The sequence below is a fragment of the Tursiops truncatus genome, chromosome 9 (assembly GCF_011762595.2).
Source record: "Tursiops truncatus isolate mTurTru1 chromosome 9, mTurTru1.mat.Y, whole genome shotgun sequence".
Lineage (NCBI taxonomy): Eukaryota > Metazoa > Chordata > Mammalia > Artiodactyla > Delphinidae > Tursiops > Tursiops truncatus.
In genome coordinates, this window is record NC_047042.1 from 76,055,624 (window position 1) to 76,177,519 (window position 121,896).

The 121,896-nt window shown below is 38.7% G+C and overlaps 2 protein-coding genes across 4 annotated transcripts in view; one reads left to right on the forward strand and one right to left on the reverse strand.

Moving 5' to 3' along the window:
* KCND2 (potassium voltage-gated channel subfamily D member 2) overlaps positions 1–31,610 on the forward strand; it is a 472,369-nt gene extending 440,759 nt beyond the window's left edge. The window contains exons 2-6 of the mRNA XM_019931038.3: positions 16,624–16,786; positions 22,872–22,967; positions 24,050–24,142; positions 27,045–27,292; positions 28,952–31,610. Of these exons, the coding sequence (XP_019786597.1) occupies positions 16,624–16,786; positions 22,872–22,967; positions 24,050–24,142; positions 27,045–27,292; positions 28,952–29,129 (778 nt within the window). The 3' untranslated portion in view covers positions 29,130–31,610. The remainder of the gene's footprint in view (positions 1–16,623; positions 16,787–22,871; positions 22,968–24,049; positions 24,143–27,044; positions 27,293–28,951) is intronic.
* A 24,103-nt stretch (positions 31,611–55,713) lies between these two features.
* TSPAN12 (tetraspanin 12) lies at positions 55,714–121,664 on the reverse strand. 3 transcript variants are annotated; one of them, XM_004313167.4, is made up of 8 exons: positions 121,195–121,664; positions 120,089–120,224; positions 105,737–105,819; positions 103,937–104,072; positions 83,560–83,634; positions 79,337–79,444; positions 74,715–74,858; positions 55,714–57,323 (listed from the first exon to the last, which is right to left on the reverse strand). In XM_004313167.4, exons 2-8 carry the CDS (start codon positions 120,152–120,154, stop codon positions 57,018–57,020), a joined length of 918 nt encoding a protein of 305 aa, XP_004313215.1. In that variant the 5' UTR covers positions 120,155–120,224; positions 121,195–121,664; the 3' UTR covers positions 55,714–57,017. The 3 variants fall into 3 exon arrangements, with proteins under 3 accessions (XP_004313215.1, XP_073665970.1, XP_073665971.1); XM_073809869.1 differs by lacking the exon at positions 121,195–121,664 and adding an exon at positions 120,428–120,559; XM_073809870.1 differs by lacking the exon at positions 121,195–121,664 and adding an exon at positions 110,716–110,757 and having other exon boundaries at positions 120,089–120,211.
* Positions 121,665–121,896: the final 232 nt, after the last annotated feature.

The following is a 121,896-nucleotide window of genomic DNA, read 5'->3' on the forward strand; positions in this document are numbered from 1 at the left end:
AACCATGTAAATTAAAAACCATGAATAGAGTTAGGAAGTTATATTAAAACTTGTTTTTTTCTGATTTCATTGAATCGAGTTTCACTGAAGAAAAATGAAACATGTTGGCCACATTCCCTTTTTGACTTCCCTACATTAATTGGCTTATTGGGTTCTCCGCTCTCTTCTTTGCACAGAGCAAGGTTTCATAAATGCATGTTGACACGCCCACTGTAGGCTTACGCAGAAGGGAGGATTAATCCTCCATTGTGTAGCAGTCAAGTCCTATTCAGTGGTTTGTCTGCAAAGATCAATACAGGGTCTCTAAGGCATGATGGCTGGTTCCCTTCACTCCTGCTAGACAAACAAATGCGCCTTTAAAAGTCAGTTCATGAAAAAAGCTTTTTCTAGACACAACCAGCCCTGGGTAAAACTTTCAAACAGTCCAAGTTTGGACTTCAATGCTGCAGGCTTCATTGCTGGGCCGTATTTCCTTCTTTGAACCTTTCTTTCCCCATTAAAATCTGCCTTCAAGAAACAATTTGATATATAAATTTAATCCCAAAGAGATACAAATGAGTTCAAAGGTTTAATGTGTTAGCAATCTCGAGAATAGTTGTACTTTAGCAAAGAGAAGAATTCTTAGGCAGAATAGGTTGCTCGTCTTGGAATTTAAGTAATTCAAAGAGCATGAGAGACAGGAAGTTGTCAGGAAGGTATCTCAGCATCATCAGAGGAGGGACTTATTCCACCTCCTCAGAAGACCATCCCTGCTGCTAGGAGTTGCCTGGGAGCCTCTTAACAACGTATCCTTTCTTTTGATTCTTTGGCTCACTCCTTTTTATTCTTCTAGACTCAGTTCCAATCTGCCTCCTTTCCAAATACTTGTGGAAGTATTTCCCAAGTACACTCAACTCCCGAGGAATTCCCCAGTTATTTCTATTATGGTGGTAGTCACTTGTTATTTCCTGTGCAGGCTCTCTCCCTACTAGAAGTCACTAAGGACAAGGACTGCTGCTTTTAGCTCTGCCTTCCCACACTTAGCAGAGGTTTTGGAATATAGTACATCCTCCTCCCACCCTCTGTAGCAATATTATGTAAAGAGTAGACAGCAGGAATTCCCTGGCAGTCCAGTGGTTAAGACTTGGGCTTTCATTGCCATGGACCCAGGTTCAATCCCTAGTCGGGGAACTAGGATCCCACAAGCCATGCGGTGCGGCCAAGAAAGAAAAGAAAGAGTAGACAGCAAGCCAACAATCAACCTGTTTCCCCTTTCATCTGCTTTACACTCACTGACACCAGTAGTGATGGAGGGGGTTGTGATGGGAAAGGAGCAGATGAGCTGGGATACAGAGGTTCCGCTACTCTCTTCCCTCCACAAGCTACATTTTTAGAGTCAAAAATTACAAAATGGGGGCTTCCCTGGTGGTGCAGTGGTTGGGAGTCCGCCTGCCGATGCAGGGGACACAGGTTTGTGCCCCGGTCCGGGAAGATCCCACATGCCGCGGAGCGGCTGGGCCCGTGAGCCATGGCCGCTGAGCCTGCGCGTCCGGAGCCTGTGCTCTGCAACGCGAGAGGCCACAACAGTGAGAGGCCCGCGTAAAAAAAAAAAAAAAAAAGAATTATAAAATGTTTGAAGAAATATGTCTAACAGTATTGAGGAAACATTTAGTTGAATGGTTTCAAACTCTTCTACAGGAAAACAACACTTAACCTTTCCGCAGTGAGTTGATTACACAAAGAATGGCCCCTCTAAGTCAGAGGTTGATAAAATACGACCCACACGTCCAGTACAACCCATCTCCTGTTTTTGTACCACTTCGGATTTTAGGAGAGCATTTACATATTTAAATGGTTAGGGGAAGAAAATCAAAAGAAGAAGAATATTTCTTGACACATAGAATCATATGAAATTCAAATTGCAGGGCCCATAAAGTTTTTATTTATTTATGGGCACAAATTTTTATTGGATTATAGTTACCCTCATTCATTTACGGATTATCTAGGCCTGTTTTTGCACTACAACAACAAAGTTGAGTAGTTGTGACAGAAGCCATATGTCCTGCAAAGCCTAAAATATCACCATCTTGCCCTTTACAGAAAGAGTGCTCTGAATGAGCACGTTAGGAACAACATAGGCAACCTAATGACATTATTTACCTCTCATTTAAAAATAGTTCAGAAATAATTGAGAATGAGGAAAGGAGATTCACTTAGGGTTGAAGAGAGTAAACCATTGGGGCATTCCTCCTTAGTGTGAATAGTAGAGGTCTAAACAAGATAATTAACGATGTTTCCAGCAGAAGTTAGATCAGATAGAGCTCAATGCAAACAATCACCTTAGGCATCTTGAAGGTAAGAGAAAATATACATAAGTATTTAGAAACCTGAGATAATGAGAGTTCAATTGTTTGTTTATTGCTCTAACTTCCTTCCTTAACCATGAGATCTTTGGGGAAGAAAAAAAAAACCAAGTGTTGAATTTATTATCAGTATCGAAGTACCTCACTCACTATAGGAACTAGATAAATTTTTGAGTAAGAAAGGGAGAGAGAAAAGAAAGGAAGAAAATGTATTTAAGAGGAATATTTGCTTTTAGCTTTTTTCATTTACTTTAACTTATTTTTTCTTTTTTATATGTGGAAGTTCACTACTTTAAGTAAAAAGCACTTCAAGTGCTTTTATCCAAGCAGACAATTTTATTTGTATGTATAAAACCACAAGCAAATGTTTCAAGGAATATTTCAAGAAATGTTACTTCTGCCGTTTCAGGTTTCAGCCTCATTTTCTCATAGTGAAAAATCAAGCACCATTGATCACATAGTGACTGCTTTTAGAGGTTAAGGCCCTGTGTTGTAAAGGCTTTACTCTACAGCCGTAAATAAACTCTCATTAGTGGTAGAAACATCAAGTTGTCAAATTTTAAGAGTATTCCAGCTTTCCATGTTATTGACATCTATAAGGGGACCACTATGTACTTTTTAATTTAAAGCAGACATCGTTTATTATTTTATTGCCAAAACCCTCATCCACAATCTTATATTTTCCTTTAAACATAAGAATATATTTTCTGTACTTAAATTTAAACTAACAGCTAGGCTCTGACATGTTTAGCTATAGACTTTCATTACTAGAATAAAAAACAACAACAAAAATAACAACAACCAAAGCAGATACTTCTGCAACAAAGAGGCTGACAAGCAACTAAACTAATTGTGGAACTCTATTCATTTTGGAAAGTAATTTGGTTTCACATCTATTCACCTGCCCTTCAAATATGCTTTAATTTATTACTAATGGCATTCTCAATGATCTGTTGAAGGATACAAACTCTGAAATGATTTATTCTAATTAAGAGCCTCTTGTCAGCACTTACCACAAGACTTGGAAGCCACAAGGGACCAGCTTTTATTACACATTGTGCCCAATTTCATACAAGTAGAACATTTTCCAATCATCTGATCTAATTGGACATCTTTATAAGATTGCTTTATGTTTGGCATTTTTTTTCTCACTCCGTCAAAACAGATATTTTGGTTCTTCAGCTTATTCTCAATTTACGATGGATTGAAACACACATATTTGATAGAAACTGAAATACCTCAAGCCTGCCCTAGAAGAAGGTCCAGCTGTCCCTTAGTCCTTAGGGTAGGAAGCCTGATGTGCTTGTGATGTTTCCAAAAATAAGATGGCATGACACATGGCACTGCTACCCAGAGAGTTCCTATCAGTCTCACTACCAGGATTCTAATTCTGGTAAAATGTAATTTGCTGCTTTTTAGGGGAGCTCTGGAGTCAATCAACCAAATAACAGCTCTGCGTCTGGGTCATAACATCTTGGAATCAGAACGGACCTTAGCAGTGAGCTGTGGTGAAGTGGGCAGAGACCTGCTTTGGGGGGAAAAAGCCCTGGGTTCCAGTTGGATCATGCCTTTTACTAGCTACACCCTAGTGGTCTGCATTTCCCAGGCTGGCTTGTGAGCTGATTTTTTGCCAAGCAGGCCAAAGGGAGATTGGAAGGGGATGGAGGAGGAACCAGGTTTCCTTCTCTGCATCTTCTAAGGCAGCAGTTAGCCCTTTTCAGTGGCTCTTCTTCCTTCCCAAAGGCCTGGTAAGGACCCAGCTTCCATCAGGGTCTCTGCCCTTGAGCTCAGCAAGCTTCCTCCTCCTTTGCCCCTGCAACCTCATGGTGGAATGCCTTCGGGCTGCTGTGACCCCCTGGGTTAGACTCCAGTCCTGTCTCAGCAAATCCACCTCCACCCCGCCCCCGCCACCCCCAAAAAGAATTCCCTTCATTAAGTCCATTCTGTTGTAAATACTTGAGGTCCTTTCTGTTTTCCTGCTTAGACCTTGAATACAAACAATACTATTTTAAAAGTAAGGTATTGTGCCTATAATCTAACCTCATTTCCAGAAAAATTAAGTACATAGGAACATACAAAAAGATGTAAGAAAGTATTAGTGTGCTTGGAATGTGAGATATATTCTGGAATTTTTTTAAATTTTAATTTCTAGTTTCAACTTATTTTTACATAATTTGTTTCCTCTTTTTCCTTAAAATAAAACTTCAGGAAAATAATGTTTTATAGAAGTTTCTTTTTAGTTGGTTTATGTTTTAACGGGTGCACCTTTTTGTTTCATTGTAAATTTTTGAAGCTAGATCCTATCACAGGAGAATTTTCATATAGGAATCTGACCAGTTAGGACTATAGAGGTAGAGACATGTATTTATTTAAGACCCTCTTCATTTATGTTTATCAGGATATGCCTTAACTTACATAGGTAATAGAAAAAATGATCATTCCATCAATGCTTTAATCTCCTAAGAAGAGGGGAAAGAATCTAAACACAAAATGAATATAGTATCTTCATTCAGTTTTAGAAAATAACTTTATCTCACACTGAACAGAATAGAATTGTTCTCCAAAAGCATCTTTAATGTAAATATAGGCCCTTGGATTCTCATCAAAAACAAAGTTTGTTTAAGGATATAGAAACTTTCTAGGTTAAATTGAAGACCAGAATTTTAGTGGAAATGCCTGGCTGTCTTTGGGAGGTTAAATCACAGCTTCTCCAATCTCACTTCCTATTATATTTAAACAGCTGTGACTATTTGCGTGAGGCATAATCATATTAAATTATTTTTGCTTAAAGAATTTTGGAATTTTTAACAGGAAAGAAGTGACTTTCCTGGTCAGTGACTGGGCAGAATGAAGCATAGGTAGGGAGGTTACAAGGCAGACATCTGACCTGGCTGTATGCCTCGTGAGAAACTGTTCGGTGCTAGTGAGCTCCAAACTGGATTCTCACCTTCACTACAAGACAGGAGGAGCCCAGCACCTGCCCAGGATGGTCAGCTGAGTGAGGGGTGCCAGGCCATTCATGGAACTGCCACTAGATCATGCTATAGACAGAATGTGCCCCCCCGCAAATTCATATGTTAAATCCTAACACTCACTGTGGTGGTATTTGGAGGTGGGGCCTTTGGGAGGTGATTAGGTCATGAGGGTGGAGCCCTCATGCGTAGGATTAGTGGCCCCAAATAGCTCCCTCCCTCCTGCTGCCATGTGAGGACATGCAAAAGGACAGCCATCAGTGAACTAGGAGGTGGGTTCTCACCAGACACTAAATGTGTCAGCATCTTGACCTTGGACTTCACAGCCTCTAGATCTACAGAAATGACACAACTTGTGTTTGCTGCGCCACCTTTTCCCTCATACACTGCTGCTGCCAAATCAGAACCTAATTGCCTGCAAGACAAGCAAGTCTTGTCTCCAGTACAATTAGAATTGCGTGCGTTCTTTTTTGTAAAATTTAAAGAGTAGGTAATAGGAGGCAAAATTATCAAGCCTTCCTGGGTGGAATTAGAAACGAGATGTGTTAGGTCATTACTGGATAATCCGTATTTTTTAAAGTACAGTTCAAAATAAAATAGGTAAATACTTGAAGACATCTTAAAGGTCTCATGAGGCCTATAACAGCTAACAGGTTTTTAGACTGTGTAAACTCAGGTGGAAAAAAATATTAAAACTTTCATGATAAACATCTCTACTTCATGCTTTTATTTAGCCCAACTGAATTCTCCTCTAAGACTGGTGCTGCAGGCAAAATCCTGGGGACCAACTCCTCCTTCTTCCAGTGGTAAAGGCACTTCAGAGTCTGAATGCATTGTAAACAATGAATAATTTTGGTGGTGTTAGCAGAGGAGATCAGTGGCTGGTTATAAGAAAACAGACTTACGAGCAGAGCTGTCAAAATGGCACTGGGATTTGGCTCCCTGGGTGACAGCCCGCAGTGCAGCAGCAGTGACTTAGAACCAGGAACAGTGGGGAGCTTCCTCCCACAGAGTTACCTTTCAAAGGACAGCTGCAGCAGGTAACTGAAGAAAGTTCCCAGTGTGAGAGCAGCTCTGACCGTTGAAGATGAAACCCCTTGGGATGCAAAACCTGAACACACAAGAATTTGGAAATTGGTACCATCAGCCCAGAGCCAAGATGACCAGGTATTTGCAGGGACCTTGACTTGCTAGACGGATTAACTTTCTTCTGGTGGAAGATAAGCATATCTCCTCCAATATACTCCCAGGGCATAACCAGAAAGGACTTTGTTTAAAAAAATGGGTACCAAACAATGACATTTTCAGAGAATTGCTGATGCTCACTATCTAATATTAGCAGCATCCTCGAGAAGACTAGAGAGATGTGGAAGGACTTAGCCATTTCCCAGGATGATATGTGAGATTCAGAGAAGCATGAGTCATATGTGTTCAAATTGCTGGGCACTTGAGGATTGCGAAACCTGTCAAATTTGAAGGGATTTGTATTTTGAAATTCCGGCCGGATACATGTTGGTTAAGCATGTGACAATGGAAAGCCGGTTGGAACTGAAAAGTGTCAGGTCTCTTGGCTTCTCTGTTCATTTTAAATCATGTAGGTTAAAAATAATTTCTCTGGGTATAAAAAGTAAGGTTAATTGACAGTGTAGAACTGGGTTATTCTGGGCATATCATCTAAGTATCCGAAGAGGAATTTAGACAAATTGAGGAGATGAGATGGTGCTGGGTGTGGAGAAGAAAAGGAAATCTGATCAAGAGAAAAAGAGCAGGAAATGTGTACTCTCCTTCACTCCCTCCCATATTTATTGTTTACCATCAAACCTCTCCCTGCAGGATTTATTTAAGCAGTAAACATTTATTGAGTTTCAACTATTTGCTCAGCACTTGGACAAGGTGTGTGCTAGACTTGGGTTTATAATGGTGACGTGATCCTTGACCTCCTGGACCTCCTAGTTTAGTGGGAGAAAAAAGACCTGTAAGGGCTTCCCTGGTGGCGCAGTGGTTGAGAGTCCGCCTGCCGATGCAGGGGACACGGGTTCGTGCCCCGGTCCGGGAAGATCCCACATGCCGCGGAGTGGCTGGGCCCGTGAGCCATGGCCGCTGAGCCTGCGCGTCCGGAGCCTGTGCTCCGCAACCAGAGAGGCCACAACAGTGAGAGGCCCGCGTACCTCAAAAAAAAAAAAAAAAAAGACCTGTAAGAAAACTAATTGTGCTCTATTAGTTGCAAGCAGCATGGGAGGCATTGAAGAAGGAGGCTTTACTCTTACTGGACAGAGAGAAAATTGTCAAGAAGTTCTTCAAATAAGAACCAATGCCTTTAAAAAAATAAAGAAAGAAAGAACTGATGCCTGATCTTTGTCACAGTAAATTAGTTCACCCAAACGATTTATGCAAAGGAGAGTATTCTAGAACGAAAGTGTATACAAAGACATAGAGGAATGGAGGGAGGTAGTACATTTCAGTAATAGAAAGTTATTTGCTCCAGTTAGAGCGTGAGGGGTATGGGGGTGAGCAGTGGAAGCTGGGGGCCAAGTCATGAAGAGCTGTGTGAATCATGCTAAGAAGCTGGCGCTTTTTCCTGCAGGTGATGGAGAGACAATGAAGGCTTTCATGCAAGAGAATGACATGATCAGACTCTAAGATATGTGAGGGTGAAAGGATAGCTTCAGGCAACAAAGACTAGGATCCAAGAGCAAGGGAAAGTATTTCCGGTGGTCCCACAGCTGGGAAAGCCAGCTCCAGGGTCGTTTTGTTTTTAATACGCATGCCTCACAATAATCAATTGTACATATATTTTCATAACTTTTTTAAAAACGAAGAATAAAGTAAATGTGAGAATGGGGGCTCTGACAAGACTACTTTGAAAATAACAAAGCATTCTTTAAAGAAGACTATAAAGGCTTTTACTGATGATATTTATTTGGGTAAAAAATGTTTTATTAGGATATTGGGTCAGGGTCGTATGGTTTATTTGCAGCCTTTAAAGTCTCATTTGATCATTTAATAGGCTAAAATCAAGAGAAAAAATAGAAGACAGAAAAGAATTTGTGTTTGAAAAGGGCACAAGCTGGAGGAAGTTAGTGAGCCCCTGAAATCTTGTGTTGAGAGCTTAGTGTACAAATGGGAGTAAATGTGCCGAAAGAATCTGTCCTTTCCTCAGTTTTCCCCTTTTCTATACACAAACCCAATCCTTTAATTCCCCCTAATTTTTTACACTAAAAGCCTCGGTTAAAGGGCTCCTTACTGAAAATAATGCTTCAGTGATATTTCACATTACAGAAATGTACGTATCTTTCTACAGGAAATAGAAAATGCTGTCAGAATTCTGTTCCCTCTTTTTGGAAACACCCTAAACATAGATAATCTATGACATTGGTGAGGTTTTGTCCTGTTCAGCTTTCCAGAGGAATAAGATGCCCAAAATATAGCCTAAATATTGAATGTGTGTAGGCAAAGATAAGGAATCAGTACAGGCAATTTTCTGGAAATAGTTCTCTCTCTCCCTCAGCTTGTGAAAACCAAGAGATGCTGATTTCCAAACTTTCATTTAGGTTTTTATGCCCCCTAGTGGGCATTTGGTATTTCTGCAGTTGTAAAATAATGCTGGGATTTTCACAGCATTTCCTTTGTGCAGTGTGTTCAAACTGTTTATACTGACAAAGTGATATGTCCTTAAATATTCAAACTATACATTTTAAACATTATTTTGACTATTACACTTTCAATAATTTTATAAAAGGTCTGACAACCTTCAGGAAAATGCCTGTGAAGACAGAAACTATCATAGAGTTCCCTGACCCACCTGGATTTTACTCATGAATTCCTTAAGAATCCATGGACTCCTGGCTAGGAACCTCTAATTATGGGAATAAGGGCTTACTCTAGCTGCCCCTTTCATTTAGTAGATGCTAAGATTATTAATGTTGTGAACAGTGGAAAAAGTAAAAACAAAAAATACACTTAAAAAAATTAGTTCAAGGGGCTTCCCTGGTGGCGCAGTGGTTGAGAGCCCGCCTGCCGATGCAGGGGACACGGGTTCGTGCCCCGGTCCGGGAGGATCCCACGTGCCGCAGAGCGGCTGGGCCCGTGAGCCATGGCCGCTGAGCCTGCGCGTCCGGAGCCTGTGCTCCGCAACGGGAGAGGCCACAACAGTGAGAGGCCCGCGTACCACAAAAAAAAAAAAAAAAAATTAGCTCAAAATTTGGTTTAGATTTAAAGAAACAGGAGAAGACAGAGAATACTCTAACTATATGTGTTAGATAATCAAAAACAATGGTCAAATTTTCCACACAGCTAGGATAGTATAGTGACTGATCCTGCAGGAAAAGAGGTGGAAACAAAATCAAGGCAGCTTTTTAGGCAAACATTGATTTTACCGTGTCAAAGTAATACCAGGGCCCCTCTGGCAAACAAGTTCTGTACCATAAGCAGGTGTCATATAGCAACACTTTTAAAAAAGCTGTTTGCTATTTACACACATTGCAGCTACTATAAAAATTATCCATCAAACTGTGATCCTTCTAGAATACTAAGTTGATGGCAGAAAAATTCATGAATAACATAGCTACTGAGACCCTAAGGGGTAGAATTATTAGTTGAGAAGTGATCCAGCTTCCACGTCAGAAGAAATTATTTCTCGGACTTCTCTGACTAGCAGTCAGGTCTAGGAGAAATATTCAAACGCAAAATCAGTAATTAAAATACACACACACAAACACACACAAACACACAATCAGCTAAGTGCTTTTACCAGGATGTTATTATACATATCACTTACTTTTATCTAATTATTTAATTAGATGTCTTAGTCCATTTGGACTGTTATAACAAAATTTCACAGATTAGGTAGTTTATAAGCAACAAAAATGTATTTCTCAAGAGTCCTGGAGGCCGAGAAGTCCAAGGTTATGGCGCCAGCAGATGCTGTGTGGTGGCGGGTGAGGCCCATTGCCTGGTTCACAGACGGCCCTTCTCTGTGTGCCTTCACGTGCCAGAAGGGGCTAGGGAGCTTTGTTGGGTCTCTTTTTACAAAAGCATGAAGCCCGTTCACGAGCGCTCCACCCTCATGACCTAATCATCTCCCAAAGGCCACCCCCCGGACCCCACCGCCTCCTAACATCATCACAGGGGGCATCAGGATTTCAACTTATGAATTGTGTATGGGGTTGAGGGAGCATGTAAACATATCATAATCGTAGCAGATACCTAGTTTTCAAATACTTCTAACCCCAAATCCTGATTTATGTTCCATACAAAGTTGTTGGGTTTTTTTTTAATACTAATGTAGTAGCCGAAATATAGTATTTATTGAACTAGCACCTGCTGGATACAACGTACAGGATGTCCTGGACTTCAGTGCAACTGCACAGAATCCATTCACTCTGTCCCTTATACCTAGCAATTTAAGACTTTTTCATTGTAAAAAAGAAAAAGGGAGAGCAAGAGATTGAATTACAGTAAGCCTCAAGGTTTATTTTCAAATCAGCATTTCCTTCCTGTTATACGAAGATCTTTTCTACCTTTATAATTATTCATAAAATTCCTGGGTTTTGTTTTCTTTCTTGGTATCCATGGGAAATAGTTTCACAGATGGAAAGTCATGCCTTAGCTGGGGAGGTTTGCCTTATATAACATTTCTCCTTTATCCAATGAGCCTACGTTTATACTCTTCAAATAAAAAGAGAGGAAAAAATAGAACTGTGTGAATAGGACTAAGAAGCTAGAAGTATTGTGTTCACACTGTGTTAAAACAGTCAAGGAAATTGTTCTCCGTTGGAGATCTAAATGTTTTTAGCCATATGATTTCTGGAGACATGCCAAAAATGGAAAATTTGAGTAGATATTAGTAAAATTTGGCTTACACCATATTATGCTTAAAAATTATTTAGACTTTCTATCCTATTTCAGTATTACTTGATAAATTGGGAAGATGGATAGTTAGATTGATAGACAGATGATATATTCATTCTATCTGATTGTCTGAATTAACCAGATTTACCACTTTTGGGCATTGAATGCATGCCAGAATTCAAGTACTTAGCATGAAACTTTTGGATAATATTAGAGATTAAAATCTTCTAGAATCAACGATTGAAACTCTTCTTGAGAAATTGGTCCTCCACTCAATATGATCTTTAACATATGGCAAAATATGTAATTTTAACCAAGTATTTTGGGGCAGTAAGTACATGTTTAGAATTAACATTTTTATGTGAATGACACCTCCATATTGTACCCTTTAACTGATGTAAGGAGGAAAGGGAGCAATAAACATAAAGTTTGGCAGATGTTCAGGGTGAAAAAGGAGCAGAAAGAAACTGGAGTGACTCTATATGGTGAATGTGGGAGAAAGAAGGAAAAGTTAGAAGAAGCAGAGGAAAGTAGAAGTATGGGGAAAGCTTCCCTTCCATTAACAAAGCTCAAGTCTACTCATTTTTCATTACGTAAAACTAATTGGTAGTTTTTCTTTTATATCACGCTATGCTCTCTACTGTTTTCTTCTAAATTTTAAGAATTCAAGATTTATCTTATTTGACTTTAGACGCCCCTCATACTCTTTGAATCAATTTCATTTAAATATAGAAAAAGATGTCTCTGTGGAAACAAAACCACATCTACGTAACTTTCTAGTGTAACTCTTTTTGGAAAATGGATTTTTGAAGACTTGAGGCATAATATTAAATTCTGAAGAAAACAAGAGTAGAATATATAATACTGCTGGGCTTAGCATAAATTTAAGAATAAGGAGTTGGGAAAAGTGAGGTGTGTTTTTATATGATAAATAAAAAATAAAATACCAACCGGCAAACGAGTTGCCTAGGATAAGAATAATCATTAAAAGATGGCAGTACTGTAGGCAATACGTAAACTTTAAAGTGATCATTTGGCCACGATAAGTGTCACTTCGCATTATGAAGTTTTCTATGCTACGCCTTTCCTTCACTGAATTTCAGAGATATGATTCCTGAGGTCTGTAAGGCTATTTTGCTTCTTACTACGAGTTGGAGTTTGAATACTAGTCAAAAGATCCTTTGTTGAACAAAGGAAAGCACCTGGTTTGCCAGAGAGCTATTTCCCATCCCTAGCAGATTCTGTGCTCAGTTACAAGTTTGCAGGTAAAAATTACCCATTTCGATTCTCAAGGTCATTCCCAAGTGAGAAGAGAGACCAAATGGACAATGTAAGAACAGATACAAATCACACTGAGCATTTTCCATGATTCTCCAACAGAGTCAAATGAATGAAATGTGCTTCAAATATTACAAATATCAACAGCAGTTTAATCTTAATAAGGACAGGGGGCCAAGGAGAAGAGCAGAGAGGGTAGTAGATTCAGTACCAAGGGGTGTATGGAAGGGGGCAGCAGGTGCTCCTTTGCAATCACCCAAGCCTTGGGCTGTCCTTGCATGAGTGATCACAGGGCAGCCTGGACTACCTTAATATCCTGCTGGTTCCTCTCCCTTGTACTTTCACCATCTCCCTCAGCTTTGGCTACCATCCTAATTTCCTGTAATGTGTGAAAGATCTGTCTTTCCACCCAAGAGTAGAAAGATGAGAGATATTCCCACCAATGAGCACTGTACTCTCACTGCCTCTTCCCACCGTAATCATTGCGGTACTGGTCAGTCATCTCAAATGTTCACTTTCTTGATTGTGAAGGAAATCTGGATTACAAAACAAACATGACAAAGGTAAATAACAGATATAACTGTATTTGATGCAGATTAGCATGGCTATATGACATTAAACCACCCCTTTTGTATCTGTTATCTCTTTCCCCTTATGGATCCTTCTAGATAGGAATTTGCTGCCTTTCAGCAAGCTGGTTTATATCCTTACTTTCTCCCCTTTTGTTACAACACGAACGAGATATTTCATTTTACCCATTTTCCCCCCTCTGAGTAATGAGTTCAGTTTCGGCTTTATTCAAATTATAATCTCTGTTTATATTCAAAAAGGATTTACAGTGATTATTTTTCTAGTTGAATTCCAGGCACCTCATCAAAAATTGCTTTCTCAGGGAAACTTGCTTTATCAGTTGGCCCAGAATCCCTTTGACTGAATCCCTCAGAATCTATTTTCTCCCTTCTTTCAGGCGTGGCCTTTCTAAGGGCATGATTACCCCCCTCCCTATCACCACCATCACCTGCCATCTGAGTTTACCAACCTCTCTTCTTAAAGTCTTACTGAACTTTGGGTTCGGTTTAGCCCTTAATTTTTTCTAATAATCACAAGTATGCTGACCTTGCCCACTGGATGACATAGTGAGCCTAAAATACAAAAAGTAGTTAATAAATAGTCATTTTAAAAAATCTCTTAGAAAGAGGCAGGAAAAACTATATGATGGATTCATTTAGCTATTTATTTTAAAAGGTTTACTTTAATTATCGATACATGGACTTAATGCTTATCTTCTCTGGCTATAACAAATAGTTGAGTTTTATTTACTTTCCTTTTTGAGAGACACTTTGTAGATCCTAACTGTTAAACGTTAAAATCAAATCTCCTTTTTGAAAAGCTGTTTTTAAGTATGCATGTACATATGGGGAGTATGTGTGTTATAGATTTCTTCAGAGCTCATGCATAGTCAGTGCAAAAAGAAAGAAGATATTTATAAATTATCGCCGGGCACTCATGAACTGTGGTGAACATGGTAATTGGCTCATGTGCGCAGCATTGTATAAAAAGTTGATCTTCCACTGGCCTATCCTTATGGTAAGAAGGACCTCAGGCCTTTTACGCTCACCTTGTAATTTCCTTTAGTTTTGACTGTTTCCTCACTCACATAATCTTCAGATTATGATTTAGCTTCCCCGATGGACTATGGAAAGAGACCCTGTTTCATGTGGATGCAGCATTCCAGTTCTTGGGTTGTTTTTTTTCTTTTACTGTAAATTAATACTGTCGTTCTGATGCCAGAACCGTGTGGGAATTTTAGTTACAGTGAATTAGCTCAACTGCTGATCAGACACTGACAAGAATGAGTCACTGAGCCTTCAAAGCAGAGGACTAGAGCCTGGAACGGGGTCACAGAATGAAGTGCTAGTCAGTACAACCTGCTGTCACTCTCAGCAGCCTTTCCTGGGCCAATTCTTCTGCAACTTCCATCTCCATATTGACACATAAATGTGTTCCCACAAAAAACAATGTTAATTAGAATGATCGTTTCCTAGATCACCCTTCAAGATACAGTGTATCCCCAGGTACTGTCAAACTCCCTAAGTCTGGATTCCAGTATCTGTGCCCTGTTTCTAAGGACTAAACTCTCAGTGCGCTGAGCACCCTGGAGCCCTGAAGCAAGCAGGGAGTAGCTGGAGCTCCAGAGGTGCAGCTGGGCAACTTCTGCAATACTATGATCAGAAGATCTCTTTCTTGAAACTAATAGAATGTTATATGTCACTTATATGTCAATTAAAAATACATATATCAAATCGATATGTTGTCCACCTGAAACTAATATAATGTTATATGTCACTTATATTTCAATAAAAAAAGACCTCCTCCTTGACCCCCTCTCCAGGAATGAACTCTTAGAAGAACTCTATATCAATAAGGTAGAGAAAATATATTCATTTAACTAATATTTATTAAGAACCTGCTTTGTGCTAGTGAGATACAAAATAGAACAGCTCCAGCTTTATCAAGGTTATATTCTCATGTCAGCAGGGCGTGTGGGGAGCTAAAGAATAAACACATGAACAAATTAGGAAGTTTCATGTGTTAATAAGTACCGTGAAGATAGTCAAATGGGAAGGTGTTATAGAGAAAGACTGGGGGAAAAGAATCCCACTAAGGGGAAGATGGCCAGAAAATACCTTCTGGAATGGAGACAATGAAGTCTCAACCTGAATAATGATGATCTAGGGGCTGCACATGTGATAGAAATTCAGATGGCCAATGTGGCCAGAGGATGGGGAGCCTGGTGGAAGATGGCGTGAAATATAGCCAGAGACTAAAGGATGTAAGCCGGTGGAGACAAGAGTGAGGAGTTTGGATTTATTTTAGTTTCAGGTTTATTAGAAGTTTTAAGCAAAGTAGCAAGAGCCCAATCTCCATTTTAAAAACTATAACTCTGGCTGTTATATTGGTATGAATTCTAACGAGGTAAATGTAGAAACCAAAGTTCAAGTAAGAAGCAATATCCATGGCTCTGGGAAGCGATGATGATGGCTTAGATTATTGTAAAACGGAGGTTGAGGAAAGAAACCCGGATGGAATATAGTTTGGTTTGGTCAGAGGCAGCAAGACTAGCTGAGAAATGAGATGCAGGGACGAAAGATGAGTGGCTCTTTCTGTGTTGATATATGAGCAACTGGGTGGTTTGTGGTTCCGTTTAATTAGAGGTGGTAGACGATGAGAGGAACAGATTTGAGGGGGCTGGAGGAAGCTAGGGAAATAAGAGTTCCTTTTTGGCTAATTTAAGTCTTAATTGGTTCTTAAACATCTAGCGGTAGGAATAATCAGAGCAGAACCCACTGTCTGATTTTCAAGATAGACATCAGTGTGTCGATGTAAATTAGTGTATCCGCAGCATGTAGATAGTTCTAAGCTATGGGACTGGATAAAATCACATAGGGAGAGGATTTATACGGAGAAGATAAGAGGCTGAGACCTAAATTACTCCAAAATTTAGAAATCAGATAAGGGAAGGGAGCCAGAAAAGAAGATGGAGAAGAAGCAACCAATGAGGTAGAAGGCCACTAAGGAAATTTGCTAACGTTGAAGCCAACAGAAAGTATTTTAAGGAGAGAGAAAACCAATCAAATACAAATAAGAGATTGAGTAAGATCATCATGGCGAAATGGCCATTGGATTTCACAAGTGAAGGTTAATGGGACCTTGGAAAGTTCACTTTCTTAAGATATTATGTCTGATGACAGGAATGTGATGTACCACTTTTTCTATTTAAATTTCATAACCAGTCCAATGTTGAAAAAAATTAAGTGGAAAAGAGTGTTATCTAGACTATAACATTCAGCATGGAAATGTTGACTATAAGTAAATGTAAAGAAAAGTGTCATGTGATATAAAGGACAAATTAAACAGTTCTCATTACATCATCTGGCTTAAAATATTTTCCAGTCAAAGCAATTTGTAAATGTTAGAGTCAGTTTCTGCAAAGTTGAAAGGTAATTTTTATACTCAGATATTCCTAATGTCTAGTTTATTGAAGTCTTAAGCCATGTATATTTTAGCCATGAGGTAGAGATACATTGGTCCAAAAAATCATTTGAGTTAAAGCTGAAAACTATTTGTAGCAGATAGAAGTAACTTTCTATGACTTAATATATTTTTTTCTCTAACCCAAGGTATGGTGACATGGTACCAAAAACCATAGCAGGGAAGATTTTCGGATCCATCTGTTCGCTGAGCGGGGTCTTGGTCATTGCTCTGCCTGTCCCAGTGATTGTATCCAACTTCAGTCGAATCTACCACCAAAATCAACGAGCAGACAAACGGAGGGCACAAAAGGTGTGTATTCAGTTCTGTGCAACCACGATTTAGTGTCTCCCATTTTGTATAGTAAGCTTTAAAATCCCCTACTGGCTATTCAGTGTTCTGGATTTGGTCGATAGTTGCATCAGTCAGCACAAGCTAAATCATACTATAGTAAGAAAGAACCTTCATATCTTAGTGGCTTAAAGCAACAAGGAGTATTTCTTCATCGTGCTACAGATTGGTCTGGTGATAGAAACTCTGCAGTCATTCAAGCAGGGTGTAAAAGGACACGATGAATCACACACTGACTCCTAAAACCTCCTCCTGGAAGTGGGCCAAATCACTTCCATCTCTACTGCCTTAACCAAAGTAAGTCACATAGCCGTGTGTAACTTCAAAACAGGCAGGGAAAGACAATCCTCCTGTGCAACCAGAGACAAAAGGAAAGAAATATTTGGTGAACAGCACTAATGATAGTAGTAAAACCAAAGATAGATTCTTGGCAAATTTTATGAGAATCAGATTTCTTGATCTGATTCATTTAGTCTCTGTCCATCAGGGATCAAGCTGCTTCCAGTAGACAGGGGCTATTAAAGGGCACCGAAATAGGTCTCGGATGTCCAACATAGTTGACACAGGAAGTAGGAGAAATTTGATCATTAGTAGCTGAGTTTTATTTTGGGCCCAGCAGTTTACTGTTTCTCTGAACTTCACATCAATGAACTGATTTCAGAGTAAACAGGTTGCATACTCCTTTGTGAAAGCAGGAAAACAATACCTACATCACAATAAGATTAAGATTATATGTAAATGTATATAAATGTATATAAGCATATCATAATATTAACAAGATTTAACATTTACTGGTGGCTTCCTATGTGCCAGGTATTGGTTTGATGTTTTTTTTTTTAATAATTTATATAGTCTTCTCAACAAGTCTAGAAGTTAGTTACCATTATTATTCCTATTTCGTAGATGAGAATTCTAAACTACCCAGGATTTGAGAAATTCTAAGGTTGCATACCTAAAAAATTGGAGAACTCTCACTCAGTCCAAGGGATCTGGCTTCCAGGTTCATACACTTGAACACTAAGATAGATGCCTCTCAGAAAAACTGAGTACAAGAGGGAGGGGATATGGGGAAATATTTACATGTATAGCTGATTCACTTTGTTATACAGCAGAAACGAACACACCATTGTAAAGCAATTATACTCCAATAAAGATGTTAAAAAAAAGAAAAACTGACTAAATGTTAGCACACTTCCCCACCCCATTCTTTGTCAAAATAATCACCTTGAGAGTCAGGGCCCTTGTTACTTAAAAATAATTATGGAAATCTCTTTTATAGTTTCCTTGAGGCTATGGTGCTAGATTTCCAGGATTCTTCATGGATACTGTATCATGTCCTTTAAGAATAGATTTATTTTTTTAATATCAAAAAAACCTTTCATAACCATGACTAAAGTGGATGTACAGTATTGGCTATAACTCTAAAATATCATGAGAGATTTTGGTGCAGTTCATAACTGGCTTTGTAGGTAGTTCTAGAACAGGATTTTAAACGTGCTTTCGAACAATGTGATCTCTTTAGTAAAGCAAAAAGTATGCTTTATACTTCATACAGTATAAAATATAAAACCTCGTAAAGTAACTCTTGGGGAAGTTCAGGTTAACCAACGTGGTCACACAGCATGTTGTCCAGAGAATTTGTTGACATCCATTGTCAGAGGTCTGCTTCCTTTAGCAAAGAATCACTCTTTTAGCCTTGTAGTTTCTTGCTTTATGGAATCCCCCATTTTTGGACAGGTATCAAGCCTTTAACGAATTATTATAGAGAATAGTAATAAATAAAACTGATAATCCAATAAACAAGGCACCCTCTGGGCAGTTGTAGTCTCAGGCAGGGCACACTTTCACAAGCAGAGATGGAGGAATTTTGGCCACAGTTGGCCTCCATCAGGGCTTGTCATGTACCACAGCTGTGGCTCTGCCCACACACTACAGTCTCTCTACTGGGTACACCCAAGTGCATCGTTTAAAAATAACAGAAATCCTACAAAAAGCATAGCTCTCCAGCATCCATCCATCTCCAGTCTAGAAACAACTTCTTTAATATAGCCACCTATCGTTCATTTTCTCAATGCCAAAAAAAAAAAAGAGCTACCTGCATGAAAACTGTTCAAAGTACAAATCTGATTTTCAAATAAACCAGTCTTCAAAATATCTGTTCTTTTTTTAAATTTTGTCATCTGAAACAAGCAAATCAATATAGAAAATCTTAGAATGTTTTAGAAGCTTTTTTATCTAAATAAATTTAGAATGTAAAAATAAATAAATATGATATTTTAAAGTACACTAAATTGAAAAGCATGATTTATGAATTTTTTATCTTTAAAGTATCTCCTGTATTCTAAGTTTCTGCCATAATGCAATGAATTTTAATATTGTGACTACTAGTATATAGAAAGTCAAATATAATAACCTAATGTGATATGTCCAGTAAATAGTCTGTGACCAAAAACTGAACATAGTCATCTAAGAAAGAAAGGTGGATATGGAAATAAATAAGTTACTTACCAAGGGATATTTTCTATTTTCCTTCCCAAGAAATTTTTTAAAAAACCATAAACATTCGTTAGGCTAAGATAGTTTCGATTTATGTGGAACTGGGTGATTTGACAAATATCAGAGTTATGCAAAAATAACCAGCTGATTCAGTCAAGCAAGATGTCCATTCAGTAAAAGTGTCAGTCAAGCTGAATAATAAATGTTACAAAATGCTTTTTTAGACCAGAATTGTTTATGTTTAGTCCCATTGACAGCACCAAGCTCAAGCAAAACCTTATACACAATTAAAATAAGATAGTCTTGCATATCTGCATTTGCTCTTTTCAATTAAAATAGCAAGTGTTCAGTATCTGAAGAAAAATCCTCTTCTACACACACACACACACACACACACACACACACACACACACACACACACACACACACACACACACACACACACACACACACACACACACACACACCAGAATATAATGGCAGAATGTGGAGACATTCGGTCTCTTTTCTTACTCTCTTCAAATTTCTGAATCTTATGTCCCGAGTCCTGCATCCTCAATGTAACTTCCCCTTGACAGACCAACTCATAGGCATTTCTCTCTTCCTCCCAAATCTTACGTCACTTGCTATCTCTATTCTCTGTTTGGCAATTCTGTTTGACTTTATTTTGACTTTTATCTTTTTATGAGTATTATGTTCTTAGCCAAATCTTAATATATCTTGAGAGCATTACCATGTCTTGCATTTTAGTGCCTTATACTTATTTCCATTGTTTAATCTACTATTTCTGGTATTCTGGTTGAAGGCCAGCATTCAGCAGACATTTGGCATGGTGTACCACAAGACCAAGTAAACCAATTAAGTCATATAGTACTGTAGTAAAATGAAAGAAAAGTCGTGGATGAAACTGAGATGGGAGGTCCTTTTTCTAACACAGTACATGACTAGCTAAATAGCTATTCTGTCTCTAAAACAACTGTTTCTTTTTCCCTAAACTTAGAACTACTTCTGTGGTAGTGGTTGCCATAATATGTAGGTTTTCCATTATGGAAAATATGTCATTTTCCTTTGTTGGACAGTAGTTTTGGGTAATGTACATGTTTCATTTATGAAAGAAAGTAATATTTCCTAATACTGAGGCTAAATGCTTGGAGAATGACATAGGTGAGACTAGTAACTATGATATAGGCAATATAATTGCATGCAGTGGTTGCAAAAAAAAAAAAGAAAGAGGAGGGGAAGGTTGAGGGAGGAAGGGAACCAAAAAAGGCAAATATATATTTGCTGGAACACTGAATGTTCCAGGAGCCCAGTGAGACTTTAGGACTGAAGTTTCAACAATACCCCTTTCTGGAAACCAAATGTATATTTATATTACTTATTTCTGAATTATTACGTCAATTCTAAGTCATTTCCAAATGTGCTTGTCACTTCCCGTTGTTTTATTGAGTCTGTTCTGAAATCCTGGCTGCACCATACAGCTTGAAGTTAAGCATTTTCTACCTTCCAACTTCATTCTCTAGTACTATCTCAGTATTTTGAGTCATCTAAACACTATCGTGCCAACCAAGAGTGAAACTTGTCTATTTTTCCCGTCACTTATAACTATGATCTATGTACAGTTTTATTTTAACCTGGAATCAGCACACACGAAGAAGAAATTCACAGAGGAAGAGAGAAGGGATGGGGTTGAAGCCAGATGATATCTTAATGCTATTCTGCGAGCTTCCAACATCTCGGTGCTACTGTCAAATGCTGTGGGTGTGGGTAAAAGGGCACCTTGGTACAACTGTGGAGGGAAGTTTGGTAAAACCTATCAAACAAAACAAACACACACACCCTTAGATCCAGGAATAATGCTGCTTCTAGAAATTTGTCTGCAGATCGGCTCATCATGATGTTCCAAGCAGGCAACATTTCTTGTATTAGCAAAAAATGCCTTAAAAGTTAATTGTGGTTGGCCTGCTAGCTAAATGATGCTTCTCATTCGTACAGTGGCATATTACACAACCGTAAATAAATGAGGTGGCTTTATGTAGATATGGGAGGAGTCCCACTTGTACTAAATGAAAACAGCTGAGTGCAGAAGAGTGTGCAGCATAGTCTCCCGAGTAAAAATGTATGCGTAGGGCTTCCCTGGTGGCGCAGTGGTTGGGAGTCCGCCTGCCGACGCAGGGGATGCGGGTTCGTGCCCCGGTCCGGGAGGATCCCACATGCCGCGGAGCGGCTGGGCCCGTGAGCCATGGCCGCTGAGCCTGCGCGTCCGGAGCCTGTGCTCCGCAACGGGAGAGGCCACAACAGTGAGAGGCCCGCATACCGCAAAAAAAAAAAAAAAAAAAAAGTATGCGTATATACATAGGAATATATATTTGCTTTTATATGTCTAGAATATTTCTGATAAGATTCTCTAGAAATATTGCCACTGGTTGACTCTGAAGAACAGGAGTAGGTAAGTCCAGAGAGACTTACTTGTTTTTCATGTACTATTGTAGTCTCAAAATTTTTGTCATATGTATATATTCATTCTCCATTTAAAAAATCTAGATAATTAAAATTGTTTTATTAAAAAGAAGATTCCAGGGCTAGAGACTGAGATAGTCTTCCTCAGGGTTGTTTAGAAAGGGAAAAGACGGAGTCATTACAAGTAAGTCCTTACCCAAGCCACTCCAGTTTCTTCCTTACATACACTCGTTATATGTGTCACACGAAAAGAATGGTCACCAAACTAGTGCTTCCCAGGAAATGAAAACCAGACTCATACCATGACAGTCTGGGGCAGATATACAACAGCAGTTTTAAAGTAGAACAGAATATCAGAAGTCCAACCAGTAGACAAAGTGGATAAATTTAGGGTAGTGGTAAATTTTTTTTTTTTTTTAGAGAGCCCATGTTGTACAGCGTCTACACTGGTCAATTTAACAAAGGAATTGCAAAAACAGAATTTGATATTTGAGGATGCAGATACAACTGAATAGTTTTCTTTAAAGGAAGGACTGAAGGAAGGGAGAGAGGAAGGAAGGAAGGAGAGCGGGAGGGAGGCAGGTAAGAAATAGAGAGGAGAGGGGAGGGGTGGGGTAGGGAAGAGAGAAGGAAAGAAAAAAAAGAAAGGCAGTAGCTTCCTGGAACTTAGTTACTAAATTTAAAAGAACATTAGTTTAAATGAAAAGAAGTTGGCTGTTGGTTTGCTGGGTCTTCATTTCATTAAGTTACTCAGATTGGGATAAGTGAAAATATAAGCCGTACTGCTATTTTTCTCTTGATACAATTGACAGAAACAACACTGAAATAACGTGATCTTAGTGTAAAGATTTAATTACAATTCTTAAACGTATAACCCAACTCCAAAGTAGTTCATCCATCTCACTGATAAACGTTAACTAAAATAAAGCACTTCAATGGTGAAAGTTTACTCTTCAGTAGTTACATGTGAGAAGCTGGCATGCTTTTAAAAATATGTGTGCCGACAGTAGGATTATGTAAGAATGCACTCAGTGCTTTAAGAAATCCAGTCATAGATCTTAATAGGACATTGCTTCTTCTTCTCTTACAGAAAGCCAGACTGGCCAGGATCCGGGCAGCTAAAAGCGGAAGTGCAAACGCTTACATGCAGAGCAAACGGAATGGCTTACTCAGTAACCAACTGCAGGTACGAGTCAAGCATTTCGTTTCCTTTAATGTTCAAATTATTGGTGCAATATTGATTTAGTTCTACTTAACCATATAATTTTATTGTGGGTAGTTGCGAAAATGGCTATGAAACAACAAAGGTGTCATCTTTTAATAACCTCACCCTGTACCATCTTTTCTCTTTTTTTTTTAAGAGGAAAGAAATGTGTCTTTACTAGAACTATCCATGAAAATTGTTTTCTAACAATGGCATCCCAGGCGGAATACAATGACTGTGTATGTTTAGTATACAGATTATGGTTTATAATACCATATTTGCACAAAAACAAACCAGGACTCCTTGGATATATAGCCAATTCCATGCCTGTCGCCCTGGACCTTACTGGCTGGAGGCTAGAAGCTGGGCTATGAAATATTGCCAGTGAATCATGATTCCCATTCATGGTCGGGCAATATTTCTGCACTATCTCACAGAAACTTGGGAAAAGTCAAAAATTCTCAACGACTCAAATACCTAGGTTGGTTTTTTTTTAATTTCAAAATTATGTACGCTCCTTAAAGTTCGTTTGAGTGGCGATGCGACGGCGGGAGAGTTGACAGCTGTCTTGTTTTACTTCTTACTGAAGAGGGAACACCATTCTGTGTTATAAAGTTCACATGGTATGAAATATAATTTGAGAAACTTTACTTTTACCTCAAAACTCTCTTTTAATTTTTAGGATTCCAATCATCTTTACTAACATAATAGCTTTTGTGTACGTAAGCATGAAGGTGGTTTCAGGATTATCTAAGTACTAGATTAAATATTATTATCCCAGGCTTTCAAAGGTAGCTGGGAGATGAATGAGTAAAAGAAAATTAAATTTTCAACTCATGGAGGCAAGTCTAAAAGGCCAGACCGCTAATTTGATGAAAACGTAAATGCTGATTATCAAACTCAAAAGCAACTCTACATTTGATCCATTTTAGTTAAAAAAATAAATAAAATGCTGCCATTTAATCTCAGGAAATAGGCCAGATCTCTCTGTGGAAATATGTGGCTGAGGTTCTCATTGTTTGCAAATAAAATAGAAAACCCTTCTGTCTTCTCCCTGTTAACAGTCCTCTGAGGATGAGCAAGCCTTTGTTAGTAAATCCGGCTCCAGCTTTGAAACCCAGCACCACCACCTGCTTCACTGCCTGGAAAAAACCACGGTAAGGAAAAGGCAGGACTGGCTGCCCCTGCAACTCAGACAGTAATCCCATTGGTTTTTGTGAATATTCAATGCATCCAAGCACAATTTCCCCATCTGCATTACTGCAAAATATACTAAAAACCAAAAAAATCCACAGTAATTGAACTTACTTTGAAAGACTGTAGTGACATTTCAACTTAGAGAGTATTTTAGAGACTTATTAACATGTTTTTATCCTTAGTGGTAATCTTAACCCTAGGCTAAAATATCAGTTTAATGCAGATGGAAAGCTGTCTTCCAATAGCTGACTGCAAGTCCTATAGAATATCTTCTCCTGATTCTTAAAATGCTGATTAAACAGAAATAAAAATAATGAAGTTTAAGTGTTCCTGACATCTGGATAAAGGGGATAGCAATAGTAATAACAAAATAGAGAATAACTGAATATAAGCATTTCTTTCATTCACAGGTATAATAAACAGAGATTGATCATAAAAACTATCTGTTCTCATAAGAAAATGATGCATTTAATTACTGGCATACCCCTTGGGGCTGAGGATTCAGTCTGCATTTCTCCACTTGTAGGCTCCCAGTTGGACCGCCTCTTTAACAAAGGCATCTGTTTTCTAGCTAGCTTGTCAAAAGGGATCACAGTCTGTGACCACAGAGCAGAATAAAACTTTCACCGTATTTGAATCAAGTCTGCTTGTTCACTCACCAGAGACACATATTTGTATTCTCAATTCTGACATACTGTCCATCCACTTATTCATATACTTCTATAGTCTTTCAACCAACATGTATTACTTGCCTATTATGTGCCAGACAGTGAGCCAGACCCAAGATACACCGTGAAGTCAGGTATGGCCTCTGCCCCCCTTGAGCCTGCAGGTTTGGGACAAAACATGGATGTTACTGGAGAAGGACAACTAGCAGGGGAAGCAAAAATGGGGCCCCAGTGGACTGGGGGCAAAGAGGGTGGAGCCAGAGGGTACCAGATCAGGCAAAGCTTCCTGGTGGAACTTGAGTTAAGAACCACAGGACCATTATGAGTTAGTTAGGCAAAGAAATGAAGGGGCTAAAAGTTGATGTAAGCACCTGAGGAAGACTGGAACTTGGCCTAAGAGGAAGTAAAAGAACTTGAGGGTGGTCAGAGGAAAGAGGGTACCATGGCACAAGTAGAGGAGGAGAGGAAGGCGGTGGCCAGATAACCTTGTGTTTTGGAGGCACGTAAAGAATTTTGATCTTTATCTCGTAATAAATGGAAAATGATTTGAGGGCTTGAAACAGATTATATTAGTATCTTAAATAAAGATCTATACTTTATTAGGATAACTCTTTGAAAGTTAAATGATAACAATAATCAAATGTATGTATCCCTGTCTTTTTCTTTCTATTTCCATTTTTTGACTATTTTACCTTTTAGGGCTTTTTTAATCAAAAATTATTCAATACTAATTAATATAGTTTAAATTGAGCTACCTACAAAAATATACCTTAACCAGCCACAGAATGACTTCTTCCCTTTCAATCACTGATGAGATAAATTAGAATGTCACGCCTTATGACTTGTATTATGTATGTGAAGTGTGCATTGTAATAGAAGAAAACAGATTGTGACTCCTTTGTGAGCTGTATTTTTTTCTATAAAATTTAATATTTAACATGAAATTCTGTCTCAGCTGATCATATTATCCTCTGGACTCTAAACAGAATGTTCAACTTCATTTACTTCAAAATGCTTGTCTCAGCAAAGAAATGGCAAAATGAGTAACTAAAACAATATTTTTCCTATTAGCCAGTAAATTCCTTCAGTTGTTTTACTAATATTTTAGGATGAGAGATGATTAAGTGAAATTTGGCATGGACAAAGCCTTCTATTATAAGGCTATTCCCACCCACACAAAGAAAAAAAAAAGTAATTGAAGATATTCTCAGTAGTTCAGACCAAAAATGTTTTCCCTTATGTTTCTGAGGTAAAAGTATGGCATAGGCAATTTAGGAAGCAATTCTTTATTAAATATTTTAAAAGCAGATTTTACACTGTGTTTCACTAAGGCGTGGTATGTGAGATGATGTCCATCACTGTTGGCTTCTGGGTTAGAGGAACATAGACAGAGATCATGGGCCCAGCCAGTGATGTATCACAAAGATAAGAATGGAGACCTCAAAAGTTCAGTGCTAACCCCTTCTGGGTCAAATATAAAGTGATGCATTCCGATAAATTTATTTTACTTATTGAATAAGTCTTATTTTACTTACTTCATAAGTCATATTTTTCTATATACTGGGAATTTTAGAGGAGCATCTAAAGGAATGGGAATTGTCTTAGTTATCTCATTTTCTAATTAAAAAATATTTTCAATCCCATGTGAAAATATTTGCTAATATATAACAGACAATCTAACTTGGAACATGCTATTAAAATAGTCTCTTTCTCATAACTTCAGTCTGTCAATTTGTTTAAAAATAAAGTACATGTGAATTTACACATTCCCCACGGGTATTATCTATATTCATTTTTGAGGGTTTCTAATATTTAGTTGATAACTTCCAGATTTTATATTTAACTTAATAAATGATATTTCAAGGTAAAGTTAGTCTATAAACGGGTACTAAATCAGTCTGTGTATATCAATCTCAGGGTCTAACTAGAGAGATATTATTTTCACACAAAGGCCAACAAGAAGCTTTGATATTCTAATTATCATGAAAATGATATTTTTTTTACCCATAAGATAATGTAAATGTACGTGGGCATATTTCATTTCTAAAAAGAAAACTATTCAAATCTTTTTTTCAGAGGTAAAATGTGATAATACTGTAAGTCAACCATACTTCAGGAAAAACAATAAATACATTTTTTTAAGTTAAAAATGTGTTCCTGTGCTCTCTTCACATTTCTTACCACTATGGAACAGAATCACGAGTTTGTGGATGAACAAGTCTTTGAAGAAAGCTGCATGGAAGTTGCAACAGTTAATCGTCCTTCAAGTCACAGTCCCTCTGTCTCTTCACAACAAGGCATCACCAGCACTTGCTGTTCAAGACGACACAAAAAAACTTTCCGCATTCCAAACGCCAACATATCGGGAAGCCACCGAGGCAGTGTGCAAGAACTCAGCACGATTCAGATTAGATGTGTGGAGAGAACCCCGCTATCTAACAGGTACCTGAGATTAATCTGTATGCGTTAACACACCTGTGCTGCTTCTCAGAGCACATCTCCACCTACTGTCATGTTGCCACCTCTGTGGCAATTAAATCCGAGTTCCTCGGGTCTAGAATGAGACAAAACTGGTCTGAAACAAGTAGGAAAATTAATCTACTGTAATATTCACTAAGAGTCAAAGGTGTAGCTGAGTCAGTACTAAAAGAATAGAAAGAAGATAAGAAGGTCAGGCACACACAAATGTATTCTTACCTCTTCAACCTCACAACTTTCTCTTGAGCAGATACCTCTACACTCAGGAGTCCCCTAAGTCAACACACATGGCCTGAAATGATAGTCAACACAAGCAAAAGAGACAAATTAAATTGACATTGATATGATTGAAAGGTATTCAACAGCACCCAAAAATATTCAACGTAGTTAATGTCACAGTGAAAAATAAAACTATGCCCAAAGGAATCTTTTGAATCAGTATACAGTTTTGATCATAAAGGTATTTGGGGCCTCAACAAACACAAAACTCAATCCAATATCAAAAAAAGATAAGCAAAATGCTGAAATTGTTTACCTCTGGTGAGTTTGTGGACAATTTAAGTGAAATTTTTCTATTGGTATTTTCCCTTTGCTTCTGTTTACGTGCTACTTGTTTTGACCAAAATCATACATGTGTAATAATAAGTATCAATAGTACATTTCAACTAGATAAATCATTATAAAGATCAATTTCTCTCCAAAGAATTTTCCTTTGTTCTTCAAATTAAAAAGCTTATCTTTTCAGATTAACAATCTGTTAATTCAGTGCTACTTCTTTGTTGGCATCCAACAGTCTTTGTGGAAAAAAATCAGATGTCTCTGGGATTAAATGGAATATTATTATTCCATTATTATTTCATTGCTCCAATATTAAATGTTGGAGCAATGAAAGATTTCTGTCTCTAAGATATTCTACCTGTATCTTGTTTTACATTTATTCCAAAACAAAGTAGAAAATAGAGAAGTGTTTATAAAGAAAATCTTAGGACAAACATTTTAATTAAGTTTTCTATGGAAAAAAAAGTAGTTTAAAGCTCCTATGTCTACCCTCCTTACTCCTACCCTCTTTCCCCCTCCCTACACAGAGTATATAACTCATGCAAGAATACCACTTGGGAAAATGTTTAAGTATTAGTAATGACTAACTTGGGTTCCTAATATTTGGCTGTCACTAAGTTGAGAGCCTTAAGGGCCTCATATATCCCAAAGAGACAAGGTAGTAAAGAGATTCTGTGGGCAAAAGAATTGAGGTTTATCCACAGGGTATGTCCCTTTCATGATGGTATCTCAAACCTCTCAGAGGTCCTGTCTTAAAGAAAACTATTTTACTTTGCTCAACTTAGGCTTTCCAAAACTCACCTGCTCTGCATTTTTGTAGAAAACACTTTGAGAAACACTGATTGAACCAAATTCAGCTGGCTTTTAGACATTCGTTCGATGTTAATGCCCTAATGTTCACGTTAATTTATCTTAAGCTTTGGTGTTTCATTTTTTTTAATCTTGGTGATTGCTCTTAGCCATTTAAAATGTTACTTATAAACATGAAAACATGTATTCCTCGTTATTGGAAAGAAAATTTTAAGTAAACAACTCACTTTCTTAAATCTATGTTTTCCTCATCAGCCGATCCAGTTTAAATGCCAAAATGGAAGAGTGTGTTAAACTAAACTGTGAACAACCTTATGTGACTACAGCAATAATAAGCATCCCAACACCTCCAGTAACCACCCCCGAAGGAGATGACAGGCCAGAGTCTCCTGAGTACTCAGGAGGCAACATTGTCAGAGTGTCTGCTCTCTAAGACAATTGGAATCAGGTCCAAGAGAATTTGAGCCCTGGCTGTGGAAAGAATCCCAACGTGGAAGAAAGAAGAAACAATAAACGTTTCGCAGATGAAAACGACAAAGCAAGGACGTTGGTAGTGAAACAAAGACAAAGTTTCCAAACTTGAAGATGGAAATAAAACCACCAAAAGGCATTTCTAGATGGAGTCTAACCTGTCAAACTGAGAAATAGTCTGTGGCCCTTTGACTTTGTGAATGAGCACAATGAAATGCCGCCTATTCATGCTTCTTATGACCAGAACTCTTTTTTAATAAAATAAATAAAATAAATCTTTGAACATAATGTTCCAGTTGAATGCAAAACAAAAAAATACGGAAAACATTTTGATAAAAATTTTTCCTGTTAAAACCATGAACATTGCCTATGATGAAGATTATTATTACACATTTAAAAAAGAAAAAACCTCATACAACACGTTTGTATTGACTGAAGGAAACCATCATAATGCATGCTAGAATTCTTTGGAGCCGTGATCTCAGTTTCCTTACGTTGTCTTCAGAATCGGCATGATAAACTATAATTGTAGAAAGAGGGAATTTCTGTGTACTTACAACAAGCTGATCGTTCATGTTCCACGGTGGGCTGTGCAAATAAACTCCTTTTAGAACTGCAGTATTTCTCATGGGGATGCTCACTAGTAAATCTAAAGTGTTCAGATAGTTCAGTATTAATTATTGTTTTACCTTGCACCTAGATACTGTTACAACTGCAATAATTCATTGTACACCTGTTGTATCAGGAATCAGGATTTTCTGTTGTTGTATTTCCAGATCTTCTTAGATACAGTAAGAGCCACATTCCATAGAAAAACTTCTCGTGTCGCCAGGTTTTAGATAACTTTTTAATCCAAAACCCTTGTGCCGTAAATGTTTTTCTGTAATATTCTTTGGTCCACTGTATTCCTGTGACAGTGCATTATTTGTTCCTGTATTTCTATAGCACCTTTCTATTGGATTTATCATCATCAGCTGGACTAATGTTTTGTAGTTCAAAGGACTTTCCTACTTTTGTATTCTCCAACAAGTTATCTTATAAGTAGATTATCATCATCGTCAATCCCCTTGTCAAAAATCAGGAAAAAAAGGAGTTGACATCTATGAATTATCTCTAACCTTTTTGCTGTTATGGAAAAGCCCAGATACTGGATATATCATTGTATGTTTCATGAAAAGAATTGGCTGGGATTAGCATCACAGGATCAGTGATCCCAGAATCTCGCTTGATGTATTATTTATTTTGCTTTAGGTCTCGAATACATTTTGAGAATAACTAGCGTGAATTGAAATGCAGAGATAAACTGGAGTGCTTTATGCAGCAATATTTGTTGAAAGCATGCTTTCTACGCCACTGGGGAAGGCAGCACAGATTTGTCTCAGAAAGGTTCCTGCATATTGCAAGGAGCAATTTTCTCCTCTAAATCAGGAGGACAGGAGTTTGATGATGCAAAATTGAGCTCTATGTACATTTAACTGAAAAGTCTTGATATCTTTTCACCTTTAAAATATATCAGCAGACATGTCTGCACGTGACAGTGTAAAAAAGTTTTATGTCCAGTGAAAAGTTTTGTTCATTCCAAACCACCACTGTAAGGAATAAGTTTAGCTTCAATACATGGAAAGAGTTAATAATTATCCCTCTACTATAGAGATTTTAAAATGCTTATCATAATTTATCATAAAGAGGAAATAATCCAACCATTTTCAAGTAAAGCCAGAAATTCTTGCTTCCCCTTCCTAGACTAGCTTCCAGAACAATGCTGTGCGCACAGTAGATTTATAAACACTTGCTGAGTGAAAGTCAGATAAATTCTACTATCTCACGGGAAGAACTGGCTTTATTCCTAGTATGCCTTTTTAAAAGTTACTAATCTTCCTGAAGCGTGAATATTAATAATTATATTAACACCTGCCTCATGTCACTTTATGCTTCTAGAGCAAATATATAGTGAAACTTCTTTGATGGTATTTGTTGAAAAGCTTTTTAAAAAGTAGGCTGAAGAAAACTCAATCAGGAATACTTAGGTCTTTTGATTCCCAAGGAAAAGTTCTATTTTCATGTTCTTAATATTACATTTAAAAATGCAGTTAGATTATTTCTGTTGCAATTCTGCCTCCTTTTCAACTTATCATTTATCCAAAACTATTACTTTCTTTAGACTTTCAGAAAAGAAAAAAATTGTTTGGTGTTTTAGGTGATTTAAAAATATACTGTGTTGGTGGTGAATGACTATTGATGACTGTGTTAAGTGCATCTGTATTGTAAGTGAAATGTAATTATTTCTGTGTGCCGTATGGAGTAACCAAGGTCATTGTTTTTGACAATTTTGTTTGAAATTCGTATATCTTATTTCAAAGGATAGCATAATATCTGCATTATGCTGGAAAAAAATAGACCTTTGGAAAATACTTAAATAAAACATGTGCATGCTTGAACAGGACATGGTTGACTGTTGCCCTGTTTTTTGTAGACTTCCTTCCTTTCCAAAATCTAGGGTGTACTACACTCTTCATACATATTTTGGAGAAGCCTGTAACATGGACAAACTCAAAGAACCCATCGATCGTGTGTGACACAAATCTACTCTAAATGGTGGAGATAATAATTTTCTGCCAACAATGGGAATTTAGGCAGAGACTTCAATAGAGAAGTTAATATCATTTAAAGATAAAAGAGTGCCACTGCTTTAAATAGTCATTTTTGGAAATATCTTGGCAACTACACCTCCATAGCTACTAACTATGATAATGTAAAGTGTATTGCAAGGTTTTACTGGTTTTAAAAAAAGATAGTCGGGTTAAAATCAGTTGTTTTTTTATATACGATATTTTCAAGTAGAATGCTTTCTACAATGTGTGACCCACAGTTATTAGCCTGTTCCCTAAACGCCGCTTGCCTCTTGCACAGTGTCGACCAGAGAGAAGTAAGGCTGATACCTGAAACTTATACACTTCTTGATCACCACTGCTTGAGTTAAGCAAAGAGAAGCTCTGGGGTAATAACTTTGGTCAGAACCCAATTAGATTCTTAGTCAAAGACTCTTTTCTATCTATGGAAACAGGCGATTTATTTGTCTAGCTGTGTGTGTGTGTGTGTGTGTGTGTGTGTGTGTGTGTGTGTGTGTGTGTGTGTGTGTGTGTGTGTGTGTGTGTATTTATCTATATTTATACACAAACACACAGATTTTTTATTCTTTTTTTTAAAATATACACATACTGATGGTTTCTCTTCAACAGGGGACCAAAAGCAAGAAAATGTTAAGAGATTATTAGAAGAAGGAGAAAGAGTAAGTCATTTAGTTAGTACAGAGGGTGCTTTTAACTAGTGATAACTAGTGAGTCTCTTGAGTGGATAGTCTCCATTTTTTTCTTATTAATTATTTTCCTTTACAGTCCTTGATTTACTGAGATGCCAATCTTGCATTAAAAAGGTTCAACACACCTCCCTATTCCTTCAACTTAGTTATAGAGTTGACCTGAAAATAGCCTCCAGGGAGTTATATCAATGACTGCGGACAACATTGCTCAAGAGAATAAAAAGGGTTCTTGATAGATGACTCCTCTGAGTTTTATAAGAAAGCCAACTCCTCTTCCCTAGGGTGTTATTAAAGTGTTTGATTAACTCACAGGTACAAGAGTGGTTATTGGTCGGCACTGTGTAAACTTCATCAGAACTGTCGACACAAATCATGTAGGCGACTGTAATTTTTTGAATTATTAAATTATCCACCTGAGCTGGCTGTGTTTAGGGTGGTAAAACAGTCTCCAAAAAGTAAGATTTTGTACTTATAAGGAATTGTGACTTTTGAACACCACATTTGCTTAAGACAATTATTACATATATATATATTGCAAAAAGCTTTTAGAGGAAATAATATGAGATCCGTAATGTACCTTCTAATCCTGTGTTCTTTACTGCCCACCTTATCTTTTCCCTTATTTCTCTTCAAGCACTAATCATTCTTTTACTAGATTAGTCTCCCTCTTCCCCTAATCATTTTCCTTTCTGGTTTTTCTATGGAAATCCAATAAGTAACTAATGTTCATTCTATTTATAACTCTAGTTATTGAGTGCATAGGATGGACTAGAGATCGTGATAGGTGCTGGAGAAATAGCATTCAGGAATCCAGACCAAATCCTCCTCAAGGACTTATGTAGGGGAAAACAGCTTGGAGTACTCTCTGCTTCACTTTGCTCTTCAGAATCCTACATGACAGGTATCCTCCCTTCTGTCATATTGACAGTCATTTTCTTACTTAATCTCCTGAAGATATCTCTTCAACAGAGTTTACATCAGATGGTGTTCTTTGAAGTACTTTCTAAAATCTCCCCATCATGTCATTAAAATCCTCGTTCTGTAGGGTATGGTTCTCTTTCTATGGGGGGAGGGGAGCGGAATAAGAGCGCATGAGTATTTCTGAAGAATGGAAAGCAAGACAAAGCAAACAGAAAAGGAGGTAGAACTTCACGTTAATGATTTGAGCATTGTAAAAACACAGCCTTTTCCAAGTATCCACTCTGCTCTTCCTACCATAGTTTCAAAAGATGTGAAGAAAGCTATTAAAACAGTTGTACAGGAAGAGTACCACACAGTGCTGCTGTGAATCCTAACACCACACCTCAAACTAGTTCATCTGACTATTCCCACTGAGACGCGTGCGAGAATGGCACAACAGAGCAGTAAGTCTAGAAAGAAAGGGAAGTTTATAATCAGTGGCACTCACCAAAGAGTTGGGCCAAGGTGGTCTATGTTAGTTCCAAAACATGGGGCTGGCAGAAGAAGGGTATTAAAGGGTGGGACCAAAGATGTAGACAGAGATTTGGAGGAACCCTAGAAGAAAAGAAAAAAAGAAAACCCTAGAAAAAAAGGGCTACAAGGTGATAGAGCAGCATCCTTGGGTTTGATTCTAATTGACAATCCAACATTTTTTTTGGTTTGATCAAGTTAATTCCTTTGTTAGAGCTACACATTACAACACCAAAAGGTATTTATCTTAACCTATTATCAGTTTCTAATGTTTAAACATTGATAAATTGCTCAGTGATCTTCCAAGCTCCCTGTACAACAGAGAATGAAACCCTAAAATAGCAGAGTAAGGAACTGATACTGAGAAATGGGAGGGCTAAAAGAGCCAAAGCACGGACCTTGACCTTGGGTTGATGATCTGTTCGATTTCCTTATCAGAGGCACTGGGTGTAAAAATTTCAAAAGTAAAAATGTCACACACAATATTACATAGGGCTTAATCTGGACTTAACGTGCTTTATTTTTATTCTCAACCAACCTCGTAAGAAATGAATGTACGAACCATAGAGGAAAAATTCTAATTCATTCTTTTCAATATACAGGTTCTTTCTTCTGTAGATTCAAAATGAGCACTAAGTAACAATGATTATAACAACCATGAAAAGATAACAATAATAGTGACTGATAATTTTTATTTAGTCCTAACTATATGCCAGTCACTGTGCTAATCACTTTCCATGCATCAATCCATTAATTACATGTATTAATCTAAGCTCTGTATTGGCCACATTCTGGTTGAGAAAACTTTAACACTGAAAATAGATGGGTCTGGGTTTTCCTAATTCAAATAATATAAAATTTTAAACTAAATCACAGAGTTCTGTTTTGTAGAAATATTGATGCTATTTCTTTTCCTAGTAAAAGAGAAATTTTTTTAAATGGGAGGTAGGAGGAAGTCTAATTATATCCCTGCTCTAATGGTTACAATGTCGTTATCAAAGACGATCGATTTTTCTTTCCATTTTCTTTGATCTAAGTTTTTTTCTTATCTTGAAAAATGTGCTATTAGTCAATATTCCTGATTGACTATTGGTGAATTAAAATAAAAATGGAACCTAGCTGGGAAATATAGTGCTGTCCTAGTTGACAAAGATTTTCTAACAACTCCGTATCAGCATAGCAAACATATTGAGTTAATTTTTCAGGAACAGAGAGAATTATGTGTTAGAGCATACATCATCTCTTGCTCACTCCCCTTCTTGAGCAAGGCTTGCCAAAATTCTCAAGGTTGTTGATCAGGGCTGTAGTTACATGTGCAGCATCTAATTGGCCCATAGTCCACACCCTAGAGGCTCATAATAACAGAACATTTTAGCATTAAAGTCAAAACCACAATTCCCACCCTTCATTCTCTTTTGTATCTTCCTCAAATTCCTGCAGACAAAAATTCTGGAGGATGATAATGAAATGCCTATTGGCATTTAATACCACATACAAAATAAGGCACAGAAATATTCAGATAGGCGAAGTGATGGCATAAATCAGTATTCCAAGTTAATATGATACGATTAAAAATATTTTTGGATTTTTCCATCCTCACAAAGAATTCCAAACTTTTTCTGTAGGTAGTTGATAGCTTTTATTTTCTCCTAATAAAATAGAAAGCTTTAGGAAAGGTGTAAACACGGACATTTGATTTATATTGAACTGTAGAAAATTTAATGTACCTTTTAAAATGGTACTTGGGATATTAAAGTGGTACTTGGGATATAACTGTTTGTCATAAAACTTCTTTGGGTTTCATCATTTGCATGTTTTATGTTCCAAAATAATACTGGCCTATTAATAATTTATTTTTACCTTCCACTTCAATCTTTCCTTTCCTATTTCTCAAAAGGTAAATATATTACTCATTGGGAGTATCAATGTTGTGTCCAAAACTTTCTTTACATGAAAAATTAAGGTGCCATTATTATTAAAAAGAAAAGTATAGAAATATTAATATTACACATGGCCTATGATTTTCAAATCCTACTGAACATGATGATAAATTATAAAAATTTGCTTCCATGAAATAGTAAAATTTCTCCAAATTGTCTTACAGAAGGATAAAAATTCTCATTTCTGTTTTTTCCAAAGTAGGAATATATAGCAGGTAAACTCAACTATAAAAATCAAGCTATATTTTGAAAAGGAGACATAAATATAGTATCAGACAGCTCCACTAGTATCTAAAACAAAATGCATTTATTCATCCAAGTGTGCGCGAGCCCACTAATGAGAGACTAAGAAAGAAATGGGGCCATGGGTGACTGAAGGAACCTGAAACTCTATATGGTTTGGAAGATATAGAGTTTGAAAGACCAGAAGAATTCAACGTCATGTCAGTTTCTTTCACTATCTTACCTAGAATTCAGGTCATTGGCAAAGATTCTGAGAATTTAGTTCAATTACACTGCAGTTATTTACTATTAGATATAGACTATCAATTATGTAGGATTATTTGAAATTAATTCAAGACATTTCCCTCAACCATCTCAAACGAAATTTAGAATGAATGATAAAATGATTATAATAAACTCAATTTAGGAGAATAATGTTAAGGCCATAAGTCAAGAAGTGAGGTTATAAATGCTTCAGTTTATGGTGTCTGAGTGTCTCTGATTCTGATTAACTATGTTTCTGTAATAATCCCTGACCATAGTCAAAATTTAAATACAAATGAACTTCAGAGTGGCTATCGTTCATTTTTAATTAGCTGTACTTCCTTTCTCCTAACAGAGAAAAATTATGTTATTTCTTCTCATAACAGAGAAAAATATATTCAACGACCAAAATACACTTTAGAGCACAGCCTCAACAAACAGTGTTTCACAATATAAGGGAAAGTCAAACAAATAAGTCAACTTAAGCATCCAGTGCATTTCTCATAATAGAAACATGTAATATAAAATATTAGGGGCTTCCCTGGTGGCGCAGTGGTTGAGAGTCCGCCTGCCAATGCAGGGGACACGGGTTCGTGCCCCGGTCCGGGAAGATCCCACATGCCGCGGAGCGGCTGGGCCCGTGAGCCATGGCCGCTGAGCCTGCGCACCCGAGGCCTGTGCTCTGCAACGGGAGAGGCCACGGCAGTGAGAGGCCCGCATACCGCAAAAAAAAAAAAAAAAAGTATCTATGAGCTCCTGCCTTATTCTTCCTACTTTTCAAGGGGCTAAGCCACTTTCTCTGGGCTTTATAATTTATAAGGTTCACAGATGTACACACATGCCCACATTCTCCAGTCCACGTTAGTCATTGTATATGACACTGTGGAGAACTGTGGACACACCCAGAGGAAGAAAAGTCCCCTCACTCACAGGGAATGTTAATGCATCCTGAATATTAAGCAGTGAAGATGCAACTCAAGAAAGTTGTGTGAAGCCCCCCTAATGTATAGTTTAATGGCCATAGCTTCAAATTATATACATTACAAGAGATTTTCTAACAAAGAAGTGGATTTTTTAAGGAATGATTCTTGCATTATACTTCAGCTGTGACAAAAACAGTTCTGCAAAGGGGTATAATGACCCTCAGGCTATAGAGGTAACCATTCTATTCATTCATTTTCTTTGTGAGCACATTGTACGTTCCAGGCCGCGTGTTAGGTGCTGGGATAAAACAATGACAAGATCCTGTTCTTGTTGGTATTGTAGGGAAGGAAAAATCATTTCCCTCTACCCTTCTGAGTTCCTGGCTGAGACGCCTTGTAACAAAACATAGACTAACAAGAGAAAAGCAAGCAAAGAAAAATAAAGATGTTTCTTAACAGTATACCTCATGTATATATGTGAGGTACTCAGAGAAAATGAGTAAACCCCCTAAGTGGCCTAGAAGTCAGGATTAAATACCATCTTAATAGGGAAAGCAGGGAGTGGGACATAGGCCTCTTAGGGGACAGTAGATGATTTTTAGGAAAGATAAATGGGCCCTTTGAAGAATAGATGGAGGTGGTGATCATTTATGACAAAGTGTGTCTGGATGTGGGGCAGACTTCTAGTCTCCTCTTCTGTGACAAGACTCAGTACCCCCTGGTTGAAGAAAGGCCCAGGGAGGAGAAATGATGACAGTTGAGTTGCTTTTGGAGGCTCTATCTTTATGCAGATAAGGGCAGTTCAGAGAACACCTGTTCCTGCCTTTGCTGTGTTTCAAGTGCCTATAGTGCCAAATAATCAATATACCAAAGCAGCGTATCTTGGAGTGGCAAGTCCTAAACTCTTACAGTCATATCCTGGGGTGGCATGTCCTGCTACCTTTCAGTATTTATAGTCTACTCATTGACTTGCACCCAACATAGGCAGACATATATAGATAGTTAAGCAACCTAAGCTCATAGTGACATACCAGGAAAAAAGTATAAAGTGCTCATATCAGCAATGCAATGGTGGTGTGGGGAGGAGTTGGGGGATACTTAACATGGTGTTGAAGAAATGACCTGTAGGAAAAGGCATGTGAGACCTGCACAAGGAGGAGCCAGACATGCACAGAACATTCCAGGCCTAGGAAGCACACATACATTTGCCTTGGGAATGTAAAGAGCCTATCTACTTTCTTTTTTTTTTTTTTTTTTTTTTGCGGTACACGGGCCTCTCACTGTTGCGGCCTCTCCCGTTGCGGAGCACAGGCTCTGGACGCGCAGGCTCAGCGGCCATGGCTCACGGGCCCAGCCGCTCCGCGGCATGTGGGATCTTCCCGGACCGGGGCACGAACCCGCGTCCCCTGCATCGGCAGGCGGACTCCCAACCACTGCGCCACCAGGGAAGCCCCAAGAACCTATCTATTTGATTTCAGTAAAATTCATGGGTTTTAATATTTCCCTTCTACTACCTGTTATTTCAGGCGTTTATATGATCCGGGAGTGAAATTTTTCCGGGTATTTTAAAGAAATCAATAGTTTATCATTCTTGGTTCCTATTTCTTTCCCTTTCATAGTTAAGTGCCAAAATAAAGGTCTTTCAGTGAAAATGACAGCTAATATTTATTCATGAAGCCGGCAACGTGAGCCATTCACTTCCTTTCAACTCTCTGCAGCGGCTTTGGAGTTGGAGTTAGGAAGAACATTTTCCAAGCGAGGAAACTAACTAGGCCTGGGCCACAGCACCAGTGAATGATTAAGATGGAACTAAACCCAGGTCGGCTACAAAGCCCGTGCACGTCCCCCCTCCAGCAGAGTCTCTCCTTTTGTTAACAGTAAAATTAAATAGTATCAACTCTGCATGTAACACACAATTCTGGATTTCATCACTTAAAGGCAACAGATCTAGGAACAGCTTGTGACTTGCTTATCTCTGCATTGTGTTTTCGTCCCTGAAATGAAGAAGTACTTGCATCAGCCGCAGTTCATTCATTCACTTCATTAATTCAACAGATACTGATTAAGCACTGCTCTGCTAGACACTTGAAATAAAACAACAGATAAGACAAATACGATTCCCATCATCACAGTATCATTAAGCAAATAAAGACACAGATAATATATAATTGCAAATTGTTAAGATTCAAGGTCCAGAAAAGTTCTCTTTGAGGACCTATCTACTGGGACTCAAAGAGAGAAGTGAGAATTATCCAAAAAAGGGAAGAAAAACATTCCAGGCAGTCCCTAGAAGCAAACTTGAAATGCACAAGAGAGTAAAGCTCTTGAAACATTTGAAAACCCGTTAGAAGGGCTGTGCGGATGAGCCACAGTGAGTGACAGGGGGAGTGAACACAGGTTGGCAAGTGGACACATGGCAGAAGACATGTCTGAATTTATAGGCCCTTCCACTTAAGGATTTTGGATTTTGTCCTCCATCCAATGGGAAATCATGAAGAATTCTGAGCAGAATGACAGGATCCAATTTGTGCTTTTTACAGCTCACTCTAGTTGCTGTGTGCTGAAGAATCATTTGGAGAAGAGGGCAGGAAAGAAGCAGGAAGACCAATTAGGAACCCATTTCAGTAACTCAAGTGAGACACGAGGTGTGGCTGATTTAGAGTGGTGTCTCAGAGAACTGGACGACTTAAGGAACATTCTGGAGTTAATGTCAAAGAGACCTGGGACTTCCCTGGTCGTCCAGTGGTTAAGACTTCGCCTTCCAGTGCAGGGTTCGATCCCTGGTTGGGGAGCTAAGATCCCACATGCCTCCAGGCCAAAAAACCAAAACAGAAGCAATATTGTAACAAATTCAATAAAGACTTTAAAAATGGTCCACATCAAAAAAAAAGAATTCTAAAAAAAAAATCAAGGAGACTTGGAAATAACTGGTGTCAGCATGAGAAAATTCTAAGAAAGCTGTCAATTTCTGATTTAAGTAGTTGAGTGGAAGAAAGTGTCATTTGCTGAGACAATCAGGAGTTTTGCTTTGAACATGTTATGAATCATGTAAGGAGCGGTCAGAAGGAGAATTGGTAAATATTATTAAATGTTTACTATATGCCAGGCACAGTTTTTAAGTACTTTAAATGTATTTATTTACTTATCATCAGAAAAGCCCTATAAAGTATATATAGACAAAAAAAGCAGAGGCACAGAGTTGTCGCAAACTTACGCAGAGTCACACAGCACACAACCCCATAGGGTCAATATACTGTGTTTCATGAAGGATTCCCAAAAGGAATTGCTTTAAACGTTTCCCAATCTCCCTAAAATTGGAAGGTCAAGACCAAGAAAACACGGAAAGAGTAAGGAGAATGAAGAGTCGGGGAGATGGAAAGGAAAAACCCAGAAGCCCAGGCTCTACCACCACCCGGCTGTGAGACCTGGGAAATGTATCCAGCCTTTGCGCCTCAATGTGTACATCTCTGAAATGAACTTCTGCCCATCCCACAGAGAGATGAGAGGGTTAAAAAAAATAAAATAAAATGTGTGCAAAGCCCTTTCAAATGACAAGGTTTTAGGGCGATCCTGTCTACTCCCTCTGTTAGTGGTATGTTGATAGAAATAGCTGATTAGAGGTCAGTGGTTTGTTTGAGGATAGAATACATTTATTCAGGTGACCCTGAATGTTCCTCTTTCAAATTGTTCATATATTGTATGAGCTCAGCACATTTTACTCCAAAGCACACATTTCTACCGAAATGTGTCCATGTAGCTTCATAAACCTGATTCAGCTATTCTTCTATTTTTCTTTTATAAATGATTATTAGAAGCTTTGTTCTTTCTCCTCTTTGATAATTCTTGGTCTGAACTATTTTTATCGAATTAAAGACACAGAAAATCTCAGGGAAGGGCTGTCGGTTCTGAGTCGGGTTAACTAGAGTTTTCAGCATCAGTTTCTACTCCCATTTCTCTCTGTTAAAATCATCAAAAAGAATCACAGTAATCATAGCAGTCAGTGGTAAGCAGATGATTGTATTAAAGGCCACTTACACATAAAACTCACACTTTGAGATGAAATGTGGATAAGCAAAATATATGTGCTCATGCTTGGTTATTGAGGTAACTGTGGCGTTGGACTTCAATTTTTCTTTTTTATTAGCTTTTTCCTTTCCTAACCTTTAATATAAAGGAAAAGGGCATTCCTAGGGGAAGCTGCTCATCTCCAAGAATGAATGAATAAAACCATCATAATGGCACGATTGATCCATCTAACTAATCAGAGAAACATGGAGAATTAGCGTCTCTTCATAAAACATTTTCAAGTAGAACATAAATTTCATCTATTTTTGTCTTTGTCTTCTTAGAAGTTAATTTTTTGTCATCAATTCTTTTCAAGGGCCTTTATTTTAAGAATCACTTTTCCAAAACCCCTGTGATGTGATCTGTGCTACAAACATGTTTACTTGCAACCGTTGGCTTCATCTTGATTGTTTGAGATTTTAGAATATTTTTAATATAAAATACTTTTAAAACACTGAAAAATAGGAAGAATAAACAAACACTTGTGTTCTCACCACTGCGACCCAACAAATGTTAATGTTTTGCCTTGTTTGGTTCAGATATTTTTAAGAAATGAAGCATTAAAATGACAGGTGAAGCATTTCAGATTCCAATTTCCTCCTTCCCTTTTCAGGCACAAACCTTACCTGTGATTTGTAAGTTACACTGTCCCTTTACATATCAATAGTTTTTCTACATATATACACACACACACACACACACACACAAATTAAATGAAGTTGAGATGTCAGAATGTCTTTGGTATATTGTAGATGGACACATTCAAATGCTTAGGGAAGCAGGAATTTGGAGTGAATTTGTCATGTGTGTCCCTTTCACCAACCCAATAAGTCTAGTGCAAGGGAGTGTTCAGAAAATACTACATTTACCAATGCATGGAGAAATATACTGGTAAGGAAAGGATCAACATCCTAAAAAGCTCAGGGTGCTTTAAGCCAGTGATGATGTTGAGAGATGCTCCCTCTGAAACGGGCTCCCTGATTCACAGTCTTAAGGGACAGCTGGAGGTGACGTCCACACGGGCAGCAGGATTAGAGAGCAGTAATCAAAATAGTTTAACCCACAGAGATCTTTGGTAGTGGCTAATTGATCTCTGCTTAACCCACAGAGATCTTTGGTGTTCCTAGACCAAATATATTTGGACACTGTATAATATAAGAAAAACATTTTTAATCTTTAATTCTTGTGAGCAGAGTCTTGACTTTTGCTGACACCATGGAGAATCACAATTTGCTACTCAGTTCGCAGATCTGAGCCAGTTTGTAAATGTGGCCCCATAATGAAAGGAGAACCAGATTCTCTTAAGGATCCCCCTTGCCACACTACCACGAGAAAGTTGTGTAAATCTTCTTCCTTGAGTTTCCCAAAGCTACCTGCAGTCATTTACTAGTGTGGCTGTGCACTGGAGAAAGAGGAATAGCAGACTCTTCAGAGATTATTGAACTGGCTCTGAGCTAACACTAATCTGGGGAGACCCTGTGCATCCCAGTACTCAGAGGAGGGACTTAAGGAAGTCAGTGACCTACATTAAATGTGTTATAATACAGAGAAAGGAATGCAAAAGTCAGAGTCCATCTCACAGTGGACCAAGTGGGTGTGTGAACTCACCTGTGCTTACCTATGCAGCTTCTGAATGTAAATCATGCTTCAACAACAGAAAATATACCCACTGTAGCTCTTTGATCCAAGGAGTAAGGAGTGTAAAGCAGGAAGGATCAAATGACAGTGGTTGGAATAGCCCCCTCCCTTCAAAAATCACTGATAATATGTCAGAGATGAGTGCCACTATCAGATTTGATAGTGTCCTCTCCATTTAATTCACCTACGTGGTCTATGCCAAAGACACATGGATTTTGTAGACTTACGTGGACTTTTATAATCAAGTAGTGTTGCCTCTTGCACTGTGGGTCAAAATGTGATTAATAGCCTGTTGATATTAAATCTGCTCAATGAGTTTTCTCTAGACCACTTAGTAAAGACCAAAGAAGCAATTTGCTTTTATATGGCAGGGTAGTACTATAGATTCCATTTCTTAATTCAGGGCTTTGAAGACTCTGGCTTTTCTGTGGTAATCAAGTCCAGGGATCTTGATCATCTGTTTGTCCAACCAAACATTATGTTGGCCTACTATCTGGGTAATATCATTCTCATTAACCCTGTAATTAAACGTGTGGGAATACTAATACAGGGAAACTGAATTCCTGCAAGTTGTCCTTCACCTTGACAAATACGACACCATTTTCTCAGCGTGCAATCCCTTTTCTTTACTTTTTCCCTTTACCTGATTAAAAAAAAAAATCACATCTCTCCTCACAATTTTCCCTTAAGTAGCCTCTCTTACAAGATGTGCTCATTTTTTTCTTAACTTCCTGACCATTGCTTCTCTGTGTCTTTCACTGGTTGTGCTTCTCCAACACACACACAAATACTGCTCAGTCTGTGTCATTGCTCATAATCTCCTCACGCGGAGTGTGCTTTTGTGTCAGAATTTATGAGGAAAGAGGACTCCAGTCCAGAAATGTTGAGTAGAAAAGGATTTAAGACAGGGAATTAGAAGCGTACCCAACTTGAGGGCTAGAGGAAGAAGAAGTAAGGCCAGAAGGTGACCAGAAGTTTAGAAGTGATTGCTCGCAGCAATGAGGCCACCAGTGAGAAGTCAGACTACAGCTGCCACAGGAATAAGTGAAGACTGAGCTTTCTGAACATCATAAAAATGCTCTCATTGGAATAATCTACCTAGAAGCCATATAAGAAGGACATTTTGAGGAATGATCTCCAGACTTATTTCCTATGAAACAGAGGAGAATGAGGAAACAGAGACACTGCTGAGTTAACAGAATCCAATTGTTTCCAAGGCCCTAAACAAGGCTCTAAACAAGGCTCTAAACAATCCAATTGTTTCCAAGGCTCTAAGCTCATCACTAATAAACATCTATCTCTAATTGGAGCTTCTCCTTTAAGAACCTGTATCATCCTGACTTTGCCATGACAATCTCAAATTTGAATCCAAAACAAAATCTTTTTTACATCAGTTCCACCTTCGAGCTTTCTCTTCTGTCTCTGGGACTGTATTCTCCTGAATTTTTGACTTCCATGTCAGGAAGTCAAATTTTATTTCTTCTTCACACTTTGTGAGTTTCATTGTTTTCTACTTCCATGACTGGTTTCTTTTTTCTCAACGATGCTGGACACATAATACTGCAAGATGTCATTACCCAGTTTCTATATTTCTACATTCAGTTCTCCCACCCTTCAGAGTACTTTTCTTTCCATCTATCCTCCATGCTATATAAATGCAGATTTCAGAAATAAGGCTCTGCTGATAAATACCCATGTGGGGTTCTCCATGTCCACAGAATCTTCAGAATACAGTCCAAAATTTGTACAAGGCCCTCCATTATCTGACCCCAACCTACTTCTGTGTTTTCATCTTCTCCAGTCATAAAGGGCTTCTCTCTGCTGTGGACACACACGATGCTAACACCCATCTCTTTGATTTCCTTATAATGACCCTAACCTGAAATATCCTTCTCATTTTTTTCTCATTAAAATTTGCCTCATCACAAGTACAATTTTTCCATGATGCGCCAAAACTTCAGCCTACTTTGATGTCTTGCTATTTCTGAAATCCTGTATCTGTACCACACACTTTGCATTTAGCCTTAAACTATTTTTCAGTGTTTTTAATTCAATTCACACATTAATGAGTACCTTCAGTTGCCAGGAACTGTACCAGGCACTGGTTAACTATTCCATGTCCATTTGCCTATCTCTCACTTAAACTGTGCGCTCCTTGAGGCAGGGATTATAACTTATTTTGTTTTTCTGGTCTTCACAGTGTCCAGCGCAACTTATTCTACATAGCAGATGTTCAGTGGCTCTCACTCAATTGAATTGAATTGGTCTCAAACTTGGCAAGAGAAAAATGAGAAGATGAATTCCAAAGAAAACAAGGAGAGAATAGAAGGAAATTAGGAACCATCATTAGACATCTGATTGCCAGATTGATTCATACTGAACCTCAAGCAGAATAATAGCACAGTATACCTTCATCACAGCAATTTTCTTCAATTTTGCCAGAGCACAGCTTTCCAGAGGGAAATAGATTTCTAAGCTATGCATGTGTGGAGAACTTAACAACACAAGGGCAGTTAAATTCTCACACACTTAGTCCATTATATATAAAGGGTAATAGACCAAGGCTTAATTTTTAATTCTGGAAAATGCATCTATTTTTTCCCCTTTAACTGTTCGAGCTACAGGACGCTGACCTTTGACAAGCATTTAAACAATGAATTCTAAAACAGGGGGAACTTTCTCCTTCCTCAGTAAGTAACAGATGCTTTCTGTCTTTCTTTACTAGATCAATCAAAGATCTTTATTTATAGGCCTATTTCTGTTAAACCTTCTTTTAAGAATAAGAAAAAGAATATATTCTCAGAGCACCATAGAAATGTTCTGGGCTGGAGCATAATGAAATCCCTGAGGAATGGAAGAGATGCTGCATCTGATTGCCTAGCTTGTCGCTGAATCATTGCAAGGTCCTAACTGACCAAGCTTAAGAGCAGGCTCAACATTTGATTTATTCAGCTCTGTCCAGGCAAAATTACCTTGAATAAAGCAGGCGAAATTATGCAAAGTTCTAATAAACTATTAATGACTAGACACTAGAGTTCATAAATTGCTCAGATGGTTAACAAAAAAAATGTCAGCAAAACTCAGGGCAGGACTGAGAACATCCAGTTCAAGTAGGAGAAAGGTAAGAAGTGAACCACAGTCCAAACAGGCCAGTAGAGACCTAGCCTATGGGAAATGGGGTTCAAACACTGTCAGAGCTTAAGACACCTCCTAAATTTCCTAGCATCCCCATGACAGTTTCCTCGTGCCCATTTTTATTCCCTCCCTCCATATCCTCTCAGAAGCAACCACCAATTTGCTTTTGTCACTACAGATTAATCTGCATTTTCTAGAGTTTTATACAAATTGAATCTCATAGTATGCACTATTTATAGTTTGGCCTCTTTCACTCAGAATAATTCTTTTGATTATTACCGATATTGTTTTGAATATCCATAGGTACACAATAGGAAAAGGAATATGCCTTGGTACCGTATCTAAGAAATTGCCTGATCTGGGGTTATGAATTTTTTCTATATTTTCTTGTAGGAGTATTGTTTTAGTTGTATATTTATGTTTGTGATCAATTTTGAATTACTTCTGTTCATGGTCTGAGGTATGGAACAAAGTTGCAGGGTTGGGGGGAGTTTTTTTTGTTTCTGTGTATGGATATCTAAATTTTTCAGTGCTATTTGTTGAAAGGAAGGACTATCCTTTTACCACTAAATTGTCTTTGCCACTAAATTGTCTTTGCACTTTGCCACTGAATTGCCTTTGCACTTTTGTCAGAAATTAGCTGTTCTTATATGTAGGGTTTATTTCTGGACTTTTCATTCTGTTTCATTGCTCTATTTGTCTGTTTTGACATGGGTACCACATAGTCTTAATAGCATTATAATATTTTTTGAAATCCGGTAGTATTCATCCTCGAACTTTGTTCTTCTGTTTCAACTTTTAAAAAATATTTTAATTCTTTTGCATTTTCATATGAATTTGAGAATTAGCTTGTCAATTTCTACAAAAACACCTTCTAGGATATTGATGGAGATTCTATTGAATCAAGAGATCAATTGAGGGCAAATTATCATCTTAACAATAATAATAAGTCTTCTGATTCATGAACGTGCTATATATCTTCATTTCCTTAGGTATTCCTTAATTTCTCTCAGAAATGTTTTATAGTTTTCAATGTATAGGTCTTTCACATCTTTTTTTATTCCAAGAAATATCTTTAACTTTTAGTATTTTAATGTAATTGTAAATGGTACTTGTAAATTTCAATTTCTGTATGTAGTATATAGAAAACAATTTAGTTTTTCATATTGACTTTGTATTTTGCATTCTTACTAAAATTGCTTATTAGTTCTAGTAGTTCTTCTGTAGATTCCATTGGATTTTCTACAGAGAGAATCATGTGGTCAGCAAATAGAGTCTGGATTCCTTTTATTTCTTTTTCTTGCCTTGTATAATAAAAAAAAGTTCTTATATATTTACTCATGCAGTAGGCCCTCTATTATCCTTTGACATTTCTTGTAGTATGGTCTTCAGGCAATGGATTTTTTCAGCTTTTGTATGTCTGAAAAAGTCTTCATTTTATCACCATTGAAAAGATATTTTGTATGGGTAGAGAGTTCTAGTTTGATGATGTTTTCTTTCAACACCAGATATTGTTCCACTGCAATCTTGCATACACTGTTTTGTCAAGAACTTGACTGTCATGCTGATGCTTGTTCTTCTCTACATAAGACTGTTTACCTCTGGCTCCTTTCAAGATTTCCTATGTATCACTGGTTTTGAGCAAATTGATTATACTGTGCATTGGTGTAGTTTTTTTCATGTTTTGGTTGAATATTAAGGTTGGGGTCCTTTGATATTCTTGGATCTTTTAAAATCAAACTTGGGAATTTTTCTAACATTACTTCTTCAAATCCTGCTTTTGCCCCTTTTCTTTGAGGATGCCAGTTACATGTATGTTAGACCATTTGAACCGGTCACAGCTTGATGATGCACTTTTCACTGTTTTTGATTTTTTTTCCCTATCTCTGGCTTCCTTTTGGTGTAATTTATATTGCTATGTCTTGAAATACATTAGTTTTTTCTTCTGCAGTGGCTAATCTGCTGTTAGTTCTAGCCAGCATATCTTTCATGTCACACTTTATAGTTTTCATCTCTATAAATTTGTCTTTATTAAAAATATCTTCCCTAGCTCTACGTAATTTTTTAACACATGGACTACCACAATAATTATTCTTTTAATATCTTTGCTAACTTTAACATATATTCTGGATCTATTTCAATTTATGTTTTTCTCCTCATCAAGGGTCACATTTTCTTGCTTTTTAGCTGATAATCTTTGATTGAATAGCAGATTTTATGAATGTTCCCTTGTTGAGTGCTCCAGCAAGGAAACGTTTATATTTCCTTAAATATTCTTGAGCTTTGTTTTAGATGTAGTTATATTATGTGGAAATAATATGATAATCCAGGGTCTTACTTGCCAGTAGAGTCATATTTATTCGAAGGCTAATTATTCTCCACTACTGAGGTGAGACTTTCTGAGTACTCCACCCACCTCCCTGTGAATTATGAGGCTTTCTAGTCTGCTGGTGAAACAGCACAATTCCCAGTCCTATGTGGGCACCAGGCACCATTTACTCTAACTCTTTTGAATATGCTAAGCAGTACTCTTCTGAACACTCAAAGGGGACAGTCTACATATCCACTGAGCTTTTTGTTTGTGCATCTCCCTCTTCCACCACCCTGTCCTCCAAACTCTTACTGCCCTGGTCTCCTGGTATTCTGAGCTCCACCTTTTCTCATTATGGACTTCTCTAGGCTCTACTTAGATTCTCCCTTCTTTCACCACATCTTGGAAGCTCTCTCAAGGCAACGAGTTGGGAAAACCACAGGACTCACCTCATTTGTTACCAGTCTCTTATAGATCACTATCCTTTATTGCTTGATGTCCAGTGTTTTAAAAACCGTGTTTCAAATATTTCATTATTGTTATTTTTTCAGGCAGGAGGGTAAATTTGGTCCCTGTTATTCTATCTTGACTGGAAGTGGAAGTCTTATTTTGCACTCTTAATGTTGATAGGGTTAGACTAAAGAATCTCTTTTCTTATAGAAACAAAGACAGTGTGTATACCTTCCAAATTTTTAAACTAAAATAAAATTTTAATTAAATACATTTAAAGGACTCTAGCTTGTCCTTTAGATAATATCTATCAAAAAAGAATGTGTCAGGACTTCCCTGGTGGTGCAGTGGTTAAGAATCCGCCTGCCAATGTAGGGGACACGGGTTCGATCCCTGGTCCAGGAAGATCCCACATGCCGCGGAGGAACTAAGCCCATGTACCACAACTACTGAGCCCCCGTGCCACAACTACTGAAGTCTGCGAGCTAAGGCTCATGCTCTGCAACAAAAGAAGCCACCACAATGAGAAGCCCACACACCACAACAAAGAGTAGCCCCCACTTGATGCAACTAAAGAAAGTCTGCGCACAGCATTGAAGACCCAATGCAGCCAAAAGTAAATTAAAATTAAAAAAAAATGAATGTGTCACACACATACGAAACAAATGAGTATAACTTTTGAATATACACAGAAAATCAGGAATAAGTACAAGTTGGTAAAATTCAGCAATATATTAAACTGACAATATGTCATGACCAAGAAATTAAAAATAATTTAGGAAATTTGTTAATACAATAGCTCTCTTGTAAAGTAGTTAAGAGCATGGACTCTGAATTTAAACAAACCTGTTAAAATCTCAACAATCACTTACTGGTCATATTGGGTTGGCCAAAAATGTCGTTCAGGTTTTTCCGTAACATCTTACCCAGACAAACTTTTTGGCCAACCCAATATAATTCTGGGCATGTTCCTTAACATTGCTGATCCATACTTACCTTACCTTTATTATAAAACTGACTTCCTTGGGATTACGAGAAGACTAAATGAAACACTTTGACCCACTCAGCAAAAATGTTTTTGATACCACATATTTTTTTAAAGTTACTTCCTGGAATATGCATGGAAATTGCAACGTTAGTAGTGATCTGCTCCAATCTCCAACTCTCCAGAGATTTCTTCAGGGAGGTGTACTCAGCTTTTACTCTGTACACTCCCGGTTAAACAAATGTAGATTTAAAAGTTCAAGGATTGCGGGTTAGGCATAAAAGCATTTTATAAATCTAAGACACTATTATATTATTAGGCCACAGGTACAATTTAATAGTTCACGCAGACATTTATAAGACTTGGCCAAGCTCTAAATGCATTCTGCATATCCAAGCTACATCCATTTATAGCTAAAAAGTACTTAGCCTTTGATAACCCAGTGTCCTATCTCACTCAAGAACAGATGACCTCCTTTAGAGCAGTTCCTCCTTCTTGGAATCATTTTGGACAATAGCTTTTGATTCATTTAACCAACTCACAATTCATGCATATATTAAGTCGTATACACAGTGAATAGATTTATAACATACGTAAGAAACACTGTCTAGGCTTATGCAAAATGCTGAGTGGGATATGAAATGGCATAATATTTTCTTTCATGAGAGACCAGATGTATAAAGATAAAATACTAATACTATAAATGAAAAATAATATAAAATAGAAAATGCAAGGACCAGACTAGCAACAAATAAATACTGAGCTCAGAGGAGGACAGATTGGTGTGGGGTGAAGTGGTAGAGGAAAGCTTCACATAGGAAGTAGCTGTTGAGCTAGGACCTAAAAGATCGAGTGCAAGGTAAACTTGTGGAGATGAAGGCATGTCAGGGAAGCTCCACAATGCAAGCAAAATCAAGGAGGCAGGGGATGTGTGGGATGATAGAGGCAATGAGTGAACCATGGTTGGCTCATCTGGCAGTGTATAGTGACAAGTGGGAAAGTTTTAGGGTATAGGTTTGAAAGAATAAGTTCAAGTGGAAGATTTTATCCTGCAGGTAATTAGGAATGCAGCAGAGATGGCTGGTTGACACAAATACCCACTATCCTCTCTTTCTATTGTCATCGAATTTCCTGGTTTAACGGGTTACATGTATATCTGGAACAAAGACTATTTCCCACCCACCCCTCCACCTATGAGATATGAATGAAAGCCGTGTATGCTACTGCTTCTGGGTATGTCCTCAAAGGGAAGAGGCATGCCTCTTCCCCTTTCACTTTCCACTTTTCTCCAGCCTGCTGCCTGAACTGTGAAAGTAGAGTGTGCCACCTGAGACCAGGTGAATGAGAACACTGTGGAACAGCCGAGTAGCCAGAGAGGAGTCTGAGTCCTTGACACCCTCAGGCAACCAACACTTGGGCTACTCAGACACGTATGTTTTATTAAATATAAAGTCACTTCTATGTCGTGTAAGTCACTGTATATTACAGCCAACCCTGTGTGCTGAACTATTGCTTCCCTTAGCCAGGCAAGATCTAGGCTGGCCAGTCACCTCTGACCTTCATGTACCCGGAGTGTTATAGAAACGACTTCTACACTAACAAATTGGGAAGCTCTGTCTTAGTTAAAACAGGGAACCCCTGGAAGAGTCTGAGTAAGGAAGTGACTTGCTAAAAATTGTGTTTTACAAGAATTAATTTGAGTAACATATAGCAGATCAGTGTTGCCTGGGGCTAGAGGTGGGGATTGGAAGAATTTATAGCAAAGGGGCATGATGGAACTTTTTGAGGTGAGGAAATGTGCTATATCTTGATTGTGGTTTTGGTTATGAGTATATATATATATATATATATATATATATATTTGTCAAAACTAACTAATACTTAAAATAGGTTATATATATGTGTGTGTATATAAATATATATAACCTCAATAAAATTTATTAAAGAACTTAAGTTGGCTGTGTGTGCAAAATAGGTCAATAGGAGGAGACAAGAGGTAGGGAGAACAATTTATGACTTCAAACAAACCTTTAGATTGTTTAGACTTGTTCTGGGGAAATAGTGGGAAGAATGAAATTAATAGACAAAAGACTCATTTTGAGGGAAGAAGTAGCAGAATTTGGAGACAAATTTGTCCTGGAAATATTGATTCACATGTGGGAGGATCTGGCTTTTTTTTCTGTGTAAGGCATGAGCTGAGCTTCCCCACAGGCTGGTGAAGATGCCACATCACAAAACGGAGAGGGAGGAAGATTGAGCCCACTCACTAGTTAAATATACTTCCTCAGTCTCTCCAAGTCCCTCTTTTTCATTTGTAAAATGAGGTTAATGATGCCTATAGATTGCAAAAAAAAGTTGTGAAGAACATAGAAAAAAATGTGGAAAACACCTAGCACCCTCTGGCCTGGCACCTAGTAGGCACACTGAATGCAAGAGATAAAGAATGGTTGTAGGGCTTCCCTGGTGGCGCAGTGGTTGAGAGTCCGCCTGCCGATGCAGGAGACACGGGTTCGTGCCCCGGTCCGAGAAGATCCCACATGCCACGGAGCGGCTGGGCCCGTGAACCATGGCTGCTGAGCCTGCGCGTCCGCAACCTGTGCTCTGCAACAGGAGAGGCCACAACAGTGAGAGGCCCGCATATCGCAAAAAAAAAAAAAAAAAAAAAAAAAAAGAATGGTTGTAATCACACATTATAATAGAAAATAAATGAGCTTCTAAGATGATACCAAAGACTCTCCATTGTGGTTCTAGGAGGTGCTCGGACGTGAGAAAATAACTCAGTTAATAGGAAAGACAAATCCACTTGTAAATCATGGGATGATAGGAAGGGGCGTGGGGTGAGGCAACATGGCAGTTGGCAGTATGTTTTCTAAAGGAGGAGGCTCCTTCTGCCACAGAAGTTTCAGTGGTGTATGCATTTCTCTTTACCTCCCTTGACTCACCTCCAGGAGTGGGAGTTGAGACGAAAAGAAGCTCTTATAGCATGCTGCTTAAGATTCCCCTCATGTAAGATTTGGTTCTCAGCCCACTTTCTGTCAGGCTTCCTGAGATCTGAAAGCAATGCATAAAAATTCTCAGGCTCGGCAGTGAACTCTCTTGAGCTCCAGACTGGAATTTACAGCCGCCTGTACACACCTCCGTCTGCACGTCCTGCAGGCAGGTCCAACCCAGCATGCCCCAAACCAAATTAATTACCCTCCCACACACCCGCTCCCCCTCCAGTCTTCTGTCCACGTTAATGCCATCGCCAATTTCCCAGGTACAAAATCTAGACATTTCAGTTCTTTCGCTTCTCATCTCACACTCCCCAAGATCGATCTGCTATCATTTTTTGTGGATTCATCTGTGCTCTGCACTGTGTTTTTGACTTGTGCTGCCCTAGTGAGGATTCGTCTCTCTCCCGGACCACAGCAACAGCGATCTAGCCAGTCCCCCTCCAGAAGATCCAATGTCCTGCAACTCCAGAGTGCTCCTTACCTAGACTAGCCAAAGGATGGCCCACCCTGAAGAGCTGTGTAATGGATGTACCTGTCCCCCTGCCCCCAGCTTCTCACTTGGCTAATCCAGTTAAATTGCAGAAACACAAATCACTTCCCTTTCTGAAAATACTTCAATGACTCACCATTGAATTTACAGAACAAAGTCCCCAAAGCCAGATTTCACTCATTTCCTTTCCCATGGTATCTCTTCAAGCCTTCTATGCTCTGTCTAACCACATTGAATGGCAGGCCCTGCTCCCCAAATAATGTAACTTTTTAACCTCAGAGTCAGTGGCTCATGGAATACTCTGCACAAGCTAGCTAAGCTCTTCCTGACTCAGGTCTCCTCGATGTAGCTACCTTCATTCCACTGTCCTCCATCTCATATTCCTAGGCTGAGTGTTCCTATACTAATCTCATCGGTGGATAGCACGAGTGTCTCTCAATCAGATTTTACAGTGCTAGAGGACAAACACCGTCTCCTGTTGTCATCTCTCAATCTCCAAGGCCCTTTGAATTGACTGAGTCAGTTATTCTCACCAGTCTGAAAATAACTTATTACTTTAAGAAATGGTGATTTTTACAAAAGAAAGCTTTTAAAAGTATCAAAGAAACAGTTATTTGTTTGCAACGTACCCAAAAAGTGAATTCCCTCAACTCTACTATATTAAAGACACTTTTTAAAGTCCCTTGCAGTTTTATTATTCCAGGTGCACTGATACTATAAGAGGCCTTTGTAGTCCACTGCTATAAATGTCATTTGTTCCCAGTAAGCAGGATAAGTGTATGAGATGGTTGTCTAAATTAATGTTAACTGTTTTAGACAGTATTAAGTGAGGTAATATATCAAAAATGTAGAAATTTATAGGCAACACCAGAAAATCTACAAACAACAATTGCTGGAGAGGGTGTGGAGAAAAGGGAACCCTCTTGCACTGTTGGTGGGAATGTAAACTGATACAGCCACTATGCAGAACAGTACGGAGGTTCCTTAAAAAACTAAAAATAGAACTACCAGACGACCCGGTAATCCCACTACTGGGCGTATACCCAGAGAAAACCATAATTCTAAAAGACATGTGCACCCCAATGTTCACTGCAGCACTATTTACAATAGTCAGGTCATGGAAGCAACCTAAATGCCCATCGACAGATGAATGGATAAAGAAGATGTGGTACATATATACAATGGAATATTACTCAGCCGTAAAAAGGAACAAAATTGGGTCATTTGTAGAGACATGGATGAACCTAGAGACTGTCATACAGAGTGAAGTAAGTCAGAAAGAGAAAACCAAATATCGTATATTAACGCATATATGTGGAATCTAGAAAAATGGTAGAGATGAACCAGTTTGCAAGGCAGAAATTGAGACACAGATGTAGAGAACAAACGTATGAACACCAAGGGGGGAAAGCGGTGGGGGGGCTGTGGATGAATTGGGAGATTGGGATTGACATATATACACTAATATGTATAAAATAGATAACTAATAAGAACCTGCTGTATAAAAAATAAATAAAATAAAAATTTTTAAACGTAGACATTATTTATAATTTGGGCTTTTTTTTTTTTTTTTTTACTGAGCTCAATACAATATATGCTTGTTCTTTCTGTGACTATATGTCAAAAGAGAAGCAGCCAAAGTTGACTAATTATTCAAATAATTCAAATAACACTCACAGCTGTCAATTACTTGGGCATTTTAGCGAAATTATGGGAAGTTGAGTTGTTAAGGATATCAGAAAAAGAGATGCTTTTGGTTCTGACTGAGCAAGTTATCTACTCAATTTTTATTTAAATTATGGAAGAGATGAAATCTAGCAGTTGATTTCAAATATTGTATTCCTTAGACTCATTTTCTTTTAAAAATTACTTTAAGAAATTGGGATATCAAAACATTGAGAATATAAATTGACCTAAATGGGCATATGTTTGTATTGTATCAGACAGCTACATTATCAATTAGCTCAAAAGCCAAACTTGAACTGTAAATGGGCACTTCTTTGTCATTTCTCAGTGAAGGCACACACTCTTTTTTTTTTTTTTCCTGTACGCGGGTCTCTCACTGTTGTGGCCTCTCCCGTTGCAGAGCACAGGTTGCGGACGCGCAGGCTCAGCAGCCATGGCTCACGGGCCTAGCCGCTCCGCGGCATGTAGGATCCTCCCAGGCCGGGGCACGAACCCATGTCCCCTGCATCGGCAGGCGGACTCTCAACCACTGCGCCACCAGGGAAGCCCAAGGCACATACTCTTATAGATTACTTTTGGATTTTGGAAATAGTTATTATAACTTTATTCAATCATTTCTTCTCATATTTTTCCCCTTGCTAATATTTTTGAACGGTGGAAGTGCTTACAATGTATAAAAATTAGACACAAATTTTTACTCTTTAGAAAATATTTATTGACACGTTTTAATTTTCTTTCCATTTTCTGAGAAATAAACATAATACACAAAATACAGTAAAATGCACTTTTCCCATTTCAAATAAATATAGTTTACTCTTATAAAAAATTTAATAATCTGTGAAATTCACCATAGTATCTTAATCAGTGAAATAAGGCAAAGAAAATCTCTAGCTAAATTGTCACTTATTTTTATGATTCTCTCAACTTTTTGCTGGGGAAAAGGAAAACTATTCTCTGTAGAATTATATTGAGACTTGGAGACTGCCACTTCTTGTTTGGAGAAAGCAAAGATAAGTTCCTTTACAAAGTGTTTAGTGTCAAAAAGAGTCTCAGTTTGGCAGAAAGATAATATCCAGGTCTTTGCTGAATGAGCTAAGTTATATGTAAACTTTTTTGTTAATACTTCCTAGAGACCAGACTACATTCTGAATTATAATGATTCCTTTGTATCACACTAGTCATTTTTCAAAATTAGTGGTTAAGTATTTAAATTAATAGTTATGTATGTAATATAAACCCAAGACAGAATTTTAAAGCTCTATTAACAGGGAAGGTTAAAAACAATGCTTCTATAACAGGACGAATGTATCCATTTCACAATTGTTATGCTTAAAGTTATAAGAACTGAAATCTACTGAATTATACAGACTTAACACAGACTCATATACACATATATCCCTGATCAGTTTAAGACAATGTTTAAGTTTGCTCTTGTAAGTAGTAAGAATATTTTTATTAACCAGCAAAAATCATGTTTAGGTAGTCACCAATCTTCAGAGTGTACTTATGTATAGCCTATTTACCCTCAAAAGAATATATCACCAAGTAATAAAAGTCATTAGTACTGTCTAACTTCCTATGTTAGCAGTTATTTGGAACTTTATATACTAGCAAGCTTATGGAAGTGAATCAAATTTACTATAGCTCCAATCCCACAATAGCATGGCTCATTTACATGGATGCAGAAATGCTGGTCGAACTATGCCAAAGCATAAACCTCAAAGCATAACTGTGTCCAGTAAAAATCTTACACAGGCTATAAAGTGGGTATTACATCAGTCCTCAGCATCATAAAGGGCATCAACTATTGTCCAGGTGGTGCCTTATAATATATATACTTTTCCCACTTTCTTCTAAAGGCTGGAACATTATGTGCTTGGGTATCCTTTTATGGCAACATTTTTATTTCTACACACTTCTGAAACAGTTAAGTGTCTGCTCAAAAAATTCACAAGTCCAATAAAATAAATTTGTGGTTTTCTTCTTTGACAGTCTTTATAATTCCTCCATCTCAAAGTGTGTGTTGAAGCTGTTTGCCATGGATGTGTGTTCAAAGATCCTTGACAGGCTTGGTTTCAACAGTTCCACTGAGTGACAAGGCAGGTGCTGATTGGTGTCATTCTTCAGGGCCGTCATTTGGTCTGTCCCAGGCTCCCTTCTGTCATAGTAGAGAGCCCAGAGCAGAGTAATGGTGAGAATCATGGCCAGGATCTGTGTCACTCCAATGGAGATCCCCAGAAACCTGAGCACCTGCAGTTGTTTGGTTCCTCTCAAAAAAGAATACATCTTCTTCCCACAACCCTGTAAAAGAAAGAACACAGTCAATGTTACTTTGGATGTGTTACAGTGGGTCAAAATAGTGAAAACAAGTCATCTGTATCAGTTAGTGGAACCAAACGACTTGAGTTATAAACTTGAAGACAGTGACTCTCAACAGGGAACCCTTATGAGCAGCTGGAGGAGAGATAGAGGTGTGCACTCTTTGAAAAGCCTGCCCATGTGATTCTGAAGAGTCTACTCCTTCTGCTGGCTTCCCCACAATCTGAAATTGAGACTGGTATAAAATACAACATCTAGAGCAGGGGTTGGCAAAATTCTTTTTGTAAAGGGCCAGACAGAAAATCGTTTAGGCTGTGCAGGTCACACGGTCTCTACTGCTATCACTCGTCTCTGCCACTGTAACAGGACACAGCTATAGACAGTATGTAAATGGATGGATGTGCCTGGGTTCCAATGAAACTTCACAGATAAAAAGACAGTAGGCCAGATTTGGGGCTTAGGCCATATAGATGGATGACCCCCTGATACAGACTGATCGAGATTTTTGAAAATAATGTGTCATTATTATTATTATTTGTATTCACTGTTTGATTATAGCTCATTTGGTCAGACAGTTTTCCTTAAAGATCAAGAATGTTTCCCCAGTCTGTTGCTGAAACTTGCCAGTGAGTGGAAATCAATCTGTTGCCTTCCTCCTACTGCACACGTGTGCACACACTTCTGTCCACTGCCTGTAGCAGAAGTACACATGGGGGAATTTCTATCATGACACCAAGTTTTAATTCTACCAGGTAGGGGTTTGAAAGGTACCTTTAGCTCCCCTTCAGGCTAGAGACAGCTGACTTCAAAAGATTAGCAAGGTTTCTGTTTGTGCTTAGTTTTAACTACAAAGGCTAAGGAGTGCCTGTGGTAGATATAGAAGAGATTTCTGAAAGAAGAGGAGAGGAGGGGAAAAAAAGTTAAGAGAAAGAGGAGTCATGACCGAGGAAAATGGGGGGCAGGAGGAAGCAAAGAAAAGAAGGTAGAATGGGTCTAACAATTGTCATAAGTTACCTATTAGGTGATCAATGCATAGGCTACTTGCCCTGTCTCTAGTGAGCCCACAGCATAGAAAAGATAATTTACCCTTCAAAAGGGAAGCTGATTCTAAATTAAAGTGAAAAATCTAGAAAAAGTTAAAATTATAATAAAATTCACGAACTTTGAAGATTCTGAGATTTTTCTCTATTTGGACGATAACAAATTAGCCTGCCACAGTTTCATGGATGTTGCAGAAGACAGAGACAAAGGGCTTTATTACTTATAGCAATAGCAATAGCCAGGGTACATGCCAGTTCCTCAAGTCCCAAGGGCAACGTGAAGAAGGCCAGATGATGCCTGCACACACAGAGGATTACATTATGGGAAAGGAACCCCAAGCTTAGGGAACCCTAATATTTTATAATGGGCAGTAAGTGTACCTGCCCCTCATATTGGAGAGAGACATTATCTTCATTATACTAGACAGTAAACAAACCTGCCCTCTTCTCTGAAGGGAGACACCCTCTATCTTCAAGGCTGTTTTCTATGCAAACACCCTTGAAAAGACAGTCCAGAACAAAGGCAGCCAGTGTCTCTACTTGTAAGACACACACAAATGCAAGAGACCCATGGAAAATTATCTCCCAACAAGAACTCGACTTTTTGAAGCTTTTATTCTGAGTTTGGGATAAAAGTGACTCAGTGCTTACCCTGCTGAGGCAGTCACATGAATAAAAGGAAACTGATAATTATTAAAATAACTGCCTCCTTGTTTTATTCCCCAGATTCCATAAGTAACTAAATCAAGGAAAGCAAGACTATTGAATCAGTTGCTAATTTGTGCATTATACTGGAGGAGAGGAATGAATAATATGTAATTCTTAGATTTCCAAAGACACTGATCAGTAAGTGTACCCTCATAAGCCATTACTCTCAAGAAATAAAAATAATGTAGAATTAGTCACAGACCCATTTCAATAACTACCATTTTTGGTATACTATGTAATGCAAATTAACAGCAAAACGTTAGCAAAGTTTCATCAATTTCACCAAAAAGGAAGTTAAAATATTTATAATTAATACTACTTAACACTGGTTTAGTAAAATCACTTCTCTGGTCTTCATACCTATTTAATACACACACACGGTGTGTGCATGGGTGCACGTGCACATGCGCATGTGCGCGCGCGCACACACACACACACACACACACACACACACACACTGTGGGAAACCAAAATAGATGTCACAATCTCCGAAATTCAAATATTTTTCAAAGAGTTCCACTCAGGTAGTCTATCAGAGCCCATTCACTCTTATGCTTATGTGTAATTCCAACAAGCATCCTTATAGGACACCATATAGATCATGACCTGTAGAGTCAGAACTGTGAATTCAGATCCCTCCTCTGCTACTTATAAACTATGTGACTTTGGGAATGTTACTTAATCTCTCTGTGCTTCAGTTTTCTCATCTGAAAACATGAATGATAATAGTGCCTGCCTGTTTGGGATGTTGGGAGAATTCAATGAACAAGCACATTTAAACATTTAGAATGTGATCTCACATATGGTAAGAGCTCAGTAGGAATCAGATGTACCTGGTACGCCAGCCCACAGAAGATTAGAAAGCACAAATTAAAAGAGATGCAAAATCTATGAAAAGCAGGTATTAATGGACAAGAAGGAGTACAACACCTTTTTAGAGTATAAAGTACCAAAAGTACAGCATTGTGTCACCACTGATTATTAATGAAACAGTCCTTGCCCACAAGAGCCAAGGTGGAGGTCACTGTTGCTCAAGACAGCGATGTAACTATCCAAAAAGATTTTTGCCACTGAGATGATGGATCATGAGCCTCGTCACGAAGCAGAGAAATCTTTAACATAGTTTGAAAAGAGACAACCAAAAATACTTAATTAAGAGGGTTTAGCTTCAGACATTTGGGAAATTAATTTATATTAACTTATCATTTAACATCATTGCTAAGTAATGCAGCACCAGATCATCAAATCCATCTTTAAAGAAATTGATATAAAATGGCTTTGCATTGTTCAGTTGATTCCTTAACTATGTTTTCAGTATTTATTACAAAGATGGTTCTTTAATGGATAAAGAATCAGCATGCGATACCAATATGTTGGTAATGATAATAAATTCCACAATTAAAGCTAAACTACTCATGAAATACATATGCTGATGATTCAACCTTGTGAAATGCTGTAAGTCAATTATTGTTTGATTTCTACCTTTTCAGTAGTCCCTGGTGCTTAAATTTTACCCATATAGTTCTTCCTGTTGGTATAAGATCTCCCACCCCTTTAGACTAATTCACTCTAAGCTGAATGTGCAGAAAAGGTAATATTTTTTTTTAATCTGTGACTAAAACAAAGCAGAGATTGATAACTAAGCTACAGTCTACTGTGTTTCATATTTTGGCATCAGGTAAAGTCTCTTTCAATTTTATTTTAAACAATCACATTTACCCAAAAATACGGTACAGCAAATTATATCATCTAGGATGGTTTGGGAATGTGATATATTAGATAACACCGAATGTTCTAGAGTGGGAGGGGAACTTGGAAGTCAATAATTCAACTTTCTAACTTGTAAAAATATGGCTAAAAAGCACTTCTACAGTGCCATCCACAAAACTGGCAGAGAATAGTCTCTGAATAGTCTCTCCCCTACATAAACAATGAAAGCACTAGCAAAAATTGTGAGAATCAACTTTTTAGAACTCTGGAAATTAACCAAACACTTGCAGCAATCTGGGGAGCATTTATTCAAGAAAAGCACCTGAACCTCAGTAAGAACAAAAAGCTTTGTGGCACTTTAATTTGCCTTATTCCCATCTCCCCTCCCCAGCTCTGCAGGAGCCTTGAAAACAAACAGCCCACGATTATGGTAAAAACCCGTGGTCTGGCAGCCACCAAAGGCAACAGAATAGGGCTGGAGCTCCTTCAAAGCCCCATTCTCAGAGAATTGTCATTATTTGTCCTATCTGGTGGTTCCCTGGAAGAGCTCACTTGCAAGGCTGTCTTTATTTGACTCGACTTGCAGCTCAACCAGGGCGACAGCCTTTTCCCCTGGGGATAGTTGTCAAAAGCATTTAGAGGTAACTGTTCAACACTGAGGCTGCCTGAGGTAGTGGATAACAGTTGCACACAATGGGCTAGTCAAAAGTTTAAAAGGAAAAACTGGAGAATGTGAAATCCATAGGGGGTTTGGCAGAGCTCTAACATATTTGTGGGGATCTAGAAAGTTACACATGTGAGTAGAGCTCTGCTCAAGCCCAGGGCTGTGCACAAGCTCAGGAAAGACCTAAAAAGGCCCTAAGATCTCACTTCTGGTTAACCTTGAGGCTCTGTACACCCTTGGCAAAGGCTGGGAGACTTACTGGTTCCAGGTATCTAAAGGAAACTTCAGTTCATTCATTAAGTGACCACTAAGCTAAGTGAGCCAAGATTTCAGTGGCCACACAGGACAGCGAGTACAGACTTTACAGAATTAGTTCAGAAAAGTAATTAATGAACAAACACAAACAACAAACTTTGGGAAGGGGGGAGAATCTGATTTCCAAAGTTGCCACATTATATTATTTTAAATGTCCAGTTATCAACAACAACAAGAATTATAACACATGCAAAGAAACAAAAATGTATGGCACACACACACACACACACACACACACACACACAAAAGCCATCAAAAAAAAAAAAAAGCTCTTCTAAAGAAAAGGACTCCCTGCTTCACTAGACAGCCCTTTCCACACGTGGACAACACTAATTCTTAACAAGCATTTCCCTGTTGAAAACTGTCTTCCTAATAAGGATGCAGTAGTCCTAATTCTGCTCTTGTGACTTGTTTTCCATAAGGTAGAGAGCCATATTTGAAGTGTCATCACTTTCCCTTTAACCACTCGCTTCCCTAGGCTAAATATTCCTATAGCTCTGTCATGTTTTCCAAATATAGACACTTCATCATCCTGATGATTTCTTTCTGGATGGTGTTGATTCTGTCAATGTTCCTTTGAAAATAAAACTGATTTCTAACTCTAAAAAACTAGAAAATGCAATGAAATATTAAGACAATCCAGGCTGTTGTGAATGGGTTTGGATGCCAGTGAAAAAAGCTTTTCAGTTCCACCAGAAGAGTGGACATGGGATTGTATCAATCTTGCTCGGTCAGGACCTGGCCTCCTTAGAGATCACTGGGCCCGAAGATTGTCTCCCTGTTGAGGTGGGCAAGGGTCGTTTATTCAAAGCAAAGGTTCTAGTGAGACTCCTCAGTTTTTATAAATAAGTCAATCTTATTACTTCCTCATTTAGTTTACAAAGATAACCCCCAAACAAGACAGAATTTTAGTATTTAGTTTAGTACTGTTTGTTATCGGAATTCATTACATTATATTTTATTATTCTCTATCAGGAACTCCTCAGAAAGAGGTGTTATCTACAGATAATTTAAAATAAATGAAATCAATTGATGTCTCTAGGTACTCTAAATTGTATCCAAATGTCAAACCAGACCACCAAATTCTGCCACGCTGGAATGTATTAACCTGTGCCCCTGCGTATTATTTTCCACTGAAGTGTATTTTAATGTTACTGAAGAACACCATAAGAAATTTCTCTACAAAATTTGTGAAAAATAATATTGAAGATATTTTCCTAGATAACTTAGAGTAGTAGATATAAAATCCCACTGGAAAAAAATACTTTTGGATTTTGCTCCCTTTGAAACATTAGAATACTTGCCCTCCAAACATTCAAATGATGCAGGTGATTAGGTGCCATTTCACCTGGGCTTTCAGAAAGCTCAGGGGCAAATACGGAAGTCAACCACAGTTACCCCATTTGCCTTCACATGAAGCATATCTAACTACTCTTTCCTTCATCCTGACTTTCCATTGCTATTTATGTAGCTTTCCCTTCCAGTTTTATCAAGCTATAATTGACACACAGCACTGTATAAGTTTAGGGTGTACAGCATAATAATTTGATTTACATATATCATGATATGATTATCACAATAAGTTTAGTGAGCATCCATCATCTCATATAGATACAAAATAAAAGAAAAAGAGGAAACATTTTTTCCTTGTGATGAGAACCCTTAGGATTACTCTCTTCACAACTTTCATACATAGCACACAGCAGTGTTAATTATATTAATCACGTGGTACATTACATCCCTAGTACTTATTTATCTTATCCAATGCTACTTATTTGTATTATTCATCCATTGTATCCTTTTGTTGTAAGCTGCATTAAATCCTTTAATAAAAACAGATACAAAGTATAAATATATAAATAAAAGCACAAATCTCTCTACATGGCACACAATTTGATATTTCTTTGGTAACTTAGGAGGCATTGTAGAAACTTGCAGCATACTAGGTATCATGCTGAATTCCAATGAACTATTTACACAATTACTTAAAGTTAAGGATTAACTTTCCAAAAGAATATTCCTCTTCCTGAGAAGACAGTATTTTTCCAGATTTCTGTGTATAAAATAATTGTCTGCCTCAGCCACTCTTTAAATTCTTCGTAGAAGCAGCTCCAGGGTTTACTGTCCATTCTGCATCACCCTCTTTGAAGTAATTCAGTCTGAACACAAGTTGTGAGCTTATTCTGAGCCAGTCAAATAATCACGCATAAGGTTTACACTTTTTCAGTGTAAACTCGGAAGTTTTTGTTGAAAAGCAAGACACTAAGTCTAGAGAAGAAAAAATGGAAATATGTCTCTGTAATCTATTGTACTGTTCATAGATATTTAGTTGCATAAACAAACATTTCTGTTGAGTGGGTCAAAAGGGGAAATAGAAATGTTAGAGTTCAAAACTGCATTCCATTTCACAAAGGTTTTTTTATTCAAAATAGGAAGGAACAGAATTGCGTTTATTTGCTTTTCTCAAAATAAAATACTCTGAGGTGATTTATCCTGAATATGTTTTCTTCCTAGATAAAACCACATTAATAACCTCAGATAATTCAAAGGTATGAATAAGACAAGTTAGCCAGTCTACTTTACTTGCTGCAATATTAAAATTCTGGTCGACTGTAAATAACAACAGTACCTTTTTATCAGAGAAAAATCACTAAACCCCATATTTCCTGGAATCTATTTGAAGGCACGTCAGGATGCCTCATTTCACTTGAGGAAATTATACACTTGAAATTATTCTCTGATCTGTCTCCAAAATGAGTTTCTAAAATTAGAAGAACCCCCGTGGCTTTTCGGTACTCAATATTCACAAGCCACATCAAAAAATTAGGCAGACCTCTAATGTGCTTATGAAGATAAAGTATAAATAAAATCTAGGTGCCAATACATGCCAGTATTGATATTCCTGTTGTTGAGTTTTCATCATAAACATAACTCCCAAGTTTGAAATGACGTGTTAATTACCAGGTACAAATATATAATATTCAGACCTATTTATTTTAAAATTGAAAGCTGAGTGATAGCAGTTCATGAGTTCATGAGCTTTAAAGAGGTTGGAACAAAAGTTCTCCACTGATAATCATAAGCTCTGCAGGGAAATAAATCCTTCCTTAAAAAATAAAATTCAACAGCAAGTAATAAAATTTACTACAGGATTTTCTGTTCTCTGAAGAATAAAGTTAGCCAAACCCATACATGGGAAATGCAGTAGAAAAAGTCTTCATGTATCTCAAAAAACTCACATCTCATTTAATCCTCACAAGTTCCCCATTAGAGAAGCACAATCCTCAAGTTTAAATGACTGTGTTTATTGAACATGTGTCATTTTCACCAGATATGTGGTTATAGAGAAACTAGCTTCAGCAAACTCAGAAGGTGGTATTCTCCCTAGGGAGGTGAGGTCCAGGGGCAGGCATTCCCTGCCTCACTGAGCAGAACATGTACAAAGCCCTCATCAGACGTCTCTCACTGGGCCCTTCTGTCCCCTAAATATTTGTCCTTAAGAAGCGGGAAGGTGTGAAAACAAGCAAAGTGGGAAACCACATGAAGTCCCCAAAACCCTGACCTAAATTCTACCTTCAACCAACACAAATAGAACTAGAAAATGAGTATTTTCCTGTATTACTAGCAAAATTCTGGGCAATTTGGTTAGTTAAAAATCTAATCATAGATCACTAATTTTTCTATTTACTCTAATAAATATGTTAACAAGTTCCTGTTATTGTCATTAGCTACCACCATGCATTGAAGATTTGTGTTTATTATGTGCCTAGTGGTTTGCTAAGGGTTTCTTAAGTAGCTCTATTTATTTTTATAAAACCATAATGAGGTAGGTACTATTATTATCTCATTTAATAGACAAGAAAATTGAGGTTTAGAAGTGAAAAAAAATCTATAAACACTCAGCCTTCTCCTCACCATGTACTCCACATCTTGAAATTTTAGTGCCTAACTGAAGTATGGGCTTTGGAATCAAATAGATCTCCGTTTAGATACTTACTAGCTCTATGAAATTGGACTAGGTCACCGAGCCTCTTTGCGCCCCACATTTCTCATCTGTAAAATGGAAATAATAATACTGTACCTTCACAGAAATGTTTTAGGGCTGAAATGATGTAATGTATATAAAATACTTGCTCACAGAGTTGTGTATGTGTCTCCTATTTGAAAAATCCAATGTGTACTTTTCAATCCCTAATTTACTTTAACTCTCAGCTATTACTGTAGTAGATACTACAAACCTGCACTATTCTAAGGGTTGTAAACATGCTAATTCACTCACCAAACAACTTGAGATGGGTACTCTGGTTATCCTCACTTTACAGGTAATAAAAATGAAGCACAGAGAGGTTTAAAACTTGCCCCAGGTCACACAGCTAATAAGGAGTAGAGGGAAGGTTTAACCCAAAGAGTCTAGTTTTGGAACCTAGCCTTAGCATCTGAACCACGTTTCCTCACTAAGGAAAACTCATTCTTAGAATCCTCTCCTTCTTTGACTTTCAGGACACTGCTTTCCATTTCTTCTCTACCTACAATAGGTGCCTTCTCCACTGCCCTTATGGGTTTCCATTTCCCAACTTCTGTCCTCTGCTGCATACCTTACACCATCTCTTTGTGTGGTCTTACCTCCTCCTGTACATGTATTGCCTCATACACACTGATAACACCTGTAAACTGACAGTCCCCCCACCTGCTCTAGGCTGTTCTCTGCTCTTCACGGTAGGTGGCATTTTCTAGGGGAACACAGCCTCCTAGCCAGAGACCACATTTTCCAGCTTCCCTTGCAGCTAAGCACAGACATGTGAACCAAGAGAATGTGAGCAGAGGTGCTGAGGGCAGAGCTTCATGTACTGGACGTTCTCCTTCCTACTTCCTCCTCCTCCCAATTGACTGGAACTGGAGGAAAACAGGGGCAACTTTGGAAGACAGGTGTCATAAAAGGTGATGCTATCTCACCCCTGGGTCCCTGGGTGAACTTGTGCAGCAGGGCTGCCTGGCAGCCTGGACCAGCTGAGTGGTGCATGAGAGAGAAATACGAGTCCTACCTCATCCAAGCCACTGTATCTGGAGTCAGCACTTTCCTAATTAGTGCACACAAATCCCAGATCTCTGGCTGAGTTCCGTCTCCTGAGCTTCATACTTCCTACTGGGTTTCTGCACATGGAGGACTTGACAGGAACCTTAAACCCAGCATTTTCAAAGTGGAACTAATCAAATCCTATCACTCCCCTCAATGAACAGCTTTCTCATCTCTCTAGGGTCCAAGTCAATGTCAGGTGTCCTTGTCCTTGCACCTTCCCTGTCACTCACTCCCCACACCCACCCCAATCATCATTCAGTTCATTCTCCCTCTTAAATATCTTTCATATTCATCTCCTTGCCCTCCTCAGTGGCACACCTGAATTCCAGCCCTTACAATCCCTCACAGTGAATTACCTGCACAGTTTCCCACCTGATTTCCCCCCGTCAAGACCCAATTCTCACCTCAACTTCTGCTCCACAATGCCGACCTAATGATTTTTTTTTTTTTTTTTTTTTTTTTTTTTTTTTTTGGGGTTTGCAGGCCTCTCGCTGTTGTGGCCTCCCTCGTTGCGGAGCACAGGCTCCGGACGCGCAGGCTCAGCGGCCATGGCTCACGGGCCCAGCAGCTCCGCGGCATGTGGGATCTTCCCGGACCGGGGCATGAACCCGTGTCCCCTGCATCGGCAGGCGGACTCTCAACCACTGCGCCACCAGGGAAGCCCAACGACCTAATGATTTTTCAAGCACATATCTAAAGTTGTTACTTTGTGCAGTACTTTTTCAGGTCAAAATATTATAATGGCTTTCATATCAGTACCTTCTAAAGGCAAAGTTTGCAAGTCTCTACTAATAAAGCACAAGAGGAAAAGTTGCTTGAATACTGAATAGGTAACAGGAAGCTCAGAACTGAACTATGTTGAGAAAGAGAATGAAAGAAAAGAAGAAGGCATTTGTATACCTGAAGCAAAACTGGCAGAATAGTTCAAGGCCTGATTAGATCAAGCGAAGCTTGAATGTAAAAGGGATTCATCCCCCCTCCACCAAGACCAAGCTCCTCCTACAGGGCTTCAGATGATAAAACAGATATCACCCCAAGTCCGAGTCAACCTGATCCCTGCCAGCAGTTACGGAGGAGATAATGAAGTCAGCAGAGAGGCACGAGGGAGGGTTTTGCCTTTATACAAAAGAAAACTGAGAATGGAACTTCTTAGGTATATTCCATCTAAATAACCCCTGGGCTTGAAAGCTGCCTATGGTTCACTATCTGGGCAGGAGATTCTTTGTGTGTTTATCTGAGAATAGAGCTTCATTATTAATAAATCAGAATCCCATGGCACCTCTGTTCTCAGTTTTACTTTCCTAACCATGTTTCAAATTTGTGAACCTGTTTGTCACTTCATTCGGCAACTACTCACAGACTTCAGGATAAAATGCACGCGTTAGCAGGATATACAGGGCTCTTCATGAGCCAGCGTCTGCCCTGTCCAGCCCTCCTCACGCCTGTGCTCCCGCTGTGCTGTCTCGCTTCCAGCTCTAACTCTGCACCATTGCCTCTGCCTGAAATGCCCTTTTGGGCCCCATACCCCCCAAATGATTTCTGCAACTGGCTAACACCTGCTCAGCTTTAAGATTGGAGGCCCAGTGAACTACTACCCGCTCTGTGGGCTCTCACTGCACATCTCAATCGCAAAGACAGTGGCAATGAAGGACTGCCCACCCAGTGTCAGGCTCCTTCCTGTGTCCCAGTCAAGATCATCTCATTCCTACCTCTTCTTTTAGCCACTGATGTGAGGATCATTTCTATGCAGATGTGATCAACCTCACATCAGTGCAACTGGATGGTACCTGGCCAGGGGCCTAAGCTGTTACCTCTTGCTTCCTGCCTTGGGCTTCTCTTTCAACACTTGCCCCTAATTTTGTTTGTTTGGGGTGTGGAAATTTACTTGGTCCCAAGAAGAATCTCACTAGCAGCTTAAGAGCTGGATTTCCTGGGAGAAAAATAATCCATCCCACAACTAGGTAGAGATTGCCATAAGGCCACACCCCCATTTCCCCACCATGTCCTTTTGTACCCACAGTACTCTGTCATGTTTCTTCCTCTGGCTCAGAAGTGCTGAGATAATATTTCTATGTGTAGGATGTTGTGTGTGAAAATTATAAAATAAAAGTTGTTTCTATTAGTCAAAGCAGACATATAGTACTGACTCACCTTCCTAATTCTCACAAAGATGATGACAGGGGAAGAGTGTTAATAAAAAGTGTTGAGAGCTGAGATACTTCCCCCCAAAATTGTACACGGATTATAAAACAAATACCGTTTGCCAAGGACAGCAGCATGCAAAGGAGATGGGTGAAGAAGGACCTCCAATCTGGGTGAGGGCTGAATTCTTAACTCTCAGCTCACAGAAAGGTTAATACACAAATGAGAGAATAAAAACCTCAGACAAGCCATCCCACACGGTCACCATGAGCTGCCCCCAGCTTTAACCTGGGGGAGCACCCCTGCATGTCCATTTACTATCTGTGAGCATTGGAGACCTATACACACCATCACCATCTGGGTTCTTCATCTGGCAAGTCAGGACTCAGAAAGATCACATCCCCTTCACATTCACACCCCTGCCCTCTTCCATCTCTTTATTTGTATGTAGAGGTTTCCTGTTACTCAGAAAAGAAATAAACAACCTTCTAAAGAGGCAGAAATGGCGTGGAGCAAAATCATTTGCCGCAAAGGAAATTATTAAGAGTATTTGATATTCAAACCCAATACGCCATGGAACATATCAAGACTAAGCCTCCAAAGAACAAGTGTCCCAAAGGCACACAGCTTCGTAGAAACCATCTTTCTGTCCGGCCCTTATATAACCTCTGTGAATAACTATTCTGAAGAAGCAGTCAATCTCTTTTAACAGTAGTTTTTCTCCTAACTACAAAACAAAGAAATGTGGTTTTGGAAGCATATTTTACTTGACTCTCTCCCTCTCGGTTTTACATTTTGATTTGGTCCATTTGAAGTAGGGCCTGTTGTGAGCTTGTTTACATCCATTTATTTTTCTTGAGGTGGCATACAGAGGAGGAAAATGCCATTTCAGTTTCTTTGAGGAGGTGTTTTTTTCTTCATTTCCTACCTGAGAGCAAACACTGCAACTATTCCCTACAACTGTGGTTCTTCACACTTTTAGGTATGGAGCCCCAAGAAAAGCTGATGAAAGCTATAGATCCTACTCACTGAAAAATGCATATAAAATATCAAAAACAATTTCAACAATACCACTTTTCTCTTGAAGCCCATCCAAGAACACAGGTCCATGGGCAAGGGGTTAGAAGTCCCTGTTCTACCAAAACTTTTTTTCTACCAGCCTTCTTTATTCTCTCTCTCGTCTTATTCTCCAGTCAAGTCTAGAACTTTAGTAACTGGTATGATGGAAAACTCGGCAGGTGAAAGAAGGAAAAGACGCATCTCAGTCTTGTATTTTACCAACTTAAACTCTGAGTCTGAGGTTTTGCTGAAGCCAAGTCTCACACCCACTGTTTAGACAGTGTGGTTACACAAACAGTCCCAAATTGCAGGGTAGGAAGCAGTCAGGAATCGTTGGTCCAGGCCACCTCCAGGGGGGCTTATACACTGCAGTTCCCTAGGCTAAAAAAATACTCTTCAATGGATCTTTGCATGGCTGGATCCTTCTCACCAACTGGTCTCGGTTCAAATGCCACCTCCTAAGACAGCCTGTTCCTAAACATCCTATCTTAAATAATTCCCTCACCAATAAAGCCATTCTTTAGCACATGACCCTGTTCAGAGTCTTCAAAGTGCTTACCGCCACCTGAAATGATTTTTTATTGCTGTTTTTTTCTTGTTAAATGTCTATATCCCTACCTAGAACATAAGTTATACTGGAGGAGAGTTTTTTGTCTGAAACATTTTCCATGGTATCTTCAGCGTTCACAATAGCACTTGGAACCCAGGAGGCATTCAAAACTGTTTGAATGAATGAATGGGATAGAACCAAATTGAGGGTCAGAGATAGTTTTATAGATTTTTAAATCTATACTTCTATACAAGATTTTATACAATCTATACTTTTAAATCTATACTTTTATACAAGTGGATAGCTCATTATGGATGTTTGAGGGGCTGTGTGCCAAACCCAACAATACCACTGATGGAAATGTTTTTAAAATGTGCGATTGTTGCTATATTTCCGCTCTGTCATTTTTCACAGATTTCAAATATGTCATAAAATATGACATATGGGTCAGGGACCATGCAGGCCACCAGATGGTTGAGAATGATTTATTTCCTTGATTTCAGACTACTGAAGAAAGACTACAGGAAGAAAGTCAGTTCTTATCTCTAAGCTTACAGAATATGAAAGATAAAAGGGACCTTGAAGTTCATCTAGTCCAGATTCACTCTTAATTTAAAAATCCATTCTACCCACCAATGACATAGTTATCTGACCTTGACTTTAATATTTTTAGTGATGAGACACTCACGACTTTACAAGAGAACCTTTCTCACAACTGGACGGATTTTGATGAGCAAGGTTTTCCGTCTATTGATTCAAAATTTCCTTCCTGTAACTTCTGGCCCTTGGAGCAACAATGAATAAGTCTAGTTCCTGTTCGGAATGATGAACTTTGAAGACCTCTAAAATATCTCCTTTCAGTACTTGCTACTTCAGAATAAATTTCCCAAATACCAACAGCTGTCCCTCACTTGTTCACCCTTTCAGACCCCTCATCTTTCAGGTGGATGATCTCTGGGCACACTGCAACGAGGAAACGTATGTTCTCCTGGGCAAAGTGGAATTAAGTCTTATTTTTAATGATGGATTTAATTGTACTTTTGCCATAAAGCTACTAAGTGATCCACTTTTGTAAGTCAGCTATGCATATAATTATGCACTATGTTACCAATCTCAGCATCTGTTATTAATTGTAAAATGCAAAAGCAGATTACTCTCATATAATGAACCTCTGTCTCTGCTGGAAGTTTGTCTAAAGAACATCTTGTCACTGATAATGTCAGCTTGCTTTTCAAAGTCTTTTGATGAAAATATGAGAAAACTTTTAAAATAATATGGGCCATCAATTTGCACTTGCACAATAGTGTGGTTTCTTTTAATCTTAAAATTCATGTCACAAGCAATTCTAGACATCCTGAAATTAAAGTGTCTCATTATGAATACTACTAGCAAAAGTGAATTGCATTTTTAAACAAAAAAATTTTATTAAATGTTTAATTGACTGCCTTTCAACTAAATAATAAAACTGAAGTGAATCTGTCCATACTCAGACTTTGTGGGAAGATATGGTAAATTCATTCATGTTTTGTCATTCTCAGGATCAATATTGGTTATAATCATGTTACCAGTGTTGATCACTAAAGAAAGTAGAAATTATTACATATGTAGCCCAATAATTCCCCATATTGACTTGCTACTCCTAAAAACTAACAAAGGATTAAGTTCACACTAGGAAAGTGGATAGGTTTCAATTCACATGTCAACACTTACATCTATACTGTAATCCTCTGGGGTATTTTGGTTTTGGATTTTTCTGCAAAATGGTTTATTATCCCAGGAGGAGGCTCTCCCTGGGGCTTACATCTTAATAAATAAATGTCTGTCTGTAATCATCTGTTTTTTAAAACCTAGTGGTAAGTTATGTATTTGAATATCCACAATTACATCTGCATCTAATATTATCTTAGAAATATTAAGCTTGGTTTCCTGTTTTATGAAATCAATAGGACTTTAACTGGTGAACTTGTTAGGTGACCATCCCTACTACAGTCACCAACCAATATTTACCTTTCACTCAGAAAAAAAAATGTAACATAATCACTGCAGAACTCAGAGACACTGACTCAATAATTCTTCGTTTAATATACAATATCTTGTATATTCCTTTTCATTCAAAGCCAAAATGCTACTAAGCATAATATGTTTAAAATGATAACATCCAAATACAATACTTCCCAGTAGTGTGAGGCACGACTATAAGTATTTTGATTATCTTTTAAAGTAAACACCTGAGTTATTCAGTTGCTTCAACAATTCTTGTTATGAGATAAATTTCATCCCCTCTAAATTCATATGTTAAGTCCCTAATCTCCAGTACCTCAGAATGTGATCTTATTTGGAAATAGAATCCTTGCAGATATAATTAGTTAAGATGAGGTCATACAGGAGAAGGGTGGGCCCCTAGTCTAATACGACTGGTGTCCTTATGAAAAAGGGAAATTTGGAGACAGATGCAAACAGGGAGAATGGCATGTAAACACAAAGGCAGAGATCTGGGTGATGCTTCTACAAGCCAAGGAACACCAATGATTCCCAACAAACCCCCAGAAGCTGAGGCATAGATTCTTCCTCACACGCCTCAGAAGGAACCAACCTTGCTGACACTTGATCTCAGACTTACAGCCTTTAGAACCGTGAGACAATAAATATCTGTTGTTTAACTTACTCTGTGGTACTTTCCTGCCCTAGAAAGACTAACACAATTCTGAATCTCTTAAAGATATTTGGCACTCCTCTTTGTGGCCTGCCTTCAGAGGCCAAAGCACTTCATTTTGGGTATCCTTAAATGTGGCAAAGGCTTGTCCTCTAAGATGAACTTTTTAACAGTCAAAAGTCATTCATCTCTAAGACATGAATGAAATGAAACATTTGTGTGGGTAATCCAGCATCATTTTCAAATTCATTAATTTACACTATAAATTAATACAACTGATTTTCGAGCATCTCTACAACTGGCTTTGGCAGACAGCCTAAAAGACGTTTTGAACAATGACAGTATTTCCAGGGAAAATCAGATGTGTGTGTGTGTGTATGTGTGTATTATATTATGAATGATATAAATTGTTACTTTATGTTAATATGATTTGTGGTACCCAGATACTTGACTGGTGATGTATCTGGGAAATGATCCCAGCCCATCAGCCTGAGCAGCTTCCCTTCCACCTGATTCACATTTTGAGCTTCCATTCTAGATCAAGACTACAATGAAGCCTTCTATAAAGATGGAACTGTCTTATATCTGTGTTGGCCTACACAGGAACTGCTAGTCCCAAGTGGCTGTTGAGCCCTTAAAATGTGGCTAGTGCAACTGAGGAAATGTAATTTTTATTTTATTTTATTTTAATTGAATAGCCAATAGCCACTTGTAGCTATTGGCTACTATACTGGAATGGTGTAGTTCTAGATTTTAATTTGAAAATAGGATTTCTCTGCTAACAAAGTTTGAAAATCACCATTAAAGATGAAGGAATAGGAAAGCTTCTGCTAACAAAGGAATAACAGATGATTCTGATGAATTCTCCCGGAAAACATAAACATGCAAGTTTCTTAGCCACTTGATAACTGACTTTAATCCCACTGAGCATCTAACTTCATTAAATCAGCTAAAACTAACATCACTGATATTAGCCAGCAGGGGGACCTGAAGAGTCGAGGACAGCATTTTCTCTGGAGAGTAGAAGGGTTTTGGGGGGTTTTTTGGGTTTTGGTTTTTTTGTCCATCCCCTGCCCCCATGTTTTAGTCTATATGGAAGCCCTAAATACACATTATGCTCAAGAACTACAAACCTTGTCTTCCCCAATGTCCGGAGTTAGTCACACACTCTGCATGTCTGTTTTTAAAGCGCTCTTAGGAAGTGGCAATAGAGCTTGGTTCTACACAATACAGTTCAAAATCCAATTAATTCTAAAACCTAGTCTTTCCAAATTTACTTTGTTAAAATGTGATTAGTATTCAGATTTTTATATAAACTTTTAGCTTTGTCTTCTTTCTCCACATTTCAGAGGAAAACAATTTTCGGGTCCCTCATATTTAGACAGAAGAGGAAAATTGCATTGGCATGTTGTTGATTCTTTACTTCCATGATAAGTTAATGACATATGGCCTTACCTCTTGATAAAGGTCACTGAGATCTTCCTGGTGGGCCTGTTTGGAACATCCTGGGAATTCCCTAACACAACAGGAATCTGGGGGCCAGTCCATTTCTGTCATTTCCAGCCAGTCGGTGAAATAGACAACTCCACAGCACTTGAACTGCAAAAGAATCACTGGTCAGGCTCAGAAACAACAAAAATATTTTCTTAACTTATGGGAGACTGAACGTTAGATTTCTTAAATATTTGCACCCAGAGCTAAAGTCACTTCTGTCATCACCTAATGATATGTGCACATTTTATGTTGACAACAGAAATGTAATAGAGGACTCCATAATGGAACAATTCTGAACAATAAGGCCCGTAACACATGAAGACAGATCAGGCATGACTGAGTCTTACCTCCCCCCAAATGTAAAATCCTCTACAAGCGATCACATAGCAGCAAAGTTAATACACACTAACAAAACAAATAGCTGAAATCTTATATCTAACATTAAACCTCTAGCTACTAGGGAATAGTTGATCAATCTATTTGCATATTGCCTAGTTACCAACTTAACTGCTTAACGAATTCAAATATTATATTAAAACTTTCCGCAATCTCTGTAGAAAGATTTTTGGCCAACAGCCCACATCACAGAGATTACCCAACTCGATTCATTAACCAGAACATTTCCAAAAATTTCTGAGATGGAAACATAGGTTTGGCCAACAAATTTTTATTCAACTGAGTGAGACTCTTGAAAAAAACTGTCATATTTTATCACCATAATCTCAGAAGAAATGATGTGTCTTTAGTGTCAATAAAGTTGGATTTAAGACAAACTATGTTGTCTTTGTTTCTTTTTAGTCTCATTTCACCAACTATTAACAAAAACCTTCTCTGGTCAAAGTGTAGAAACCCTGCTTAAGGACATATGTAGATTAGATTCAGAGTAATTAACTATGAAAACTTTCTGTCCTTGGGTAGAGGGCAGTTACTCTTCCATATAGTCAGAAACAAGGGTTATGTACAGGCAGTCACGGAGAAGAATTTTGTCAGGAGTGACTGGCTTTGAAAATTATGTAGCCCAACAAATCACCCTGTGCTCAGGACTAACACTGTATTGTAAAATATCACAATCCACCATTTCAAAATTTCAACTAAAATAAACTTTAAAGAATTCTGAATTTCTTACGTAAAATGAAACAAGGAAATACAAAAAATCATTTTACATTTTTTCACTTGCTTAAATATCTAATTTTTTTTTTTTCAGTGGTACGCGGGCCTCTCACTGTTGTGGCCTCTCCCGCTACGGAGCACAGGCTCCAGACGCGCAGACTCAGCGGCCATGGCTCACGGGCCCAGCCGCTCCACGGCATGTGGGATCTTCCCGGACCGGGGCACGAACCCGTGTCCCCTGCATCGGCAGGTGGACTCTCAACCACTGCACCACCAGGGAAGCCCAATATCTAATTTTAAAGAAAAAAAAAATGGTCATGAAGAACCTAGGGGCAAGACGGGAATAAAGAGACCTACTAGAGAATGGACTTGAGGATACGGGGAGAGGGAAGGGTAAGCTGAGACGAAGTGAGAGAGTGGCATGGACATACATACACTACCAAACGTAAAACAGATAGCTAGTGGGAAGCAGCTGCATAGCACAGCGAGATCAGCTTGATGCTTTGTGACCACCTAGAGGGGTGGGATAGGGAGGGTGGGAGGGAGGGAGATGCAAGAGGGAAGAGATATGGGAACATATGTATATGTATAACTGATTCACTTTGTTATAAAGCAGAAACTAACACACCATTGTAAAGCAATTATACTCCAATAAAGATGTTAAAAAATAAAAATAAATAAATAAAGAGAAAAAAATCATCTTGAGTACTATAAGTGATGAAATACTGATGCTATGAATAATACTAAAATTTTCCAAGAAACTTTAAAAATAATTTTAGTATTTCCTTCTTATAAATGTGTTCTAAAATCCACAAATATACCACAAACATCACCAATTAAGTCAAACATAAGTTAACATCATGTATTTTACATAAGTCATTGAGTATCCATAAAAAATACATGTAGTAAAATGACCACTTTCTAAAAATCATAAACTACTACCTTTCCAAGTCAGTCTTTTTAAATCCTTGCATGCAGAAGAAACCTACTTCTCATTTCCTAATGTCATGTGTGTTTCTGTGTTGCTGACAGGAGGACGGTTCTTGGAACATGCTCACTCCGTCCACAATAGAACAGCCCATTTATCTGGCCTTCTCAGGAAGTGAGGTGCTCCACACAGATGACTTTTCCAAATAACTTATGCATAGCATCTTCTGTGCCAGATGCTTTTTTTTATTTTAATAAGTCCCTGAGATATTGTTGCTTTTTACATGGTTGTTTTTCTTCATCAATAGAAGATACTGAATTGATACTGAAAATTTTCCTGGAAACTCCCTTAAGCAAACCCATTCTTAAGCCACACATGACTATGGTCTACGTCTCCTTGGAGTCTTGCTGCCTCTTTTAGAGCCACATTGTGAGATGGGGCCACTCTTCTAACATGCTGTCAAACCGGAAAATTCCACCACCATTTTACATAAGCAGAACCTGAGGCTCTAAGGAACAGGACAAGTAGGTTGCCAAGATCACAGACCAGCCAGCGGTGGAGTCTATTTGTTCTCAAGCCTATACTCCAACTTCTATGTTAGAATCAATCAATAAATACAGTTCTTAGCATCAGTTTTTTTAAAGGTATTAAATAAACATCACTAGGGCTTAAGTGAGAGTCCACTAAAGTGAAGTACATGCCCAGACCTGCACCGAATGAGTCAGGAAAACTGCAGCCTGACAAGGTTGCTCTACAATTTATTTTGGGAGAAGGTGGTTAGCTGAATTGTGTCCTTCCGCCCCACCACCAAAATTCACGGTGAGGTTCTAACCTCCAGAATGTGACCATATTTGGGAAGGTCTTTACAGAAGGCATTAAAATAAGGTCATAAGGGTGGTCCTAATCCCATCTGACCTATGCCCTTATAAGAAGAGGAAATTTAAACACAGACACAGAGGGAAGATGACGTGAAGACACAGGGAGATGACTTCGGCTGTCTACAAGCCCAGGAGAGAGGCCTCAGGAAAAAAGCAATCCTGCCGATGCCTTGATCTCAGACTTCCAGCCTCCAGAGTTGTGAGACAATAAATTTCTGTTGTTTAAGCCACCCAGCCTGTGGTACTTTGTTATGGCTGCAGCCCTAGCAAATGAATACAAGGGGCTTTTAAAAATTCTTTCAGGAGGCCCGGAGGTCTTCACCACCTCCTCTGGAGTGAAATAAGCCTATGATGTAAAGGAGGGAACTTACCATACAACCAATCTAAAAATATGTGCGCTATCATTTGTAGCGCTGTACATTATCAACCTAGGGTGGCGCCCTCTTTGTACCATTAGAAAAAAACTCATTTTGTTTTTTTACCTGGATTATCATGGTCCACATCACAACTGTCAGAAAATAAAGAGCTCTAGGAAGCTTCCACTCCGGGCAGTAGCTGAACACAGCTTATTATAAATTCCCTAACGCTTCACTTATTTTCCCTTCACGTTGTTTTTAGTACAAATGAAGAGTAAACAAACAAAGTCAGGAAGCAGTTAAATAAACAGGAAATCTGTGCTGCAGTGATAATTTTCACCATCTCAACAACTGTAACACAAAGAGCCAGATTTGGAGATTATCCTGGACTTGAACCTCTGCCTGTATCCAAGACAGAGTAACTGAGCAGGGAGCAGGACCTCTATTGTGCAAGACCCTGATTCTCAAATGCTTTGGAGCCCAGCTTTAAATGCCAGTAAAAGAAAGAGATAGACTTGGTCATCTGGGAATGTCACTCCAATCGCAAGGAAACTGCTTGGGAGAAGAACTTAGTTTGAATCAATGGTTAACTTCAAGTCACCAGATTTTAAACATCTAAATATAGTTCCTGTCTGAGAGGATAATGGGATGCAGTGCTATATGGAAGGTAGGTAAGAAAAGCTAAAAGCACTTAACTTTGTAATGTTATTGTTAACAATAACTTATGATTCCATTTAATCTTCTGAACACCTGGAGGAGATAGGTACTTTTATGATCCCCATTTTATAGATGAGGAGACTGAAGCTTAAGGAAGTTAAGTAAATTACAGAAGCTCATGTAATAGTAAGCAGCAGAGCCAGAATTTGAACGAAGTTCTTTCTGACTAGAAAGTTCATGCTTTTAATGATATGCTGAGTCCTAATTTCCAAATAAGACCCATGATTTTAAATTTTCAAATGATGTTTAAATTACAGATAGCTCTAAAAGTCACGAAAAATTATCCATTCACATCGAGCTTGGGTAATTATCAAGGAATTCTCATTAAAAAAGGAAAATTTAGTTTAGCAAAAGGGCTTTTAAAAGATTCTAAAATATATGTGAACCGTGGGAAATGAAGCAGAAATGGTGGAAGAAAAGCAGGGCATAGAGCTACTTAAAGTATTTCTCAATAAAAAATTACACCAGTGGTAACTGAATCATCGGCTTAACTTTTCAGCACAGGGAAAATGACCAAAGCCAAAGCTTTGAACACTTGTTTTGAAAGTGTGTCATTTATTCCATACCCTCTACCTCAGAAAAGGTAGCACTTACCTCTCTCTGAAAAAAGTTCCAAGCATGAGTAAGCCACCGGTATCTCGGTAAGCCATAATTTGTCATTCTGGCTTTCAAAGTGACCATGTCTGACCACTGTACTGGAACCTAGCGATAGAAAAGACAAAGTATCAACAACTGTAACATGCAAACAGCCACATTCAGACACACATACATTCACAGATTCACACAAATACACTCACTCATAGACTCGTCCACATACTCACACTTACTTGGAATGTACTGCCATTGCCAAACACTGCCTTAAATTTGTATTTGTTTGTGGCTTAAATTAAGCTCAGCGTTATTAAATACGTATCAAACAATCTCTACTTGTAGATTTTTGTACTAAATGAGGAAGTACTTCATATTAAGCAAAATAATGCGAAATCACTTAATGCCGATATCAAGTTCAAGGAAATCACAAAGAAGTAAAGCTCTATGTTCTGTAGATACACCCGAGCTCCTCATAACAAGCGATCCCTGCTGCAAAATGCCCTTTCATTTGATTTCGTAATGCTATGAAATGGTTCTTTGAAGTGACTGCAGATTATGGTACTAAAATAAAGGGAGAAGAATTAAGGGAACGAGTTCAGCTCAAGCCAAGCCTCACTCTAGAATAAGTCTGTAAACTTTTCAAAAAGTGGATTTTAGGGCTTCCCTGGTAGCGCAGTGGTTGAGAGTCTGCCTGCCGATGCAGGGGACACGGGTTCGTGCCCTGGTCTGGGAAGATCCCACATGCCGCGGAGCGGCTGGGCCCGTGAGCCATGGCCGCTGGGCCTGCGCGTCCGGAGCCTGTGCTCCGCAACAGGAGAGGCCACAACAGTGAGAGGCCCGCGTACAGCAAAAAAAAAAAAAAAAAAAGTTGGATTTTAGAGGCATGCTAGAATTCTAGAAAAATTGTTCTGAAATTAAAGCATTTTTTTGTGCTCTGCCTCTTAAGGTACCTAGCACCATGTCCCTGAACAGTTTTTAATCATGACACAGCTTCAGGTACACAACACAACAGTTGGCAAGAAATCTAATTAGCATACCATGTTATGTTTTGTGTACAGTGCTACAGGAGAAAAGGGGTCACAAAAATCCTAGTCTCTCCACACGTGTGTTATTAAAGTAACTCTTGGGAAACTAGACAGACATCCACACCTGATCTATGGAGCAATACTGACCGGGCTAAGTCAAGCAAATTTGACACTAACTCAATATTCATAATATTTTGAAATCTTATTTTTAAAAATAGTAATATCGGCCTTTCCTGGTGGCGCAGTGGTTGAGAGTCCGCCTGCTGATGCAGGGGACGTGGGTTCATGCCCTGGTCCGGGAGGATCCCACATGCCGCGGAGCGGCTAGGCCCATACCATACCGCAAAAAAAAAAAAAAAAAAAGCAATATCAATAGTAGTTTAAAAATTCCTGGCCACAGAAAGTCTTCATTTTGTTCCTTTGTTAATTTTCTTTTTTATTACTTGGAAATGTACAATACAAAAGAAAACACCCCAACACCTGGGCACACAACTTTGTTCCCTAAATAATGGGCTGACTGGGTATACTGTGTGTTCATCTGGTTCCACCAAAGTTCAGAGAACTAACCAAAGTTCAAGCTATGCACTATAAATTCTTATTATCTCATATCCTTTTGAACATAAAATAAATAGAAGTGAAATAAATTCTCTAGAAATTTATAATCTGAAACAGTTAACATAATTGACAGATTTCATCTAGTGAAGGAATGATGAATGGGAGGTGAACATGTATACAAAAAACAGAAATAATGGGAAAATAGGCTGCCTGATGCTCAATCTCTTGATTTGGTTATTAGAACAGTCTTATTTTTAAGTTATTTTCCAAAATAAATTAAGTTGTTTCCCACTTGTGACCACAATTGATCTGAAACCAAATATAGCAAGAAACACAGGTGGTCACTGAGGCTCGGGCACAAAATAGAGTGCTCTGGCCATAAAGGAAAACACACATGTATCGGCTCCTTGCATGGAACAGAGAAGAGCACAAAGCCCATTCTACGCAAAGTCTGGGTTCTGCAAAATTTCGCAGCTCATAAACTTTAACGGCACTTTTCATTCACGTTGCTATTAGTGCAAAGGCAATAATAAAAAAAAAAATTCTGACAAACGTTTTTCCTAAAGGACTACTTTCCACATTTCACTTTTAAACAGCCCTTGTTTTATCCTGTTTTATCCTGGGGGAAGATTTACACAAGCAAAACAGTGATGTATGCCTTCAGCGGGCACGGCAGTGTACACCCATCCAGTACCATTGTGATACTAAAAAAATACTTGCAGATGGCCCCTTCACAGAATAGAAGCAAGTATCTAAAACGTATCAATTCCTTTCTGTTTCCTCAAGTTCCTTAGAATTATACTAGAGTCAAAATATTTCCTTTCAAATACCTTAAATTAATTCATTTCAAACTTGTTATAATTTAGGAAATTTATCAAATATTAGTATGATATAAACACTGTTCAAGCCATTTTTTAAAATCCACTAGAAAGTAAACTCATTTTTAGAAACCTTTTAATTACCAAAAAGAACACAAAAGCTGAGATGAGGAGATCAAGAATTAATTATACAATTTACTACTCATTGCTTGAATGTTAAGGAGATCCATGTGTTTTTTGAAATTAGAAAAAATTAGTAAGACACCAAAACTGAGTCCCTGGAATCCATCACTCTTTCATTCCCTTAATATGCCAAGTTTCTAGGGATGGTGTGAAAATATGATTCTCAAAGACAACAAGAGCATTCCTATTGTAAGAGGAGATTTTGTTTTGAAGATAGTGTTTAACTTTATATTAAACTAGTTAGAACCTGCCCTGACTTTTCAATTTTTAATAGAGAAAAAAATAACCATAAATTCTCTCTTCTTACTGAGAGTTGTCACACATTGAAAGCATGAGTGTTTTCAGAGGGGTTCAGCTGTGTAGCAGTGCCAAAGTATCGTTTACATGTAAATTGAAGTATGTAGAGTACCCACTAGTCTGTAATTACCACTTAGTATTCAAAACAGTGTCACAGTACAGTAGCAGATTTACCATAGAATCTTTAATAACTGCATCAGTACCAGAGATGTCTTCAATTTTCTTACACAACTGCCAAAATGCCTCTCAGAAACAAATGTAAAAGAATCTGCTTCATGGGTGGTGGTGATGTGATGAACTGGGAGATTTTGATTGACATATATACACTAATATGTATAAAATAGATAACTAATAAGAACCTGCTGTATAAAAAATAAATTAAATTTAATTTAAAAAAAAAAGAATCTGCTTTGCTTCTTAAGAGCTCTTAAACTTTAAAATGTTGAAGACTGACCTGGGGAACTTGCCACAAAGGCAGATACTCAGTCCCTGCGTTTTCCTCTATTCCGATCTAGCAGCTCTGGCCTAGAGCCCTATAATGTGAATTTTAAAGAATCACCCTGGTGGACTCCTGCTGTAGACAGTCCAAAGACTACATGTTGGGGGAAAAAAACATCATCTTCCTGAAACAGAATTACTCTACGAAGCTCACAGTGGAAGAATCTGACCTGCCACCACAAAAACAGCCAGACTTCACAGACATGCAAAAGTGCTCAACCTCATTGATAATCAATGCACCAATTTTCACCAATGAAGTGAGCAAACATTAAATAAGTAATAATGCCCAATAGAGCAGAGGTGAAGTGGAGTGGTATACCGAACATGACTGGTAAAATCTTAAGGTTAAGAAACTCTTATTCTCATTCATTCTAACACACACTTCCTAATTTGGAAGATGGTTCGGCTTCCTGCAAACAGAAGGTACGTGTTTCCTAGCCATCAGTGTACAGCTGCAGTCAGCATTTTATAAGGTTTTCATGTAGCTTTTCAACTTTTCTCAAGTCCTGTTGCAAATGTGAATATTTCCTATTATACACTCAGAAGATGGTAAAATTATTTTAGAACATATATAATTTTCAGTCTATTATATCCATGTTTAAGCAATCTGTGGAATTAAAGATATATATAGGAATAGAGGAAATGAAAAATTACAAATTGTGCTTTGGAACTATGCTTTAGACACAGAAAAGAAAATGCTACAGTTCAGAAGTATTGGGAGTATTCATTGTTACCAGATAGCATGAACATTCAAATTAATAATCACGTGCCTAACAACTCCAGAGTATCTGATTTAAAAGGCTGAACGAATATTGTTTCAGACTGTGGTTATATTCCATTTTGAACTCACCATAATTTCCTGCTCATATGTCCAAACACCACAAGCCAGTTCTACACAGAAAATGACAAGTAAACTTCCAAAATACTGTAGAAGAACAGAAAATGAATGCTGTTAGGATAGACTCAAAGTAAAATATGGTCATCAGAGACAAGCTAAATATTATTCAGTGTTGTTTATTCAAAGGACAAGAAAACGGAGGCACATATTCAAGAAGCTCCCTCCCTTGGGAGCAGATGGGGAAAATTTCAGCAAATTTTGAGATATCGGCAGACAGCATTCAATACTCACCTAAGTGGGTCGTTTGGATGGTGCTTCATTTATCAAATGCTTTCATAATTAATTCACTCAATGGATAAGACTACCTCATTTTACAAATGAAGAAATTAATGTGAAAAGTATACAATAGGACTTGCTCAAGAACGTGCATCATAAAATAAATTTTGGAGCCCTAAAGGGACCACTGCAGCCATGTTCTTTGTGCTTTTCCTTGCCACTTCTCCAGTTGCGGAGGTCACTTTACAGAAGTAAACAGTAAAAGGGTGAGAAAGAAGAGGTTCTCTGAAAGTTCACTAATTCCAGCAGAACTAAAACAACTCCACTGCTGTCATGAATCCTCCGCTCCATTTATGGTGCCAGTCAGGGTGGAAGGATCGGGTAGTGATGATTATTGATTATTCCTCTTCACTGGAATGACAGCTCTATCAAGGGCAGAAATTTACCGTGTTCCTTGTCACAAAGTAGGTGCTCAATAAATTTTTTTTACGTAATATATGAATAGATAAGAATATATGAAAACAAATCAGAATGTGGTGTGGAGAAAAAGGAACCCTCCTACACTGCTGTGGGAATGTAAATTGGTGCAGCCACTATGGAGAACAGTATGGAGGTTCCTTCAAAAACTAAAAATAGAGTTGCCATATGATCCTGCAATCCCATTCCTGGGCACATATCTGGAGAAAACCATAATTTGAAAAGGTACATGCACCCCAAAGTTCATAGCAGTACTATTTACAACAGCCAAGACATGGAAGTAACCTAACCTGCCATCAACAGATAAATGGATAAAGAAATGTGATATATACATACAAGGGAACATTAGCCACAAAAAAGAATGAAATAATTACATTTGCAGCAACATGAGTGGGCCTAGAGATTATCATACTAAGTGAAGTAAGTCAGAAGTGAAGTATTTGTCTAAAGACAAATATCATATGCTTATATGTGGATTCTAAAAAAAAAAATGATACAAATGAACTTATTTGCAAAACAGAACTAGACTTAGAGACATAGAAAACAAACATATGGGCACCAAAGGGGAAAGGGAGGGAGGGATAAATTAGGAGTTTGGGGTTAAAATATACATACTACTATATATAAAATAGGTAACCAACAAGGACCTACTATATAGCACAGGGAACTCTACTCAATATTTTGTAATAACCTATAAGGGAAAAGAATCTGAAAAAGAATAGCTATATATATGTATAACTGAATCACTTTGCTGTACACCTGAAACTAACACAACATTGTAAATCAACTATATTTCAATAAAAAATTTAAAAAATAAAAGTTAAAAAAAAAGCAGAGTGGTACAATGGAAAGAGACTGGGAGCTGCCTTGGACTGGGTGATCAGGAAAGGGCTCCATTTTTGTGTGTGTGTGTGTGCGGTACACGGGCCTCTCACTGTCGTGGCCTCTCCCGTTGCAGAGCACAGGCTCCGGACACGTAGGCTCAGCCGCGGCATGTGGGATCTTCCCGGACTGGGGCACGAACCCGTGTCCCCTGCATCGGCAGGCGGACCCTCAACCACTGCGCCACCAGGGAAGCCCTACGCCTACATTTTCTTTTTCAGGGAGCTCTGAGTCCTAGTCACCCTTGTGTTGATCACTGCACAGAGAATCACTCAGTCACTAGTTTAAGAGCTGGATCTGAGTGAGGCATCTATAAAACTTGGTGTTAATCCACAGTTTAAATAAAACAAAGCCAGCGAAGAATTAAGCAACAACTCCCGTTGAGCTCTGTTATGGCAGGTAGGGTACATACATATCACATTTCACCACAAAACCGTCTGCTGTCCTCAGCATTACTGAAACACGTGTATATCTCTCCTAATGACGTCAGTATGTGTCTGTCAAGCCCTTACTCTCCCAACACACGTGGTTTGCTGAGATGGTCTGTACCAAGCTAGTCTGCAGGGCAACTCACCCCTCTCCTCCATGAGTGCTGTCCTAGAACAGTGGAAAGAGCTCTGAATTTGGAGTCAGCAGACTGAAGTAACACACTCTGTGATCTCTGGAAAAATCATTAAACTGCCCTGACTTCAGTTTGCTCATCTGTCTGATGAAGATAAAAATAAAGTCTTCTTCACTGTTATCATCAAGGCTGATTTGACACATGGGAAATTGTTCTGGAAAATTTAAAATTTTGAATTTGTAAAGCATTATACAAATGCAATTCTGAACTCGTTTGTGAAATACAATCCACTATGGACTTGCCCTTTCCTCCTGGATTTGACCTTCATTCCCTGCAGTGTGCCGCAGTTTCTTCTTCATCATTGTTTTCCAGTATCTCATCTCTTGTTCTTTACCATTTTACCCTTCTCCTTCCCCTTGTGTGTCTGGGTATCTCTGTCTCCTGTATATCAAGCTTCAGAGGCTTCAGCTTTTAAACCAGTCGGCTGCCTCACCCACAATTCACTGCGCTCACTAACCTGCCAGACCATCGGTTCTGGCAGGCAGGGATCTTGTTCGTAAACATTATTTTATTCCCAGTGCCGAAGCAGGACCTGTCACACAGCAGGTATTTAATAAATGTCAGTGGAAATAATGATCAGCTTACCAACTGAAAAAACCAATTTCAGGTTTCCTTGAATTTCTCTGACTAATTTGAGCTCTGAGTTTCTTGTTAACATTTGACTCCCCTTGACTTTGCTTACACATTTCTGTACTACATTGCCTCTCTGTTTTACTGTGTGTCTTTCTGGAGGATTATAGTATGATAGTCCAGGGTGCCTTTAAACATATAAGACAATTTACATAGTTAAGGAACCATATGCAGACTCTCCCCATCTTTCCTGAGCTACTATCAACTGAACATTTTAAATAAATAAAGCCTGAGAAAGTGTTTATACAAGGGACTTAGAATGCAATTATTTGCATTAACAAACTATTTTATTTGCTTTAAAAATTAGTTGATACAGACTTTCTTAAAACAGCTAAGTTCTTCTACTGTAGTTAAACTAAAATTTGTGTTCTATGAATAAGTTTTATCCCTAAACATATGTTCATGCAAAAACTGCATCAAGTAAGGCAAGCTGATAATAAGATATACCCTCAAAATGATGCAATTAATTAGTGATTTTTTTTTCACCAAATCTCTCAAGCCGAGAATAATTACCTTTCAGTTCAGAAATGAGTGTCCTTACTGATTTAGATAACAAAAGATTAGATAAAACACTGTAGGTGAAATTGCTTTGTTGACTTTTTTCAACTATACAAATGGAAGAACATGAGCTTTGAAATAAAATAGACCTGGCTTCAGATTCTGGCTCCTTTACATACCAGTTGGATGACCTTGGGCAAACCACTAAGCCTCAATTTCCTCATCTGTCAAATGAGAGTGTTAAAATTGCCTTGCAGTGTTGCACTAAGGATTCAACCAGGTAGAGTGCTGTCCCACAGGAAGCATTACCTAAAGGGTAGCCACTATTAACCATATCGTAGTATCTATTAGAATATAAACTCCATGAGTACAAGAGATATTATGTTTTAAATACTTAACATACTGCCTGGCATAGAACATGTACTCAGTGAATATTTCTTGAATGGATGTAACTATGACTGGAGAATGACAACAAGTAAAACTGTTCATTTCCTCCTAAAGACTGTTAGTGTCACTCGCTCTAAAGAGTCTTCTAAACCCACAAGTTATTTGGTAAAATCTTTAGTAAAATCCCTGTCTAGTGAGAAAATAGCTGGTATTTTTCAAAAGATCTTTATTAGGAAACGAGGGCAGGAAGGGCGTGGAGGGTGGGAAACCAAATTCTTTTTTAAAAATACTGAAATCAATTCGTCTGTTATTTTAAATAAAGCGTTGGCCACAGAATGGCAAGAATGGCACAGTTTAACTAGTCCCTTTGTCCCCTGGATGTATTTGAGGAGGAACGTAAAGGCATGAAATCCCACCTTCCTATTTAACCCTTGGTGACCTGTAAGTCAATGCATCCTCCAGTAGAAATAAAGGGGATTCATTTCTCGTATTAAAGATTATTTCATCTCATTATATGTGTACAGACAAAAGAATAAAATCTCCAGGAGGTCTTTTCTGAAAGAAACATTCATTTATGAAAATGAGCTGCTTCCCTGACACCTCCCCCACTCCCCAGGATCTCCCACTAAAGAAAGTAGATTAAACACACGTCCTTATCCCTTCTCCCTGTTGAAGCTTCACTAAAACAATAAAGGGATATTTTAAAAGACATAAACCCAGAGATAAAGGAAAAGGGAAAGAAGACAACAGCAAGTATATTTGGGAAGGTACAAAACAAACAGTTGAGTAGCAAATTTCTCAGCAGTCCCCCAAAAGCTGAACGCTTAATCAGTAGTGGAGAAAGTAGGGAACAACCTGATTCACATACAGAGTCCCTCCAAATGCTTAGGTGCTGGAAGCCCTGGATACTTGCAGAAGTGGATGAAAGTAGGGCTAAAAAGAGGATGATCTGTTGAAAACTTGTTTAGGAAGAAGTTAGAGCCCTCAGGTCCCCTCCCCTACACTATGTAGCTGGGTACTATCCACCCCTACCAGTAAAGAAGTTAGGGGTTATTCTGTGGAACCAGTAAAACAGAGTCTCAGGACTGGGGACACTAGGTATAGTCGAGGATAAAGCAGAATACGGGAAATAGAACTGGAGTTCAAATTTAAATACCTTTTCCGCAGAGGTTCAAAACCAAAAGAGCATTGGATTTCTCAATAAAATATTGGAAGCTAGAGGCAGCAGGAGGATGTCTTCAAAATTCTAAGGAAAAAAAATGATTTCCAACCTATAATTCTATAGCCATTAGAATTAACATGGATGGACCTGGAGATTATCTTACTAGTGAAGTTAAGTCAGACAGAGAAAGACGTGTATGATATCACTCCTATGTGGAATCTAATTTTTTAAAAATGATACAAATGAACTTATTTAGAAAACAGAAAGAGATGTGCAGATATCGAAGACAAGCTTATGGCTACCAAAGGGGAAATGTGGGGTGAAGGGATAAATCAGGAGCTTGAGATTAACATACACATATATACACTAATATGTATAAAATAGATAACAAATAAGAACCTGCTGTATAAAAAATAAATAAATTAAATTAAATTAAAAAAAATACACACACTACTTATATATAAGATAGTTAACCAACAAGGACTTACTGTATAGCACAGGGAACTCTACTCAATATTCTGCGATAACCTGTATGAGAAAAGAATCTGAAAAAGAATGAATATATGTATATGTAGAACTGAATCACTTTGCTGTACACCTGAAACGAACACAACATTGTAAATCAACTATACTCCAATAAGATTAAAATTTAAAAAAAAAGGAATTAACCTGTAAGGGTATTTAAAGCCATTTTTAGGCATGCAGGCTTTTTAAAAAATGTATTTCCTATGTATGTTTTTCAGGAAACTACTGGAAGATATGCTACCTCAAATGAGAGACTAAACAGAGTAGGACAATGACTTGGATTCCAGGAAACAAGGGATCTAAAACAAAAGGGAGGCAAAGGAAATCTCAGAATGGTAGTAAAGGGGGTACTGCATGACGGCAGCAGCTTCAGCAGTCTAGACTGGAGTGGGTCTAGAACGTGCTGAGAGATTTCTTAAAAAAAAAAATCATCGATAGAATACCCCAAATATTTGAATATATGAAGAGAAAACGTACACCAGGGGAAGTTTAGAGTTGATTTAGACAGAAAAACATAGAAAACAAGGAGAGTTACGAATTCCAAAAAAAAAAACCCAAAGTATTATTCCAGAAAGAAAAAAGTAAACCTGGTAATTTACCTGGCCCATCTGTGAATAACATTTACATAGTCATGAGCATGTAAACACTGTTCTAACCAAAATGATAATATATCTGTGTCGAGCTGAGAGAGGAAGTATGCGTGGGGCGGGGCTGGAGGGTGGTGCGGCACTGAGGGCAGGAAAAGATACCAGTTCCTCATCTTGCACAGACGTCAATGGATAGGGCTTAAAACTAAAAGAATGAGAAGAGTTAGATAAATATGTGATTTAGAGATATGAAAGTAAATTCCAAGGGAATCTGCAAAAAAAAAAAAAATTGAAAGCAGTTGCCTCTTTCTTAACAGTGGAAAATGACAAAGGTAGAGGACTACTATTTTTCATAAGAAGTATTTTGGAATTAAATTTACTCTACACTTTGTGTATGAAGCACTCTGATAAAAGTAAAAATAAAATTAAAACAAACAATAGCCCTGCCCCGAAGACTCGACAATCAAGAGAAAGACACTGGTAGCTGGAGGATTTTATATTTTTTACACAGAAAAGGTTATTCAAAAACGCTGAAAATTATAAGTAGCCCAATTACACTTCATGGTTATTGGGAGTAAAGGAGGGGGGGTGGCAACTGGAAACTTATACTCAGGTGCTGTCATCCTTTTCCTAAATGTACCTTCAGTAGCTGAAAATAGGGATTCCGTAACAAAATGCAAAAAGTTTATATTTAAATGTGATTTACAGACCCGCCCCCCCACCCCCACCCCAGAGGTCTCTTTCACTAGACCTTATTTGGAAATTTGAATGTCTCCTCCAATATTGCTCATAAAACCACACAGGCCGTCTGCTCAAATCAATGCGAGCTGGATTATTTTCCAACTTGGAGAATTCACTTCAGTCACAAAATTTTGAAGTTTAGAACTCTATGTTATGGGCAATTTCGTTCAAGGAGGGAGGCTTGGATTTAGTTTATTTGCTCAAGAAACACACGTTTGTATATATAATCAAGTATTGTGAGTATACAAAATTAAAAGTATATAAAAAGTATGTAAAAAATAAAGTATTCTTATAGGTATATATGTGTATGTGCAAATGTATGTATGTACATTTATTATGTTAAAGGTATATATATACATTGTGTAAGTTATTCCCCAAAACATATTACAAAAATATCATTAGCTGTATGTTTGAAAAGAGAAAATGGAGCGAGGTACATTGAGAGGCAACAGAACACTAAGTTTTTCAGAGCACAGTTCCTGGATTCAGATCCCAGCTCTACCACTTCGTAGTTGGGCAAATCACTTAACCTTTCTGTGTCTCTGTGTCTTCATCTATAAAGTGGAGATAACAATCGTGGCAACCTTATAGTATAGTTGGGAGAATTTAATGATCCAATACACATAAAGCACATACAGCAGTGGCTGGCACATAGTACATATTATATCACGGATGTTGGCAGTGGTGTTAGCAATACCTCATGATCCATCATCTATAGACCCCTCCACTACTGAACACAAATGCACACAAGTACATGTTCACACGGGTATTTACAAAACCTTTCTTGTCTTTGAATTAAAACACCTACATTCCCATCTCTGACCTTTTCAGTAGGAAAAAAAAAAAAAAAAGACTACCAGTAATATCAAAATTTTAAGGATGGCAAAAAAATTCAAATAATTTGAATTTAATTAGGCAAATAATGCCTAATTAAAGGCACAAATGCTGCTTTAACTACTATATCAAACTCCTTGACACTTTATCTCAGTAATTCCATCTCTTTTTATGTTTTGACCTTACATTAAATCAGTCAGATCAGCTTCTTTTGAAGTTAATAGTAAAATTAACTTTTGTTCTTATTCATCTTACAATTTTCATAATGAAATATAATGTCATATAGCCAATGAGTGCTTAACAGTTCATTAAATTGAACTTTCATAAAAACACTAATAAATGAAATAAGTATTACTTATGTATGTTAATAATTGATTTAATAAAATTTCAAAGAAAGTAATGTTTGTTTTGTACAAAATATTTCAAATAATTTTCACTTTGGGGAAAATAGATTTATTTAAAATTTTTCCTTTCTAACTTCTATCAATCTAGTGAAAAGAAGAAAGCAATCTGCCCTAACAAAGCCAATCAATTTATTGAGAATATTAAACTTTATAAGCAGTTGAGAAGTATAGGAAAAGATACTTTCAATTACTAAGAGCTTTTTAATAGGAACTATGTTCTATTGATATAAAACTTATCCTCATCATATCCAGTTTTATGGATAGAGGACTCTGCGATATATACTATCTAAAGGAAACAAAAAATCCTATATCCAACCTACGATAAATAGACAAAACAGTTATTCTCCAAACTGTTTTCCTGTATAAATGCCAACTGGAAAAGAATTTTTACATTAACACAAAATTGTAATGTCTTCCACGAAACACTTATATATATAAATTTCTCTGTGTGAGCAAAGCAGATAATAAACCACATATCATAGAACCTCCTCAGTGAGAATATATTTCACTGGGTGAGAAGTAAAAAGTATAAACACTGTAAAAGTTATTTTAATCTGCTAGTCTCTTAATTCATAACTAAAAACTCAGATTGTTTTCTCATAAGTAACATTCAACATAATTTAAAACCACAAAAGTCAGATTTGCTTATCTTGGAACATTAATACAACCTGAGACTCACCTCTCCACAAATAAAAACTGTTTCAAAATATAACATACTTTACTGGACATTTGAATATTTTAAAAACACGGTGCCTTTTGACTCCTACCTACGTGCTACATAACCAACTCTTTTAATAAACAAAAAGTTTGATGAAAGGCCTGCATTCACTAAATGATAAATGATAAACTCCAGTCTCTACCCTGTCAAATGCTAAACTCTGCAAGCTTTCAGTGCTAAGTATCTCTATGTCAGCTGTTTATTTTTCCTTTCCCAGTGATTGGAGGTTTAAAAATATTATATTACTTAAAGTTAGTAAATAAGAGCATTCCACTGCCAAATATTTGTACAAGATAATGGAACGGCTGACATTCTGTTAAGAATCCACCGGGACTAAACTACTAACAGTCCAAGAGCACTTGTGCTTAGAACACACGTCCACACAAAGCCTCTGTTTTAGCCAAGTCTCAAAACGATGTCATAGCAGACACAGGCTTGGTACTTTCTGAAGGCCAACTATTCACCATGTTCTGTGTGTCTTTACAAAATTTTCCAAGAAAAGGCAGCATTAAATTTCCTTTCTTTTAAGAATTATAAATGAGATGAGTTCAGTCTAATTTAGAAAAAGCTAGAACTATAAACCAGTTTTTGAAGAAACAAAGTCTTGACATTCCTGAGCCCATGCAGAAAGGTGAGCTAAAGTAAGAAAGTATCGGTATGCTGTGGTCCTTTGTTCATGCTTACATTTGAATAAATACATAGAAGAATCTTTGTAATAATGTATCTTAATTTACTCCCCTTTTCCATTTTATTTACACTGGTAATTTGTTGAGCTAGTTTCTCTATCGAAGATGTTGGTGAAGTTCAGATTAATAAGCGTTTGCTTCACACGCTGTTCAAACTCTGAGACAGAGAAACGTATTATGCCAAAATCAGAGGGACTTAGCCAGGGGCCACGGGTTCTCGGGGGCAGTGATGTATATTGTGACAGGTAACACATTAAGGGTAAGGCAATAAAGCAACTGGACACGCTAGACAGGTCACCATGTATATAGCTTCTGTTGCTTTGTAAGCCAGGTCAGCTAAAGTCTGCATGCTCGGCCCCATTGCAAAAGATTTACAGGGTGTTTCTGGTCTCGGAAGAGGTTGTTTCTATGTATTACTGGGCTATTCCTCAGAACGCAAGACAGGAGTCCCCATCACCAGAACCTGGGCAGGAAAGTACAGAGGAAGTATCCGAAGCAACACAGTCAAAGAACACCAGACTCAATTCTGATCCAACTCATGCCTCTCAGACGCAAACGCGGCCAGATACCTCACAAACACAAGAGGAGTGAGTCCATTACCACCGGCGTCTTTAGGACAACATCATTTACAAGACAACAGATTAGGAAATTGGAAATTTTAAAGGATTTTATTAGGTAGGAAGGGAATTCATACTTTAATATCTGCAATAACTTTTGAATCATTCTATATTTGTGAAAGTATCTTCTAAATCACTTTCTTTTGTTTTACCTTTATTTTCAGACAAGATATACATTTTAACTTACCTTTGTACATTCTCCAGAAAAACCTCAAACCTATTTGTTAAAAAGAGTATTAAAGGGAAATGTTTCCATTAAATTTTATAAATCCACGAATACAAATATTTATTATAAGTGAAGAGGTTCATTATTTTTTTCTTCTTGATAAATCTATTCCAGCAAAAACACTTTCTTCCTGAACCAAAAATATGTATTTTCTTTTTTAAAATAATAAAGTAGAACACAAGCTGATCCACAGTCATGCTTAATGTTCAGGGAAAGAAAACCATATGTGAATAATGATAAAATCACTAAATTGTCACCAAAGTTGCCCAAACATCAGTAATTCAGTCTAATTGGTAGAAGGAACAATTTGAATTAAATAGCATGAATTACAGATCAATTTTAGAGAAATGCATGCTTGTTACAACAAATATTTTAGCTATAAGAATATTGAAAATTGATAAGCAGATCCTTAAAGACCTGCTTTTATAAACAGATTAATGATGATTTGAAAGGAGCATATCCATTATCTGTAGGTAAGTGCTTCTAACATGCTTAAAAAGTTTGTTCTCAAACAAGTTAAGCAGTTCTACAACAATCCTCTGCTACTAGTCAATTGTTTATGGAACGTTTTTTTTCCCCTGAGCCTGGGAAATTGTGGCAGCATTCCAAAGAACTACTGTTCAAACCATTCCACAAGAGCCCTTGGCTGGCTGGTCTCCCTAAGGGCATCCTAGCCCCACACCCAGTTTCCTGGTGCCTACTTTAGCTTACTAACTATAATTTTGCTATTAAACCTGAATTAAATACATCCAGATTAATAAAATTTTGTTTACAATGTACATCTGGGAAAAAAATTCTAAAGCATTAGCTAGACCGCCCCACCTGAAAACCTTTATTCCTTCATCAGTAAAGGCACATTGTTAGAATAAAATACGTCTTCCATTCTCTCTTCCATCATCAAAAAGGGTTCTCTAAATGTGAAGCCCCCTTAGCCCAGAGTGGCAGGACCAGGTAGCTATCTTCTCCCAGGTAAATGAGAAAAAGGCCCCGAAGAAAGCAAGAACAGACACTGCTTCCTGGGTTATGTAGCAAAAGAGATATCCCATCACTCTGCAGCTCCCAAAACTTCACACTGCAGAGCATGTGCACAAGATATATTCAAGACATCTCCATAATTTGGCCCTAGGTCACACAGCCAAGTCTCAGCCTTGTAAGACTGGCACACGTCTATCCAATGACCTACACATGCCCTTTGCCAAGCACTCCATGAGCTTCTGAGTCTTTTCACAGCTGCTCCCTCCGCTAGCCTTTCAATTCCTCAAAGTCCCTTGCTTCCCCTGCAAAGGCCCTTCTCCCACCTCTGCCCATGACTCACCAGCCATCCAAATTCTGCCCTCCCCCTCAGATCTCAGTTCAAATGATTCCTCATGTCCTTTTATTAAATGCTCTTGGTAGAACAAGGCTATCTATTGTTCCTTACAGTTCTTTTAAAGTACTTTAATAACACAAAAGAGAACTTTTAGAATTAAAATATTTTAATTACAAAAGGCAAACTTCTCCAAGTCTTGTTAAAAGTTATCAGTCTGTGTCTTCAACTCGGCTGTGTAAACCCTGCACAGAACCTGAAAATTTATAATATTTAAATGCTTGTTTCCTAGAAGAGGCACTGAAAAGATTCATATTTTTACTTAACTAGCAACAATTCTTACATTGGCACGTATCATCTAATAAAATTCCAACTTTCTTAAAGATGTTTCTAAAATGTCTTCATAGTTGTAACTATATTGCGGAAACTTGTAGTTTCCAAATTTTAAAGATTTAAAACTAAAATAATGGTAATCTAAAGAAAGTTCAGGGATAATCACCTATTTCCGAATAATTCAAATGTAGTGCTTAAGAGGAATACTAAGTGATACAACTACAGTGTTTATACATTTTAAATAAAATTTAAATTAGTGTTTCTGTCATGTGAGCTGAGAAGATTCATCTTAATCTGAGCACATAATTGGAGCCTGTAATAACCCTTTAACTGAATAAAGGGGGAAATGGGGACTTCCCTGTTGGTCCAGTGGTTAAGACTCCATGCTTCCACTGCAGGGGGCACAGGTCCGATCCCTGGTCAGGGAACTAAGATCCCACATGCCACGCAGCGAGGCCAAAAAAAAAAAAAAAATCCCTGCTATGAATAAAGGGGGAAATATATGGATCACAATTCTGAAAAAGTAGGTGTTTTTAATTTAGGAAATTTCATGAAAAAAACCTTTAATTCATAAGCTATTATTTAGTCATCAAATTCATCAGATATTGCATATTAAGTAAATATTCAACATCATTTTTCTATACAGGTTTTCTGAAAGCTACTTTCCTCATTATAGCTTAAGCAACTTAATTCTCTCGTCTTTTACGTGTCATTTGCTTGTCTATTGATTTAACTCTGTTTCCTGAGTCATCTAGACACTGATATGATTTTGAATGAATAGCTACTGTTTTACCTTGGCCAAAGGAAGTCAATAGATGTTGGACCCAGATGTGAAAGCAAAAACTCTACACAATTGCTGAATTAACCTCAAGGTAGCATTTGCTGAACCTGTAACCAGCATCCACAGCAGAATCACTCCTTCAGAGCACGTGCTGCCTGAGAAATATCTGTCACTGAACTCTGAACAGACTAGGGATATTCACCAAATCAGTGGGTATAGATTTATATGGCTTATATTTAACCAAAGCTATCGCAAATGTATATAATAAGAAACAATATATAACAAAGCTTAAAATGCGTACCATGACAGAGTATACCTAAATTATACCAAAGTCAGAAATACAAAACCTTGAGCCATTCATACTTCAAACCCTAAAGTAAGCAAAAAGTCCAAAGAACACTCAAGATCCTGTCACAAAGACCCACCACTAAGGGCATGAATATCATGACATTTCCTTTCAGAGACGTCTGCTTGTGTGCTTTTCTGGGGTATAATTAGAGACAGTCACACCAACATCACTGAAGAAACAGAAAGGTTAATGGAACTCTGTCCTGGGCTTTGTGTGCATACAAAACCGAGATGTGCAAGCTGAGCCTCCGGATGCAGAAATGCCTACGTCATCTTCAGTTTCCTCTGCTTGAAATTTTTGTGAGTTTAACAACTAAATTTTAAAGCTATAGCCCTAAAAGAATTCTAGTTAACATGTCAAAATAAAACGCATATATTGAAGGGATATGTTTCTATTAGATGAAAAACGCATACATATTGAGTAATACCCCGTTTCCTCATGTCAAGTAATACAAACATTACTATCATGTGCAAAAATTCGATCTCAGCAAAGTCTGCTGAATTCAGCTGCCTTCCACTCAGTCCTCAAACCCTAGTCTTAGTCTAGACCTCGTGCATGGCTTCCAAAGACTAGGGTATAACCACTAACCAGCCTTCCCAATGCCTCCAGCCCTTAATGTTATCATTTCATTAAATGCTGGAAACACCCATTGACTCTCTATAGTCCAAGGGATAACATCAGACCCTCCTACAAAGACCTTCATGGTTGGACTACTTCATGCGCTTTTCACTGACACCATAGTTACACGGAACTTCTAAGTTTTGCCTAAACTTGCCATGTTCTTTCATTCTTCTGTATCTTTGCACATACTCTTCATGTGGCTTCCCTTTTCCACCAGAATACTCTTACACATTTTCAACATCCAGCTCAAATAAAGACTCTCCTGCCCAACCTACTGGAAATCTCCAACCGCTCCTTGTTCAGGGTTCCCACACTAATTTATTTATAACCTTAATACTGTATTGTGCTGTGATATTTTCTTTGCAGTCGCCCATTTCATCTTTGTATCTCATGTCTATCACAGACTGAGTACTCAGTATATGTTTACAGAGGGAAAAAGGAAAGAGAGGAGAAGGACAGAGAGCAGAAAGGGAAAGAGAAGTTGTTTGATTCTTGGACAGGATAAGGGAGAACGATGGTCGAATTTTTAGAGTTCCTTCCTTAATAAGGACATTAAAAGATTATATTTTTAAAAACTGAATGACTACTGAATACCTTGGATTACAGATGAAGCATATTTAAGTTTTATAGAAATAGTGCCATTAATTAATTAAATGTATTCCAGTCACTGGGCGTTGGAATGAAACACATATAGACTTGTATAAGTTGAATCTGAATGCTAATGAAAGCAGCTAGCAGGTGTGTATCTTCAGGCATCCTACTTCCCCTCAGGTGTAAAATAAGTCTAACCATATAAAGTTGCTATAAGTATTTTCTGAGAAAACAGAGTGAAACTCTGGGTAGATGCTGAACGTGCAATCAATGATATGATGGACTTTGATTTAGAAATAAAGGTGCTAGGCTATCAACCAAAACTATAAATAGCAAATAATAAAGATATTTAACTTAATAATTTAATTTTAACTTAATGGGTTATAAGGAGCTGTATAATTATTAAATGTATAACTAGTTAAAAGAAAGACTTAAACAGAGTCAGTAGAAAATTAACTACTATTTAAAGATATTCCTGTTTTGCATTATGATTTTAAATAACAGAAAACTGAGGATGGTTAATTTCTCCATGGCCATTAAAAACGTACTTGATTTCTCTTAAGAGAATCATTTCAAATCTGATTCAACCACTGGATATTTTAAGAAAGCTTTAAAAGTGCTTCCACACAATCACTAGCTATGTGCAAATTCTCTGGGATAATAAAAGTGAAAAAAAAAGAAAAGAAAACCTTCCCTTTTAAATACAAGGTACTGATCTTAAACATGTAAGGCGCAGGCAACTTAATTTCTGACGAGTGCCTGACAAGTTGTGGTTTGCTGGCAGCCGAGCATATATTAGCATCACTCTCTGACAAATGACGATCTCCTGACGGTGACGTTCAGCTGTTGTCGATATTGTAAACATGTCTGTTCAATCTGTTTACATTCCCCCTGAGCTGGCACTGCCTTCCTAATGCCTCTGTTAATAGCAAGGTAGAACTGCAATAACAAATGAATTTCATTTAGTCTACAGCTAAAAGCCTTGGGAAGTACCCATCTAAAGCTTGAAACCAATTTCCATTTAGCTTTAATTTCTCTTGTAAAGAGAAAAGGAATTTCTGTTACCAAAATTACTTTGAAAGTCATGGCACATTCAAGCTTATCTTCCTATTCATTTTGGCTTGTTTTCCCAATATAATTAGAATTTAATTACTTGTAATATCCTCCTATATGTATATAAAAGTTGCTGTTCTGTGACAGTTTCATATTTATTAAGAACAAATCTGGTTAGAGCAGGGTTGCCAAATTCAGCAAGTAAAAATACAAGATGCTCATTTAAATTTGAGTTTCAGATAAAAAATAATGTTTTAGTAGATGTATATCCTAAATATTGCATGGGACAAACTTATACGAAACTATTATTTGTCATCTATCTGAAATACAAGTTTTATTGGGTGTCCTGTAGTTTATTTAGGAAACTTAAATTAGGGTGTTTTAGCAATCTGCATCTATAATTCAATAAAAGGGTCGACTTCATGACCAAGGTTCACCAGAAATGTTTTCCTACAGGTGGTCTCTTAGCCTGCAGTTGTTTTGTTGGAGGGGTGAGCGTGGGAAGGCAGGTCAGTTATAAAGATCTGTTTTGAGCCTCTCTCACTTTTTCTTGATCAGTCTGATGAATAATGGCATTTTGACTTTTGCTTAAACAGCACCATAGCCCAGTTGCCAGACCTTTTCTTAGTAATCATTCAAGAGCTGTGGCAGCTCTCAGAGATACTGGTGGTCTTTTTTTTTTTTTTTTTTTTAAAAAGCTTTCTTCTCTAATCTGGTTTACAGGTCTTAAAAGTGAAGCGCGATTTTGAGTACAAGGAAATGGACAAGTTGGATTGAATGCATTGGGCTTATTTAAACATTTGTATCCAAAATTAAGGAACCTCCTAATTAAAAAAAAAAAAATTAGGATAAAAAGCTAAAGGATAAGAGGCCCGCATACCACAAAAAAAAAAGCTAAAGGACATAAAGGAAGAAATCATGTGAGTTTCGTTGCAAACACTTGTCAAAGACCTGACATCCTGTCATATCCCGCGTTAGTGCTCACCCCTTTAACAGGCCACTGTTGTCAAAACCTATGTAACAGCCAGGCTCCTCCCTTAAAATCTCACCCTCTTCACTGCCTTCCAGACACCATCCTCCCTATCTGATGTGCTGGCCACTTCGACTCACACTGTTCTAATTTCCTGTCTGTTACTCGATTTCATAAAAAGTTATTAAAGCAATAGGCAAGATGAATGGTTCATATTATCAAGTTGTTTGTAGTCTGGCAGTTTGGGCTGGTTATAAAAAAAGGGAAATTTATAATAGGAGAAATGCACTGGACTTCAAAAGTTGAGACATGTCTGTTGGAGACATCGGTAAAGGCCCAATGAGAATGGGCTTGGCAGTCAGAAACACAGAGGTCTGAATCAAAGCTTTACCTGCTAGTGCTGAGTGACCTTGGACATATTACTGAACCTCTCTGAACCTCATTTGTAATCATCTCTCTTAGATGATTGTTGTTGAGTTTAAAATGAAAGATCATAGGGAAAATGTTTTATACAATGTGAGATGCCTAATCCTTAAGATATACTAAGTATTAATAATTAAATAACACTAAGATACTTAAGCATTTAAGAAAAGGCAGCAATTACAGAGTAAAATAGTGAAGTTGTTGCAAACATGTTGTTCGAACTAGACTGTGATGATCTGAATACCATATACTCCATTTACTAGCTATGCAAACAGGCAAATCACTGAGCCAACCTGTGCTTCCTTTCCTCATCTATATTATGGGAATAATTATAGTATCTATCTCAAAATTGATTAATTAATGTAAAGCCCTTCATATAAAAATTTCATTTAAACCTCTACGAGTCTGAAAGCATTACAGTTTGTCAACACATGAGAAATGTTAACTACTTTGATTATCATCATCATCTTTGTCATTATTACAATTTCAGGAGGTAGTATTTCAGGCAAATTGTAATGGGCTGGTAGTACTGAAACAAAAGCATTAAGAAGAAATTCCCAGCTAAGGGACAGCAGGAGTAAGAGCAGGAAAGAACAGTCAGAAAATGAAGTAGGTAAGAAAGCTAAAAATGGCAGATGAAGGTTTGATTGCAGAAGAGCTTGACACAAGATTGAAGTGTCTCTAAACACTTCATTACCCAACCAGAAGTCTTTCAAGGTTTTGGAACAGAGGAGTAATGTGATCGCTGCTGCATTGTATTAACCGGCAGCACTGGTTTGGGGTAAATTAGGAGACAACAGAGGCAGGACGTTTAGTTAGGGGGCTCTGCACTGTTTCAGCAAGAAGTCAGGAGAGGGACCTCTCTGGTGGCACAATGGTTAAGAATCCGCCTGCCAGTGCCGGGGACATGGGTTCAATCCCTGGTCCAGGAAGATCCCACATGCCGCAGAGCAACTAAGCCCGTGTGTAACAACTACTGAGCCTGTGCTCTGGAGCCCGCGAGCCATAACTTCTGAAGCCCGCGCACCTAGAGCCCGTGCTCCGCAACAAGAGAAGCCACTGCAATGAGAACCTTGCGCGCTGCAATGAAGAGTAGCCCCCGCTCACGGCAACTAGAGAAACCCTGTGCGCAGCAACGAAGGCTCAACGTAGCCAAAAATTTAAAGATAAGTAAAATAAATTAAGGGAAAAAAAAAAGTCAGGAGAGCCTGAACCTGGGCATTCCAAATAAGAAAAGAAGGGACGGGATCCCGAGATTGTAAAACTAGAACCTACAGGATTTGACAACTGTTTAGAGAAGGAGGCTATGGAAAGAAAGGCAGAGAAAAAACTGCCTGAGAAGCAGATCAGATGCAGATCAGTTACGAGCAACAGGTAATTGGGAGCTGAGACCACAAATCATTCTTCAAGCAAAGGAAAGGCTGTGCTGGGTTTAGACAGAGTAACATCTAGGAACTTGCTAAGAGGAGACAGGCAGCCCGATGGGAATGGGGAACAAACTGCCACAGATAGTCAACAGGAAGGAACAACAAAGAGCTGACCGCAGCCAGGGACACGTGGAACAGCGATGCACCAAAAGCTGCTTTGTGGAAAAGGGTACATCCACCAAAAGGGGCGGGATGGGATAAAGCAGTATCCATCTATGCCAGTCATCCTCCTGGAGGAGAGGCTGACCCCTTGGGACTGAGCTTGGAGCTCTTCTCTAGCCTCAGTACTCAGAGTAAATCTTATTAGAGGTCTTGTCAGACAGTAGTGAAATTGCCTATCCACGGTGTATACACTGGTCTGATGGCAAAGGCTAATAGTGCCTATATTCTCCATAAATGTTTGAAGAATGAATGAATGAACAAGTTTCTGGCCCTTAGAACCTCAGTCCTCCATGTCACCTGTGCAGCATAAGGTTCTTTCCAACATCACAAACTAGCTCCCATGCACAAGTCTCTATGACTCATCCTGCCCCAAGGAGAGCCCAAATTACCTCGTTATTTGTCAAATTGTTTTACTTGCATTCAAGCAATCTAATGGAATGCGTAAATGGTTTTCAAAATATGTTCCTAAAAGTCTTTGAAGTTCCATGAAATACGCTATCCTACCCCCCCCCCCCACCTCTACAGTCCAGGGACCATCCAGAATCATACCAGTTGGGAGGAGGAAGAACAGCAGCTATATTTAAATTGGTTGTATACATAGGACATCGTTGTAAGATTGTGGTTTTAAAAAAGGATTCTGAGATTTTTTTTTTGAGTTTCAATACCTTATCCATCCCTTAAACTGTAAGTTTCATATAAAGTAAGTACTTTAGTTTGTTTAAATTATTGTCCAAATTTCTTGAATTGCAACTTAGGTGCCAAACCCTTCCACCTCCTCTCCCCTGAGAGAAGAAAATTAATGACATATTATAAATAAAATACAGTCAAAAGCATTGTATACCAAAGTGAACAGAAGTAAGGCAATGGGCATGTCCCCTGTCTCTGCAGCATTTTCTGTTTTCCAATCATGGACCTAAAGAGTTATCCTCCACGAAGCCAAGTAATACATTAACACAGGTTGTTCTTGTGAAATGCAAAGCTTTAGTTCAGCTTCACACTAAGAGTCTGTTTTAATGGGCTTGGGACGGGAGCTAGTCAAGCCCTGGCGTGCGGGAGCTGTCTCCTGAGAGCCAATCTGTGCTCATCTCTCCCCAGCTCTGCATTCAGTAATGGCAAGTTGGTAGCCTGAAATCGACCATGCTGGGAGTATTTACATCACAGAAATCTTCAAATGCTACAAATCAGGGCTTTTTTTCTGCTCAGATATCCAGCTTATCAGCACACCATAAAAAAACCTTTTTTTAAGTTCCCTATAAGAAATGAGTGCACAGATACCATTGAGAACTACGGCAAAGAAAGGAATATACTCAATGAATTACTTTTTAGGAATCTGATATGTCTGCAATTACATGTTAGCAGCCTCAACCCCCTGGGGCCGTTAACATATAATATTTTATACAATCAATGAGCTTCAAAACTCTATCTGTAAACTGTATTTTTAATTGACTCAAGTTTTTAATGTTAAAAGAGGGTTTGCTAATTTTTGAATTAAAGGCATAATCATAGATTTTGGAATCATAGAGCTTGAGTGCTGAAGGGAATTTAATAAGTAATTTAGTCCAACTGTTCCAGAATTTTTTAAAAAACAAAACACTAAAACTATAGAAACTGAGACTCATATCCACTAACCTATGTAAAGGCAGTGCCGGGATTATGATGTCTGTTTGCTACCTCACCACCTGAATTTCCACATGGGTTTAAGTGGTGGGTTTGCTTAAAACAAGAAAAGAGAGAAAGAAAGAGAGTTCCATTATGACGTCTCAGTTCTAGTCCCGAGGGGGCTGTTGGACTGGTAATAAGGTCCGTGACACTAGAAAAAATTCGTACTTTCAGATGAAAATGTCAACACATGGCCTGAGTGAAATAATTAAATAGTGTACATATTTCCGCGCCTCATCTTCTGAGTACAGCAAATACTTGTACTGAAATCGTCTCTCATGGAAAGAACACTTCCCTTCTCACAGGATGTTGAACAATGAGCACAGATTAGGGAACCGCTATCACAGTTCCCTAAGCATGTAATCTTGTGCACTGATGAACCAATTATACATTACTGGTTGGTCTTTTTAACCACAGTAAAGAATAGATATAAACACCGTACCCATGCAAGAAGCAAGAGATTTCTTTTTACTGTTCCACAGTATCCTAACATCCCCACGATGATCAGGAAACAGCAAACAGCAATCATGACCGGATGAACCACAGGAAAATAAGTCAAGATGACAGCCTCCTCTACCCTGAAAGAAGAACAATAATGTCATATTATAAATAAAATACAACCAAAATGCACCCAAGACATAGTACAAGACACAACTGACTTGTGTTAATAATCCTTTAAATCATCACGCCTCAAAGCTGAAGACTGGATTTCTATTTCAGAATCACTGAACAATCACCAATTTGCTTGCTTGTTTTATTTTTTGTCTTGTTTGGTTTAGTTTTTTATACAAGTGGTAGCCTTCCTACCTCCGCTCATTTAAAATATAAGATAGGGGTTGTCAGTAAAAAGTCGATCTAATATTAGCTTTGAAGCCTTAACCTGAGGAAACCACATGAGACTTTTCACTATTTCTTTTTTTGTTTATAAATTTATTTATTTATCTAGTTATTTATTTTTGGCTGCATTGGGTCTTTGTTGTTGCGCACGGGCTTTCTCTAGTTGCGGCGAGCAGGGACTACTCTTCGTTGCGGTGCACGGGCTTCTCATTTTGGTGGCTTCTCATTTTGGTGGCTTCTCTTGTTGTGGAGCACGGGCTCTAGGCGTGCGGGCTTCAGTAGTTGCGGCGCACAGGCTTAGTTGCTCCGTGGCATGTGGGATCTTCCTGGACCAGGGCTTGAACCCGTGCCCCTGCACTGGCAGGCAGATTCTTAACCACCGCACCACCAGGGAAACCCTTTTCAACATTTCTTAACTGAGAAGACTCTCCCTACTCTTCTCTGGTCTGGGACTCCATATGCAGTGTGCACTTTCTCCCCAACAAATGACCTTTCCCAAAGATGTGAAACACTGCTATGGAAGGGAAATTGGTCTGAATTAAAATGAAGGGAGGGAAATGCTTTCTGCTAAGACTGTGAAAAAATTATTAACTAGAGCCATAACAGTACGAGTAATAATTAAGATAACAAAAAACGACCGTTACAAAGTGCTTACTAAGCTCCATCGTGTTAAGGATTTTATAGAAATGTATCTCAGTTAATCCTTAGGAAAATTCAGAGTGGCATTTAATACAATCCCCATTCAGAAATGAAGAAACTGAGGCTCAGAGAAGTTAAGTAATTTGCCCCTTGAGATGTTAGTGGGTCAATCCTTGAAACTGGGTAAGAAAATGACATTTGGGGTTTGGTTTTCATTAGCTCAGGAATATGAAGGCAAGAAGAAGTTGGCGATCATTTTCTTAAGGAAATGTAGCTGTGTCGTCCTTTATACACAAATATGACATGGCTGGCACACTGTCAGAAGGACAGGCAAGTGGTATTACCATAACCAGAAGTGTCCTCCAGAACCAGTGGCACACCTTAATGATATGCTGGAAAATGCAAGTGTTGCCATGGGCAGGAAAAACTGTCCAAACGATCGTGGATGAGCACTACCGTCTAAACACCCTAGGGCAATGTTACTTAGAAACTAGTGTCTGAGGAAACCCTGATGAAAGAAATCAATCTTTTTTTTTTTTTTTTTGCGGTACGCAGGCCTCTCACTGTTGTGGCCTCTCCCGTTGCGGAGCACAGGCTCCGGACGCGCAGGCTCAGCGGCCACGGCTCACGGGCCCAGCCGCTCCACGGTATGTGGGATTTTCCCAGACCGGGGCACGAACCCGTGTCCCCTGCATCGGCAGGTGGACTCGCAACTGCTGCGCCACCAGGGAAGCCCTAGAAATCAATCATTAATCATAAAGCCTACCTTGTTTCTGCAGTTAAAGTCAGAACATTATTTAGGTAGTCCCTCATCCAAGCGGAAACTGCCAACACGCTGATGGACATTAACTGGGGGGAAAAAAAATACAAACTGGTGACGAAGGATTTATGCACCATGCTCTGCAGGACTCATAATAAAAAATTAAAGATTTTATTTACATAATCATTATGTTTTTTCCTAATTACCATTTACCACCTGTTGAAATTTACTGTTACTATAAATATCTGCCATTCTGTTTTGTAATCATGTCATAGCTACTAAATAGAATGTCACTAAACAGTATACAGATAGCGGAACTATTAGATACGGTAGTTCAGGACAGGAATTGTACAGAACAACTAAATTATCCAATATACAACATAAGCCTAAAACACGTCATATGTAAAAGCAAGGGAGCAATCAAACACTACTGATGTTGTCCAGAAACGTCACAGGAGCTAACTTCAAAGGACTTCCATTGGCTAAAGTTAGACAGTTTGAGCATGAAAATAATAGTCATCATAATAATAATAAATGCAACGGTTTAAAACATCCAATATGCTAAAATCTATGAATTCACAATAATTGTTAAACAAAACTCATTAGCCAGCTTTGGAGGATGTTGGATATTCAACTCATTATTCAGAAAACTGATAAGAATCCAATATTTATCCAATCTTTCCTATACGAACTAAAGAAAAGAACCAAAGACTTAATGAAAGTTTTTAATGGAAGAATGTCTGCTAATAAGTACAGAAAGCATGACAGAATGTCACTATTGGATAATCTTTTCTGAAATAATGGCTCTCTTGGCAAAGATCTTCAACGACTGCCAAAATTATCAAGTCAGTGGCTCTCAGTCCCGTCTGTAAATCAGAATCAACCAGGACTCTTCAAAAAATTACTGAGCCCAGATCCACCCTGAATCAATTCTTGGAAGTGGGGTCTGGGCATCAAAAGTGGATAAAGGCTCCACAGATATTCTAATGGGTAGTAAGGGCTGAGAACTACTGCATTAAGTGTGAAAGGCTGATGGGGACTTTTAGAATGGAGAGATAAGGTTGACATAAAATACCAGATGCCCTGATCAATCTTAGTATCATAAAAAGAGGCAACTGGATATAATAATGTCCCCAATATGATGCAATCAGAAGTACTCAGAGATACCTTTGAGGTTAATTTAACCAAAAAGTCAAACCTGAATCTAATCAAGCCTCCAGCTCTATCAGTTTATAGGAAATACAGGGAACAGATTTAAACTTGTTAAATGTCACCATGCGGATGCAATCAACAAAATCAAGAATATAAGAAATTTTACAGAACAAATGATCTGGTTTCTTCAATTTAAAAAGCTGGCAGGTGGAACAAAAAGAAGGAAGGAGAAACTGTTATAAATTAAAAGAGATTTCAGAGATTGTCCAAGGCAATGTCAGGATCTTGGTTTGGATCCTGATTTAAATGAACCAACCACAAAAAGCCATTTATGAGAAGACTGGCGATATTGGATATTTGAAAATATTTACAATAGCCAGGTCATGGAAGCAGCCTAAATGCCCATTGACGGATGAATGGATAAAGAAGATGCGGTACATATATACAATGGAATATTACTCAGCCATAAAAAGGAACAAAAATGGGTCATTTGTAGAGATGTGGATGGACATAGAGACTGTCATACAGAGTGAAGTAAGTCAGAAAGAGAAAAACAAATATCATACATTAACGCATATATGTGGAATCTAGAAAAATGGTACAGATGAACCGGTTTGCAAGGCAGAAATAGAGACACAGATGTTGAGAACAAACATATGGACACCAAAGGGGGAAAGTGGAGGGGAGGGGCTGGTGGAATGAATTGGGAGATAGGGATTGACATATATACACTAATATGTATAAAATAGATAACTAATAAGAACTTGCTGTATAAAAAAATAAATAAAATAAAAAATATTGACATCATAAAATAAATTATTGTTTATTATTTTAGATATGACAATAGTATTATTTTTTTTAAGAATCCTTACCTTTTACAGATACATGCTGAATGGTTTAATAAACAATCCCGATGCATGGGGATTAAGTGAGAAGTGGAGGCTGTGTTGGTAACTGGGGATTAATTATACTGTGCTTTCTACTTCTGTATGTTTTTAATTGTCCATAATTTAAAAAAAAAGATTTTTTTTTTAAACAGCAACTATCTGGAACTCATTCAGTCTTCCTGGGAGGCTTTTCTAAAAGCTGAAGGTTAACTCTAAGTTCTGAAGGCCTTTCCTATTTTGATGGAAATTTTTCTCAAATTGCCTTATACTTATCTTCTTAAATGCAGTATAATGAATTTCAGCTTAATTTGATTTTTAATAGTTTCTGGCATCTTGATGAACATTGATTACCATTACGTCACAGGTTTTCTGTAAATGCTGAAATAATGAACATACAAGATAGGAATGAGTCTTTACTGACTCAAGGAGTGGCTGTAAACATGCTTTCTGGATAAGGGCTCCTAGGTCAGCAGAGCACGTGGAGCTCCACCTGCCTGGAAAAGCAGCTAGTGAATTCACGCATCCTTCATCCAGTTGCAAATACAATAGATCCCCGCCTTATCCGAGGGGGATATTTTCCACGAACCCCACTGGAAGCCTGAAACCTTAGAGAGTACCAAACCCTATATATACTAATGTTTTTTTCTATAATAATGGGCGGGTAGCATCTACACCTTGGATACAGTGGACAAAGGGATGATTCACGTCCTGGGCCTGACAGTAGGAGATTTCATCACGCTTCTCAGAACTGCACACAATATAAAACTTACGACTTGTTGATTTCTGGAATTTTCCATTTTATATTTTTGGAACACTGTTGACCGTGGGTAACTGAAACTACAGAAAGTGAAACCGAGGACAAGGGGAACTACTGTATTTACTCAGCCCCAACCATCTGCCTTGTACTGTCTGTGCTAGAGTACAGACCCAACAATGCATAAAAGAAGCAAGATGTCAGCCTCTGTGGAGCTTCTTACAGAACACAAGGAATAAATACATAAACCAGATAATGACAGACTGTAAAAAGTGACATGAAGCACGGAAAAGTGAAGTAACCTGTTCAAGGTCTTGCAGATTCAACGGCAGGGCTGGATTCAAATCCAGGCCTTCATCTTTAAGCTTCAGGGTTAGTCACTAAATGCCTTCCAAGTTTACAAACGAGCCTTATATTCCCCAAACAGCGAGGAGATGCACCTGCATAGCATGCAGGGTTCCTTAAAACAAGGGAGGGGTGGGGTTGCAGGGGGAGGTCCTCTGTAGGGGTCAGGCTCAGTCTGAATGTCTGAACTACTTTCTTTGCTGAATGAGGGCTCAGGGCTCAATGGCTTCAAACAGGTTAAGAACCCTGGGATCACAGTTCAGAGGAGAATTAGGCCACTTATCACTATCCTCATTCCTGTTGGGAATGAAGAACAGATTGTAAACCTCATAAAAGTTACCCAGCGGATCAGCCACAGTGTATTAAACATGCTTCTAGCTTCTGTAAACTTGACGCTTTAACATCTGTTCTACATGCGTATGCTGGACACACCTTGGTCTGGACAAACTGATAATATGCCTGAGTCACCTTGCCTTGGCCACCTTCCACCCGCCCTTGTGAGAAGTCCTTCTTCAGGGCCCACAGTTTTCATTTTCAAATACAAACCAACCAATCCGGAGCCCACACTCCCAACCACCCCTTTATTGAGCTCTCTCATTCCAGGCCACTCTACACATGCCCGAATCACCGCGAGGTCCAGATGCCAGACAACTAGGGACAGAGGCTGCTGAAATTATTCAAACTAGCCAAAACCTACTTATCCTGCCTTGCCAGTTCCTCCTTGAAGAAGCCCCAATGAAAGCACTTGCTCAGTCTCCCTCTCTCCCTGCCTCGCAATGGACCCCACCATGAGGAGACCTGTACTCTAGCTCTTAGGATCTGTGAGTGTAACGGACTATCTTTTCAATGGCAGCTGTCTCCCGATCTGTCGATCTTACCAAACCTCAATAATCACAGTACCTATTACAACACACAGGGCTAGCAGGGGACCATGGACTGCTTGATTAAATCTGCGGCTAAGTGGCCTCCCTCTACTTGGCTATATGTGGGTCTTCAAATACCTTATATGTTTCAGGGGAACGGGAAAGTCTACTAATGTGCTATTTTATTTAATTACCTTAATTCTTTTGCAGTTATAAATAATTCTCCCCTCTCTTTATCATTCTTCGAAATAATAACCGATCTTGATTTCTCCATCCTTTAATTTCTTGCAGGCTGTTTAGCCAGTTTTCAATATCATAGCTCTAAGACAGCTATCAATAAATTATCAGATTCTTCATTTTGCATGATATAGTATCAGCGGTTGTCATTATATACACAGTACTTCCATTCATAACAAAAATGTCATTTTTTAAAACGGCATATTCCAAAACATTTCTAGTACTGTAGAACCGTTAAGAGCATGGGTTCTGAAGTTATTCTTTCTTTCAAAAAAATATGTATTGATCAGCTGCTCTTTGTCAGGTACTGTGCAATGTGCTAGAGATATATACTGATCAGCAATGACAGGCACCAGCTCAATTCTATGATGAAATTTACTAAGTGAAGAGATCACGTGTTAGTCAAGTGTTAGTCAATTCATCAGAGACACAAATGTGTAACTGCAAAGTGTAATAAGTACTAGGAAGGAATAATACAAGTTGCTGTAAGAACTTCTTTTGGGGGACTTCCCTGGTGGTCCAGTGGCTAAGACTCCATGCTCCCATTGCAAGGGGCCCAGGTTCTATCCCTGGTCAGGGAACTAGATCCCTTATGATACAACTAAAAGATCCCACATGCCACAACGAAGATCCCACACGTGCCATGAAGACGCTGCGTGCTGCAACTAAGACCCAGCTCAGCAAAATAAATAAATAAATTTTAAAAAAATAATAAATATTAAAAAAAATCCTTTTGGGGTGACTGACCTATTCCATGGGGTCAAGGGGACTTCTCCAGACAGCTAAGATCTGAAAGATAATTATCAAGTTCATTAGGGAAAGGGAGGTTGAAAAGAACATTCCAGTCAGAAAGAACAGCAAAGGTCCCAGGGTGGAAGGCAGCATGATATGTGCAAGGAGGGGAAACCGGCAGGGTGCAAGAATGGAAAGCCAGGCAGGGGTCAGAGCACATGGTCTTAGAGGTCATCGTGAGGCATATGGTCTTGACCATAAGAAGCCATTGTATCAAAAAGCCTTGGTTTGGGCTTCCCTGGTGGCGCAGTGGTTGGGAGTCCGCCTGCCGATGCGGGGGATGCGGGTTCGTGCCCCGGTCCGGGAGGATCCCACATGCTGTGGAGCAACTGGGCCCGTGAGCCATGGCCGCTGAGCCTGCGCGTCCGGAGCCTGTGCTCCGCAGCGGGAGAGGCCGCAGCAGTGGGAGGCCCGCGTACCGCAAAAAAAAAAAAAAAAAAGCTTGGTTTGAATTTGAATTCCAGCTCTGCTCCTTTTCATCTATATGACTTCGGGTATGTCATTTAATCTTTCCTAAGCTTCAGTTTCCTCCTATATAAAATGTTATAATAGCAAGTCCAACTTCATAGAGCATTCACAGGATGAAAAAAGCGTAGGATTCTTACACATATTCCCTGTTACTATCTTATACATATTACCTATTCCTTTTGACCTCAGGCCTTTCTCTTAACCTTTCTCAGTTTAGGAGACAACTCTTAAATCAGTACATAGATGTGATCTTCGGATATTTGAAGGTCTAACAAATGGACGGGAAAGGCCGCTCTGGATAGAACTATTGGACTTCCATAGCCATTCTTATTTTTGACATCTCTAAAACTGAACTCATTTTCATTCTTCTCGAAACCTGTGTGTCCCTCCCACTGTTTTTCCTGTCTCGGTAAATGGTATAATCAATGCTTCAGTCACATCCACTGGCACCTTGGCAAGCAGCCTGAACCTCTCCCTCTTCCTCAGTCCTACATCTAATTGCTTTCAAGTCCAATGGATTGTTCCTGCAACACACCTGATAAATTCCTCCCCCTTTCCTGCCATTCTGGCTAGTTCAAGCCCTCAGTCTCTTGCCAGGCAATTATAATCACCTTATAATAGAACTCTCCAGCTCACAGATTCCACCTCAAATTCACCCTTCAGTTAGCTTTATAAAACACAGATCGAGCGATTCTGCTTATAAAGCTCTAATAGCTGCCCCTTGGGGCCCCTCCCCATCTCTCACTTCCACTTTCCCCAACTCTCTCTTAGAGAATAAGTTTAAACTCTACAGCAGGACACACAGGCCCTCTTCAGTCACCCTTTGACCTATCTCTTCAACTTATTTCCTGCCAACTCCTTCCCACACACATTCTGTCCTTGGATGAAAAAAGTCCTGCTTGTGCTTCTCTGATATGCACCACACAGACCTCCCAAACCCATGGCTTTGCCCATGCAGCTCCCTCTGCCTGGAATGCAATCCTGCCCCAGCCTTTCCATATCATGAGCAGAGCAACCTTATCCTTAAAGACCAGCTCAAACATCAGCTAGAATGTAAAGTTTTCCTCCCAGCTCCCTCCTTACCCAGAGTCAACACTCTTGTCTAGACTTCACAGAGCAGTTATCTACCGTCTCCTATTTTTACCCACCCATCTCATTCCACTAGAGGACACAGACCACTGCCTCTAGCCCCATCTCACAGTAGAGTACCAGGCCCAGTAGTAAGACCTGATACATATTAGATGAATGAATGAGAAAATAATTAAAGAAAGATGATTTCAACTTGCCAGATAAGCTAACTATTGGAGAACTTTAGCAAAATTAGGAGATGCTTTAAGTAGAACTGAGCTTTCTATCACTGGAAGTTTTCCAGTAGAGAGATGCTTGCTGAATTACATGATGAAAAATTTATATATCAGGTCAGAAGCTGGCTTAAGTGTTCTTAAAAGTCGTTTAAACTACAAATGTTGCATTCTACTTAGCCCCGCTGTTTTTTTCACTGTAGTCACCGAAGCATTGTAGCTGTGCAGAGAACATCAGTAGAAATAAATAATATCAACACAAAGCTTTATCTCACAGTAAACAAGCAATTCTGAAAATACACTGCTTTTTATTATGACCTTATTTCCAGCCGCATTAAATGGCTGAGAAAGTTCAATTCTCAAAGAGTGATTTTACTTATTGTTGAGAAAATAATAACAGTAACAACAAATACAGTGCATGCTATAGCAAGGAACTAAGCTAAAATGAGACAAGGTCACTTCAATAACTAATCCTAATGCTATTAAATCTAGAAGGACAAATTATGCAACCAATTCAGGACTCCTTACAAATAATGGTATTTTCTACTAACTTTCCAAATTAAAATAAAATAATTCTTCAACTGTCATTCATGATGATTAAATTATTAGGACACTGTAGTTATCACATGTAACTAGGTTTATAGCTCCTTACATCTTCTCCAATATTGCAAAATATTATCTGTAGTTCAAGGAAATATTTAGAAAATAACACAAAGATTACTTTAGAGAAATATATTTAATATACTACTTGGCAGGACCTCTGCCACCTTCTGTCTTGCAAAAACGTTCAGAAAATGCTAGCTCTCAACAAATATTTATAAAAATGAAATTTGCTGTGTTGCAGATATATTCTGGTTTTGCTTGAATTTAATCATGTAAAAAAAATAACAAGAATCAAGTTGTTTCCTATATCAGAATTTATTATGAAATGTATACCTATAGTTTCCAGGAAGTAAGGTTGCAGTCAAAAAATAGACATTTACATCCTTCAACTGTCTGGCATATATAATATATATTCTTATATGAGGTGACAGTAACACTAATCATTTCTGCTCAAGGCGGACAGATGTCTAAAGCCAGCCACCTAAACTTTTCTTTTTATGTCAAATCTGTTAGCAAAGAGCAGAATGTGGAAGAGAGACCAGGAACTTAGTTACATTTCTGTCTCTACAGAGAACTTGGACGAGTAATTCAAACTTTTAGAAACTCTTTTCGCTCATGATGAAAATGGAAAAATTGAACTAGATGCTTTTAAAATTCCCTTTTTTTCTTAAAAACAAAAGGATTCCAATTATTATTTATTAAAATGTAAAGGTAAATCAATGTTTTTTGGTTTTGTTTTTGTTTTTTTGCGGTACGCGGGCCTCTCACTGTCGTGGCCTCTCCCGTAGCGGAGTAACAGGCTCCGGACGCGCAGGCTCAGCAGCCATGGCTCACGGGCCCAGCCGCTCCGCGGCATGTAGGATCCTCCCGGACCGGGGCACGGACCCGTGTCCCCTGCATCGGCGGGCGGACTCTCAACCACTGCGCCACCAAGGAAGCCTGGTAAATCAATTTTTGATAATTTGGAGGCTAGCAGTCCAAGGCAAGTACTTCCCAGGAACATGTCTGTCTCAGTTCCCAAGCCTGCTCCCATCCACCTTTTAATCAGTTCATGCCTCAACCAGCTTCCCTTCTGGGGGTCTGGGGGGGGGGAGCTGGGAGCAGCAGAAAAAAAGCAAACAGATCATACTATTTGCCTGAAAGCACGGGCACTGTAAATGATGGCTGAAACAAGTTCCGAAGATTCCTTGTGGGTATCATTTAAGCACGAACATCTACTAATTAAGGATGAATAAATCAATAGCACCTTGGAGCTGTGCTGCCTAATAGTTTTTATAGATCATGTTGCCCTGCAGACAGGGTGACCATACATCCTGCTCTGACCAGGATGGTTCCACTTTAAGCCTCTGTTGTCCTGTCATCATTATTAATAGAGACAACCCCTTATAACTTCACTCTCAAAATTGTCCTGATTTCCACAATAAATGATCTGGTCACCCTATAGGCAATGCAGGCAAAAGAAGGGTGAAAGGCCTCATTCTACACCGTAGTTTCTGTGCAGCCCAATGGCCCAGCCTGTGACTGTTCTGAGTGGGGAACGATGCCTGAGGGGCCTGTGAGTCCAGTTGGCAGCAGGGCTGGGCCCCAAGGAAGCCTCCACGCCCTTCTCCTTCTCGAAATGCTTCCTTAAGAAGCATGCAGTGGCCTGTCTTTGCTCAGCTGAGCCAACCGCATTAAGAAAAGTGTATTAGCTTTGCCCCTGAGACTAAAGCTTATTGAATGTTTATTTTTAAAAAGCACTAACATTTCTCGAAGGGCTCTCCTTTATTCCTTAGGAAGAGTTAAAGTAAACTGGAATGCCTTTCATAGTACAAAATTGTGGGGGGGTGGAGAGCAACAATTCAAAAAGTAGTAGGGCTTCCCTGGTGGCGCAGTGGTTGAGAGTCTGCCTGCAGATGCAAGGGATGCAGGTTCGTGTCCCGGTCCGGGAAGATCCCACATGCCACGGAGCGGCTGGGCCCGTGAGCCATGGCCGCTGAGCCTGCACGTCCGGAGCCTGTGCTCCGCTACGGGAGAGGCCACAATAGTGAGAGGCCTGCGTACCGCAAAAAAAAAAATAAAAAATAAATAAAAAAATAAAAAGTAGTATTTTAACATGAGTATATAAATGCTGTGTGAATGCAAATACCCACTTGCCCAGAATCTCTTTAGGGACTACGGGGGTCAGACACCTAAGGTTCACTATAGAAAACCGGAGAAAAACAAACAGAACATTGAGTCTTCTGTTTTCTTCAGCTAGCTTGCATATATCCCAAAAGTGTGAACCAGATTTCCTGTCTGCTTTTTAGGTTTTCTTTTATAAGCTTCTTTTCGTATTTCATCGAGGGTAGTTCCTCTCTCTTGCTACTCTTTGGTAATGGTAAGTGAAAGACAATGGCTCTTATCTGCTGGTGAGAAAAGAGAGTTTAAAACTACAGGTGGGATATTATACTTTTAGAAAATAATAAACAAACATGATGAATGTTAAGTGTTCACCAATTTCAAGAATTTCCAAAAAGAACCATATGTATCCATTTTTCCAACAGCAGAAAATTATCATCTAAGAATGGCAAACACTCACATCATAAAGCCACAGAAGTTGTCTTTAAAATGGAGGAAAGCTTTCATTTATGAAATACTATGGCATTTAAAAAGTAAAAGTGTGATACATTTGAAGTAAAAATAACCCATTTCCTTGCTCTATCGTGGCCAGAATGTGAATCATGGTCTCCAAAGAGCTCTCAGGGCAGTTTACTCACGTGCACTGTGTCTCATGTGCCTTTTCCCGTTACAAATCCACAAAACTCATGACAAACCTCGAAGGTCCAGTATCTGTCTGCCAGCCCCAGTAGAGCTGAACTGGGATCATGCTTCTTTACAAGTGAAAGAGCCACTTCAACAGATGGCAAATCAAGGTGACCGGATCCACAGCAATGAAAGAATGCAGTGCATCTGTGATCTTGAATATTCTGTGGATTGTTTCCTCTTAGACAGGTCTATACCTCCCACTTAAAAAAATTAAATATGCAAGATACATGTTTTTACTGAAAAAAAAAAATTCACTGTTTGATATTCAACTCCCAGAACAGAAAAACAAAATTGTATAGGTCCTCAGTGTTTTTCCAAATAAGATTTATTTTTCTTTCCCTAAAATCTTTGCTGGGTAGAGAAGGGGAGAGGGTACCAGTATAGTAGAAATAGATAAGAAAAAGTCTATTTCAGATGCTAGGAGAAGAGTAAAAGGATACAGCTTTTGATCCTGCAGTTAATGAGTACAGGTATCTCAATCCCACAAAACTAGAGGCCAGTACAGTCGCCCTCTCCACACTCAGGATGAGCTCAGGTTCACGCCACACTAGTTTGTTCTCCTTCTAATTCCAATGAGAACTAAAAGCAAGGACTAAAGCCTTGCTCCTCCAGATGGGGCACTCAGACCAGCAGCAACAGTGTCACAGAGGGGCTTTTGAGAAATGCAGACTCTCAGGCCCAGCCCCAGACATACTGAATCAGAATTTGCATTTTAACGAGATGCCCAGGTGATCTGTATGCACGTGGAGGGTTGAGAAGCACTGCTCTAGGGGACTTGGAATGAGCAGGTGGACAGCTAATCCCTTCCTACTGAAGATGTTTATTTCTCTGCTGCAAATAAATTCAGCACCGTTTCCAATAGTACAACTTCTGCCGCACTTAGAGAAAAAGAAAATTGGACTTTGAATCCCTATTCTGCTACTTACTGGCAAGTTAATGAGCTTCACTGAGTAACTTCTCTTTACCACCACCCGCCATTTTCCAGGCGGAAAATGAGAATTAGATGAGAATTGGATGAAAGAGTAGTGTAAGGATGCCCAGGAATGTGTGAGGCACAAGTAAGGAAATATAGGATCTGCAAACATTGCTTTAACTTTGAAAGAATAACACCAATGTCCCCAAAGTTATCATATACATTTCATATAATTCCAAAAAACTCCTGACAGATATTTTAATTGTATAAAATAATCTCAAAGAAAAAGAAACCTTAATCAAGACAAGAAAGGCAGGTGCTTTAAAAGAACAGAAGAATAAAAAAAGATTATATAAAATTCTAGAGAAAAATTCTACTGAAAAAACATATAAAAATTTGTTTATATAAAGTGATGCTCAAGCTCACTGATAGCGGGGGAGGTAAAGAATAAAGTAACAGTGAAATAACACTTTAAACCTCTTAGATTGGTAAAAATTTAAAAGTTTCATAAGATGGCAGCAACATTATATGTATATGATGTACATATAATGAGGTATATTGGTGCTTCTATTTCTAGGAGATAGATTCCCAGGACAGGATTACTGGGTCAAAGGAATGGAGGAGCGGTAGCAATAGTAGCAGTATTAATCACAACAATAACCATTACTACTACAAGGATTCCTTTGACTCATCCATCCATCTCCTGGTAATCTACTTATTACAGTAAACTATTCGTGAGCATCATTATTGCAGTAGTAGTAATGACTGTGGGTACTACAGCTACTATTGCTACCGCTACGACCTAGATAGCGCTTATTAAGTGCCACTGTTCAAGCACTTCACATATATTGAGTCTAATCCCCCAACAACTCTAAAAAACTCTAAAAAATAGGAACCATTCCTATTTTGCAGGCTAGGAAACTGAGACACTTAAACGTGCCTGGCACACATAGTAAGAACTACATAAATGTTAGCTATTTTGTTGTCATCATTACATATCCTCTGACATAGCAATCCCGCTCCTGTAACTCTAACCAAATGAGAAAAACAACCTAACAAAAAATGTCATGAATATCTATATGAATGTACATGAATGGGTATACGTGGACAGGTATGAGTAAATACATCTTTGTATGAAATAAAGAAAAATAGGGCTTCCCTGGTGGCGCAGTGGTTGAGAGTCCGCCTGCTGATGCAGGGGACACAGGTTTGTGCCCCGGTCCGGGAGGGTCCCACATGCCGCGGAGCGGTTGGCCCTGTGAGCCATGGCCGCTGAGCCTGCGCGTCCGGAGCCTGTGCTCCGCAATGGGAGAGGCCACAACAGTGAGAGGCCCACGTACAGCAAAAAAATAATAATAATAATAATAATAATAAAATAAAGAAAAATACAGAGGGATGCTGAGTAGGCAGTAAACTCGGATTATTTTGTTGGTGGGGAGATGATATTTGGAGAAGAGGAGGGCTGGAGAAAGGGGGAAGCAATTTTAATAAATCAGAACACACAGAAAGTGAGAACGTTGAAGTACGGGATAACAACAAAGAAATAACATTTTACATTCTTTGGGGACACAAAGAGCCCTGGAGGAGTTTAAGGAATAGGCATTTTTAAGCAAATGTCATTACTCAGAAGAGTAATATTTTTGTTAAGTGATTTGGGTTCCCCTCCACACACACACATAATACAAGTTATTGAGAAAATTTCCAAAACATTGTTCTATGTTGCACAAAAAAAGTCCTAGTAATTCCAAGGTTCGAACACAGTAATCGTCCATGTAAAGGCACCGTCTAGGGGCAAGAAAGCTGAGTTCTGCTCCCGGCACTGTCACCATTGGGCCATCTGACCTTTGGCTTCCCGTCACTAACCTACACTTAGTTTTCTCATTCCCAAAGTAAGGAAGTTCGACCAGATCATCTTAAATCCCCTTTTAGTTATAAAAATGTGTTGATTCTGTAATTAAAAACAATAAAGTAGAAAAGTAAAAAACTAATAAACAGAAGTGACAATTATCACACATTTTAAAGGAACAAAGTTCAAAATCTTAATACCCTATAGCTAAGCAGGTAATTTAATGACCTTAATTAAATTAAGTTTGTACCTTAAATTAAATGTACATTTAATTTGTACATTTTTAGAATTAAAAACTGCAATAAGATCAGTTAGGTATTTTATATTTCCAAGTGGTGAATATAACTACTCAATGCTTTAAGTTTCATGTTGAGAAAAAAAGTTGCCAGTTTAGATATCTTTCAGATTACTTCCTGACGTAAGGCTTCATTTGTCACCTTAAAATGGAGCCATCCATAAGGAGTAGTTCAACCAAAATGTCATTCTCTAGAGACCACATGTCATAACCCTACAAAAAAAAAAGCTGGTAAATGCCAGCTAGTCAGCCAAATAAATAAATTACTCATTAAAAACTGTAACAGAACGTTTTGAATATAAATTATTAATAGAACACAAATTTGGGGGAAAAAAAACTAACTGCTTAAGCAGGACAGCTTCCTGAAGCAACATTCGACGTTTAAATTTTTACAGTTTCCTCAAAAGTTTTGTAAATAACAATGTGATTATTAATAACACTTAATGAAAATTTATGCCTGGGTGCAATGCATAAAAAGTCACTAACTCACAGGGCATAAAGATTTCCATGAGCTTGTTAAATTTTATGTATTTTATTTCCTTAAATGGTTATGGGATTTTCCAAAAGCATACACAAAATTCCTTAAAGCTTTGCCAACTTAGAAATAGTTACACGGAAACCACCTTTTCAGACTATATGGAATCTCCCAGAAAAATCTACTTAGTCTTTTGATAGGATATCTGGGTATGAATTCCTACAAAAACATAGTAAGACTTCTGCCCCCACCAGATTTTATAGGATGACGTAAGGAAACAATTTATGGCTTGCACAGTTATCTGAAATTCCTGAAAACAAGCAGTTCCCTAAGTAGTGTGTCAAAATTTTCTTATCTACAAGCACAAGCACGTGCATTTATTTATATCCCCAGATTAACTTCAAGTCTAATTTTACTGCCACTAGTATCCAGCGGTGGATTTCTTTTTTCTAATTACAAATGGAACTTGAGCTAGATCAAAGGCATTTTAAGGTCAAAATTTACTTCTCTGAAAAATAGAGGGTGTGATCCCATGTAATTAATTAATGCTTAGCCATGCCCTTTGGCGCATTACGTGGTGGCTATAGGAAACCGAGTCCAGCCGTCCCCACCTGTTGGTGCAGTGGACTGCTTGACTTACCCAAAAGAGCAGATTGAGCGCGTAGAGCAGGCAGCGCAAACACTTCACAGAATCTTCTCTGGCCATTGTGAGCCCCGGGAGGGAGAAGCCCCATCCTTTCACCACATCCTACCCCCACGGGCAAAACAGCAGCGATCTGCAGAGGGCGGGGGATAACAGGGGACTTCTCACCACCGCGCTCCTCACCCCCAGCCCATCCCTCCTCTGCCAGCCCTCAGCTGGGTGCAGGTCTGGTCCGAAGCCTAGTTCATTCGAGACATCGCTTCATCGAAAATCATTTGTTAAAGTTATAATAGTAACCTAAACTCCCCAAAGTTCCAAACAGGCTTCAGATAACACCTGCTGGGAAGAGAAAAGATTGTCTCCCCGGATGAATGAAGGCGCGCAGTAAACTCGGGTTCTCAGGGGACACGCGGCGGTGTCCTCTGAATTCTGATGAGATGCTCTTTAAAACCTCCCTCAGTCCACGCCCCTCCTCGGGGAGAGCTCTGCTCCGAACTGTCCCGAAGGTTGGAAACCACACTCCCGTCTCCCCCCCGCCCCCCGGAGATGTCACAGACGCCGCGGGCGACACCGAAGGTGAGAGTGTTCCTCTCACTGGGACAGTTCCTGGGCCCCCCACCTCCGCACCCCCTTCGCCATCCCGCAGCTCGGGTGTGAACGCGGGGCACTGGAGGGGGCGCAGCGCTGAGCTGGGATTCCGCCCGGCGACTAGGGTTTCTCCGGGAGAACACGAGAAATGATGTTTGGGCCCCGGAATGATGGATTAGCCGGGGGCGGCGGGCGGGGAGCGGGGAGGGGCGCACGGGAATTAGGGCCGGTGCAGCTGTGCAGACGCCGGGTTAGTCATTCACGTCCCCCTCCCCCGGCCCCGGCCCCGGCCGCGACCCGGCTCTCCCAGCCGCCCGAGGAGCACAAAGCCGAGCGCGGTCAGCCGCCCCGCCACCCGGGCGCGCGCCCCCGGCAGGGCGCGCGGGGAAGCGCCGGCGGCGGGGAGCCCCGAAGCCAGCACTCTAAGTAGTTTAGCACACAGCGCCGGGGGCAGCCGCCGCCGGCGGGCTGGCGGGACAGCGGGCAGGAAGGACGAGAGACGCGCGGCCACTCACCGTCGGCGCTGGGCTCCGCGCCCCGATCCCGCCGGGGGACAGTCGGGGACGCACTGCGGGGGCTCATCGGGGCAGCGACGCTCCTCCTGGAAAGCCGCAGGGCTGCATTGACTCAAACTGGAGAAGCTTCCTTCTCTTCCTCTCCCCCCGCCGCCGCCGTCGCCGCCTCCTGGGAAAAGGGGGAAAAAAAAAAGTCCTGGGCAGCAGTTGCTGGAAAGTCTCTGCTAAGCCACCTCCCAGCGCCGCTGTCCCTCCCAAGTCCTCGCCAAGTCCGGACGAGGCAGCGGCGGCAGCCAGGGCCAGCTGCACGAACTCTCAGCGCATGCTCGGGCCGCCGGCTGCCTGGGTTGGATCCTAATGGGTGTTTCTGGTCCCCTCACGCGGCGTGAGCCCCCGAAGGGACGCCTCACCTCTACAAGGGCCAGAGGGAGAAAAAACCTAGGGACTTTGGAGAAGTCCGCGCAGCAAGCCCCTTAAAAATGGTGGTGTCGGAGGAGGGGAGGCTGGGTTATAACCATAGGGAACAGGCTTTTATTATATGAAAATATTTGTGTTTGAGAAGGGGGGTGAAGGAGTGGCCCAACCCGATTCCTGCAATGAGAAACTAGTTTTCACAACCTTTCTAGAACCACCTCCTGCGATTTGTCACTAACATGGTGCCCTGTGCTCCTTCTTATTGCTTTGTTGCCCTCCCTGATTTAA

Excerpts from the sequence above, each read along its gene's own strand:
- TSPAN12 (XM_004313167.4), bottom strand. The coding sequence starts at position 120,154 with ATGGCCAGAGAAGATTCTGTGAAGTGTTTGCGCTGCCTGCTCTACGCG. Across the intron at positions 74,859-79,336 it reads GGAACTTTTTTCAGAGAGAG|TTCAAGTGCTGTGGAGTTGT; the intron begins GTAAGTGCTACC and ends ATTCTTTTGCAG. Across the intron at positions 57,324-74,714 it reads TCAGTGACCTTTATCAAGAG|GGTTGTGGGAAGAAGATGTA; the intron begins GTAAGGCCATAT and ends TTTCTTTTACAG.